Source organism: Schistocerca piceifrons, chromosome 3 (assembly GCF_021461385.2).
Source record: "Schistocerca piceifrons isolate TAMUIC-IGC-003096 chromosome 3, iqSchPice1.1, whole genome shotgun sequence".
Lineage (NCBI taxonomy): Eukaryota > Metazoa > Arthropoda > Insecta > Orthoptera > Acrididae > Schistocerca > Schistocerca piceifrons.
In genome coordinates this window covers 96888048-97032226 of record NC_060140.1, presented here as the reverse complement: position 1 = coordinate 97032226, position 144179 = coordinate 96888048, and the positions used below count along the sequence as shown (strand labels likewise).

Below are 144179 nucleotides of genomic sequence, written 5' to 3'. Positions count from 1 at the left end.
CGAGTATTTCCTCCCTAAAATTCTTTATATGAATATTTGTCTCAGTAAATATTTCTTACAAAATGTGAGCATTTGCTACTGCTGCGTTGAACATAATTTCAAACGCCACTTTACGGTACTATCTTGTTGTTTTCCTCAGTGGTGAACCGTGATTTATTTTCAAAGAATGTTCTTAAGAATTTATTTTATTTACTAGCGATTCATCAAGAACATTAACACATTTAATCATACTATGTAAGCATGGAAGTAGTTGTCAGGGAGTAACTGATGAAATCATAACCAAATTCCTTTTAACAAATAGGAATTTTATTCACTTTAATAGTGCTAAAAGCATTTTTTAAAAGAAACAGACTTAAAATTATAATCAGAAAGCACCCTCTAAATATCAAAGTTACAATTTATTCAGAGGCAGAAAGAAACAAGTTTTAACTGTATGAGTTTTCGGGCAGAGAACCTTCCCGCTCCCTTTTGACACGGCCGTAATTATGACTGCTCACAACAGCCTCTGAAAGATTACACTGGTACAAATCTGCAACACACCAGATAACTTTAAACTAAGAGTTTTAACAATTTACATAAGCACACAAACAGTGCACCCCCCCCCCCCCACAGGAGTGATGGAAATGGTACAAAACACTAACAATTAAAATATTAACCTTGCAACTCGATTTTAACTGTGAAAGGGTGGCAACTTTACACACTAAAATGATCATTTAAATAAAAGCCCATGAAATGGAATCATATATAAAATTCTACAAGGTTGGTCATATAATACTTAAGATGCTCTACAGTACACAGATACTGCCTCTCAAGATCATAGGCAATAATATCAAAGTTTCCAAAGATCAAAACATATTCCAGGTATTAGGCCGTTACACTCCAAGCAATAAATTCGTTAACACACCAAATCTGACAAACATTACAGAGGCAGCTGCTAACGTACGGTAGATTGACAGGGAGATTACCGAACAACCCGAACCGCAGGTTGCTCTAACCTGCCCCTACTCCACAATGGAAAAACAGACCACCCGATTTATAAACAACCACCTTCTCGCAAGTGGGCAAACAGAGAAGAATGGTGGGACGACCCCAAAGCAAAACGGCTGGTGACCTCATCAAGAAAACAAGTAGAATTTAACAAGAGTAAATCAAACAACATATCAGCAATCACTGAACTTCTAATAAGCTGCGATTTCTCGGGAAGACCTGGCGCAGCACCCCCGAACCGCTCTCCCGAACCGTCCGCTGCCAGCTGCTTCAACGGAAGCAGGAAGGCGCGCCGATCTCCCGTCTCACGGCGTCACAACTCGCACCGGCCAGACTGATGTCGTGGGTTGACTCCTGTTGCTCTCGTGTCGACCGCGAACTCACTACCCCTCGCTATACGCCGCGGCCCACTGGACTCACGTGGCGACCTCACATGCGCCGACGCACAAGACGGACAAGTCATCTTGTGTCTCAGTGCACGACCGACCAATCGATCGATCCAACCGCCAATGACCATTGCCTGAGCAAACTCGAGCAGACTGGCGGCCTAACACGCAGACTCAGATCCAGCAACTAAGCCCCAAGCGGGCGACCACTCGCTGAGTTCTCTTACTGGCGGAGTGGAAAAACTCTCATTTTGCCGGCTTTAAAGGTTGATCCGAATGACGGACAGACACTAACTGCCTCACAAAGGCAGACGAGAGACTGACCCAGACTGACCGACTGGCAAGCTCATAGCGCCCCTTAAATGCAGGTGAACAGGCAACCTTTCCCCTTTCCCACCAGAGGGAGACACCAGCGGCGCCACCGCCAGAAACGGAGGACGACTGCCTCACACTACACGCTGCGGCGCGCTCTTCAAAACAGCAATTTTTACCACGCCTCAAGTGGTGAAAAATTTGACATCTTGTCTGACACATTGAGTCCTTTCTTTGCCGCATTATAATCCAAAATGGCAGCAGGCTTAAATATTTTCTCTCCAGTTTTCTTGCTTTTCTTCCCAGTGGTTCACATTTCGATGTCATGCTTAGTAGGGAGAAACATCACACCTCTTTTGTCTTGCCATTTTGCTGCTATTATTCCATTAGACTTTCTTCCAGTCAGTTGGTCTTTTCTTATTTGTGACATTGTGGTGGTGGTGAGGGGGGGGGGGGGGCAAATGCTTTCTTTTTTTCCCTCAGTGCACCTACAAGGTTGGTATTGCTGAGCAGCAAATGCCTAACTAATAACACGCTTGTGTAATAATTGTCAGTAACAACGGCGCATCCCTCATCTACATATTTTTCCATTAAGCCTAAAACTACTTTTTCTGCAAGATTTTTACTGACATTGTACAGCCCTCCTGTGTAAACAATCATTCTCAGCGATAACCAGCTTGGTTACAAAGTTTGAATACCTAGATTCCATATCTATGGTTCTTGCTGGGGATGTAATGACGAAATAAAAGTCATCCATGAAAGGACACCATCCACTCATCCACTGCTAACATCTCTGCCAGTTCATATTGCGAGCAAAATTTACTTTGGATCATATTAAGTTTTCAGATCTTGAATATGCCATCACTGTTATCTGCAGACGCGTTGCCCTCGAAGTGGACGAATCTCAACAGCAGTTGAAATCGATTACAGGACACAGTTCTAGCAACTGGGTTATTCCTTAATGAACACCTGTACTCCAAGAGTTGGTAATATGTGGGTAGTGAACAAGCCGCATGTCCATAATCATGCCAAAGAACTGGCGTTTGTCTCCTTCCAAGCTGTGGCTCTTCCTTTACCATGGAGCTGAGCAGTAGACAAGAATTATACGGCATTTCTGTTTGTTTCAGTAACAATTAACGCTACAATACCTACCTCAATGAAAGTTCGGAAGACTAGTACTGGTTTCAGATCCTCCTGATTCTCGAGGTAATGTGGGTCATTATATTCATAGGTTTCCACACATCTGTATTGTACGTTCCTCAGGGTGCTACAGTCCACTTCGGCCTAGTTTTCGTTTTCACTTATTTCTAGAAATTGAGGAGAAATAGGTCATGTAATGGGTGGCTCATTACCTTCTTCCAATTCCTTGTCACTTTCATTCTCAGATTCCAGTTGTTGCTTGGATGAGGAAGTTTCGTTGCGTGCATAATCACCATCATTTTCGTCACTCAAATCACAAACATAACTCCCCATCACGAGCATTGAGAATTTCTAACAGCTCTTCCTCTGTCAAGATATCAGACTTTTCTTTTCGTCTCTGTTCACCGGTAGAGGTTTGTATCTCCGCCACACTTCTTCGATGGCCTCTCGTTATACTGCGCCAGTTACTGTACAACAAAGCGCAAAGTAACAGTATCAAAATACATTTGGTGTTTAGCAAGTCATTGCAGAATAATTCATAATGCGCCAAATAGTTACCCAACATATTCTTCAGTTTCTTATACACTTACAGTCACTCTGCCACATGGTTACACAAGAGTATTTCTAAACAATTAAAACTAAACTATGAAAACGATGTATCAGAACCACGTCACACAGAAGGCAGGGTTTCACAAGAAAATTAATCTGTAATCTAACTGCACATACTATTAAAATCTTACCTGTAAGGCCATTGAAAAGACAGAATTGAGTTTTCTGCTAGCCCAACCTGTTTCACAGTAGATTGTATGCAACTAAAGCTGATGGAGCCAGCATCCTCGCAGCCTATGACAAACCCACATCTAAGGTTGCCGGCGCTCTCATATCAGTGCTGCGATCTAGTGGCCACTGCATGTACTATTACAATATTGTTTCATAAGGCCACAGAAATGGCAGGTATGGGTTTCCTGCAAGATCAGCCTGTTCGAGAGTCAGTTGAATGCAATTAAAGCTGAGGGATGTAGCGTCCTCATGGCCTGTGAGAAACCCACTTCTGAGGTTACTTGCACCAACATGGCAGCGAAAGTGTTAATGTGCCTGTCGTTGCAACTCTAACCACAGATAGCTCAAATCTGCCCCAGTTTCACAGGCATATAGTAACTGCTGGCACAGGCAACTGAGTAAACACACAATGCGCTATGCTCAGCCACTTCTTCAGCTTGCTCAAACATTCCACCATCATGCGTAACATTTTATGTAACCCATGACCATAAGAACTACTTTCTCTGCCATGAGTACTGCCCATGCTGCCACAACTCAGGACACAAAAGAGATGATGTGCATGAAAAAGAAATAAAAGTAAATTCTGTTCCAAACAAGTCACGATTTGTGAAACAGTAAATAAATATGATATCTCAATCTGAGTGTATGAACTACTCCTGGCTATCCACACTGGCACCATGGACGAAAGCGATGCATTCGTACAGCAAAACACATGGTGCAGAACTTGGGTTCTCCTAAGCAGCTCTCCTCTATAGGCGTACATCTAAATGCTTCGTCAATCACAGCTCAAAGACAGTCTTCCACAAGTCTGAACTGATTGTCATATTCAGAGGACAAACCACAAACTGTTTATGTCTTTGCAGATTTGCACTCAATCTGTACCATTTCAATTAGATACAGGTGCTTCAGTCATGAAAATTAATCAAAATATTTTTGAGCAACTGGAGCAACCCCAACTAAACAAATCATGCCTGCATCTCATGGCATACAATGGCAAAAGTATCTCCGTTCAAGGAACATGTGCAATGCAATCAACGTAAAGGAATACAACCACTCATACTCTTGCATCAGTGGCTTTCACAATAGCTCAGTCTCATCCTAATCCCAATATTTTTTGGCATGGATGCTTTTGATTTATTTGGTTTAGATATTCAGTTGTGTACATGCTTCTGATACATAACTTTTCCCGTCAGTATTCATCAGTTGTATGAAAAATAAGGACATTTGTTCAATGGCACACTGGGACATGCAAACAATTTTCACATGTGACACTGAAAAACCAAACTTTTAACATTCTCGTACAATACTGCATTGCTTCTAAACTCAACAAATTAGTTATGAAACCCATTTCTGCAAATTAATAATCATCTCCTCTTGTGATCACATGAAAAGGAAGGTCAGAATTCTTGCCAACTTTGAAGGTACAATTAACACTAATAACAGTGATGGTTTCCTTCTCATTTCCAAGTATTGATGAGCTTATGTGTTTGATTCCTTCCCACTTTCACTACACAGCTGTCATATAGAGTAACATGTTTACTGGACATGACAGATGTGCCAAACGTTACCAACTATTTTCACTGTCTAAGATCTGACAGCAATAACATCATGAAACACTGTGTACTTTGTTTTACACTGAAGCACCAAAGAAACTGGTATATACATGCATATTCAAATACAGAGATATGTAAACAGGCAGACTATGGCACTGCAATCAGCAATGCCTATATAAGACAACAAGTGTCCCGCACAGTTGTTAGGTTGGTTACTGCTGCTACAATAGCAGGTAATCAAAGTTTAAGTGAGTATGAACGTGGTGTTAAGTCGGCGCACGAGCGATGGGACACAGCATCTCCAAGGTAGCGATGAAGTGGGTATTTTCCCATACGGCCATTTCACAAGTGTACCGTAAATACCAGAAATTCAGTAGAACTCAAATCTCTGACATCGCTGCAGTTGGAATGCAATCCTGCAAGAACGGGACCAATGGCAACTGAAGAGAATCGTTTAGTGTGACAGAAGTGCAGCCCTTCCGCAAATTGCTGCAGATTTAAGTGCTGGGCCATCAACAAGTGTCAGCATGCGAACCATTCAACGAAACATCATCGATATAGGCGTTCAAAGTCGGAGGCCCACTCGTGCACTGTCAATGACTGAACGACACAAAGCTCATCCTTGTCATTTCCATGTATTGATGAGCTTATGTGACTGATTCCTTCACACTTTCACTACACAGTTGTCAATAGAGTAACCTGTTTACTGACATGACAGATGTGTCAAACGTTACCAACTATTGTCACTGCCTAAGATCTGACAGCAATAACATACACGAAACACTGTATACTACGTTTTACACTGAAGCACCAAAGAAACTGGTATATGCATGTGTCAATACTGACATTGGACTGTTGATGACTGGAAACATGTTGCCTGGTCAGACAATTCTCATTTCAAATTGTATCAAGCAGATGGACGTTTACAGATATGGAGACAACCTCATGAATCCATGGACCCTGCATGTCAGTAGGGGAATGTTCAAGCTGGTGGAGGCTCTGTAATGGTGTGGGGGGTGTGCAGCTGGAATGATATGGGACCCTTGATATGTCTAGATACTATTCTGGCAGGTGACACAGAAGCAAGCATCCTGTCTGACCACTTGCACCCATTGGTGTCCATTGTGCATTCTGACGGTCTTAGGCAATTCCAGCAGGACAACGCGACACCCTACACTTCCAGAATTTGCTCAGGTGGCTCCAGGAACACCCTTCTGAGTTTAAATTCTTCCGCTGGTTACCAGAGTGCTCAGACATGAGCATTATTGAGCATATCTGGGATGCCTTGAAACATGCTGTTCAGAAGAGATCTCCACCCCCTCGTACTCTTATGTATTTATGGAAAACCCTGCAGGATTCATGGTGTCAAGTTCCTCCAGCACTACTTCAGACATTAGTCAAGTTCATGACATGTCATGTTGTGGCACTTCTGCATGCTCGTAGGGGCCCTCCATGACATAGGCATGTGCACCAGTTTCTTTATCTCTTCAGTGTATGACATATTTCAGATCCTATTGTATTAACTGACAAGCATATCATTGCTACAGGAGTACATGACATGCCGCTGAAGATGGTTTATAAACTCTAAATTGATTTGGCAAATAAACCATTTCTAGTGCAGCTCATGGTCTATACTAGATGTACTTTAATATTTACATAAATGCATCGGCATTCAAGACTATTTGCCACAATCAAGAACTTTATTCTCTTTGCTTATAACGGTGCCCCACAAAAGAACCTATAGCACATCAAAGTTACGTATATCTCAATTATTAACTCTACCTATTGTAAAAAAAAAAATCTTATTAATGCATTACCTTTTTGCTGTCCGTCTTTGTCCCTTCAACGCATGTGTTCCTGTTCCTATGCGTTTGGGCGCTGATGACCATGCTGTTTAGCGCCCGAAAACCTCAAACCACACACACACACACACACACACACACACACACACTGTATATGTCTGGTTCTGTTTGTTGGCCACATCCACTACCAACACAACATTTCGTATCTCCATCCATAATGCAATACTTTGCTTTTAAGGCAGCAGAATTTCTTCATTTCATCTACTGCTTGATCCACCATTTTTAAAGAAATATAATAATAAATATTGTTGCTACTCTCACTTGTAATGCTTTTCAGTTCTTTTTGCCTTTCTTTGCATTACTCTCAATCCATATTCTGTGCTCAGTGGACTGTTCATTTGTCACTTTCGCAAAAGACAGCAGTGCCATCAGTGAAGCTCAGCATGATTACCCTTTCAATACACAGTTTAACTCCACTTCCAGATACCTATTTTATTTCCTTTACTGCTTCCTTGATAAGCAGGCTCGGGCAGTACAAGGAGACAAACTGTATCCCTTATTTTCACTCTTTTTCAACCCAAGCACTTCCATTGTTTTCTTATTATTTTACGTATTGTCTTTCCCTGTACCATATACGTACAGAGGATGGACAAGAATGTGAAAACTCAGAAAAACACATTACCATGCCCAACATGGCATTGAAAGCAGCTTCCATAAGTCTCAAAATGGATAAATATAGGTCCTGTATTGTTTTCAAAGGAACTTATAGCATTCTTAAAGCAAAATAGTGGAAAGATTAGGTAATGATTATGGAGGTGGATAGCAAACACACATCCTTCTCTTCAAAGCAGACCACAAAGCCTCAATATTATTAACATCTGGTGGCTGCAGTGTCCCGGGGACATGTGATAACTCATCCTCATGCTCATAAACTTGTCCTTGACAATGCAAGCTGTGTGAACAGGGGCCCTGTCATTTTGGAACACAGTATCACCTTTGGGGAACAAGCGTTGTACCATGGGCTAGACCTGTTCAGTCAAAATGGTCATACAGTCCTTGACAGTAACACAACATTGCGGCTCACAGAATACTGTGATCTGGCTGCTCAAACTATCATCGAACCCTCTCCATGTTTGACTCTTGCGATATCAGTTCAACCAGAAGTTGGAAACAGGGTAAAACAAGACTTTTTTGATGAAGTGACTTTTTACATTGCTCCATAGTCAAGGATATATGGCTTCGGTACCAAGTTTTCCAGTTATGGGCCATTTGCATCACTAATGAGTGGTTTTGAGATTCCAGCACACGCTGCAATTCCGTACTTATGGAATTTCCTAATTGTTCTTTTGAAGTTGACAGGATTTGTGAAGTGGCATCCAGTTTTGCAGTCCCCTTATTTTTTGTCACCATCCTCTTTGATGACATTCTGTCATGATCACTCAACACACACTTTTTCCACATTGTGATTTAGCAGGTGATGTTTCTCCACTTTCCCTGTATGTGGTATAAATCATCAATATGTTGCCTCTTACAACATTAAAGATTTCAGGTACCTTGATTACAGAAGCACCCACAATATGAGCAGCAACAACTTGTACATGTTCTACTTCTCTTAGCTCCAACATAATGCATTCACAACACACACAACATTGTTCTGGTCATGACTTTCATTCTGTTGCAATATTTTTGTCCTATCTCTGCATTTTCTGGTCCTATGAAAGTGTATTGATTTTTCAGAAGTCTTGTACTTATTATCAAGCCTAACATCAGAAGTGTTTCTTTGGTATCTTTACTTTTCCCAAAGCAAACTGATAATCTAAATGATCTTTTGTACACTATGTAGTCAGTAACTTTAACCATTTCACAGGGCATCGGAAGTATACTTGTCAACATTTTTTTTTCTTGTTTAAACTTGGGAAGTCATACAACTTCTGTACACTCCTGGCATCTAGTGAGTCTGCTGCAACAGCTGTAGTTTCTGTTTGTTGCAAAATTCACCGAAGTGACAAAAGTCATGTTGGACCTCCTTTCGCCCAGTGTAGTGCAGCAGCTCGATGTGGCATGGACTCAAGTCGTTAGAAGTCTCCTGCACAAATATTGAGCCATGCTGCCTCTACAGCCTTTCATAATTCCCAGTGTTGCCAGCCAGGATTTTGTGCATGAACTGACATCTCTATTATGTTTGAAATATTCTATGGGATTCATATCCAGCAATCTGGGTAACCAAACCATTTGCTCGAATTGTCCAGAATATTCTTCAAACCAATTGCAAATCATTGTGAACTGGTCACATGGCATATTGTCATCCATTAAAATTCCATTGTTTTAGGGAACATGAAGTCCATGAATGGCTGCAAATAGTATCCAAACAGCCATACATCAAGAGGTCCCAGACCATTCCATGAAGACGCAGCCCACACCATTACGGAGCCATTGTCAGCTTTCACAGTGCCTTGCTGACAACTTGGGTTCATAGTTTTGTGAAGTGTTCCCCACACTCAAACTCTATGACCAGTTCTTACCAGCTGAAATCTGGACTCAACTGACCAGACCATGGTTTTCCAGTCATCTTGGGCAACTAATATGGTCATGAGCCCTGGAGAGTGCTGCAAGCGATAACATGCTTTTAGCAAAGGCATTCACTCACGTCTACTGACATAGCCCATTAATACCACCACACTGTCGTAACAGATACATTCATCAGACAATCTCTGGTACCGCACGCTGCGAAACTTCAATCCGCGCCGGACGATATGGACGTCAAAGACCGCTAGAGGTCTCTGCACCATCGCGCCGCAAGCCGTGACGGCTCGCCTGCATTTAGTGTGAGGGCGCCACAGTGGAACACGTGGTCCCAGCGGCCAATAGCGGCACCCTCAATCATGTATTTAAGCGCCTGCCTCTCACTCAGCCAGTCAGTCTAATTTTGCGTACGTCTCTGCACATATCGCCTCGCATTAGACAGCGTATTTACTTTTGTGTTCTGTTTACGAGTGGACGTGATTGTCTAGTTAGGTTTTCTTGCGACTCTGTTATTTCGATCTTGTTGTTGTCGTAAGGTCCTTCATTGGATGTGTCCATCCTCTCCTGTTTGTGTTGTGGTTCGCGGGCCACTCCATGGGTCATGCCACACTTTCCGTCGTGTCAACCCCGCAACCGTTCTGGTCACAGTTACCACACAATGGACTTTGATTTCTGTGGTTATTTCACACAGAGCTGCTAGTCTGTTAGCACTGACAACTCTATGCAAATACTGCTGCTTTCAGTCGTTAAGTGAAGGCTGTTGGCCACCGTTTTGTCCGTGGTGCAAGGCAATGCCTGAAATGTAGTATTTTCAGCATACTCTTGACACTTTGAATCATATTATTGAATCCTCTTAACGATTTCCAAAATGGAATGTCCCTGCGTCTAGTTTGAACTACCACTGCACATTCAAATTCTGTTAATTCCCATTGCGCAGACAATCATGTTGGAAACCTTATCACATGAACCACCTGAGTACAAATGGCAGCTCCATTAATGCAGTGCTCTTTTATAGCTTGGGAACGCAACACTACCGCCATGTTTATATGTGCACATCATTATCCCTTGACTTTTGTCATGTCAGTGTATAGCTTTTAGGGCCCTGAGAAGCAACAGCCAGCCAAATAATGTTGTTTTAAAGGTGTTTGGGAAGTAAGAGCAGGCAAACCACTGAAGTAGTGTCTCCATGGAGCATGGGAAGTATACTTAGCACAGAACTGATGTTTCTTTCGTGGACTTTTGGTAGCACAGTTACCAATAACTTAATATTTTTACTATATTTGCTGGAATATATCTTACCATTTCTAGATGTGCCTGACATCTTGTGGTAGTAAGCTGTACATGGTGCATAATAACTGCTAGGACAGTCAGTTTCTGTTTCTCGTGAAATCACTACGGTAGTCTGCTATAAAACTGAAGTGAGAAACACATTTACCACCACAATTTAACAGGTCATAACATGGCTGTGGGAAATATACATACCACCACCGTTTTTGTTCCTGAATCACAAAAATAAAATTATCAAAAAACAAATACAGTCAGTTGAACACAATATCAAAAACATTAACTTAGCTGAGTTGCTATAAACAGTGTTTCCCCAATATGTTTAAATAATTCTTTGGTTTCAACTTCCAGCAATGGTTTTAAAAATTCTGGAACTTAGCCACTACTTCACCTCTGCTCCCACTGCTTCAAGCACTCTCAAAGTGAAATCCTCAAATATAATCTTTAAGTTTTGAAAACAGACAAAAACTGGATAGAGCCAAGACAGGACTATATGGAGGATGATCAATAACCGTGAGCCCTAGGCATTGGATAGTTTCAGATGTCACAGTGCTTGTGTGTGTCTGGCATCACTTGTCGACAAACTCTTCAGTTTTCTGAGACCCTCATAGTCCCTTGCAGAGTTTATGGTGGAGCCTTTTAAGCATGAATTCGAAATGCGCCACACCCTGAACATCCCGGAACACTGTGAACGTAGCACAACTCTGCCTGCTGATGGAGTGACCTTGAAACTTTTTGGCATCAGTGATCCTCTGTTGCAGAGCTCAACTTCTACTCCTTTTTTTGGGGCAGAATGGTGAAGCTAACATTCATCACATGTCACAATGTTGTTACGGTATCGATCTGCCCCACACTTAAAATGCAAAAGAGATGTTTGTCAGATGTCCAGTCTCCTCTGTTTCATGTCACATTGAGCATTCAAGGCACCCACCACACACACACTTTTCTGCACCACAGTTCTACAATGATGGCCTGTGCATGCTCTTGTGATGTGCCACATTTACGTGAGGTATGCTTTGATGATTTAATCTTATGAGTTCATCAATTCAATTCCAATGAGTCTCATTGGCTGATGTACCTGGTAATCCATTCTGAGCTCTGTCATACACCCTTAGGTTAACACCACCATTTCATCATTACAGACATGAACAACTGAACACCACACATTACTGATGTCGATACAATCACCACCATATACGGCTTTCATTCTTTTATGGTTTTCAATTGAGGAAAATTATCTGTGGTTAGAAACTCGATTACAGCACACTGTTTCTCATGCACCAACATAGTTACATTACACACCACCATGTTATACACTACTATTCAGAATCCTCTAGCAGCAGAAGGTTGCAACTACTGTCAGTAAAACAGGAAGATGACTGAGTATTATGACTGACATGAACTATCTCAACCGATATTCAGAAAGAATAAAAAGTTCGGAGGCATTACTTTAATGCACGCCCTCATATTTATCCCTCGTGTCTAGGTATTCCCATCATTGAATTCTTCTATCACATTAGCAGACATTTCCTCCACCTCTCAAGGCTCTCAATGTACTCTTTAACCTATTTGAGGCCTCCTATACATTTAAAAGTGGACTTTCTTGCGCAATCTCAAATATCGAGGACTTTGCAAGTTATTTTGACTTTCCTTAAAGCTTCTATCCTCCAGATTTTTTTTCCCCCGCAACAGTTTCATGTTAATTTCCTTACACTTCCAACTGATTTTGTTTTAATCTGACTTATTCTGGAGAGTCTATTCTCTTCCCGTATTTCCTTGTTTCATCAATCAGCTGAAATATTTCATTTATTACCCACAATTTTTTTGCAGCCACCCTTTGTATACCTACAGCCATGTGGCGACATATAAGATTACCCTTTTAAGAGATGCCCAGTCATCTGAGTAACCTGTGGTATTATCACAGTACTTGCAACCTCAGAGGAATTTTAATGAATGTAATCATTTCTCAATAATTCTGTACCCCACTTGTACACTGATGACACTCTTAAATTTCAGTCAACTCTTCATCAGTACTAAACTGTGAGCCAAGTCTGTATGTACTCCTGTGTACACCTCACTATCTGATATCCAATTCCAGATTGATATAATCCAGCTAGTGTCTTTTCTGAACAATGAATTTGCTACTAACAACTTCGTAATTATTGTAGAATCTCTCTCTCTCTCTCTCTCTCTCTCTCTCTCTCTCTCTCTCTCTCTCTCATTCCTGTGGTCTAGTCTATATTTCTCTGTAACTGTGCCACTACTACTTGCATTCCAGTCCCCTTTGACTATCTGATTTTTATCTTTTTTTTTTTTTTTTTTTTTTTTTTTTGCGGTTTTAGGGCGCACAACTTCAATGGTCATTAGCGCCCTGACTACGTTAAGAATGCACCGCGAGGCACAAGTTTAAAACAACAACTAAAAGGGAAAACACAATAAAAGACAGACTGACAGGCATAGGATTAAAAAACAGCATCATCAAATGTCCTTAGAGAGGTTTGTCAAATTGATAAAACGAAGAACACGAGCAGCTGCTCGTGGGTCATCCGCTAAAATGGCATCTAAAGTACATGGCAGGTTAAGATCTAGACGCAGTGTGTTAAAATCCGGACAGGACATTAAAATGTGGCGGACCGTCAGCAATTGCCCACATGGGCAGAACGGCGCCGGCGCAGCCGTCAGCAGATAGCGATGGCTGAACCGGCAGTGTCCAACGCGTAACCGGGCCAAAACGACCCCCTCCCGCCGAGAAGGGCGAGAGGAGGACGTCCAAGCCGCGGGAAGAGGTTTCAAGGCCCGAAGCTTGTTGTTTGTAAGTGCAGCCCAATCGGCATGCCACAGCGATAAAATGCGCCGACAAATGACCCTGCTACAGTCTGATGAAGCAAGAAGCTGTCCGAGGCTGGAGGACCGCAGCCTTGGCCGCGGCATCTGCAGCTTCGTTCCCAGGGATACTGACATGGCCAGGGACCCACATAAAGCTAACCGGAGAACCGACGTCCACCAGCTGCTGAAGAGAGCGTTGGATCCGGTGCACGAAAGGGTGAACCGGATATGGATCACTGAGGCTTTGGATGGCGCTCAGGGAATCGGAGCAGATGACATAAGCAGAATGTCGGTGGCGGCAGATGTAAAGAACAGCCTGGTAGAGGGCAAAGAGCTCACCTTGGAAGACTGAACAATGGCCATGGAGCCGGTATTTGAAACTTTGTGCCCCGACAATAAAAGAACACCCGACCCTGTCATTGGTCTTTGAGCCATCTGTATAAATGAAGGTCATATTGATGAACTTTGAACGAAGTTCAACAAAACGGGAGAGGTAGACCGAACCGGGGGTAACCTCTTTTGGGAGCGAGCTGAGGTCAAGGTGAACGCGGACATGAGCCTGGAGCCAAGGTGGCGTGTGGCTCTCGCCCACTCGAAAGGTTGCAGGGAGTGAAAAATTAAGGTGTTGAAGGAGGCGACGAAAGCGAACTCCAGGGGGTAGCAGGGCAGAGACATACAACCCGTATTGACGGTCGAGAGAGTCGTCAAAAAAGGAACGATAAGACGGGTGGTCGGGCATTGACAGTAGCCGATAGGCATACCGACAAAGCAGTATATTGCGCCGGTAGGTGAGTGGCAATTCGCCAGCGTCAGCATGAAGACTCTCTACAGGACTAGTATAAAACGCTCCGATCGCAAGTCGTAAACCCCGATGTTGTATGGAGTTGAGGCGGCGTAAGATGGATGGCCGTGCAGAGGAGTAGACGAAGCTCCCATAATCCAGCTTGGAGCGGACGATCGACCGATATAGACGAAGCAGGACGGTTCGATCCGCTCCCCACGACATACCACTGAGAACACGGAGGACATTTAAAGAACAGGTACAATGGGCAGCCAAATAAGACACATGTGGAGACCAGCTAAGTTTCCTGTCAAATGTAAGACCTAAAAAGTTTGTTGTCTCCACGAATGGGAGAGCAACGGGACCGAGTCGTAAGGACGGTGGGAGAAACTCTTTGTAGCGCCAGAAGTTAATACAGACTGTCTTCTCGGCAGAAAAACGGAAGCCATTGGCGACACTCCAGGAGTAAAGATGGTCAAAAGAATGCTGAAGACAGCGCTCCAGGACACTTGTACACTGCGCGCTGCAATAGATGGTAAAATCGTCTACGAAAAGGGAGCCTGATACATCAGCTGGGAGGCAATCCATTATTGGATTGATCACGATGGCGAAGAGAGCGACGCTCAAAACTGAGCCCTGTGGCACCCCATTCTCCTGGCGAAAGGTGTCTGACAGGACAGAACCCACACGTACCCTGAACTGTCGATCCATTAAAAAAGAACGAATAAAAAGAGGGAGGCGACCGCGAAGGCCCCATGTATGCATGGTGCGGAGAATGCCCGCCCTCCAACAGGTGTCGTAAGCCTTCTCCAAATCAAAGAACACAGCCGCATTCGGGCGCTTCCGCAAGAAGTTATTCATAATGAAGGTCGACAAGGTAACCAGATGGTCAACAGCAGAGCGGCGCCTACGAAATCCACATTGTACATTGGTAAGTAGGCGTCGAGACTCGAGCAGCCAAACCAATCGATCATTAACCATTCGCTCCATTACTTTACAGACACAGCTGGTAAGCGAGATGGGTCGATAACTGGAAGGCAAGTGCTTGTCCTTCCCCGGCTTAGGAATCGGGACAACAATAGACTCGCGCCAGCATGCGGGAACATGTCCCTCAATCCAGATGCGATTGTAAGTACGAAGAAGAAAACCTTTACCCGCAGGAGAAAGGTTCTTCAGCATCTGAATATGAATAGAATCAGGCCCTGGAGCGGAGGACCGTGATTGGCCAAGTGTGTTTTCGAGTTCCCGCATGGTGAATGGGGCATTATAACTTTCACGATTCGAGGAGCGGAAGTTAGGTGGCCTAGCCTCCTCTGCCTGTTTGCGGGGGAGGAAGGCAGGGTGGTAATGAGCGGAGCTCGAAACCTCGGCGAAAAAGCGGCCGAAGGCATTGGAGACATCCTCAGGGGCCACAAGGACGTCATTCGCGACTGTCAAGCCAGAAACTGGTGAGTGGACCTTAGTGCCAGATAGCCGGCGCAGGCCACCCCAGACAACAGAAGAAGGAGTAAAACTGTTGAAGGTGCTTGTGAAAGCAGCCCAGCTGGCTTTCTTGCTTTCTTTAATAATACGACGACACTGAGCACGTAATCGTTTATAACTGATACAATTCGCCACTGTAGGGTGGCGTTTAAAGGTGCGTAAAGCACGTCGACGAGCACATAAAGCGTCTCGACATGCTGCAGTCCATCAGGGGACCGGTACGCGACGTGGAGAAGAAGTAGGGTGAGGGATGGAATATTCAGCAGCAGCGAGAATGACTTCTGTGAGGTGTGTGACCTGACGATCGCAGCTTGTGAAGGTTTGATCCTGAAAGGTCGCCCTGGAAGAGAAGAGCCCCAATCTGCCTTGGAGATGGTCCAACTAGAGGAGCACAGAGAGGGGGTATGCTGCAGGAGATGGATAACACACGGGAAGTGGTCGCTCGAATATGTATCAGAAAGTGCATACCACTCAAACCAACGTGCAAGTTGGGGAGTACATATAGAGAGGTCTAAATGGGAATAGGTGTGAGATGTGTCCGAAAGAAAAGTAGGGCCGCCAGTATTGAGGCAGACAAGACTGAGCTGGTTGAAAAGGTCTGCTAACAGGGAGCCCCTCGGGCAGGATGCTGGAGAGCCCCAAAGGGGATAGTGGGCATTGAAGTCTCCAGTTAACAAAAATGGTGCAGGTAGCTGAGCAAGAAGTTGCATCATGTCTGCCCTGGTAACGGCAGATGACGATGGAGTGTAAATGGTACAAATGGAAAATGTAAAAGTGGGGAGAGTAATGCGGATGGCAACTGCCTGCAGGCCGGTGTGCAACGTGATGGGATCGTAGTAAATATCATCCCGGACCAGCAACATAACCCCTCCATGAGCCGGGATACCTACCACAGGGGGTAGGTCAAAACGCACAGAGGTGTAGTGTGCCACGACAATTTGATCGCATGGGCGTAACTTTGTTTCCTGGAGGGCTACGACGAGCGGACGGTGCAAGCGGATCAGCAACTTCAAGTCCTCTCGGTTGGAGCGAATGCTGCGAATGTTCCAGTGGATAAGTGCCATCGTAAGAAGAAAAGGAAGATGAAAGAAGGGGTCACCTCGAAGGCCGCTGAGGGCCTGGCTACGAGCGAGCACTGCCGCCGCTATCAGTAGGCGGACAGTCATCGTCCATTTGGTCTATAGGTTCATCGGCCATCTTGGGAAGATGGCCGGGAGGGCGAGCTTCCTCCGCCGGTGAACGGCCAGATGTTCGGCTACCAGCGGTGCGGCCAGGCGAAACGGATGACGGCCTGGGGCGGCAACCGCTGGGTGGCGCAGGGGAGGAAATGCGCCGTGGCGGAGAAGGAGAACTGTGCTTCCTATGAGCCTTCTTGGAAGGACGTTTGGTGGAAGTACCGGTCGAAGGCTGGGAGGTCGAGGTACGTAGGAAGTCTGCACGGGACGGTTCCTTCTTGAAGGCCCGTGCATCTGACTTCTGGGTCTTCGTCTTGGCAGAAGCTGATGAAGGTGCTTGAGTCTGAGGGGTGACGGGAGGAAGAGGAGACGTCGACCGGGCGATCTTAGCACTGGCCGAACGGACGACCGTGGTGCTGAAGGTCAGATCGCATGTCTGGGTTGCCACCTCCCTGGTAGTCCGAGGAGAGGCGAGGACAGTACTGTATTTCCCCGCTGGGAGCAGCGTGGGCTTCCTACTAGCCAATAGCTTGCGAGCAGCTGAGGTGGACACTTTCTCTTTGACCCGAATTTCTTGGATACAGCGTTCTTCCTTATAGACAGGACAGTCGCGGGAGGATGCGGCATGGTCACCCTGACAGTTCACACAACGAGGAGACGGAGGTGGACAGTCACCCTCATGGGCATCCCTGCCACAAGTGACACATTTAGCCGCATTTGAACAAGACTGTCGAGTGTGATTGAAACGCTGACACTGGTAGCAGCGCGTAGGTGTCGGGACATAGGGGCGAACAGAAATTACCTCGTAGCCCGCCTTGATGCGCGATGGCAGCTTAACACTATCGAAGGTCAAGAAAAGTGTCCGGGTCGGTACAAGGTCATTGTTGACCTTTTTCATGACCCTATGGACAGCCGTCACGCCCTGCTCAGCGAGGAAAGATTGAATCTCCTCGTCAGTCAATCCGTCGAGGGAGCTAGTATAGACCACACCACGAGACGAATTCAAAGTTCGGTGAGCCTCCACCTGCACAGGGAACGTGTACAGGAGTGTGGCCTGAAGCAGTTTTTGTGCCTGAAAGGCGCTCTCAGTTTCTAGTAATAAGGTACCGTTACGCAACCTGGTACAAGATTTGACAGATCCGGCTATGGCATCTACACCCTTCTGGGTAACGAAAGGGTTGACAGAGGAAAAATCCTTTCCGTCCTCAGATCGAGAAATGACGAGGAACTGTGGGGCAGGCGGTAGTACTTTTGTCACTGGTGGCTGGTCACGTTTCCGTTTTTGGGCAGAAGTCGAGACAGATGGAGTGAAATCCATTGTGGAGGAATCCCCCATGATTGCCAGCGTCTCCGATGGCGTGCTCCTTCCTTGTGGCGACCCTCTCAGAGGGCACTCCCGCCTTAGGTGAATGTTTACACCTCAGGTCACACCTCCCGAGAAACAGACGGAGGGACCAATCGGCATGGTCAGAAGGTATCAGCTCAGGCAATCACCCCTCCCCAGGCCTGGCCTTTACCAGGGGGTACGCGGGTGCCTTACATGTCTACCCAGGGCGGGGAATTACGCGTTATCCCGTCACCGGCTACGCGTGCGAACGCGTGGGTCGGCCTTCAGGCACGCACAGGGAGGAAGGAAGAAGAGGAAAAAGAAGAGAGAGAGGGAGAGAGAGAGGACAGACCGTCTCAAACGCCGAGGCGGAGACCAGAGAAGGCAAGGAGAGGAAGGCAATGAGAAGGCAAGGAGAAGAAGGCAATGAGAAGGCAAGGAGAAGAAGGTAATGAGAAGAAGGCAATGAGAAGGCAAGGAGAAGAAGACAAGGGAAAGAGTAAGGAAGACAGTGAGGTGGAAAAGAGCAAAGAAAGGAACCAACCAAAGGAAGGAAGAAACGAGAAGTGAAAAAGCAAAATGACCGCAAATAGAGGTCGTGGAACCGTCCGTCTCCGGACGCAGGCGCTAACGACCCCCTTGAGGGGGTGGGACTCCTTTTAGTCGCCTCTTACGACAGGCAGGAATACCTCGGGCCTATTCTAATCCCCGGACCCGCAGGGGAGGATTTTTATCTCTCTATACATACCAAGGTACCCATTCAATTCCCGCAATTTCACTCTTTGTATCGTCATGTTCTGCTAGTGATACCGCCTTGTTTATCTGAACTGTAATTGTTGGCTTTGGTTTGGCATTGATTCAGATGAGAATAATCCTGTTGATGGACTGTTCATAGCAACTCATTCTGTGCCATATTCCTATACATTATGAATATTATTCCCATTTTATCATATTCTGCAGCTGTTTATATTACCTTATATTTGTCTGACCACACATTTACATCTTATTCCTATTTCACTTCAGTGCCCCTGCCATAACTAGTTTCAGTCTGTGCCTTTCCCTTCTCACATGTTCTAGTTTCCCTACCACATTCACACTTTTGACATTCCACAGCCTACCTTGTAGAATATTAGCCTTTTGTTGCTTTTTTTAACCTTTTTCTCATTTTCACCTCTGCCTTGTCAGTCCTGTCTTGAGACCTGACTGGAGCACTGATCTGGAGTCTTTTGCCACTGGACAGATTGTCATAATGTCCTTCAGAAACTACATTTCCTTAATTGGTTATTTCAATTACCGTCTTTATCCTCATACTCCTCCCCCATGAACCATGGACCTTGCAGATGGTGGGCAGGCTTGCGTGCCTCAGCGATACAGATAGCCGTACCGTAGGTGCAACCACAACGGAGGGGTATCTGTTGAGAGGCCAGACAAACATGTAGTTCCTGAAGAGGGGCAACAGCCTTTTCAGTAGTTGCATGGGCAACAGTCTGGATGATTGACTGATCTCGCCTTGTAACATTAACCAAAACGGCCTTGCTGTGCTGGTACTGCGAACGGCTGAAAGCAAGTGGAAACTACAGCCGTAATTTTTCCCGAGGACATGCAGCTTTACTGTATGATTAAATGATGATGGCGTCCTCTTGGGTAAAATATTCCGGAGGTAAAATAGTCCCCCATTCGGATCTCCGGGCGGGGACTACTCAAGAGAGCGTCATTATCAGGAGAAATAAAACTGGCATTCTACGGATCGGAGCGTGGAATGTCAGATCCCTTAATCGGGCAGGTAGGTTAGAAAATTTAAAAAGGGAAATGGATAGGTTAAAGTTAGATATAGTGGGATTTAGTGAAGTTCAGTGGCAGGAGGAACAAGACTTTTGGTCAGGTGAAAACAGAGTTATAAATACAAAATCAAATAGGGGTAATGCAGGAGTAGGTTTAATAATGAATAAAAAAATAGGAGTGCGGGCAAGCTACTACAAACAACATAGTGAACGCATTATTGTGGCCAAGATAGACACGAACCCACGCCTACGACAGTAGTACAAGTCTATATGCCAACTAGCTCTGCAGATGACGAAGAAATTGACGAAATGTATGATGAAATAAAAGAAATTATTCGGATAGTGAAGGGAGATGAAAATTTAATAGTCATGGATGACTGGAATTCGGTAGTAGGAAAAGGGAGAGAAGGAATCTTAGTAGGTGAATATGGATTGGGGGTAAGAAATGAACGAGGAAGCCGACTGGTAGAATTTTGCACAGAGCACAACTTAATCATAGCTAACACTTGGTTCAAGAATCACAAAAGAAGGTTGTATACATGAAAGAAGCCTGGTGATACTGACAGATTTCAGATTGATTATATAATGGTACGACAGAGATTTAGGAACCAGGTTTTAAATTGTAAGACATTACCAGGGGAAGATGTGGACTCTGACCACAATCTATTGGTTATGAACTGTAGATTAAAACTGAAGAAACTGCAAAAAGGTGGGAATTTAAGGAGATGGGACCTGGATAAACTGACTAAACCAGAGGTTGTACAGAGTTTCAGGGAGAGTGTAAGTGAACAAATGGCAGGAATGGGGGAATGAAATACAGTAGAAGAAGAATGGGTAGCTATGACGGATGAAGTTGTGAAGGCAGCAGAGGATCAAGTAGGTAAAAAGACGAGGGCTAGCAGAAATCCTTGGATAACAGAAGAAATATTGAATTTAATTGATGAAAGGAGAAAACATAAATATGCAGTAAATGAAGCACGCAAAAAGGAATACAAACGTCTCAAAAATGAGATCGACAGGAAGTGCAAAATGGCTAAGCAGGGGTGACTAGAGGATAAATGTAAGGATGTAGAGGCTTATCTCACTAGGGGTAAGATAGATACTGCCTACAGAAAAATTAAACAGACCTTTGGGGAAAAGAGTACCACTTGTATGAATATCAAGAGCTCAGATGGAAACCCAGTTCTAAGCAAAGAAGGGAAAGGAGAATAGTGGAAGGAGTATATAGAGGGTTTATACAAGGGCAATGTACTTGAGGACAATATTATGAAAATGGAAGAGGATGTAGATGAAGATGAAATGGAAGATATGATACTGCGTGAAGAGTTTCACAGAGCACTGAAAGACCTGAGTCGAAACTAGGCACCGGGAGTAGACAACATTCTATTAGACCTACTGACGGCCTTGGGAGAGCCAATCCTGACAAAACTCTACCATCTGGTGCGCAAGATGTATGAGACAGGCGAAATACCCTCAGACTTCAAGAAAAATATAATTATTCCAATCCCAAAGAAAGCACATGTTGACAGATGTGAAAATTACTGAACTATCAGTTTAATAAGTCATGGCTGCAAAATACTAACGTGAATTCTACGCGAATTCTTTACAAACGAATGGAAAAACTAGTAGAAGCCGACCTTGGGGAAGATCAGTTTGGATTCTGTAGAAATATTGGAACACGTGAGGCAATACTGACCCTATGGCTTATCTTAGAAGCTAGATTAAGGAAAGGCAAACCTACGTTTCTAGCATTTGTAGACTTAGAGAAAGCTTTTGACAATGTTCACAGGAATACTCTCTTTCAAATTCTGAAGGTGGCAGGGGTAAAATATAGGGAGCGAATAGCTATTTACAATTTGTATAGAAACCAAATGGCGGTTATAAGAGTTGAGGGGCATGAAATGGAAGCAGTGGTTGGGAAGGGGGTGAGACAGGGTTGTAGCCTCTCCCCGATGTTATTCAGTCTGTATATTGAGCAAGCAGTGAAGGAAACAAAAGAAAAATTCGGAGTAGGTATTAAAATCAATGCAGAAGAAATACAAATGTTGAGGTTTGCCGATGACATTGTAATTCTGTCAGAGACAGGAGAGGACTTGGAAGAGCAGTTGAACAGAATGGATAGTCAACAAAAGCAAAACAAGGATAATGGAATGTAGTCTAATTAAGTTGGGTGATGTTTAGCGTATTAAATTAAGAAATGAGACACTTAAAGCAGTAAAGGAGTTTTGCTATTTGGGGAGCAAAATAACTGATGATGGTCGAAGTACAAACGATATAAAATGTAGACTGGCAATGGCAAGGAAAGCGTTTCTGAAGAAGAGAAATTCGTTAACATCGAGTATAGATTTAGGTATCAGGAAGTTGTTTGTGAAAGTGTTTGTATGGAGTGTAGCCATGTATGGAAGTGAAACATGGACAATAAATAGTTTAGACAAGAAGAGAACATACGCTTTTGAAATGTGGTGCTACAGAATAATGCTGAAGATTAGATGGGTAGATCACATAACTAATGAGGAGGTGTTGAATAGGATTGGGGAGAAGGGAAGTTTGTGGCACAACTTGACTACAAGAAGGGATCGGTTGGTAGGACATGTTCTGAGGCATCAAGAGATCACCAATTTAGTATTGGATGGCAGCGTGGAGGGTAACAATCGTAGAGGGAGACCAAGAGATGAATACACCGAGCAGATTCAGAAGGATGTAGGTTGCAGTAAGTACTGGGAGATGAAGAAGCTTGCACAGGATAGAGTAGCATGGAGAGCTGCATCAAACCAATCTCAGGACTGAAGACCACAACAACAACATCCTCATACTGTTCAACATTCCTTATTCTCCCACGTTTGTGGGCTATGAGTGTATTACAAAATAAAGACTTTAACACACATTTCTTCTGTGGTGAGCTGTAATATTATTACAACACCATGTCCTGTACCAGGTTGACTCACTCTATAAGAAAGTAGTTCTGAACAGCTTTCTGAAAGTTAAAAATGTTATTTCAAAAATAACAGATAGATGTACAAAGCTCTTTATTTACAAATTAAGTTGAAATACAGTAAAGAAATGTTATAATCTTTTCCTTTTATTTTGTACTTTAGTTTTCTTTTCATTTGTATTTACACTAACTTCAGGTGTCTCCTTTGGATTATGCTTCATTTTTCTTTTTTTCCTTTTTGCAGCAAGTTTCTGAAACAATACAAAGGAACTCATCAAGTAACATAAATATATTTAATAATAAATTCTGTTTAAAATCTGTCACAAGAGGGACACTGTAAGAAAACGTCATTAATATCATATAACATAAAACCTTTATGTAAAAAGAACGTTTATTTCTTCTGCTAAAATGTAAATGTCGTGTGATTAGGGCCTCCCGTCGGGTAGACCGTCCGCCGGGTGCAAGTCTTTCGATTTGACGTCACTTCGGCCACTTGCGCGTTGATGGGGATGAAATGATGGTGATTAGGACAACACAACACCCAGTCCCTGAGTGGAGAAAATCTCCGATACAACTGGGAATCAAACCCGGGCCCTTAGGATTGACATTCTGTCGCTCTGACCACTCAGCTACCGGGGGCGGACATTTCTTCTGCTGGAAGACATGAAACATATTAACACTGTTCATCTACATCTACATCGATATTCTGCAATCCGCCTCATGGCACGTGGCGGAGGGTACATCATACCACTACTAGTTGTTTCCCTTCCTGTTCCACTCATAACCAGAACAAGGGAAAAACCACTGTCTGTATGCCTGCATATGAGACCCACTTTCTCGTATCTTATCTTCTTGGTCCTTATGCCCAATGAATGTTAGAGGCACCAAAATCATTCTGCAGTGACCTTCAAATGCCAGTGCTCTAACTTTTCTCAATAGTGCTCCTTGAAAAGAATGTTTCCTACCCTCCAGCGATTCCCATTTGAGTTCTCAAAGCATCTCCGTAACACTTGCACATTTCTGAACCCACCACTTGCATGTTTTTGAACCCACCAGTAACAAGTTTAGCAGCCTTCCTCTAAACTGCTTCGAAGTCTTCCTTTAATCCCAGCTGGTATTGATACCAAGCACTTGAGCAATACTCAAGAATAGGTCGCACTAGCATCCCATATGCTGTCTCCTTTACAGCTGAACCACACTTTACTAGAATTCTCAAAAAATAAACCAAAGTCGACCAAACACCTTTCTTACCACAATTCTCACATCCTCATTCCATTTCATATTTCTTTGCAATATTATTGTTGTTGTTGTGGTCTTCAGACTGGTTTGATGTAGCTCTCCATGCTACTCCACCCTGTGCAAGCTTCTTCATCTCCCAGCACGTACTGCAGCCTACATCCTTCTCAATCTGCTTAGTGTATTCATCTCTTGCTCTCTCTCTAAGATTTTTACCCTCCACGCTGCCCTCCTATACTAAATTGGTGATCCCTTAATGCCTCAGAACATGTCCTAGCAACTGACCCCTTCTTCTAGTCAAGTTGTGCCACAAACTCCTCTTCTCCCCAATCCTATTCAATCAATACCTCCTGGTGTGATCTACCCATCTAATCTTCAGCATTCTTCTGTAGCACCACATTTTGAAAGCTTCTATTCTCTTCTTGTCTAAACTATTTATCGTCCATGTTTCACTTCCATACATGGCTACAGTCCATACAAATACTTTCAGAAATGACTTCCTGACACTTAACTCTATACTCGATGTTAACAAATTTCTCTTCTTCAGAAACACTTTCCTTGTCACTCCAGTCTAAATTTTATATCCTCTCTACTTCGACCATCATCAATTATTTTGCTCCAGAAATAGCAAAACTCCTTTACTACTTTAATTGTCTCATTTCCTAATCTAATTCCCTCAGCATCACCTGATTTAGTTCGACTACATTCCATAATCCTCATTTTGCTTTTGTTGATATGCATCTTACATCCTCCCTTCAAGACACAATCCATTCCGTTCAACTGCTCTTCCAAGTCCTTTTCTGTCTCTGACAGAATTACGTCATCAGCGAATCTTAAAGTTTTTACTTCTTCTCCATGGATTTTAATACCTACTCCGAATTTTTCTTATGTTTCCTTTACTGCTTGCTCAATACACAGATTGAATAACATCGGGGAGAGGCTACAACCCTGTCTCACTCGCTTCCCAACCACTGTTTTCCTTTCATGCCCCTCGACTCTTATAGCTACCATCTGGTTTCTGTACAAACTGTAAATAGCCATTCGCTCCCTGTATTTTACCCCAGCCACCTTCAGAATTTGAAAGAGAGTATTCCAGTCAACATTGTCAAAAGCTTTCTCTAAGCCTACAAATGCTACAAACGTTGGTTTGCCTTTTCTTAATCTATTTTCTAAGATAAGTCGTAGGGTCAGTATTGCCTCACATGTTCCAACATTTCTACGGAATCCAAACTGACCTTCCCCAAGGTTGGCTTCTAACAGTTTTTCCATTTGTCTGTAAGGAATTCGCGTTAGTATTTTGCAGCTGTGACTTATTAAACTGATAGTTTGGTAATTTTCACATCTGTCAACACCTGCTTTCTTTGGGATTGGAATTATTATATTCTTCTTGAAGTCTGAGGGTATTTCACCTGTCTCATACATCTTGCTCACCAGATGGTAGAGATTTGTCAGGACTGGCTCTCCCAAGGCTGTCAGTAGTTCTAATGAAATGTTGTCTACTCCCGGGACCTTGTTTCAACTTAGGTCTTTCAGTGCTCTATCAAACTCTTCACCCAGTATCGTATCTCCCATTTCATCTTCATCTACATCCTCTTCCATTTCCATAACATTGTCCTCAAGTACATCGCCCTTGTATAGATCCTCTATATACTCCTTCCACCTTTCTGCTTCCCCTTCTTTGCTTAGAACTGGGTTTCCATCTGGGCTCTTGATATTCATACAAGTGGTTCTCTTTTCTCCAAAGGTCTGTTTAATTTTCCTGTAGGCAGTATCTATCTTACCCCTAGTGAGATAAGCCTCTACATCCTTACATTTGTCCTCTAGCCATCCCTGCTCAGCCACTTTGCACTTCCTGTCGATCTCATTTTTGAGACATTCGTATTCCTTTTTGCCTGCTTCATGTACTGCATTTTTATATTTTCTCCTTTCATCAATTAAATTCAATATTTCTTCAGTCACCCAAGGATTTGTATTAGCCCTCGTCTTTTTACCTACTTGATCCTCTGCTGCCTTCACTACTTCATCCTCAAAGCTACCCATTCTTCTTCTCCTGTATTTCTTTCCCTCGTTCTTGTCAATTGTTCCCTTATGCTCTCCCTGAAACTCTGTACAGCCCCTGGTTCTTTCAGTTTATCCAGGTCTCATCTCCTTGAATTCCCACCGTTTTGCAGTTCCTTCAGTTTTAATCCACAGTTCATAAACAATAGATTGTGGTCAGAGTCCACATCTGCCCCTGGAAATGTCTTACAATTTAAAACCAGGTTCCTGAATCTCTGTCTTACCATTATATAATCTATCTGATACCTTCCAGGATCTCCAGGCTTCTTTCATGTATACAACCTTCTTTTATGATTTTTGAACCAAGTGTTACCTGTGATTAAGATGTGGTCTGTGCAAAATTCTACCAGGCGCTTCCTCGTTCATTTCTTACCCCCCAATCCATATTCACCTACTACGTTTCCTTCTCTTCCTTTTCCTACTATCGAATTCCAGTCACCCATGACTATTAAATTTTCATCTCCCTTCACTATCCGAATAATTTCTTTTATCTCATCATACATTTCGTCAATTTCTTCGTCATCTGCAGAGCTAGTTGGCATATAGACTTGTACTACTGTCGTAGGCGTGGGTTCGTGTCTATCTTGGCCACAATAATGCGTTCACTATGTTGTTTGTAGTAGCTTGCCCGCACTCCTATTTTTTTATTCATTATTAAACCTACTCCTGCATTACCCCTATTTGATTTTGTATTTATAACTCTGTATTCGCCTGACCAAAAGTCTTGTTCCTCCTGCCACCGAACTTCGCTAATTCCCACTATATCTAACTTTAACCTATCCATTTCCCTTTTTTAATTTTCTTATCTACCTGCCTGATTAAGGGATCTGACATTCCACACTCCGATCCGTAGAACGCCAGTTTTCTTTCTCCTGATAACGATGTCCTCTTGAGTAGTCCCAGCCCGGAGATCCGAATGTGGAGTATTTTACCTCCGGAATATTTTACCCAAGAGGACACCATCATCATTTATCCATACAGTAAAGCTGCATGCCCTCGGGAAAAATTGCGGACGTAGTTTCCCCTTGCTTTCAACCGTTCGCAGTACCAGCACAGCAAGGCCGTTTTGGTTAGTGTTACAAGGCCAGATCAGTCAGCCATCCAGACTGTTGCCCCTGCAACTATTGAAAAGGCTGCTGCCCCTCTTCAGGAACCATATGTTTGGTTGCACCTACGGTATGGGTATCTGTATTGCTGAGGCACGCAAGCCTCCCCACCAACGGCAAGGTCTATGGTTCATGGGGGGAGGTTTGCAACATTATGCCCCTGATATTTAAACAACATGACTTTCTCAAGCAGTACCCTACTAATAATGTATACGAAAGTTACAGGTTTGATTTTCATACTCATCCACATTATCTTACATTTTTCAACACTTAAAGCCAACTGCCATTCATCGTACCAACTACAAATTTTCTCTAAGCCATCTTGTATCCTCCTAGAGTCACTCAACTTCGACACCTTACCATATACCAGAGCATCATCAGCAAACAACCACAGATTGCTGCCCACCCTGTCCTCCAGATCATTTTTGTTGTTGTTGTTATTGTGGTCTGAGTGGTTTGATGCAGCTCTCCAAGATACTCTATTCTGTGTGAGCCTCATCATCTCCAAATACCTACTGCAACCTATATCCTTCTGAAACTGCTTATTCATCTCTTGGTCTCCCTCTATGATTTTTACCCCCCACCCCTCTCACTCCCATATCAACCAATCCCTTCTTTTGGTCAAGTTTTGCCACAACTTTCTTGCCTCCTCAATTCTGTTTAGTACCTACTCTTAGTTACATGATCTACCCATCTAACCTTCAACATTCTTCTGTAGAACCACATTTCAAAAGCTTATATTCTCTTTTTGTCTAAGCTGTTTATCGTCTATGTTTCACCTACATACATGGTTACACTCCAGGCAAATACTTTCAGAAAAGATTTCCTAACACAGAAATCTGTATTTGATGTTAACAAATGTCTCTTCTTCAGAAACACTTTTCTTGTTATTGTCAGTCTACATTTCGTATCCTCTCTGCTTCGGCCATCATCAGTTATTTTGCTGGCCAAATAGCAAAACTCATCTACTGCTTTAAGCGTCTCATTTCCTAATCTGATTCCCTTAGCACCACCTGATTTAATTCTACTACATTCCATTTTTCTTGTTTTGCTTTTGTTGATGTTCATCTTATATCCTCCTTTCAACACATCATCCATTTCATTCAACTGCTCTTCCACATCCTTTCCTGGGTCTGACAGAATTAAAATGTCATCTGCACATCTCAAGGTTTTTATTTCTTCTCCCTGAAATTCAATCCCTACTCCTAATTTTTCTTTGGTTTCCTTTACTGCACATGGAAAAGAAAGAGTGCCCTTATAAATACGGACAGAGCACCTGACGCATAGCAATGGCTACCTGGTAAAGCTTAACTGCTAAGCTTACGACTCGAACCAAACTACTGTAGCTGTATCTTCATCCATTTGACCTAAATTGTGTCTCATGTTAAAATGGACGAACTTTGTTTTGATTTGGAGGTGCGATCTAAAACTTTTCTCTGTCCTTGAATTTTGAGTCTCAAATTTCAGGTGTGGCTTAGATTCGGGAAATTTTTTTTCTTGATTTCGAGTCTCATTTTTCAGGTGTGGCTTAGAATCAAGTAAATACGGTCAGTGGTATAATGAGACATACCCTCTGCCATGTACCTCATAGCATATTATTGAGTATGGATGCAGATGTAAAAGAGGACCTCGCCGATCCATATAATGTGCACCCATTGTCTAGCTGCAATCGCACAAAAGCCCTATACAAATGGAGTTGATGTGCTCTGTCTGCTCCCATGATCTGTGGCTAAGAAAGCACAATGTTCAGTGTCTTCTGGGTTCTGGCTTTCAAGTCTCTCAGGTGTGGTAACCATGACAATCTGGAGTCAAAAATGTGGCCTAGAACGCTCACCAAATTTTAAAAATGTAGAATGGGGTAACTCACTTGCAAGTCAAGTAAATTAAAAATATGACAAGAATGATTAAAATGAACACACATACATTTATCTGCAGGAAACTGAAAACTTGTCTTTGCAGCCCACTCTCTTAAACTGTGCATTGTAAGTTGCAACTGACAGATTGCTGTTGTAACATTGGAGGAGAAATTTGCAAAATCATCCACAAATAAGGAGCGTTTTACAGGAATCTTTACTGCAGACATGATACTGTTTATGGCTATGGCAAAGAGGGTAATGCTAAGAACACTGCCCTTAGGAACACCATTCTCCTCCTCAAAACGATCCACCTGTGTGTCACCAGCTCAACACTTTAAAAACTGCTTAGACAGGAAACACCGTATAAAGATTGGGAGGTGGCCACAAAAGCCCCATTGATGGAGTTGTATGAGAATATTATGTCTCCAAGTAGTATTGAATGCTGTCCAGATTTCAAAGAATATACTGAAACAGTGGTGTTTACATAGAAAAGCCTGCTGAACAGCTACCTCTAGCAGGGTCAGGTTGTCAACACAGGAGTGAAATCTCAGGAATCCACACTGAGCGTGGCTAAGTCATTGCATGATCTCTAACAACCAGACCAAATGACTGTTAATCACTAACCCCAGGGCCTTTCCTATAAAATCGTTAAGGTGACAATATGGTAACTACTGGGACATGTGCAGTCCTTTCCCGGTTTGAGGACAAGTATCAAAATTGCCTCTCTCCATGAGTTGGGAAAGTGACCTGTCTGCCATATCAAATTAAAATATTTAAGGAGGATTTCCTTTGATGCTGTTGGCAAATGTCAAAGCATGCAGTACCAGATTTGGTCGTGACCAGGTGCAGAATCACAAGTCTCAGTCAGTGCTGAATTCAACTCCCACAAGGAGAAAGGGCAGCTGCAAAAATCAGAATTGTTGGATCTGAAGTCCATCCTGCCCCCTCTCTACAGCTGCAAGGTAGACAGGGAAGGACGGATCCTGGCTGGCTTTGGCAGCAGTTGTTCTAAATGTCTGAGCGATGTCTTGGTGCATTATTTGGAAATGCACCTGTTTCAGCACTGCTGCTATTGGGAAATGATTGTGTTTGCTAGAAACCCTCCTGATGGCTTTCCATACTTTCGTGGAACAAGTGGAATGGTTTATGGAAGCCAGGAAAACTTGCCGTGACTTTCTCTTACTCTCCTTAATTACACCTCGAGCCTCGGCTTTTGTGACTCAAAACGCTGTGAGATTATCTGTTGTTGGGCGATATTTAAACTGTCGAAGAGCTGAATGCCTGTCCCAGGTTGCTGAGCAGCAATCATAGGTCCACTAAGGTACAGACTGTCTCTTAAGGTAACCTGAGGACTTTGGGATAGATAAGTCAGCAGCAAGATGGATCAATGTTGTGATGTAATCCACCCATTCCTGTATGCTGTCGCGATGTCTGAACACAACCAGCAGTCTGAACACTGTCCAGTTAGCCTTGCTGACAATCCATTTCAGTGGCTTCTGTTAAGTAATGCTTCATTTAGTATATTGATGATCCACATTGGGAGGTGGTCACTGGAATGAAGAATATCAGTTGCTTCATACTGAGCAGGGTCTGCAGAAAGAGAGATTGATGGCTGAAGATGACCCAGTAGCAGGTGAGAAATGAGTGGGTCCATCTGTGTTGAGGATGCACAGCTCCTGAGACAATATGATGTTCTCCAACACTCAACCCCCATAGCAAGTACAATTTGAGCCCTATAATACATTACACACACTGAAATCATTTACTAGGAGAAATGGATAGGAGAGTTGTTCTATGTCTGTGAGAGCCTCGGTGTCTATCGCATCCTGTGGAGGTAGGTACAGTGAGCAGATAGTGATGATCTGACCCACATGAACTGCAACAGCTATGGCATGTTGGTCAGTAACTAAGGAGAGAGCAGAGGAGAGGTATGTGATATTGACATTGGCCTGTTCCACAGACAGGTCATCCTTGCAATGAAGGGTACAGCCCCCTAGTACAGAGGCATCAGATGTTTTAAAATGTGTTTCCCACAAATACAAGCCCAGGGGACATTTCTATGATAGTAGTTTCAGTTCCTTCCCCTGTGGTATGAATCCATTGATGTTCCACTGCAGTATGGAAGCCATTTGTCGTGGAGGTTGCACATTCATCTTGTCTTCCTGCCAGGAAGGAAAGCCCATAATGGGTGGAGGCTCAGTCATGGGGCGAGATGACTGCCGTAGGCTGACACAAAGGTCCATCAGCTCTGAAGACGAATTATGAGAGAGATCACAGAGTGACATCAACCTCATCAGACTGCTTACTTTCCATCTCCATCAGTGGCTGATTCTTTGCCTTTGCCCTAGGTAGGCATTGCAGCCACCACAACCACAGCTATGGTAGTGGCAATGCTGGACAGTGAACTGAACTTTTGGAGGGGGCAGGGAGCTCTGCAACAATGGCAACCATAGCCTTTTCTGATGTTCGGGGGGGAGGGGGGGGGATGTAGGCTTCGAAATAGCTGCAGCAGTGCAAGTGCTTTGAGAAACACAGATACTACTACAGACACTAGGAACGTCCTTTTGAATACTGGTATGAGTTTTTGGGACTGGCTGTTTGAGAATGGGAGCAAAAGAGGCAGCAAATGTGAGTAGTTGCATAGTCTTTTAGATATTTTTGGTTTCACCATGTAGGATGCCCTTGTCATTTTTATCTCCTGGATCTTCCTTTCTTCAAGAAAGACACTGCAGGCTCTACTCCAGACAGGATGATCTCCAGAGCAGCTGACACACTTCAGAGGAGATGAACAACCAACTCCTTCATGGGTAGCCTTACCACATTTGCCAGAAGTGGCTTCTCCCTTACAACTTAACAGTAGTGTGTCCAAAGCATACACACTTAAACCACTGCACTGGGTCATGTCACATGCTTAGAAGAAGTAAACCTGCTTTGACACACACTGGAAGTTTCATGGTGTTAACTGTTAAGTATAGAAGAGTTTGATTTCATCAGACTGCCATCCACCCTTTTCCATGATGTTTTGCATGTCAACAATGCCTTCTTTGGTCAATCAGCTTTCAGTTCAATCTTTGGGAATATTGACCAGATCTCTGCATGGCACAACACCTTTGCTGTAGTTGATGGTGTTGCACAGTTCAGTTTCGGTCGCATACTCCCCGAGGCATTGAGCTTTGTGGAGGCTCTTTACTTGATGACAACTATACGTATCTGTTCAAACAAATTTCGGGCTTGCAGCCGGTCGTCGTTCAATACTTCACACGATATTTCAACTGGGCACCTGCCAGTCATCTTCAGGTGAGCCATCACAGACTATCCGAACGACCGGCTGCAAGCCCGAAATTTGTTTGAACAGTCAATTCGCCGGGAAAATTTTAAAATTCACAACTATACGTATCTTTCAACAGTGTCCCATTTCACAAGCACTTGACACATTTTAAAGTGCCATAGATTCCCTCTAAATCTTTCTGGATACAGAAAGGTGAAACTTTCTTAAAACTGCCCTTTTACAGTTTGACAGAGCAGCAAGCATTCTGTTTCTATAAATGGCAGCACCCTAAATAATTCCTAAATTAGGAAGATTGGCTACATGAGCCCTCTTGTTATATTGGGTGTTTATACCTATGACCTGCCTACCCATTCCACTGAGAGAAAAAAAGAGGAAATATTGAAGGTTCCATCTCGGGCCCACAGTGACAATGGACTGGCAGCACTTACCAGTCCCCAGCTCAGAAAACTGTTGTCACAAAGCCTGTACCTGGTAAATGAATCCTGATCCCCTGAGGGCTAGACTCATTCAAATTACAACTGATGGTGTCTGAAATGTAATTAACACTGAAAACAGAATAATGAATACTGAAAGCAGAGGAATTTGTTAGGATGTGCCACTGACATCTATAGCCCATCAGGAAACTAGCAATGCTCATTATCCGCAACATATATAACAGGACCAATACAGATTTGGTTCAGCATATGACTTGCAGATACTCAGCACATTCAAATTGTGACTGCACAGCAAATTCAAGTGTTAACACAGTGTCAAAATGTCAGAATTACATGTTCTAATAATACAAAATATTTGCAAACTGCTTCTGCTCAATAATATGCAAATCTGTTACGGTTCTCGGACCACCTTATCATGTATGGTTTTGGTTTTCCAGAGTACAAAATGGTGCTATCACAAATGGATGCTGACAACTAATGACAGACTAACAACATGTCATATTTCGAACACTGCTTTCACCAACCTTTTGTTTTCCAATTACTTTGCTGAATATGCATTACTCACAGAGTTCAGCAGTTTCTATGCCTAGCAATACAAAGGCATATAATAATTATAGACCGAACATTCAAAAAGAAAAAAGAAAACAGGAGAAAAAATCTTACAGCAATACAATAAGCCTTATCTAGATCAACAAATGACTTGGAATATAACAGTTTTTATTATTTTTTGTTACAGCACTTTGCATTAAATCATAAAAACAAGAGTACGCAAGGTCAAAAATGTGATGCTGTAGAGCAATGTCATTACCAGCATCAGAAAATGTTTGAGTTTTGCGATTAATGCAAATACAGATTTGATTTCTGTCACAAAATACGAAAACGCGAAATTACCTAACACACCGTGAAACAGCGAACTGTATCAAAGATGAACTATTTTATCAGAGATTGTCTGAAATAGCTTTATTTTCTTTACATAAATACTGAAACCAGTTTTTGGTTACTGGTATTACACATCATCTGGCAAATTCCAATTTGAAAAGATAGTGTGTGTCAGAATGTGTTTGCAAAACAAAAAATGCATGAATTCAATAGCATATCAGTGCACTCAATGCTCTGGTGCCATGCCAGTTGTGAGCAGGTGAATGATCTGTGTAAGTTACACACCACATAATGCAATATAGTACCACCGATTAAGACAGCTCTTATCAACTGAAAGGCAGTACAAGTATGTTCCAACCTCAAAAATAAATAATTACATGAATAAATAAATACATAAATAAATAAACAGATAAATAAATAAATATAAGGATGAAGATTCATATAGTGTTTACATTCAATGAATATTGTATTCAGGACCATAGCTTATCCACTGCTTTGAGTGCTGTTGTCGCAATGTATAACAAAAAATAGTAGGTGGTTGCACATGTTTGTTAGCAAAAGTTCACCACTTTTACTGTGGCAATTTTTGATGGTGGGAATTTTGAACTGTGTTCACATCAAATTCTGCTAGATGTCGGGCCTGAACACACAGCACTAAGGCTTTCTCTTCATTTATGTCGCTTGACATCTTTTTAAATTTGCAAGCAAAAAGGTTAGATGTGAATTCTGACAAAATATGCAAAGTTTGGTAAAAATAAATATGAATTTAATCAAAGATAGAGCTACATTTTTCCAGATCCTAGTCATTACCAAGTGATCATAAATCATCCAGAGCTAACAAAGCAGATGTCTGTGACTGTATGAACAAAGAAAGAAGATCAGGGATTAATGTGCTCTTAACAATGACAGAAGTAGTGACAGAGCACAAGATTATAAGATTAGACTCATTAAGACTGTCACAGCATGGTGTTTAATATGGAACTGTTCTAGCATTTACCTTAAGTGATTTACAGAAACCATGAGATGGAGTCAGGGGGAAGTCTGCCTTAACCACAGTGTCAATGAGTGTAGAACATTCTAACATTCGTAACAGGAATATTAGAAAATAAAAATTACAATTAAGCAAGTAGTACAAAATTCTATTGTTACTGAGCAGATAGACACAAGGCATAGTAACAACAAATAAAAAAAACTGACATAACAAGAGCTTCTTAATTCTGTAAAAAAGTTTTTCTGTTATGTATTATCCTCATGAATTCAATTTAAACCCAATGCATACCTCTTTCTGTGGACAGTTGCCTTTCCTGTGTCCTTCACCACCACAGTGGAAACAAACACCAGAAGGAACAAAAGTTCCACATTTGTGATTAGTTAGGCAACAGCGTCCACATGTGTCACAGTGCTTCCAAGAAGGTTTCACACATCTGTTGCACTTAAAGCAATGCTCATAAGTTGTCCCATTCTGTAACAGAACAATAAAAAATGTGTGATAATGTGATAGTAAAAATAATTCAGTCAGTTCAGGTCTAGTATGTACCAACATAAAGAATTCCTTCAATAGCATTCACTGCCATTTCATAGTAAAAGACTCAGAGAAATACTTCAATATGTGTCACAATGACAGGCCACATACCGCAATCCACTAATTCCATTGAGCTTTGACACACTAGTCAGGGAGCCATATAAAGTAACTCCTTTCAATAGGTTTAGATCACTAGTTTCCCATTTTTTAAAACATCAAGGTCAAAAGTCTTGAGGCCTACAACACAATAGTTTCTCAGAAATTGAAAAAGTTGCTGATTTTTATCTAACAATAGTTTCTCAGAAATTGAAAAAGTTGCTGATTTTGATCTAATGCAAAATTTAGTTGAGACAGAAAGCCAATGCTAACTGAGGCAGTGTCCAAGCTGTTGCAAAATCTATATAACATCATTTTAGGTTAAATGAACTTTATAGTGAACAACAAAAAATAACAATTAGCATGGGTTCCTACATACTTCAACAATTCTTGGTGCCGACTGTATTTTTTTGTGTTTTCCAGTATTCTCATAACATACTGTTTTTTAAGGTATTTGGAGAAGAAAGAGAGAGCATATATGTTATACACTGACAACTGGTTGTACACACTGAGCTGACAAAAGTCATGGAAAAACAATATGCACATATACAAACGGGGATAGTGTCACATACACAAGGTATAGAAGGGCACTGCATTAGCAGAGCTGTCATTTGTACTCAGGTGACTCACATGTAAAGGATTCTGATGTGATAATGACCACACAATGAGAATTAACAGACTTTGAATGCAGAATGGAAATTCAAACTAGACGGAAGGGACATTCCATTTCAGAAATCTTTAGCAAACTCAATATTCCAAGATATACAGTGTCAAGTGTATACCAAGAATACCACATGTAAGGCATTACCTCTCACCACTGACAATGCAGTGGCTGACAACCTTCACTTCATGAAAAAAACCAGTGGAATTTGTGTAGAGTTATCAATCCTAACAGACAAGCAACACTGTGTGAAACAACAGCAGAAACCAATGTGGAATGTTCAACGAACACATCCTTTGGGAGAGTATGGTGAAATTTGGCGTTAATGGCCTAATGGCAGCAGATGGCTAACGCAAGTGCCTTTGCTAACAGCAGATCACCTGCAGCACCTCTCCTGGGGTCTTTACCATATTGGTTGCCCTAGATGACTGTAGAACTGTGGTCTGGTCTGATGTGTCCCGAGTTCAGCTGGTAAGAGCTGATGGTAGGACTCTAATGTAGTGCAGACCCCACAAAGTCATGGACACAAACTGTCAATTGGTGTGTGCTGTGTATACATGGAATGGACTGTGTCCTCTGGATGTCTGGGTACTTTGGAACAATTTGCAGCCATTCATAGACTACCGTATTTACTCGAATTTAAGCCGCACTCAAATCTAAGCCGCACCTGAAAAATGAGACTCGAAATCAAGGAAAACAAATTTTCCCAAATCTAAGCCGCACCTGAAATCTGAGACTCGAAATTCAAGGGGAGAGAAAAGTTTTAGGCCGCACTTCCAAATCGAAACAAAGTTGGTCCATTGTAATATGAGACACAATTTAGGTTGAATGAATGATGATACAGCTGTAGTAGTTTGGTTCGAGTCGTAAGCTTAGCAGTTAAGCTTTACCAGGTAGCCGTTGTTATGCGTCAGGTGCTCTGTCCGTATTTATACGGGTACCCTTCCTTTTTCACGTGCTTCGTCTGGTTTGAATTGATTGTTTATTTTTCTTTGATCTGACAAGTGCAGTTCTCTTTGTTATAAGTGTTTCCGTCACTCAAAGCTGAAAATGCATTACTGTACTGTGTCATGCATTGTTTGTCGCATTCTGAAAATGAAGGTTTACGGCCTGTCGCCGCTCGTGGCATGGCTTGCTTTTGTGCACGCTACCGCCGCTTACAATTAAAAAAAAAACAGAGAGAGGAATCGTCTCATTAGCGAAACAATGGCAAGAGACTGCTATTCGTTGCTACTTACACTGATGCTTTCTTTGATAATGATCAACAAGAACCAAATAATAGACTGCGTATGATAGAAGATGTTCTGAACGAGAATGTAGCGAAAAAATTTTCCGTTTGAAAATCTTTGCAGACGCCTCTTTAATACATTACATTATGCACAGAAATTAGAGTCATCTTAGGTTTAAAAATCTAGTCAATTGCCGTGCTTCATTTCTGACTGTATCACTATTAGGCATAAGAATAATACGAATATAAACATGACATGGTATGTATATTCTTCCGCATCTGCTGTTGTCTCACTCTAGTTTCGTAATTTATTAGGCGGACAGGATTTAAATGAGATAGCAGCAAACACGAAAGAATACATGGCAAAATGTTTATATTCGTATTATTCTTATGGTGAAGAGAATACTGCATGTGATTCACAATTCATAAAAGTTCCTATTAGCAACCATTTCTTCTCACAGTTAGGAAAAAATTCAGAAAGCAGAGTTGGCCATATTGACAAATATCCCAAACAGTCTTGCCAGTTGGATTCTCGTAGAACATTGAAATGCTGCTGCGTTTGAAGAGGAACAATACGGAGTAATGTATGAAAATGCAGTGGTCGAAACTCGGGACGGAGAAAAAAAAAGCTCGTCTTCCACCTCTTTTTTTTTTTATTTACTGACGCAGAGGTTTTGGTGCCAGTTTTTGTCTTTGTGCCTGCGAAGCATGCCTGCGTAGCGCTACATATATTTGACGACAGAAGTTAGTTGTGGCGGCACCTACCAACATTTTTCAGAACTTCCGCTTACTTTGAACTCGATTCTAAGCCGCAGGCGGTTTTTTGGATTACAAAAACCGGAAAAAAAGTGCGGCTTGGATTCGAGTAAATACGGTACATGTTCCCAAACATGTCACCAGACCACAGTTGTTCATGATTGGTTTGAAGAACATTCTGAACAATCCAAGTGAATGATTTGGCCACCCAGATCAACACGGACCTGATTGAACATTTATGGGACTTAATCAAGAGGTCAGCTTGTGCACGAAATCCTGCACCGGCAACATTTTCGCAATTATGGACAGCAGTCAATATTTCTGCAAGGGACTTCGAATGACTTGCAGAGTCCATGCCACATCAAGTTGCTGCAATACAGCATGAAAAAGGAGGTCCAACATGATATTAGGAGGTATCTCATGACTTGTCACCTCACTATATAATCTCTCTTTGAAGTTGATTTTGACGTTCTGTGTGTATAAGAACAGTGTGTGGAATACTGAGGCTCAAATGTGATTCCATATACAGCTCTGGGCCTTACAATATCATCTGGATAATGTAGCTTTCAAACAATTTTGAAAAGTATGAGACAATTTTGCTTACTTTCATAAATTTGTGTTAATACGTATGCACCACAGGAAAATTCAGATGATAAATTATAAGATACAATTGCTGACGAATACTTACCTTAAGGAGCAAAAGCATGTAGTACTGTTGATTTGCACACATAAAAAGAAAAATTCATACATTTCCTAGCTTTCAAAACTAACAACTTCTTTTTTGGGGGAAGAGAGAGGAGTAGGTTGGGGAAGGTAAAAAATGAAGGGCAGCGCCTACAGATTCTCAGAAGAAAGGACTATTAATTCTGAAAGCTAGGCAATGTACTACACATTTAGCCACCATGTTAGTACATATGGCACTGTGATCTGTTATAGGTTGTTAACTGAACAACTACAAAAATCATCAATTCATATATACTACTGTGATCGTGTCCCTCATTACATGAGAATAATTTCTTGCGGTTACACACACACACACACACACACACACACACACACACACACACACACACACACACACACACACACCCCAGAGGAGAGAGAGAGAGATTTCTGATTACTTGAGTAGAGCAGCCAATATAAAACACATCTCTGAGATTGACAATGATGATTATAAATGGACAATTTCAAGATTACTGCACAACACATCATAAACAAAGTTGTGGTGTGCGCGAAAGCTTCAAAACCAAAGAGAGCTTCATTGCAGGTTTAAGCATAGCCAAAGCTTCATGGGGTAGAGGAGGTGAGATTGGGGGGGGGGGGGGGAGGGGGGTGCTGGCAAAATCTAAGTTAAGTTGAAATTAGTGTAAGGACAGCCATGCATGAAGCACTCAACAAATTCAAAAGTAATATTCTATCTACCGGTTTAAGGAAAATTCTAAGAAATTCTGTTGCTTGGTTAAATCCATAAACAGATTAAAGCCACTGATCAACTGTAAAGAAACAGAGGATGACAGAGAGAAGGTCACAGTACTAAACCCTCTTTCTCTAAAACTATCCCACTGAGGAAGACTGTACTGTGGTACCTTCTTTCAATTGTCATACAAAAAAAATAAAATGATAAACATCGAAATAAGCAACTGTATAATAGAAAATCAACTAAATTACAGCAACAAAGGAAAGGAGACTGCACCTGACTGGATACCTACAAAATTCTAGATACACAATGTGAAGGAACTCACTCCTATTCTAGCAATAGCCTGCCATACATCACCAGAAGAATGAAGCATTCCAAATTAATGGAAAATCCAGGGGTCATTCTCGTTTTGATGAAAGGGTGGCAAACAAGGGCATACAACGATATTGCTGAAGTCCGTCTGTCACAGAATTTTGGAACATGGTTTATGCTCATGTACTATGACCTGACTGACTGCTGAAAATTTCCTCCATATGAATTGAAATGGGTTCTGCAAACAGCAATCACGTGAAATCCAACTTGCTCTGTTCATCCATGAAGCACAGACGGCAGCAAATACTGATGCTCAGGTCGATGCTGTGTTCCTCGACTTCCAGAAGTCACTCAATACTATTCTGTACTCTTGCCCAACAAACACAACGTAAGCGTACGGAATATCAGATGAACTTTGCGACACCACTACACATAAAAAAAAATCAGAAATGAACTGCCAATGACCTTGATTTGAGGGGTCAAGTTCCTTTTGAAACAAATGTAAAAATCATTGTGCTCAAAATGACAAACAGGAGATTCTCTTTTAACATAATTAAATGCTGAGCATGAACATAAATTCTACACTAACAGGGACGATACACACAGTCCCATTAAATTACGAAACTTCAGTAGTTATTTCAAAGGAAGGAAAAGCCACAAAGATAGGTTTTTCTCCTATATGCTAAACAGTATTTTTTTCACTGAGATTTATCAAGTGAAGAACAGGTGCACAAGGGCTGTAAATTAGAAAGCAGACAGAGAGTGGCACCTAATGAGGCACATAATGAATAGAATATTTCTATGGTAACATTTTCTGTATGATGTGTCCTAAATGCGTATTAAGTACAAACTTCACATATAAGACATTAAACTCTGATACCCCTTTCATTTTTAACATATGAATAATTTCTAATCCTATTACTGCACACATTACCTTTGAAGTACACTTGTTGCAATAAGTGCAGTGCTTGTTCTCCTGACTAGACCACTGTCTACATACGGGGCAGAACCGGTATCCTTCTTCTGCTGGTAATTCACATTTCTCTAGTGGGATGTCAGTGAAAATCCGTACAGGTGATCCCTTCTTCATAATTTTAGAACCTAAAATTTTGTCATGAGAAGTGAACCAAATATCATAACTAAACACATTTAAATTAATTAACACAAAGACTTTATGGTAACAGTGAAATGAAACACACACACACACACACACACACACACACACACACACACACACACACACACACAATTCCAAAAAACAGTAAGTGCCACCCGTAACAGTTTTACAGAAACTGGACTCCGTTTCATTGGGTGTCGCGCTCTTCACTTACTGTTACAACTCTGTACTTGTTGATTCATTTTGTCATCTTCAAGACATGGGGTTCACACTAATTATCTTAGAGTCTTTTTTTGAAGTAATGTTTGAGTAAATAATGACCGACACTTCACCTTGATTGTGACATTCAAGTCAGCTATGAAACAATTGTTTATCATCATACTGTAAAATGTTAAGTTAAAAAATTATTTTATTTTATAAAATCATTTACATAAATCTGAAGACCTGAAATAATTACATTAAAATTCGCAAGTAAATCGACTGAGTAAAATCCAACAGCTTAATCATATTCATTTTATATCTTTGAATTATTTATCTTTGTCTATTATGTCACCTTCGGTACATATCTTAGTCGATTCAAGTCCATAGTCAGTCTTACTAGCAGCAAGATAATGAGATCTGCAGGAAAAGTAAAATACTGTAATTGAAAGGAAATAAATAATGCATTTGTTGAAAAAATGCATTATTGAATCTATGTCCGGTAACCAAGGTTTCATAATGATCCAGCACAGTATTGGGAACTTCACATCATCTGGTTACAATAAACTTTCAATGACTTAAAAAATCCATCATTTAAGTTAATTTACAAAAAGCAGTTGTACTTATTGCTACATTTGATCAATGTTGTCCAAGATGAAATACATGATAGTTGTTACTCACCACATAGCAGAGATATTGAGTCGCAGAAAAGCACAACAAAACACTGTCAGAAAGATAGTTTTCAGCCAACAAAGCCTTTGTCAAAAATAGACACCGCACACGCACACACACGCAAATGCACCTCACATACACGACCACAGTCTGTGGCAGCTGGAGCCTGACTGCGAGCAACAGCACATTATGGGAGAGACGAACAGGTGGGGGTAAGGAGGAGGCTGGGACAGGGAGGGGGAGGGATAGCCAGGTAGGGGTGGGGGACAGTAAAGAGCTGCTGGGAGTGTGCAGGGGACAAAGTGGAGGGTAGGGCAGCTTGGTGCAATCGGGAGGTTAGGCAAAGGGCGAGGGAGGGGGCAGAGGGGGGGGGGGGGGGGGGGGGTTGCGGAAAAGGAGAGAAGTATAAAGACTGGGTGTGTTGGTGGAATAGAGGGCTGTGTAGTGCTGGAATGGGAACAGGGAAAGGGCTAGATGGGTAAGGACAATGGCCAACAGAGGTTGAGGCCAGCAGGATTATGGGAACTGAGATATATTGCAGGAAGAGGTCCCACCTGACAATTTAGAAAGGTGGTGGTGGTGGGAAGGATCCAGATGGCACAGGCTGTGAAGCAATCATCAAAATGAGGAATGTCGTGTCAGATGGCGAGCTCAGCAACACGGTGGTCCAGTTGTTTCTTGGTCACAGTTTGTCAGTGGCAATTTGTTTGGACAGCCAGATTGTTGATTGCCATGCCCACTTAGAATTCAGCACAGTAGTTGTAGCTTAGCTTGTAGATCACATGACTGGTTTCACAGGTAGCCCTGCCTTTGATGGGATAGGTGATGTTTGTGACCAGAAGGAGAGTAGGTGGTGGTGGTGGTGGTGGTGGTGGTGGGATACTGTATGGGGCAGGTCTGGCATCTAGGTCTGTTACAGTGATCCGAGCCATGAGGCAAGGGGTTGGGAACAGGGGCTGTATAGGGATGGACAAGGAAATTGTGTAGGTTCCATGGGTAGTGGAATACCACCGCGGGAGGGGTGGAAAGGACAGTGGGTAGTACATTTCTCATTTCAGGGCACGACGAGAGGTAGTCGAAACTCTGGTGGAGAATGTAATTCAGTTGCTCAGTCCTCAGTGGTACTGAGTCACAAGGTGAATGGCCCTCTGTGGCCGGACGGTGGGACTAGGGAGATATTGGGGGACTGGAAAGAAGACAAGTGCTTGGTTGACTAGGCTGTATGGAAACGACTTCTTGGTACAGAATGGGTGGCAGCTGTTAAAGTGGAGGTATTGCTGGTGGTTGTTATATTTCATGTGCCAGAATTACTGATATAGCCATCTTTGAGGTAGAGGTCAAAATCAAGGAAAGTGGCTTGATGGTCTGAGTAGGATCAGCTGAAGCAAATGGGAGAGAAAGTGCTGAGGTAATGGAGGAAAGTGGATAGCATGTCTTTGCATTTAATTCAAATCATGAAGACATTGTCATATAAAGGTGAGGTGTTTGGGATTCTGGGTGTTTAGGAATGACTGCTCCAGATGGCCCATACATAGGTTGGTACAAGATAGTGCCACGTGGGTGCCTATAGCTGTATCCTGGATTTATTTGTAGGTAATGCCTTCAAAGGAGAGGTAATTGTGGGTGAGGATATAATTGGTAATGGCGATTAAGAAGGTAGAGGTTGGTTTGGAATCCAATGGATATTGAGAATGTTCAATAGCAGTAAGGCCATGACAACCCAGTTCTAAGCAAAGAAGGGAAGGCAGAAAGGTGGAAGGAGTATATGAAGGTTTATACAAGGGCGATGTAATTGAGGACAATATTATGGAAATGGAAGAGGATGTAGATGAAGATGAAATGGGAGATAAGATACTACGTGAAGAGTTTGACAGAGCACTGAAAGACCTGAGTCGAAACAAGGCCCCAGGAGTAGACAACATTCCATTAGAACTACTGATGGCCTTGGGAGAGCCAGACATGACAAAACTCTACCATCTGGTGAGCAAGATGTATGAGACAGGCGAAATACCCACAGACTTCAAGAAGAATATAATCATTCCAATCCCAAAGAAAGCAGGTGTTGACAGATGTGAAAATTACCGAACTAACAGTTTAATAAGTCACAGCTGCAAAATACTAACACGAATTCTTTACAGATGAATGGAAAAACTGGTAGAAGCGGACCTTGGGGAAGATCAGTTTGGATTCCGTAGAAATGTTGGAACACGTGACGCAATACTAACCTTACGACTTATCTTAGAAGAAAGATTAAGAAAAGGCAAACCTACATTTCTAGCATTTGTAGACTTAGAGAAAGCTTTTGACAACGTTAACTGGAATACTCTCTTTCAAATTCTGAAGGTGGCAGGGGTAAAATACAGGGAGCGAAAGGCTATTTACAATTTGTACAGAAACCAGATGGCAGTTATAAGAGTCGAGGGGCATGAAAGGGAAGCAGTGGTTGGGAAAGGAGTGAGACAGGGTTGTAGCCTCTCCCCGATGTTATTCAATCTGTATATTGAACAAGCAGTGAACGAAACAAAAGAAAAATTCGGAGTAGGTATTAAAATTAATGGAGAAGAAGTAAAAACTTTGAGGTTCGCCAATGACATTGTAATTCTGTCAGAGACAGCAAAGGACTTGGAAGAGCAGTTGAACGGAATGGACAGTGTCTTGAAAGGAGGATATAAGATGAACATCAACAAAAGCAAAACGAGGATAATGGAATGTGGTCAAATTAAACCGGGTGATGCTGAGGGGATTAGATTAGGAAATGAGACACTTAAAGTAGTAAAGGAGTTTGCTATTTAGGGAGTAAAATAACTGATGATGGTCGAAGTAGAGAGGATATAAAATGTAGACTGGCAATGGCAAGGAAATCGTTTCTGAAGAAGAGAAATTTGTTAACATCGAGTATAGATTTAAGTGTCAGGAAGTCGTTTCTGAAAGTATTTGTATGGAGTGTAGCCATGTATGGAAGTGAAACATTGACGATAACCAGTTTGGACAAGAAGAGAATAGAAGCTTTCGAAATGTGGTGCTACAGAAGAATGCTGAAGATAAGGTGGGTAGATCACGTAACTAATGAGGAGGTATTGAATAGGATTGGGGAGAAGCGAAGTCTGTGGCACAACTTGACTAGAAGAAGGGATCGGTTGGTAGGACATGTTTTGAGGCATCAAGGGATCACAAATTTAGCATTGGAGGGCAGCGTGGAGGGTAAAAATCGTAGAGGGAGACCAAGAGATCAATACACTAAGCAGATTCAGAAGGATGTAGGTTGCAGTAGGTACTGGGAGATGAAGAAGCTTGCACAGGATAGAGTAGCATGGAGAGCTGCATCAAACCAGTCTCAGGACTGAAGACCACACAACAACAAGGCCATGGGTATTACAGATGTTAGTGTAAGGGGGAGGTGTCATCGATAGTGATGAGCAGGACACTGTGTGATAAAGGAACAGGAAATGTGTAGAGTCAATAAAAAAATGGTTGGTATATTTTATGTAGGAAGTAAGTTGGATGACATCTTTGTGATCTGGATCAAGGGTGAGGACACCCTACCCACATTCCTCCAGAACCTCAACACTTTCTCTCCTATTTACTTCAGCGGGTCCTACTCCTCCCATCAAGCGCACTTTGTCAATGTTGACCTCCACCTCAAATAAGACTACATCAGTACCTCTGTCCATCAAACCTACCAACCACCAGGAACACCCCCTCCACTTCTACAGCTGTCACCCATTTCATACAATGGAGTCCCTTCCATAAAGCCTACCCACCAGCAACCATTGCATATGCGGTGACGAGCACTCCCTCTCAAAATATACCAAGGGTCTAACTCAGGCTTTTACAGTTTGTAACTACCCTCCCAATCTTGAACAAAAACAGATCTCCTGTGTCTTATCTTTTCAGTCACCCAATACTTCCCAAAGTTCCACCATCTGGCCACAGAGGAGCATTCACTTTGTGACTCAGTACCACACAGGACCGGAGCAACTGAATAACATTCTCCGTCAGTGTTTCAGCTACCTTTTGTAGTGCCCTGAAATGAGAAATGTACTACCCACGATCTTTCCCACCCCTCCCACAGTGGTATTCCGCTGCACACCAAATCTACACAATATCCTTTTCCATCCCTACACACCCCCTGCTCTGACCCCTTGCCTCATGGCTTATAACCTTGTAATAGCCGTAGATGCAAGACCTGTCCCATACATCCTCCCACCACCACCTACTCCCGTCCAGTCACAAACATCACCTAGCCCATCAAAGGCAGGGCTACCTATGAAACCAGTCATGTGATCTACAAGCTAAGCTGCAACTACTGTGCTGCATTCTAAGTGGGCATGGCAATCAACAAGCTGTCTGTCCAAATAAATTGCCACTGACAAACTGTGACCAAGAAACAGCTGGACCATCCTGTTGCTGAGCACACTGCCCTGACACGACATTCTTCATTTCAATGACTGCTTCACAGCCTGTGCCATCTGAATCCTTCCCGCCAACACCAGCTTTTCTGAATTGCCAGGTGGGATCTCTTCCTGCAATATATCCTACATTCCCGTATCACTCCTAGACTCAACCTCTGTTGGCCATTGTCCTTACCTGTCAAGCCTCTTCCCTGTTCCCATTCCAGCACTACAAAGTCCTCTATTCCATTGACACACACAGTCTTTTTACTTATCTCCTTTTCCACTAACCCCTCCCCCCCCCCCCCCCCCCTCCTGCCCTCCATCTAACCTCCCGATTGCACCTAGCTGCCCTACTCTCTACCTTATCCCTACACACTCCCAGCAGCACTTTACTGTCCTCCACCCCTACCTGGCTATCCCTCCCCCTCTCTGCCCCAGTCTCCTGCTTATCCCCACCCATTTCCCTCTCCCATAATGTGTTGCTGCTCACAGTCTGGCTCCAGCTGCCACAGACTGTGGTCGTGTGTGTGTGTTGTGCGCGTGTATGTGTATATGTGTGTGTGTGAGGGGGGGGGGGGGGCAGGGGGGGTTGTCTTTTTTCGACAAAGACCTCACTGGCCAAAAGCTAACTTTCCGACAGCCTTTTTGATGTGCCTCTCTGTGACTCAGCATCTCCGACGTATGGTAAGTAACAACTACCCTTTTCACCATACTGTTACATTCCATTCTGGATTTTCCACCATTAAATTTATTTTATGGTTAGATACAAAGTAAGCTGTTAAATATATATACACTCCTGGAAATGGAAAAAAGAACACATTGACACCGGTGTGTCAGACCCACCATACTTGCTCCGGACACTGCGAGAGGGCTGCACAAGCAATGATCACACGCACGTCACAGTGGACACACCAGGAACCGCGGTGTTGGCCGTCGAATGGCGCTAGCTGCGCAGCATTTGTGCACCGCCGCCGTCAGTGTCAGCCAGTTTGCCGTGGCATACGGAGCTCCATTGCAGTATTTAACACTGGTAGCATGCCACGACAGCGTGGACGTGAACCGTATGTGCAGTTGACGGACTTTGAGCGAGGGCGTATAGTGGGCATGCGGGAGGCCGGGTGGACGTACCGCCGAATTGCTCAACACGTGGGGCGTGAGGTCTCCACAGTACATCGATGTTGTCGCCAGTGGTCGGCGGAAGGTGCACGTGCCCGTCGACCTGGGACCGGACCGCAGCGACGCACGGATGCACGCCAAGACCGTAGGATCCTACGCAGTGCCGTAGGGGACCGCACCGCCACTTCCCAGCAAATTAGGGACACTGTTGCTGCTGGGGTATCGGCGAGGACCATTCGCAACCGTCTCCATGAAGCTGGGCTACGGTCCCGCACACCGTTAGGCTGTCTTCCGCTAACGCCCTTTCATCGTGCAGCCTGCCTCCAGTGGTGTCGCGACAGGCATGAATGGAGGGACGAATGGAGACGTGTCGTCTTCAGCGATGAGAGTCGCTTCTGCCTTGGTGCCAATGATGGTCGTATGCGTGTTTGGCGCCGTGCAGGTGAGCGCCACAATCAGGACTGCATACGACCGAGGCACACAGGGCCAACACCCGGCATCATGGTGTGGGGAGCGATCTCCTACACTGGCCGTACACCACTGGTGATCGTCGAGGGGACACTGAATAGTGCACGGTACATCCAAACCGTCATCGAACCCATCGTTCTACCATTCCTAGACCGGCAAGGGAACTTGCTGTTCCAACAGGACAATGCACGTCCGCATGTATCCCGTGCCACCCAACGTGCTCTAGAAGGTGTAAGTCAACTACCCTGGCCAGCAAGATCTCCGGATCTGTCCCCCATTGAGCATGTTTGGGACTGGATGAAGCGTCGTCTCACGCGGTCTGCACGTCCAGCACGAACGCTGGTCCAACTGAGGCGCCAGGTGGAAATGGCATGGCAAGCCGTTCCACAGGACTACATCCAGCATCTCTACGATCGTCTCCATGGGAGAATAGCAGCCTGCATTGCTGCGAAAGATGGATATACACTGTACTAGTGCCGACATTGTGCATGCTCTGTTGCCTGTGTCTATGTGCCTGTGGGTCTGTCAGTGTGATCATGTGATGTATCTGACCCCAGGAATGTGTCAATAAAGTTTCCCCTTCCTGGGACAATGAATTCACGGTGTTCTTATTTCAATTTCCAGGAGTGTATATGTTTCAATTAACACTTCTCTAACACTTTTTCCTCAAAAGGAAGATTTTTGATTGAGTACACTGCTACATACAATAACTTATACTTCACTTTCCTATAGTTTAACAGCACACTTAAAGCAAGGCCACTATCGGTAAAGTCTTTGCTTAAGTTGCCCTCACATGGGATGTTTCTTATTGTGAAGCACACCCAACATGGTTCTCATTGTGGTTGATGCATGCTTAAAACATGCTTAAAAACAAGCTGATACAAGAGTGTACTGAAAAGTAATGCCTCTGAATTTTTTATGTGAAAACTCTTAAAGCATTTTAAATAAAACAAGTGTTGCTAATATTCTACACCTTTATTCTTCATGTCTATGTATTTGCAGCCCTCTGCCACTACAAAGCTCCGAATTATAGCGTGTAACATGGTCATCCTGGTACCGCGCGCCGCGGAATTTAAATCCGCGCCAGATGCCATGGACGTCGAAGACCCATAGAGGTCTCCGCACCATCGCGCCGTAAGATGTGGCGGCGCACGCCTCCTGGTCCGCTTTTAGTGTGAGGACGCCACCGTGGAACACATGGTCCCAGCGGCCAATAGCGGTGCCCCGATTTCTTACTTAAGCACCTGCCTCGTGCTCAGCCAGCAGTCTAACATCACGTGCATCTCAGGACATATCGCCTCAGACAGCGTATTGACTTTCGTATTTTTATTCCAGTGGACGTGGTTGTCTTGTTTGGTTCATTACTCTGTTGTCTGTTCTTGTTGTGTCGTAACGTCCTCCATTGGCCGTGTACATCCTCTCCTGTTGTGTTGTTGTTCACGGGCCACTCTGCGGGTCCCGCCGCGTTTCCGTCACTACTACCCCGCGACCGTTCCGGTCGGCATTACAACAGTCATGTGTAACAGAACTATGTTGGTACACGGAAAATAATGTGCTATAATTCTGTTTCAAATTTGAAGAGTTTGTCCACACATGGAGCACCATCTCCTTCAGCATGACAATGCCAAATCACACATGAGTGCTGCAACATCTGCAACAGTCCAATGTCTTGGATTCACTGTCATCAGTCATCCTCCAAACAGTCCCATCTTGGCCCCCATCTAATTTTCATCTGTCCTTCTGAGGACTTCATATTAGAGGTCACAAACAAGGCATTTATACTTGGCCCACTGGAGGCTTCTATTACATCTCTGAAAAAGCAGGCTCTGTTTGCTTGGACACTTGTCTCGACAGTCTCCACTTCTACCCTTTTAACTGAACACTCACTACTTGAGTCTGTTGTTGCACACGAGTGGACTACAATGGCACAGGAAGTAGGGTGAGTACACGAGTTTGCAATTATAACTGAGGACTCGCGGCATTGCTGCTACGTACACAACTGATGGGCTTCACAATTATTATTTAGCATCTTCATACATCCGTATTTAAACAGGATGAAGTTGGGACACAGCTGGTATAATTTTTATTAAAAATGAAATTCCTCCAACTGTACTTAACATTTTATATTTACTTCGCTAGTAGTTTCGATGTTGCGTCAATGCCATCTTCAGGCCCGTACACTTTGATGAAATCAATTGTGTGTGGCTCAGTCTAGAAGTCCGCTGTGAGACCAACACGTGGCATGCAATGGGAGCACGTGTTGGTCTCACTGCGGACTTCTACCCTAAAATCTGTTTTACACCAGAGCAGATACAAGCAAACAAGAATCATCAAACAAGAATTCTCTCTAATGTGCAAGTGAACTGCATCTGGCCGTGTTTGCTTTCATTCACTAGTGTTTACTTATGTTCTGGTGGTTTCGTCGTTTTAGGGAACTTTCGAAGGAAGCATGCATTCACTCCACTTCGGTGCCAGTAGTACAGGATTATTTCATCTGCTAACCTGTCTACTTCCTGTTGCTGATATGACTTGCAAGAGCGATGGAGTGGTTCGAAGAGAGTTCAATGTTGCTGATAGAAAAATATACATTTATGTGCTTCTGGGAACCAGAGATGATTGATAGAATACTGCAGAAGCACTCAGTGGTCATACTGGGGAGGGGGTGGGGGGGGGGGGGGGGTGAGAAAGTCAATAAATTCATTAGATGCTTACAACACTGGGAAATGGACTGAATTAACACAAACTCTGTATTCCTTTTTGTTAAAAAGAACAAGGACCACAAATTTCCTTGAAAGTAAACAAGTGCAAAAATGTGTCTATTAGGCTGATTAAAATTAAAAATATACAAAAAGTCCTGATTACTCTTATCACTTACATTCGTGGGAGCTATAATTACATTACCAATGTGTCGCTGTCCATGTTCAGAGAAATCTGAAGAAAAGCAAAAATAATTTACTTGGGGTAATACTATCTACCCTCTAATAAACTATGAAGCAGATTTTATGAAGTAGCCTTTGTGAAACATCTGTGTATGTTTCCATTTGATTAATCATATTTTATTCTTGATGTGCATTGCATACGACACTGCATACATAAGACACTATCTGTGATTTAGCAGATACTGAAACAGAAAACAATCTCTACAGTACCATAAATATCCACAGCTGCCAATAACGAGTGTGTTAACGCTACCCTTTTTTCAGGTTATGTTGGTCATCAGTAATTAGTGAACTGCTTTTAAATTTCCTGTTCAAATGTAATGAGAAGCTAGCACAAAGCGTAAACTGAAATATGCGCAAAGTTTTGAAATATTGCTAAGGAAAGCTGGAGCTGCAATTCAGTGTTAAGGGTGTTACCTCCAAGTATTTTGTGTTTAAGTACAAATTGAGACAACTAATTTTTCTTTTCCAACGACATTTTGATGACTTTATCAAAAACAGTACACTTGCCATACAAAGTAATCCTGTGTGACTATCAAAGTTCTGAACTCTGGCTCCAACTATACAGTGTTATAATGCTGCCTATTAGCACCAAAAAAACAATGTATTATGAGTTCAACTGTTCATATCTTGTGTTGTCTTCCATTCCCTCTGATGTAATTGCTTGTTCACAGATAGAAGCAAATGGTACGGATCACTATCGAATTGTCTGTGAATACTCATTTGCTTGTGTTCACTTCCATTTGCTCCAATGTCTGAGGGTGGTTTGAAAAGTTCTCAAAATCACCACAAGTTGCTAGTGCAACGAGTTGTTCACATGATATTCATTGGACTGTTGCCTGTAAACACATGCGACGTCAGTGCTCTTGAAAGAGAGTTGTGGCAGTGACATGGCTCTGTTGTTCCCATGCAGTGATTTGCAAAGATGGGGGAGGGGGGGGGGGGGGAAATTGATATTCGAGCATTGATTAAGTACTTCGTAAAGAAAGGTATGACACATACAATATTCACAACTGCTCAACTGCTTCAGACTTATAAAAAGAACAGTTACCACATATAATGCAATGTTATCAATTAAAATTGCAACATCATGAAGGAAGCACGGAGCAAATGTCAAATTAGCATGCTTGGACACACAAATGATTAGCATTTTAGCACAACTGCACAAAGTGGGTGGTAGTAACACTATCTATAAGGAACAAGCAAATGATAACCAAATGCTTGCCACAATGGGACATAAAATGATTTGATTTTAAATGAATCACCACACAGGTTAAGACATTTATCCCTCTGGGAGACAAGATGATGAACTTCTGTTTCACAGAATGTGGTTAGCTGCTGATGGATCCACAATCACACCCACTCTTGCACTTCCTTGTCTGACTGAAACCGACATTCACACATCTTTCTTGAGGTCGCTTAAGACGTGAATATTACACAGTGAAAGATCCCGGCTGTATGGGGGCTGTTGCAGCATTTCCCAACCAAAAAGCTCAAGAGTAGCCAATTAGCAGTGTGAGGGTGGGCACTATCAAGCAACAAGACAGTTCCATTTGACAACATTCCTGGGTGTTTTTACTTCATGCCACATCGCAGTTTGTTCAAGGCATCTTCATAGTGCTGCACGCTGATTGTGGTTCCATGCTCGAGGAACTCCATGAGCAGAGACCCTCTGGAGTCAAAGAAGGAAGTCAACATGGCCTTACTGGAATTTGTGTGAACAGCTGTGGATTTCTTTGGCTGGGAAGATGTGGGACACTTCCACTGTTGGCTTTGCTGTTAGCCCTTGGGCTGTCGGATGGAATCATCTACTTACACAACAACACCCAACCCCTCACTGCAAATGTGACAAAGTGATTTGTTTGGGACACTGGAACATCCTCCGTACAGCCGGATGTAATTTTCACATATTTGGCAAACCTTAAGACAGATGAGCGTGGACGTTGGTTTCAGATGGATGAGGAAGTGCCAGAGTGGGTGCTTTGTGGATTTGTGAGTGGCACAACCACATTCTATGAAACAGGAATGGTTCATCTGACTAAAAAACATAACATGTGTTGTTACTGCTTTTGAATGGAACTATACCATGGTCCCACTGTGGTGGGTTTTCAGTTTTCATTTGAGGGCCTCTCAAACATTCTGTATTCAAAAAGCGTGAGATTCTCAGCCAGAAATCATATCTGAATGTTGGCTGTTTCCAAGAAGATCATATCATGTCTTGTGTAAGAAGGAGAAATGTCTATTTACACGTGTCGGAATTCGACAGTAGCAGTATCATGGCCTATAGCAACTGACTTTTATCACTCTGTGTTTAATGGCGCAATGACATGTGAAGCAGCATGAACTTTCAGCATGGTGACCACTGTCACTGTTTCCCTTGAGCAGTAGCAGAGAGGCATGCTGACAGTGATGCAGCCAATGACTACAGTGGACACAAGAATGACACCGCGGCATTTTTTCAGGCAAGTCTTCATTATGCATACAGCATTAAACTGGATGCTCCATTGTGGAGGCTCCGAGAAAAAGGTGGTCAGATTGCATTAGCCATCGTCATATGGACCCAACACTTTGATAGTATTTGGTACAACTGGGTACATGAAACTATCACCTTTGACACAAATAGACAGTAATTTGAACAGCAGCTGTTAGATTTCTGAAATGTATAAGCCCCATTTTTTGAGATCCCTGTGACGTTCTCTTTCAATAGCACAATGCAAGACTGCATGTTGTTTGTGCTGTCCTGACCTAGCTCGATACAGAAGGTGTTTGACCGTTGCCTTGGCCAGTGTGTACAGATCTCTCACCCAATGAAAATATTTGGTCATGGTTCACCACCATCTGACAGACACTATGGTTGATGAACTCTAGCTCAGAGATGAAGCAGCATGGAACGATGTACTTGTACATGTCATACAAGCTCACTCTGACCCAATGTCCTGATGTCCTATAGCCATTGTTGCTGTCAGAGACAGCAGCTCTGTGTTCTAAATGTTAAAGACTGTAAAATCATATATAACCTACACATTCAGTCATGAATCCTTCCTACTTTACTTTATAAGCACAATTAGTAAAATATTGTTATTTGGAATTCTTTCTGGTGTTGTTGTTTTAATAGCCAGTAGTACATATAACATATGCAACTAATTATGTACCTAAGATTACCTTTAGAGAACAGAGGATGGTTCTCATAATAAACTTTGTAGTCCAACATGCGCAACTTTGGACAGGCATCAAGTATGTATGGTTCCATGAAATATGGACATACCCAGACAACTGAAAAACAAAATTTAAGTCTACACAAGACGAATGTCTCAAAGACATCAAACAGAAATTTTGGGAAATGCTCATTTTAATATCTCTTGGCAGAAATTTATTAATACAAAAGCATTCAGCACCAAATTACAACACGTAAATAAACAGAAAATGCTTGAGGAATACTTGTATATGAATTATGAGTTACAGCACAGATGCAGTGTCAGAAGTGCTTTTCTTCCTCATTTGTTTCACTCTGATAACAGTAATGTGGGTCCGACTGTAAAAGTGTTGGTGTGGCAACTTTTCAAAATATGAAATTGTAAACAACCAGCACTATCATGGAAAAAACACCTCTTACTTTCTAATTTACCCTATTTTTGGTTTGTTCCATTTTTTAAAAAAAGTGTTTGTTTGCACAAAAAATACACTTTCTAAGTATTATTACAATATGTTGGTTGGCTAACAATACAAGTCGCTGACTATCAATCCATTCTGTGAAATCCGCACATCAATAGCACTTTCCATTTCTGCAATGTTTGCGGTGAAAGATTTAGGTGATGCACTTTGTATAGGATGATTAGTTGATTTGGGGGAGGGGACCAAACAGTGAGGTCATTGGCCCCATGATCGAGGATGTCAGAAATCAAGGGAGGAACAACACAAACAGCACAGTCCAGTGAAGGAAAGGGGTAATGCACAAACAAAGAAGGAAAAGGGATGTCAGCACAGCAGAAAGAGGACAGAACAAGAGAGGGTGGGTGCGAATGAGGACAGCAAGTGTGCCCCAGAAACACCATGCAAGGTGGGACACCAACACTGTCACTGACCTGTTCCAACATCCACATCATACCATTATCATGATACAAAGGGGACAACACCACGGGAAGAAGACACAAGAAAAAAGGAAACAAAATATCACAACAGATCAGACAAAAAGTTAGGAGAAAGGTGGGGAGAACCTGGTCAGTGTGGAGGCGATGTCAAGGCCTTCATAACCAACACCTACACTAACCAAGGAACGCATACCTGACAGTACAACCCACTTTCACAAAGAAATCAAGGACAGACATAACCATGTCAGGGCCATTCCCTAATACCTGCGACAAGGAAGGGGGGAGGGCACATTTAGTGCAAAGGGCCAAAAGGCGGGAGCAATCCAGCAAAATTTGGTTCACAGTGAGCGGAACCCCGCAACCACAAAGGAGGGGAGGGGTGGGGCCAACTGTGGAGTAAAAAAGCATAGATCAACATAGTATGGCCAATATGAAGATGGCAGAGCATGGTAGATACCCTCCAGAAGCAGCAGAGGGAAGAACACCACATGCTGGGAGTCATGTTGACAGCAAGAAGTTTATTAGACAGAGGGGTAGCCTCTCCAGAGTCAGCCCATGATTGAGCAAAAAGGGATCTGATGTAAAGTCACAAATCCACCCCCGGAGTGGTCAAGGAGAACGAAGGGTAGCTACTCACCCTCCCTCCCCCCTCCCCCTCCCCCAACCAGATGATCACCAAGATCATTAGCCGGTATGTCTACATGGCTAGGAACCCAAAGGAAATCAACCAAACAAGCTACATCAGCTAGACCAGTGAGAAGGTCTTGGATGTCAGATTCCAAGGCGTAGTAGGAAAAAAAACACCGAGTGATAGCCTGAAGGCCACTCACTGAGCCCGTACATAACAAAACTCAGGTAAGAGAGGACCTTTAAAAAAATGGAGGGCCCAACGGATGGCCATCAGTTCCTCAGAAAACACCGCACACGTGGCAGGCAAGAGATGGTGTTCTGACGGGAAATGGACACTATCACAGAGGTCATCAAGTGGCAACCAGTGTAAGAGAAGCAGAAGGGGAGGGGAAGAGAGCGAAAGATCAATGGAAGAGGAAGTGCCATGTGCAGCACTAAAATGAGTTGGCGAACCATCATTAAGAAGGCACAAGTCGTGGTGCACAAGCAATTGGTCAATGAGGAACCACCGACTAGATGAAGAAGCACTGCCCCACAAAGGGTGATGGACAATGAAATCCCCAAGGAAGAGGAAGGGAGGTGGACATTGCTGAAGGAGGACAGTTACGGCAGCATATGTAAATGGTGTGTCAGGAAGGAGACAGACTGCAAACTGTGATGGCAGAGTCCAAGTGGACCCAAATAGCAACGACTTCCAATGTGGTAGGAAGTGGAATCCATAAACAACAATACGCATACAGACTAACATGCAGACACCACCAAAGGCCCTCAAAGGGCCGACCTGGTTCCGACAAAGCATGGAACCCACAAAGGGTCAGTGAGTGAGCATCAGTAAAATGAGATTCCTGAAGGATGACACAAGCTGCCAAGTAAAAGGCAATAAGGCATTGCAACTCTGGGGGGGGGGGGGGGGGGGGTGATAGTAGTATCCATTACAGTTCCATTGAATAATCACAGAGCAGGTATTTAAGTGGGAAGCAAAGGGGCTGGAGCCAATCACACATCACGGGTCACGAACCGTCACCAACGATGACGGGATGACATTTATAAATGTCAAACTCAAGTTGCAAGGGAGAGATGACACCTCTGGAGGCACTGGAGTAGCCCTGAACTGGTACTCTTATTTCTTCTTCTTCTTCTTCTTCTTCTTCTTCTTCTTCTTCTTCCCTTTCACAGGCAGAGGAGGGCAGGATACAGGAGGAGAGCAGGCTTCTGTGAGATCCAGAACCAAAAGAGAGTAGGCAACCTTGGGGCAAACAGACTGTGAGTCCCGTGGCCACTTTGAGTCCTGTGGCTGAGTTGTGGTAAAAGGCCTCCAGCCTGATAGACGCCGGAGGCAGGGGTCCCGGAAGAGAGCCCCATCACCAACAGGTGCCACAGAAGGGAGGCACTTCTTTGATACCTGGAGGGGAGGGTGTGGGAACAGCAGGGGAGGGGGAGAGGAGAGGGGGACAGGATTGGGATGAGGATGAGGGAGGAGGGTGGGATGAGGAAGAGGGAGGAGGGGAAAGGACATAACAGAGGTAAAAGTAGAAGTCATTGACACAGGGTGGAGTTAGTCATATTTTTGACAAGTCTTAGAGTAAATAGACAATCCAGGGACTTATACTCTCGTATCTTCTTTTCTTTCTTGTAAGCCAGCCAATCTGGTGAGCATGGAGAGTGATGGTCATGACAAGTTACAAACACAGGTGGTGTAACACAGGGGCTCCCCTCATGGTGCGGGTGTCCACAGTCACCACATAGAGGGGCCACCATATATAGTACAGACATGTCCAAAATGTAAGCACCAAAAGCACCTCATGGGTGGCAGCACATGTGGCTTCACATCACACTGGTACCACATAACCTTCATTTCCTCTGGGAGGGTATCTCCCTTGAAAGCCAGAATAAAGGCACCAGTATTGGTATAGTTGTCCTTACAACCTTCCTCCACATGTTGAACAACATGAACACCCCATTGTTCCAGATCAGCCCAAAGTTCCTGATCTGTTTGAAAAATGAGGTCCCAATGAAAAATGATCCCTTGGACCACATTCAGAGACTGATATCACCAAGATGATTACAATCAGAAAGAGCTACAGATTGGGTAGCATAACAAGCTTTTATCAACAGGGAACCCAACTGTATCTGAGACACTCCACACTGCCAAACTTTTCTTTGATATTTTCCACAAAAAATAGTGGTTTTGTGGAGATGAATGTGTCCCCATCCATCCTAGTACAGACCAGGTAGCGGGGAAAGTGTTTCACGTCAAGCTGGCGAGCCTTGCACTTGTCCCAGAATGTAGCAAGGAGAGGGAAGGCCAAAGGGTCATAAGAAGCAGCATTCAATCCGTTACCTTGAAGAGATGGCCTTAGGAGCTGTGGCCAAATTTTTGGAGCTTGATACACTGCACGCAAAAAGCATCTGCCCTGATACCACCCACTCTGATCAGGGGCTCTTCACATGGGTCCCACCCAGCCACAGCAAGGGCTGTCTTTCACCGTGGCCATTGCTGAAAGTTGCAATGATCTGGAATGACAAATAACCAGTCCTAGACTTACAGGTGGAGGCAACAGCTCAGGTATCAGAAGTGCGATCCCTGTGTTGTCAGGGCGATGAGCCAGATGGGTACATAACAGCCCCACCATACGGATTGGCTACACATGTTGATGACATAGTGGGGTGGAGGAGATGGCTATAGCAGAGAAGAAAGAGGTGAAGGAAGGGAGTAGAGCAACTCATGCCATAGATGCTAGGGAGGGAGTTCTTCCCCACATGGCTCACACTACAGACAGAAAATTTAGAAGTGAAGGTCAAACCCCAAAGAGGACCAAAAATGCCAAAGAGGATGAAAGAGAAAAGGCAAGGCAAACGAAACCACAAGGAATATAGGAAACAAGGTGGACAGCCACATCAACATACTTAAGAAGACCGAGGAAGGGGGAGGAGGCGCAGCGCAGAAGGAGTGAGGATGGGGAGTGAAGGGCACGGGGAGGAAATGCAGCCCGGGAAGGAAGAAGAGGCTGCAACAGCTGTGGACTGTGTTGGTGCCATGCATAAACACACGAAAGAACTGTGAGCCCTTGGGGAGTTCACTCAGTATGCACTATATCATACTTGCATACTGCAAGACTGAATGCCACCTGACAGTGTTACAGGCATGTCATGTTGTACGAAAAGTTTATAAGTGGAGCAGAGATAAATAGGGTATCATTCTACTGACAATAAAGGAATGTGGAAATCTTTTGAGATAAGTGACTGTGGCAAAGTTCAGATTGATATGGTCTGGAACCTGGAAATGAGCATATAAGAAAATGGCAAAGCTGGTTGGTTGTCTGTGAGCTACTTTCATGAGCATCTACTGAAAGTGGTTGAAGGACGATGAAACCACGAGTAGATGACCATGTGTTGAAATACGGATGTCGGAGACTTGCTCACTCTGTAGCCGGTAACCTGCAGCAGATCTGATGACACAGTAGAATGCTGGTCCAGGCACAAGTGTTTCGGAGCACACTGTTCAGGGCACTTTCTTGAACACGGGGCTCCATACCGGGTGACACCTATGTGTTCCCATGTTGACCCGACATCTGCACGGGGCTATTGAGACTAGAGTGTGGATCATGGAAAAATGTTGACTTGTTGTGTGAATCCCATTTTTTCTTACACTAACTTCATGTTAACATCTGAATATGCCATCACCCAGGGAAACAGCTGCTCGAAACACATACGGCACCATGAATGCAGGATGGTGGGGGTATGCTATGGGGAAATTCACCTGAGCTTTGATGACAATGGCACATTCCAGCAGGATAACTGTCCACTTTACAAGGCCAAAAGTTAGTTACAGTGGTTTAAGAATCATGAAGTGAATTCATTTTGATCTCTTGGCCACTAAATTCACATGATCTGAACTCACACATGATCTGAACACATCTGGATGCTATCGGGCATCAGCTCCATCCCCACAAATCCTCAACCAGTAATTCATGGGAACTGTTTGACCTGTGACTCGCGTGCGGACATCTTGTATCACATACCTCCAGATCGTTCAGCATCACTTGTGCCCATATGGCCACTCCGAAAATATTGAAACCACTTATAAACTATTCTAATCGAAGATACAGAGTCACCATAATGTTTATCAAGCTTCTCTTTAGTCTCCTGAGGCGTTTGCCTTTCATAAAGTAATGTTTAATCACCACATGAAATTCTTTTTCGTACATTTTTTGACAATCACTCGACTTTCTTGATTCACACGAATGCCAAACACAAAGAAATAGACCAATATAGTTGAAACTTGGTGTGCATTCTTTCCAAAGATGCAACTAACTAAACATGACCTCGATATGTGCCAGTGGTGCCGTCTCTCGGACTTGACACGGACTTTTCAAGCACCCCTCATATTTCTTCACATAGTCCTCAGTTTTAAATTAATGAAAAGGACACATTGCTACTCACCATATGGTGGAAATGTTGAGTAGCAGAGAGGCACGACAAAAAGACTAATAAACAAATAAGCTCTTGGCAAAAAGCACACACGCACACAAAACACACACACACGCACACAAAACACACACACTCGCACACACACACACACACACACACACACACACACACACACACACACACACACACAAAACACACACACGCACACACATATTTACGAAAAAACACAACTCCCACACACAACCCAAGGCCAGACAGAGGTATGGCCTTGGCAACCAGGCAGTGGTCATTTTTGTGGGAGTTATGTGTGACAATTATTGAACTATTTGAAATAAAATCATCAGAAGTTATGACAGAATAATTGGTGCGATATTCCTTGATGGCAGGGTGACTACCAAATAGTACATGAAGGTTTTGGAAGATGATTTCACCCCCATTACCCAAAGTGATCCTTATTTTGAAAAGATGTGGTTCATGCAAGACGGAGGTCGACCCCATCTTCGTAGGAGTAAATTTGATGCCCTGGAGGAGCACTTTGGGGAACACGTTCTGGAGTTGGACACGAAATTGAAGCGTCACTCATCCACCAGTGTCAGCCCAGATTGCAGGTGAATATAAGTTTAATTTAGTTTTGTTTATGTATTTTTTGTAATATTTGTAATGGTTGTGAATTGTCTAAAGTTTGTATTTATTTTTTATGTTTCATGTACGGAGAGGGCGGCACAACGAACGGAGACAGCATCTTCACTGCCGGTACCAGAGAGAAAATTGCTGGCCACTATATGTCGCGGGTCGACAGCCAAAGAGCAACAGAAGATCCTGAAACCGAGTTGTTGCGACGTACTTCTAAAAATTGAAAATTAAGAATTTGTAATGTTTCTACAACAATGACGTCATAGAAAGTTTAATCATGTTGTAAATGTTCAGTTCTATCTTGTCAAGGCTCAGGTTCACGTCTATATGTACAAAGATAATAAACTAGTGGATGCTACTGAAGTTTAAATACGTGTTCCAAGAATTTATTTATGAAGAATTATCTTAAGTAATTTATTTGACAAGATTATTAATTTTGACAACGTTCGTTGCGAGTTTGAATCTCAAAACTTTATTCAATGTGGTTCTAATATCTATTAAAGCAGATAACTTGCATTAATATAATTTCTGAGGAGAAACAAACGACATCTAAATTGAAAAAGTTTGCGCAAACCAATTGGACTGAGTGACGTAATTCTGCGCATACGACTCAAATGATGATGTTTTAATTACAGTTTCGTTCAAGAACCATTCAGAGACAATTTAAAAAGAGTTTAAATAATTTTGAAGTGTGTTGTAACTGATGTAGGTGACAAAGTCTGCACATGGTCATATGTCAAAAGAAAATCATTTATACAAAACTTACGTTGTTACACTACAGTTCTGGCTCTGAGGTACCAAGAGGCCACTGCCATGGGGTACGACTGGTTGCCATATTCTCCGGATCTGAACACATGCGACTCCTTTTTGGGGGGCTGTATTAAAGACAAGATGTACAGAAATAGCGCCAAAACCCTTGCCGAGCTGAAAACAGTTATTCAGGAAGTCATCGGCAGCATTGATGTTCCGACACTTCGGTAGGCCATGCAGAATTTTGCTATTCGTCTGTGCCACATCATCGTCAATGAGGGCAGACATATCAGACATGTCATAACCTAAATCTGAATATCTGTAGTGACATTTTCATGTTGAATAAAGTGTACACCGTACTTCGTAACTAATTTCTAATTTGCTGTTTTTTCACATAGTTCAATAATTGTCACTGTGTGTGTGTGTATGTGTGTGTGTGTGTGTGTGTGCGCGTGTGTGTTTTGTCTACATCAGTAGAAGGCCTTTTGCCTGAAAGCTTACTTGTCTAGCAGTCTTTTTGTTGTGCCTGTCTGCAACTCAAGATCTCCACTATATGGTGAGTAGCAATCTATCTCTTCCAAATATCAGTTCAGTATCTAAATATTTTAATTAACAGTGAGCTGACACTAAAAATCATTGTGAAATGGACAGAGGTTCACCATTTCACCCACATTCCTATTTTCTGTTTCTTTGCTTCACATAATGGTTGAAATATACTGCATAAGCACTTTGAAGTACATAATGAATTGGAGGATATATATCTACAGACAGAAAAAATATGTTATATCATAACATTATAACCTATAATAAAGTGCCTTTGAAACAACAAGACAAATCAAAAGGAATGAAATTTACCTTTAAACATAGGGTTTTGCAGGTGCTCATTAACTTCCTGATGCAGTTTGCGCATCTCATTGATAGAGTACGCCAAAGGCTCCATTCTGCCACCAAAAGGTGGGTCAAGTACCAATAAAATGCCATCATTGGCGTCCGTTAGTAAGAAAGGCTTCAGTACTTCTTCCAAGCAAGAGGAGTCAAAGAAGTAGTTGTTAAATGAATTGTACCAGCAGAATTTATCTCGACTGTGAAAGCTATGCTGAAATTCATAAATAAACTATTAATAAAATAAACATTTAATGCCCACGATACATTTTAAAATAAAGTAATACCTTACAATCAAATATATGAAGATTCTATTCTTCACATGCTAATCTCTGACAAAATCTCATAAGATTTTCACAGGCAACGTGAGCGTAGCTCGTGGCTACATGGAAGCCTCTTATCTCATCAAAAATGATATCGTAGAAAAAAGATATCATTAATCAAACTTTTATCTAAAATCATCTGCTCAGTTTAGTAGTTCAGATATTTAATCATCATGGCATACCACACCAAATAACTAACAGATAGTGCTGTTAGTTCTGTAATACACCAAAGAAACAATAAATGGTGTTATCAGTTTCGTTTTTTTTTTTTTTTTTTTTTTTAATTCATTGACGTGTATTTTCAGAAGTTTGAGTCAGCAACAGAATTAAGTCCCACAATCTTGTCTTTATGAATAGAAACAAAGAACGAACGTATTTGGATGCACGGATTTCATTTTGTGTATTAAAAACTGAATACCATTGCTTTGCTTCTTTCAATAGGTTTTATTTATATTCTTTGCAAGGAAAAATGAATTTATTAAGTCTGCTTTATGATTTTGGTGCCTATTCATTACATTTTAATTTTGGATTGTTTACAAATAAAAATGCCCACAAAATTGTCGAATTTTCCTTCACAAACCAGAACGTCTAAAAGACTGTGAGGACTGTACTGTCTCAAGAACCCAAAGACCATGAAGTGAGAGTTATTGTGGCTCGAGAACATCAAGCTTTAACTTGGTCTTTGGAAACTCCTTCCACAAGTGAGGAGCAACATAATTTGATCAAGAGTGTCATGCATTATCTCCCCCTGCTTCACACAGGCTTAAAGTTACTTATCTCCAAAGTAACATCATACAAATTTTGATGGGAAGTGGGGTAGGTGAGAGATGTTTATACCCCAACTCCTGTTTATTCCTAACAATTTACCATTTTACTTAAATGTTTACAATTCCTGGGGAGCTTACGCTATATTACTACCACAGATAAAGCACATGGACAGGTGCTGCATGTTGCGGTTGTGGACCTTAGTATCCGTTCCTTTTTCCATGGCCAGTTCTACATGGCTCTCTCTCGTGTTACTGAAGCACACGAGCTCTTCATCCATGTCCCAAACCATACTACTTCAAATGGTGTACAGAAAGAAGCTTTGTAAAAATAAATTCCATGCATGCAAAGTCTCGTTGACAGATAGAAACAGACCCTGGGCAAAGCCAGGTTTCTCAGCTAGTATTATGTAACCAGCCATTTATTTATCACACAACACTCAAACTATTAAGCTTAGATGACAAGTTCTATGTGAGAATGAAAATCAAGTATATCTCCTTAAGCTGAAATACTTACATATCTAGTGTCTATGTCAAGAAGCAGACTGTGCATGTTCTGGTAATCAGAACTGTTTACGTACTCATGTACCCGTGGTGACCCAATACAGAGCAGCTTCCTCAAATTATTTTTCTGTGCTAAGTTCAGTATTACTGATACTGCACTGGAGGAAAACAGGTACTGAGCCTCTTTTTTGTCCCTCTCTGAAGGTTTCAGTAGCTGCAAAAGGAAAAGTGATATAAGCATCATTGGTATGGAAATTTCAAGGTAAACATTGGAAATAAATTAAGATATATTTTTGCTAAGTTGGTAGAAGGGGGTCCACCACAACAGGAATATCTAGGGCTAGATTTACAAAAATGGACAGAAATAGAAAGAATATGAAGCTTAAAACTGCTGACATTCATTTCTGAGCTATGTTTCAGTTTAAGAAGATACCTGTTCAAATTATTGTGCATATCTAACCAAATATTACTGATCATGGATCCTGTATTTTTACCCATAGTTTCTCACTGGGAAAGTGAGATATACACTCTAAGGTAAACCTGACCAACAGACACCCACCTCAGTGACTTACAAGGGGACCCTCCATATTGTAAATCACGGATCTTGATGCGCTTCAAATATGTTGTAGAGGCACTTACCCTGAGTACCTGGCTATCCAGTATTTTAGCGACGGGCCTTGGTTTTTGAGAAAATCAATTTTGAATTTCATTGCACACTTTGTACACCTGTAACATTACATACATTCTGAACAAGTCAGTGTAGCGCAGCGGTAAAGGTTCACAGCTACCGCGCTGGAGGTACCGTGTTCAAATCCTGCTAGTGTACTTTTTTTTTCTTTTTTTTCCAAAATCGACCAAATTTTTCAATTTTATTTCAAAGAATATCAACAAACAGTGTAAGGTGTGAGAAATTATAAAGATATATTCAGTTATTAATTTCTTCTGTCATACAATATTACAAAATTTTATTTTTCATCATCCACATTGCTTGACGTGTCAGAACAATATTGTGGGTAATACTTACCGTAGAAACAACTGAAGCACAAATTTTCGCTGCACCACGCGTATTTTATGAAAGCAACCATCTTGCAGGTGCAAGGTTACTTCATGAGCAATACCGGGCAATGCAATTCTTTTGCATTCAAAAAGATTTCTCTTTCATCCACTAGTTTCAATGCGAACCATGCGTATCTAATCATGCTTTCAAAATTAGGTGCGCTGAATTGATGTAAGATTAGCGAATGTAATTTTATCTAATCTTCCCTAGAAGCAATCTCTCTATTGTCTTTCATCAAGTCGGGAGCATTCTGAATAATTTTCGTGAAGATTTTCACCTGTGGGTAAAAATAAACATCTAGGGCTGGCAATAAGGCGTGCATTTTGGTGGGACCACTTTTAGGTTGCAGGTGCTCGCTTTCCTTAAATCAGTGGATAGATGATCATATAAAGTTGAATTGGTTTGCCCTCCCCACAAATCGATAATGTACAAAAAATGTTTTTGTCCCACGTGCGGAAGAATTACAGAACGCAAAAATTCTTTGTACACCAGTTTCGTGAACCTCCTGGATTTCGTGCAGGACACAAACTACATTTCTCTATTTCCCAGTTAGGACCAAATTTTCTGGACGGTTCTTGCATAAGTAAAAAAACATGGGATCACCTTTCCTGAGGCTGTTATGGTATACTGGGCCATATAAGAATGAATAGCTTTTTTCTCAGACGAGAAAAAGTGATCTATTATATGTTGCCTGATACTGGCAGCCAGTTTGATCAGTGTCGATTACGAAGTCACGGTCAAAATTCTCCATAAGTATTCTAGTTTGTATGTGGAATAGTTCGGCAGCTGCTGAAACTTCGTCTATCGTTGCAAATTCTTTAGAGCTGACGAACTTTGTAATTTTTCTTTGCCGAATCTTATGTTTTTTCTTGAACTGCTCAACCCAAGCATGGCCGGCCACGAAATTGAAGCTTTCCAATAAAAAGGGAAGACCAGCATTCATCGCCCACTGCTGTAGAGTTCTTGTTGTCACCTGAGCTCAGAAATAATTTTTATTATTTTCACAAGCCATTCTCTTTTTTTATGATATACTCAACATATATTTCATGTCAATATGATTTACCTGTTCCAAATTCTGCCTCACTTCAACGAACCTTTCGTAAGTCTCACAATCAATGGTTCTCCATTTATTGAGACGAGTTCCACTTCGCTTTACATCCTCTTTTCTTCGATATGGTATCGACTTATGTTTCAATCAAGAAACTCGATGAGATTGCAGACTTTTCAAGCTCCACTTAGGATGTGCTGCACCAAGAGCAACTGCTTTTTCCTTGTAGGACAGAGGCACACAATCTGTCAGTTCTGGCGCATACTCTTCGGAAAAGTAATCACCATCTTCCTCTATCCCCCTACACTGCAAAGTGAAGAGTTTTATTTTTATTGTCATTCGTCCGAAAGTGAAAATATTCATAAAAAAGTAAAACTTACTGCATCATATTCTCCTAATTCATCTTCTTCGTTGAAATCTATCAATTCATCATCAATAATGATCTGTCTTTCGGCCAAGAGATCCTGTATTGCGATACATATCTCATCGCCAATTGCAATGGAATTGGCAGAGATCATGTTAGGCAGTGTATTCGTTATGAGATTCAAATCGCGGAGTAGATTTTTGGCCTGTTTAATGGCATTTGTGATTTTGCCTTTTGATTCTTCATTCAACTCCTCTACTTGTGGATCTTCTTCTGGCTGCACTACTCCAGAAACACTTGGTTCTTCCATTTCACAGAATTTTTCTAACACGCGGAACTTGAGACGCTTTGTGAGCAACTGACACTGTAGTTAGATGCGAACATAAAGGAAAGCAACTACCATCCTCATTGGCCGGAACTAGGAGCTGACGTTCCCGTTATGGCTAACGGTACTCACGGGAGAGGGGACGATAATGGGCGGAGATCGATTTCAGGTAATGCAAGAAGCGACCATTGTACGAACATTTGGAACTCCTACTGCGAACCACAAATGGAATGAATATTTGAAAAAATTAATAAATGAATATATCTTTATAATGTCGCACACCTTACACTGTTTGTTGATATTCTTTGAAATAAAATTGAAAAATTCGGTTGATTTTGGAAAAAAAAAAAAAGTACATGAGCAAGATTCGAACATGGTAGCTGTGAACCTTTACCACTGCGCTACACTGACGTACTCGGAATATATGTAATATTATAGATATACAAAGTGTGCAATGAACTTCAACATCGATTTTCTCAAAAACTAAGGGCCGTCACTAAAAAACTGGATAGCCAGGTACTCAGGGTAAGTGCCTCTACAACATATTTGAAGTGCATCAAAATCCATGATTTACAGTATGGAAGGTCCCCTTGTTAGTCTGAGCTGACTGATTTCACAGAAAACTTGATCACACTCACAATTCTAAGACCAGTTATCTGTAAAAGGTGGTAACACTGTAGCCTGCAGCAGTTTGTACAGGAAAAGTGCTCTTCTTCTCGAGCTGTCCTGTGCTGTACTTGCAAATGGTTTAGCGTTAAAGAACACAAAGTGTTATGTGAAGTCCACTGTTCAAGGTCATTTTGTCTAACAATGCAAACCTCTTCGGGTGAATGAACTCTCCAATATCCACTGTGCTTCAGACAAAACTATTATAATAGCTGGGCAAAGTAGACACTAGCAAATAACACTCCTGCACTTAAATTTATGATTTAGGTTGGCATCAATACACCTGAACATTATTCCTAACTATGGTTTGGCTTTAGCCCCTGACCGTAACTACTTATAGGTGAATAAAAGTCAATTGGGGCGTTTGCTGACCTTTCTCTCTTTTTGCCCAACCACACTGTGTCTTTGAATGCCAGCCAACAGTCTCTCTAGCAGCAAAAGAGGTCCAGACCACCTTAAGCAGGAGACTAGCTATGCAAACAAATTATTTGTATAATTAGTGTAGCTGAAACTTTGCAATATTGTGGGAAATATTTATCTTTCTTGGCATCTTGATGAAATGAGCTGAATAATTCTCACTTAAAATGTGACAAAAGGTGGGTAAACTTTACGTTTTGAATAAAGGAAGCTACTCCCACGCAGCTATTACAAATTTTCTCATATTTCACTCCGCAATCTACCCACCATCCTAATGAGAGTAATTACTACAGTACCATCTTTACAGCTTAGTCCATAGTGTGGATGCAGTGAAAAACTCTGTTTTATAATATAGGATGATTCAAAAAGAAAGAACAGATTTCAACTGTGTATTACAGACAAACTATGAAACATATAAACAGTTTGTGCATGTTACTTAATATAGGGAGGTTCAAAGAGTTATGTTTCCACAGAAACTATACCATACATTCAACATGACCACCATGTGTCGCTCAAGAAACATCAAAATCATTGTCAATTTCATTCCACACATGAATCAATAGGTCCCTTTTTACTGAATTGACAGCTTCAATAATTAGATTTCTCAATTCTTGAAGGGTGGCTGCCATAGGCGAGACAAAGACCCCATCTTTTAAGAATGCCCACGGAAGAAATTGTAAGGTGTGAGGTGTCTGGTGATCTGGGAGGCCCAAAGCAATGAACAAGACCTTGTCATCCACCTCTTCTAACTGAACATTGTGATATGGTACTGTTACGATAATAAGGTGAATGTTAGGTGGGGCACCACTCCACATAAAAATGAAATCACTGGACTCGCCGCGAAATTAAGGAAGCAACCAATCTTGCAGCATGCCTACATATGACATCCCTGTCACAGTTTCTTCTAAAAAAAAAAGGCCCATAAACTTTGTGAACAGAAATGGCACAAAACACATTCAGTTTTTATGAGTCTCTTATGTTCGACAATGATGGCAGGCTTTTGTAACCTCTAAATTCTTATATTATGGCAGTTTACTTCACCCAACAGTTGAAACATCAAGTCATCCAAAAATATGAGTCCTTCAAAAAAAGTGTCCTCTGCCGTAATGTGGAGGACTGAAGCATAAAATTGGTACCTGTTGTTATAGTCACCAGGACACAATTGCTACAGTAACTGCAACTAGTAAGGCTTCGTATGCAGGGGTCGTTTCAGAACATGCTACTCTGTTGTTTGAGGAAGTTGAAGTTCCTGGCCTGCCCACCTTATGGGCTTCTGAGGGCACCAGGTGAATTCATCTCAGATAGGCTCAAAATTTTCATCAGAGGTGTGTGGCTGATCAGTTTTCTTCTATTTTCATATGCAATCAACTTCAAGAATTTTGTGTGCCAGTCATAAATCTTCTTGTGCAGAGGTTCTTGCTAAATCAACAGCATAATGCATGTTGCACTTAAGCAATGAATTGACTTTGTGCAAATTTCAATACACAAAATTATTTCTCTTGTGGTGTAGTCGCCATGTTGCTACAAACACACAACAGTGCAGCTATGTCGAAACTTGAACCTTCCTCTATCCAGTGACATGCATAATTTGTTTCTATCTGCCATAGTTTGTCTGTAATAAACAATTTCATTTTTTTTCTTTTTTGAATCACCCAGTGTAAGTTATATAGTGCAAACTGTGTAAGATTCAAGGAACCACAAGGACCAACCAAATGAGGCAGTGGAGTCACTAAGATACTGACCTCATATTCAGGAGGATAGAGTTTGCACAGTTCAGTCATCCTGATTTAGGTTTCCTGTTGTTTTCCTAAACAATTTCAGACAAAAGCCAGGATGGCTCCTTCAGCAACATCAAGGATAACAATTGTCCATCCTCATAAAAATATCCCTATATATTTTATGTATACATATATTTGACCTATTTACTATTCATTGTATGATGATGTCAAATCGTATGATGATGACAAATCCTATTTCACTGTGAAATGAAACAATGGTAATGCTGCTCTTCTGAAGTGATAGTTACCTTAGCTGTTGGTTTAATTCTTAGTGGAGCAACAGAGTATTTTACCAGTTTTTTTCCCTTTGCTTCTTCAACAGAGCTTCAGACAACCAGAACAACACACTATTACGCAGTCCCCCCGCAAAAAAACTCTGCTTAGTGAGCTTCCTTAGAATCCTTGCTAAGTATGTGGTATCAGATTCAAAAGATCTTTGATAAAATGGGTTCAGGTATTTTTCATCAACTGAGGATCAATCAACATGAGAAAAATTACTAAGTAACTGGCACCACCATTTCTCTGTGATAGTTAAGAAAATGAAAATGTATTAAATTATTGAATGCACACTTCTTCCTACCTGCATTTTCCCTCTGAATACTCCATGAAGTACATTTCTGTGTGAAATCAAGTAATCTGTTAACAGAGCTTTTCCACATGTCCACTCTGACCACCATATTTCTACATATTCATGGCAGTTCTGAAATTCTACTTGTCTATGACATAATACTACACATATAAATAGTCTGTTACGATATTGAATGTGTTTATCATCTTACTGGTCCATGGGATTTTTGGCAAGTCAAAAGTTTCTGGCACTATTGTTTGCAGTCATTAAGTTCTTGCTCCCTTCCGCACTAGATAGCTTCAGAAATACGAATCTATTAGAAAACCTTCCACACTACGTAACATCAGAAACATGAACCTTTTAGAAAACCTATTGTGACACTTTCGATCAGTTTAGGCCTAAGTCCTTCATGAATCCAGCCATGAAAGTCAAAATCGGACAACTTGTCTGAAAGAGCATCACATGGTATTCACTCAGTTTATTACACAAATTTTCTATGGGGTCATCATACCATGTCATGTAGGGGGTCTGAGCTCTACCATCTCAGATGGTTCAAGTGGCTCTAGGCACTATGGAACTAAACATCTGAGGTCATCAGTCCCCTAGACTTAGAAATACTTAAACCTAACTAAAGTACATCACACACATCCACACCCGAGGCAGGATTCGAACCTGTGACCGTAGCAGCAGCGCGGTTCCGGACTGAAATTTTTTTCCTGAAATTTGTATAGAATGCAGCTAAAAGACCTATATAAACTTCTAACACATTTCAGCTCCATCTGTAACATGGTACTAGAGTCATTTACATTAGACTCACTTTCTTCAGAACTTCTCAAGTTTGGTAAACAATTGTTCCTGGCCTAATAAAACTATGATCCTGATACTTGTCATCCTGACAGAACTCTTTGTGCTGCATACAGAAATAACATAAATGATGGTCAGACAGCAATACCTGTGATACAATCGGTCTTCACACTTGCTGGAAAATTTTCCCCCTCTTTTCAAAAGTAGTAGATAGATAGTAAATGGCACTAGAATCATGATCATTTGTCAGTGCACTGTCTATCTGTCTGTCAAAAAAACAATTAATGATGAACTTTCCTACAAAATAGCCCAATATGATACCAATCTCTAAAATTACCAAAAGTATCTTAAAAGTGACACCTCTGACTTTATAATTGTTACAACCACTTAAAAGGGTGCATTTAAGCCTCTAAAAGACAGTTATTTTCATTTTGGTGTTGTTTCAAATGACATGCAAAAATGTGGATTGCATTTGTGATAAATAAATAATAATTATGTAAATATACATGTTAGTTTATGGTGGATTCTCCATTATCTGCTTGGGATGTATTTTACACACACAAAGTGTAGACCTGCTGCACCTACAGTAACACGCCACTTTGGATGTAATTTACAAAACTTTGAAAATTTGACTTCACATCACACATTACCTATTCCTCATTAAAATGTGGGGAAAATTGGTTGTAATACTTTTTCTTTTTTTTTTTTTTTTTTTTTTTTTTTTGGCAAGGCTAAAGAAAGACAGTGCCATAGCTACTGCTTTCTTAACTTCATTTATGTTATTTCTGTATTCTGCACAAAAAATTGTCTCAGGATGGCAAGTAGCAGGATTGGAGCTCTGTTAGGTCATGAACAACAATTTGTTCCACTTCATTTTCTTCCAGTTCCAAAGCAATTGGACCTTGTGGAAACAGCTCTAATATCTGCACCAAGTAACAGATTGAGCTCAAATATGCCAGAAGTTTATATGGCCCTCTTAGGTACTTTATGTACAAATTTCAACAGAAGTGAAGCTAGCTCAATTGGAAGCATTTTCAATGTCTGGTCAATTGACAAAGTCTCATCCCTTGAAAACTTGCATAAAAAGAATATATAAATTTATATTTTCAAAAATAAAAATAATAGTAGATACTGTGGAGTACAACTCTTTGCAACTGAAAGGGAGCAAACATGTAGTTGCCAGCACCTACTGTGTCAATGGCACACTCCCAAACACAAAGTTCCACAGCTAGCTGAGAACTATTTCGCAAATTTTTATGGTAACACTGACATGTCAGAAAGTGAAATAACTACTGATTTTGTATCCAATCCCTCAACCAGCCATAACTTACAGTGCTGCCAGCTTGTGCAGATTCCCAGACTGAATTCTGAGGGTGATCAGGTTTACTGTCATGTTATTAATTCAGATTTATTCACTGTGGGGACCACCCCATTCCCAAGTTTGGTGTTTAAGACAGTAAATATGGCATGAATTCTCACAAAAGAAAGGGGAGAATTACATGTGTGAATGTGAAGATGGAAGATTTTCCTGGTAAGCAATAGTAAGGAGGTAGGTAGAGGGAAGGAGATTGTTGAGAAGAGAGCAATATGAAGCAAATTATAAATAAAATAATTTCTCTAGGACACAAAAACAGAACAGAGCAGCAGGCAGTATGCTCTTTTTTCCCCAAAGTACATTGAAACCTCTTGATGTTGGTACAGGTGCACTCTCGCAAGGAGATAATTCCTATTTCGGCTTGTACAGTGACATACTATTCCTCCATAAGTGTTTTTATCACGCAGGAGACACAAAATTGCTGCCATCGAATGCCATTGCTATTTTAGCCAATTATCTTATATTAGGAAATTAAGAGACATTTAGTATTAATGTTTACATGAGAAGAAGGGAATTAGTGCAGGGATCAATTTCATTACCTATGGAATCTGCGAGAGCAGTAGTCCAAGGGTTATTATGAACATTGAAAAATTGAGTTTTATATAATAATGTGCACCCCAGACAGAGTTTGAAATTAATTCTGGGTTAGCATGATTTAGTACAAATTTATTTACTTATTTATTTATTTCTTCAGAGGAAGAACTCAGATATATTATGTAGAAAATGCAGCACTTCCTTCTCAGGGAATATAGTACTTCAATATGAATCATGAATCATATTATTACTGCTGGCAGTCTCAGTAGGTATCCATGGTTAATGGTGCGCTTCCACATGTTCTGCTGAGTTGTTCTTCCCATTTTCTGCAAAATATTTTCACAACCAATCCATCTGTCTTCTTCAGGTGCTGTGAGTTCTGAGTTCAGTTGTTATGTGCAGGTTTTCAGACATCTTTATTTTGATAGACTCTCCAATAATGCTGTTCCAGAAACTTGGCATTTGCGCCATAATACTGGCCTCACCATATTTCATTTCATGGTTTTATTCGATGCAGTGCTTGGTGACAGCTGATTTGCTTGACTGTTTAGGTTGGATGTGACGCTGATGTCCCTTGTATCTCTCCTCAATTGTTCTGATAATCTGCCCCATGTAAGATATGCCACCTTCACATGGAATGTAATACACATCCTGCTTTTGGAGACAAGACTGTCTTTAACTTTACAAAGAGTGAGATGAAAAGTAGTTGAAGGGAGTGAAACACCATGTTCCCATATGAGTTTACCAATCTTTCCGGGTGGTGGGCCAGCATAACATGGATAAGTGAGTTTTGCCTTCTCTTCCTCGCTTTCAGTCTCAACCTGTTTTTCAGGTGTTCTTGATTTGACTGCATCAACCATTCAAACTCATGACCAGAGTACCTGTTCCTCCAGAACACTAAATGTAGATGTAGTAATTCTTCAGTGAGGCTCTCCTAGTCTGAAAGTCTTCGTACTCTATGGAACAGAGCTTTCAGCATTGAATTTCTTTGTGATGTATGGTGATGGCTCGAGGCACAGACATACAGATCAGTGGTATTTGTTGTGTTTTGTTTGGTTTAGGACACAAAAACAACTAAGTTAATGAGAGCCCATGTCATAAGCTTAGACCATCAAGAAGTAAAAGAACTGAAAAGTGACTATATATTAAGCCCAATCAACGGAAGGAAAGCGAAGTAAGAACAAGGACTTCCTCATGCAGAAAGGTCCACAAAATAAGAAGTAGAGACAGCTGAGGTCCCGAATCAAATATTAAATGTCATTCGCCATATTGTTATGACAGATAAAAAGTAAAATGCAGTCGACAGCCTGTGCTTTGTTTGCCAAAACAGCCAACAATGCAGACAGCAAACATATATGAGAACATAAGTGGTTAAAAAAGGGCATTCGGTCAGGAAATGGTGAGGTGTTAAAGGTTGACGACAACGGGCACAAAGTGTGGGCACTCACCACTTAACAAATGGTGATGGCTAAATCAACAATGCCCAATACTCATCCTAGCTGTAACGATATTGCGGCAAGTAGGCCAAGATGAGGTCGGCCAAGCTGCTGGGACAGGTTTAATTCTCCAGAGCTTGTCCCCATGAAGAGAATACCAGTGGTGATGCCAAAATAACACCACCTGCCAAAAGATGGCAACATGGAGATCATCCAAAAGGATCGAAGAGCTAGTGGACAGAGGTAGGAGAGCAGCCTTGGAAGTAGCATCAGCAGCCTCATTTCCCATCAGACCAACATGACCAGGAATCCACATGAACCTCACAGTGGCCCCTAAACAGTGAGCAAATGGAAGGTTTCTTGGATGTGTTGCATTACGGGATGGACTGTGGACTGCATACAGAGGCTCTGAAGGGCGCTTGGAGAACAGGAGCATATGACACAATTAAAAAGCCAGTGTCGCCGGATGTATTGGGTGGCCTGATCGAGGGCAAAGAGCTCCACTGTAAATATTGAGGAAAGTTCTTTGAGCCAATACCAAAAATGGTTGGTGCCAATGATGAAGGCACACGTGACACCATGGTCAATCTTAGAGCCATCATTCTGCATGAAGGTGCTGTCACTTTGTTGCGTGCAAAGGTCAAGAAACTTACTGCAATAGATCGACCCACAGTAGTTTCCTAGTGAATGAACACAGGCCGCTGCCTGAAGCTAAGGTGGTGAAGGGTTCACACCCATTGGGAACGTGGGAGATAGCATGAAGTAAAACTGCTGGAGTAGGAGCCGAAAGCAAACTTCATGAGGTAACAGAGAAGAGGGAATGCCCCATACTGGAAGTCAAGGGAGTCATCAAAAAAAGGAGGCGTAGGATGGGTGGCTAGGCATGGCAGACAAACAGCATGCATATCTGCTGAGGAGAACATCATGCTGGTATGACTGTGGCAGTTTGGCAGCTTCTGCAAAGAGATTCTCAACCAGGCTAGTGTAAAAGGCACCAATGACCAAACGGATTTCACAATGGTGGATTGTATTAAGATGACATAAGATGGACGGACATGCAGATGAATAAACAAAACACCCATAGTCTAAGTTTCGAATGGACAAGGCATCAGTACAAATGAAGGAGAGTGGTCCAATCCGCTCCCCAAAAAGAACAACTTAGAACACATAGGACACTGGGAGACTGGATAGTGTGTTGCCAGGTAAGACACATAGGAGGACTAAGAAAGTTTTCCATCAAGCATGAGTGTCAGGAATTTCATAGTTTCAGTAAACAGAATAACAACAGGACCAAGATGTACAGAAGGTGGAAGAAACCGATTGCACTGCCAGAAATTCATTCAAATTGTTTTGTCAGTAGAAAAGTGAAAGGCATTGTCGATACTCCACTAGTAAAGATGGTCAAGACATCACTGAAGATGCTGCTCAAGGAGACAAGTCCATCAAGAACTGCAATAGATCACAAAGTCATCCATGAAAAGGGAGCCGCAGGTGCCTGGTGAGGAAACAGGCCATAATAGGGTTAATGGCTATAGCAAAGAGGATGACGCTCAGGACGGAACCTTGAGGTACCCCGTTCCCCTGGAAGAAGGTGTTCGACAAAGCCAAACCCACTCACACCTCAAAATCCCAGTCCTTTAAAAATTCCTGGAGGAAACAGAACAGTTGGCCTTGGAAGCCCCACATGTATAGGGTATGGAGGGGCCAGTCCTCCAGCACGTGTTGTACACTTTCTCCAGATAAAAAGTCAGTCACAGTCTGGTATTTCTGCAGAAAACCATTCATGACAAAGTGATGAGATGGTCAACAGCAGAATGGCATGTGACCCAATCTTTCAAGTTTAACCAGTTTCAAAGTTATGACTTATAGTAATGTTTTGAAGTGTAATGGGCACTTGATTTTAAACTTTTTCAGCGCACATCTTTCGTACTATAGTCAAATTTAGTGCTAATTATTGTAATGTTATGAGAACTATCTAATGTATTTATTTATATTGTAATGACTATCATTTGCCATTAGCATTAAACATTTTTTGTCTTAGACTTCAGTCAGAAGAAAAAGTAAGTGTACTAAAGTAGGGTATTTTGTCTGATTTTTTTCATGTACTGTGGTGGAGGAGAACCACCTCCAAGGGAACTGATAGCAGTGCATTTGCTTGCTAACTGCGTGGGCAACTTGGTGAGAAAGTGTGAAAAAGCTCATTAAAAGTGTGGAAGTGCTTGTGGAAAATACTGATACAAGTGAAATTTTCTGTCTATTGCAACCCATGAGGATTTATTATTTGAAGCAAGACAGGACTTGTATCAAATGATATGTATCTTTAAATGTAATCTTCGCTTACCCAAAAAGGACATCACTTATGATGAAGAAGCCGAATTTTTGTTAAAAGTATAGCTTGTGGATATTTTATGTAAATGTACAATACACAGTATGAAGTTATTTTATATGTGGATTTTCATATGACCAGTTCACATAAGTATAAATTTGAAAAAAAAAACTTATGTACTGTAGTTTTGATAAGATTTCTTATGTAATATTTTTTTGGGTGTAAATTTTAAACCCAATTTCTAGAGTCACTTGTGATCATGAATTGCCCAGTTAGCCATTTGCAATATCTATCTGGTCAATCCAATGAGTGGGTGATGTGACAAAGCAAGCTGGGATATTTTTACTTCCCCTCTTGTTTTACCATCTGCCTCCTTAAATTCATCCTTTTTACTTTTAACTATTTACCATTAACATACATGAATTTAATCTCCATATTCATAAAAGAGAAAGACTGGCCCTCAGTTTTACAGAATATAACACCAGATCTAATTTTGTGCTTAGTTTTACGTATGTAACTGATTTTCTAATTTATTTTAAGTATTCCTGGTTAGTATCTTTTATTATAGGGTGAAACCATTAATTGTTTCATAACTTAAATTCTATTCTTGACGTATAAACAAATAAAATTTCTGTACTAATTACAAACATTTGGAAGACGAAATACTATTAATCTTAAAGTATCTATTTAGCTATATTCAAAAACATGTAAGCAAAGCCAGCCCTTAATTAATCCCAAAGTAATTAACAGTTTTGTCAAAAGTATTGTTTGCGTAACTATATATGTTAATTTCATGATTTAAACAAACAATTTGGCCTAACTATTGCAGTAGAAGAAACTGTTAAAAAGACACAATTTTTTCAATATATTCAGTTAACTGAATGAAGTAAGTTTTAATTGTAATTTCTGTAGATTTAACTTCGAAAAATGTGTAGTTTCAGTACTTATTATTGTGATGATATACATGGGCCTGATTTTTGGTCACAAGACAGTCAGTCCACGGCCGAGTTCCAGATGAGAAACCAGTGTTGGTTAGAACAACAACAACAATCCTTCAATTTAACTGTGGAATAAGTGTTAAACAATTAGGCCGTTTGTAAAAACAATGACAGTGTCTGCTCCATACGTACCTTTCTACTCTTCAAGAACTGCGAACTTTGTGGTTAGGTTTTTACTGCTCATCAGTGGCCACATATGACTGTGTAACATTGGGGGTTGTGAAAAGTGAAAGTAAAAGACTGAAATGCAAATGTGCATCTGTCGGCTACATCATTTACAGTAGACAGTAGTACATGTCCACCCCCTATTTCTTCGGCCAGTACGTCGACACCGAGGAAATCAAACTAAGAGATAAACAGAGCAGGTGAACCGCTACAGGTACACCAAAATCCACATTGTGCAGCAGTTAGTGGATGTGAGACTTGAGACACCATACCGATCGACCATGAATTATAGCTCCATCACCTTGGAAACACAGCTGGTGAGAGAAATGGGGTGGTAGCTAGAAGGAAGCTGCTTGTCCATAATGGGCTTAGGTATGGGTATGACAGTGGCTTCATGCCAGTGTCTGGGAAACGTACCATCATCTGGCCCTGGGGTGGAGGATCAGGATGAATTGAGAGTATGACCTAGCTCCCTCATAGTAAAAGCGGTATTGTAGGTTATCATCTGAGCCTCCTCCATTTGTTTACAAGGAAGAAAGGAAGGGTGACAGTGGATGGAGCTCAAAATCTCTGCAAAATAACAGCCCGAGGCATTGGAGATATCTAGAGGGTCCACAATGATGTCACCTTCTACTGTCAGGCTGGAAACTGGGGAACAGACCTTGGTCACAGAACGTTGACAGAGGTTTCCCCACACCACGGAAGTGAATAAAATTCAGCTAGCTTTTTTTCTATCGAAAAGAATGTGGTGATGCTATGCACGCAACTGTTTATGTCGAATACGGTGTGCCATCGTAGGATGCAGTTACAAATGCAGAGAGCACATCTTCACGTGTGAATTGTGTCACAGCACGCCTCAGTCCACCAGGGGACCAGGACATTGTACAATAAAGATGAAGGATGAGGTATGGAACGTTCTGCGGCAACAAAAATGACTTTCAAGAGTCACTCTACCTGGTCATCACAACTGGGGAAATGTTCGTCAAAGGTCGCCAGGGAGGAATAAAGCCTCCAGTTGGCCTCAGAAAGCTGCCAATTGGGTTTACACATAAGTAGGGTAGGAGTCAGCAGATGAGAGCACACAGGAAGTGGTCGCTTGAGACAGAATGAACCACTCGAGACAATGAGGGAGCTGGGCAGTGCGGAACGAGAGGTCCTAATTGGAATAGGTGTGTGTGGAGTCTGAAAGTAACATGGGTGTTCCAGTGAGGTTGAGTTCATTGAGAGGATCAGCCAAGAGGGGACATCTCACACAGGTTCTGGAAGATCCCCAAAGGGGATGGTGTGCATTTAAGTCACCGAGCAGGAAAAAGGGGTGAGGGAGTTGATCAATAAGCTGGAGGAAGTCTGCCCAGTTAACAACAAATGACGGAGGAATGCAGGCATTGCAAAGAGAAAAGCTAACGCGAGGAAGGATAACGCGGACTTCATCAGCTTGCAGCCAAGTTTTCAGTAACATTTATAGCAACACATCAGGTCTGGAATGTACAGTCGGACTGTGATGACTTCACAGCCTGCTTTGATCTTCAATGGAAGCACTACTTGATCAAACTTGAGAAAAAGAGTGTGTGTAGGCATTAATGTTGCATCAACTTTTTCATTAGCCAATGGGCAGTGACACCCTGATCAGAGAGGTAAGTCTGGATTTCTCCCTCAGTTAGACCATCAAGTAGCCTAGTGTAAATAACACCACGCAAAGAATTCAGCATTTGATGAGCCTCGACACAAACAGTGTAGCTGTGGATGACTGAAGTTGCCAGCAGTTGTTGGCCTTGAAATTCACCATTGGTCTCCAAAACCAAAGTTCCATTATGTAAACCAGAGCAGAATTTCACAAGGCCTTAAACTTTCTGAGTAATAAATGGATTAATAGTAGCAAAAGACTGACATCCTTCAGTACGTGATACCACGAGGAATCCAGGTGCAGCTGGGTGATTCTTTGAATCTTTAGCCTCATTCTGTTTATGTTTAGTAGATGTAGACTGAGATGGTAATTAGCTCATTGCAAGAAAATCCCCACAATTGCCAGAGTCTCCAATGGTGCGCTCCTTCCAACTGCCCCCCCCCCCCCCACCTCCTCAGAGAGGAGCTCACCCACCTTAGGTGATTGTTCACACATCAGGTCACACCTCCCGAACTCCTGATAAAGGGACATTGGCAGTTCGGCAAGGTAACAGCTCAGGCAATCACCCATCCCTGAGCCAGGCCTGTACCAGAGAGTACTTACTAACCTTACCTGTCGAGCCAGGACTGGGAATTATGCATTACCCAGTCACCTGTTACATGTCAAACTCATGGGCCGCCCTTCAGGAGTACACAGGATGGAAGGAGAAATGAAGGGGAAACTCAAATGCCAAAATGGAGGGGGGGGGGGGGGGGGGGAGGAACGCTGAGGGACTGTTCTGATATCGGGCTATTAAAACTTCAGAATACATTCCCAAAAAATCCCGGAATAGCTGGAGGATAGAGAAGCATCACGGAAAGGGAAAGGGTGCTGTAAAGGCTGCGGCCCCAGGGTAGCCAAGCACAAACTCACTAAAAAGTTGTGAACACCTTGGGGGGAGATCAGTGGTGGGTAGGTTTCCTGACTACATCATGACTCAGGGATCCGTCCATTCTTCCTTTTATTAACACCAGAAAAGGTAGTTGGTCCTTTTTATGGCAGTCCATTGTGAATTTTATATTATGATGAGTAGAGTTTAAACATTCCAGTAACTCTTGAAACTTTTCCATTCCTTATGGCTATACTACAATTGACACTTTTTCACTCCTTATGGTCATACTACAAATGTGTTGTCCATGTACTGACAGAAACATGTTGGTTTCAACTTGACGGATTCTAGGGGCTTTACTTCAAAGTTTTCCAAATGTAGGTTCATCTTGACAGGCAATAATGAACTACCCATCGCTGCACCATTTCATTTTTCACAATACTTTCCAACGAACAGGAAATAAGTTAATGTCAGGATGTGAATAAAAAGCTGCATGAAACAATCTTCAAACTTTTCTGCATTTATTTCCAATGAGGCCACACTGAAAGTGATGATAATATTCATATCCTGGAGTTGTAATTGGCTGAAGTGTAGTACAAAGTTGGCAGTGTTATACACGAGCAACAGTGCCACCACAACTAAGTGGCCTTCCTAAGGTACACAAAGAAGAAACTCCTTTAAGACAAAAAGTTAGTAATACTGGTGCACCTACATACCAGCTCTCAAAATATCTGCAACACGTTCTCAAGAAATCGTGGAAAAGTGTGAAACCACATACACAGTCCACTGCTGCCTGTCATGGTTAATATATACGTGGAACACTTTGAAGCATAGGCACTACACTCCATCAAGTTGAAACCAACATGTTTCTATTGGTATGCAGACAACACATTTGTAGTATGGCAACATGGAGCAGAAAAGCTTCAGAGTCCCTGCAACATTTAAACTCTATCCATCATAATATAAATTTTACAATGGATCTTGATAAAGATGAAAAACTACCTTTCCTCAGTATTAATAAAGAGAAGAATTGATGGATCCCTACATCACAACGTACACAGAAATCATACACACACTGATCTCTATCTCCATGCCTCGAGCCGTCACCATCAGGCAAAAAAAATATTTCATGCAACAGACTCTGGTCCATTGAGGTCAAACACTTTCAGACAACAATAGCCTCACGAAAGAAATACACCACCTATGAATAGTGTTCTGAAGGAATGGGTACTCAGAACATTAAATTGAACTGACAATGCAGGGAAAACCAAGAATGCCTGCAGAAGAGGTTGAGACTGAGATCAAGGAAGACAAGCCACATATCACTTACTACCTTGTGCTGGCCCAATATCTGGAAAGATCTATAGTCTCCTATGGAAATATGGTATCCATTGTATTCCATTCCTTCAATTAAGATAAAAGGTATTCTTTGTAATGTTAAAGATGGTCCAGGTCTCCAAAAGCCATGTGAATATGCCACATCTTACATGGGGAAGACTAGTGTAACAGTCGAGGAGAGAAGGGAAAAAAACTCAGTGACGCACCTGACTAAAGCAGTCAACAAATCAGATTTCACCGGGCACCACCTCGTATATAATCATGAAATGAAATACAATGAGACCAGTATTGTGGCACAAAAGCCAAGTTTTTGGGATAGCTTAATTAAGGAGTCTATGAAACAGAAAACATTATAAACACAGATGGGCTTTCAATTCAAATAATGCTTGGGGTCCGGCAGTCAATTTATTAAACTACTACCAGCCATCACATCCACCAGAGCTGAACAATGCTGAGAAAATTTGAATTTCATGGAATATTTGTGTGAGCTCCAAAACCCAAAAGAACATTAAAGGGCGTAGTGAGCATCAGGAATTGAAGTCGGCTACAAATAGCAGTGCAAGACCAACAATAGTTCACAACCTGACTGGAGTCCAAGGCGCAAGTACACATAACAGCAAAACTCACAGAACCTATAGGAGAAAGCTGTGTTGGTAGTCGAAATATTGCGCATGAATGCAAACTACTCAGCAGAACACCCAGAAGCACAGGACCAAAACACTGTGTTGCAAAAACCTGAGAGATAACAAAGGTAGTGGTGTCAACGAATTCATAACAATCCATAAAACTAATGTTGCCGGTACATTTTTATGCAAATATGATTGCATAAACACAGCAATACTAAAATGGTTAACAGTTTAGGTCTCTTATTACAGCTCTTAAGTTTTGCTTTTGCTTCTTGTAAGATTACTACTTCCAATCTGTGAATCACATGGACTGATTCTGAGCATGCTCTTTACACTATGTGTATGGTGCCATATTCTTGTCTCTAACACATTTCTTTCCCTCTGCCCCATCAGATACTAATGAAATGTTTCTGTCATCACATCTGTGAGCAAACACTCGAGTTATCACAGATAATGGAAATTAATGACAATTATGTAACCATGTAAAATTGTTGTCTCTGCCCATACTCCACATTATCAGTCATTGCTGATGAATGAATTCAAAACAACACATCTTTAGTTTAAGTAACAACAAATCGTTCAAGGACAACACTTACTTCAGCAGAAACCATAAATTACCTTTATGGTGAAGATACAAGTTCTGTTGATGACCCACCTCAGATGGGTGTGTAAAATGGTGAAAGGTTATGTTGGCTGTAACTTCGTGATGACTGTGACCCTGTTCCTCAGTACCAAGTACAAAACATTCACAAGAATGACAGTAATCCACTTTCTTTTTCTTCTTTAGCAATTTAACAACTTTCTGGCGCAAACTATCAATATTGCTTGCAGGTTCCAATTTCTCTCGTTCAGCAGCACAAGATAAAAGATGTGCTTTACTAACTTCAGTCCCATGCTGAATGAAATACGGACACAACTTTCTATCTCTGCATGCAGAACAAGCATAGAACTTCCTGTTCTTTTGTGCAAATAGCAGCATTGGACCTGAAAAGGAAACAAATAGTACTGGTTTCATAGAATAATCCTGAAAATGCTAAGAACATATAAATGTCTACCATCAACTCTTCTGATATTAGTTGGAAGTAATACACCTTTCACAACTGACATATGGTACATAACTCTTCCAACTAATTGTATATTGATGTTTGGTTTGTGGGGCGCTCAACCGCGCAGTCATCAGCGCCCAAACCAAGTCCCAATTTTTACACAACCCAATTTTTTCACATAGTCCAATCTAGTCACTGTCACAAATGATGAGGACAACACAAACACCCAGCCCCACGCTTGACAGGGAATCAAACCCGGGACCCCATGATCCAGAGGCAGCAACACTAGCCACGAGACCACAGGCTGTGGAGCAACTAACTGTAGATAAAATGTTAAGTGAACATAACAAACTGAAAGAGAGAAATAATCTTGTCATGAAGCGCGGAGGGGGGGGGGGGGGGGGGGGGGGGGGAGGAGAGAGAGAGAGAGGGAGAGAGGGAGAGAGGGAGAGAGAGAGAGAGAGAGAGAGAGAGAGAGAGAGAGAGAGCTTATAAACTGCTGAGCAGTTCGCCATTAAATATTATTTTGATAATATTTTACAAAACTCCATCACTCAAAATGAGGAAGCACTTACAAGGGAACCTCCCCATCGCACCAAGGTCCTTTCGTTCCGCATGTGCTCACGCTAACCACGAGACCACAGCGCTCCTGAGCTCACAGTATCCATGATGTTGCCTATCATGCACATGGACTACTCAGTTTGTATATTTTGCTTTTTTTTTTTTTTTTTTTTTTTTTTTCATAGTTCCACACAACTTCTTCCTGTTTTCTCGATTGATCTGTATTCAGTTTTTCAAGGCCTATCCACTGTGCCAACTTATAACTAAATCTGAGGGGGTTGCGATGGGGAGGTTCTCTTGTTAGGATAAAGAAGAAGAATCCCCCCATCAGGTAACTAACCTTAATTGCCGTTACTGAGGTTTTAATTTCTCGTAAAGCAGATGTACATATAGGTGCTTAGAACAATTTAAAATATCCAAGATGACTCTGAAGACATTCAGTTTCAGTCAACACACATTTACTGTCACAGAACACTTTAATGGTCATCAGAATTCTGATAAGAAGTTTCATTATCTGCATTACTAAACCACTACCTAATTGCTTCCAGAGATAGCAAAAATTTGATTTTCAATTTTCTGCATGATTATTGACTGAATTTAAAAATTTACGTTTCTGTTATAATCTACTCATTAAGAGGTATAATGTTATGTTAAAAGTTTGACACAATAATACAAGTATTACTGTTAGAAACTGTGAGCTTTTCTTGAAACAGGTCAACTGGTGGAGCCCAAATAGCCATACTGTATTCATCCAGTATTTGTGAATGAGAGCACTTCCAACAACTTTACAAATTATTTCAAACTTTAATGAAACTTTTCCTCACTGACACCCCTACAAAATGATGAAAGGGAAGAAGTTCATCACTTACTACATTTTCGCTGTTCATGCAGTTTAATTTCAGCATCACACATGATGTTTTAATTTACTGTTTCTTTACCACTAACTCTATTCAGCACTAAACGTATCTGCAAAACTGTATCACTGTACAACACATACACTATGTAATCCGAAGTATCCAGACACCTGGCTGAAAATGACTTACAAGTTCGTGGCGCCCTCCATCGGTAATGCTGAAATGCAATATGGTGTTGGCCCATCCTTAGCCTTGATGACAGCTTCCACTCACACAGGCTTACATTCAATCAGGTGCTGGAAGGTTTCTTGGGGAATGGCAGCCCATTCTTCAGGAAGTGCTGCACTGAGGAGAGATACCTATGTCTGTCGGTGAGGCCTGGGATGTAGTTGTCATTCCAAAACATCCCGATGGTGTTCTATAGGATTCAGTCAGGGCTCTGTGCAGGCCCATCCATTACAGGGATAACCACTCCGCCACATGCCGTGCATTATGAACAGGTGCTCAATCATGTTGAAAGACACAATCGCCATCTCCAAATTGCTCTTCAACAGTGGGAAGCAAGAAGATGCTTAAAAAATCAATGTAGGCCTGTGCTGTGATAGTGCCATGCAAAACAATAAGGGGTGTAAGCCCCCTCCATGAAAAGCACGTCCACACCATAGCACCACTGCCACCAAATTTTGCTGTTGGCACTACACATGCTGGCAGATGATGTTCACCGGGCATTCACCATACCCAAGCCCTGCCATGAGATCACCACATTGTGTACCGTGATTCGTCAATCCACACAATGTCTTTCCAGTATTCAATCGTCCAATGTTTATGCTCCTTACACGAGGCAAGGTGTCATTTGGCATTTACCGGTGAAATGTGTGGCTTACTAGCAGCCACTTGTCTGTGAAATCCAACCTAACTGTCATAGTACCTGCTGTGGATCCTGAAGCAGTTTGGAATTCCTGTGTGATTGTCTGGATAGAGGTCTGCCTATTACACATTATGACCCTCTTCAATTGGTGGCAGTCTCTGTCAGTCAACAGAGGATGTCGGCCTGTACGCTTTTGTGCTGTATGTGTCCCTTCACATTTCCACTTCACTATCACACTGGAAAAAGTGGACCTAAGGATGTTTAAAAGTGTGGAAATCTCACACATAGACATATGACACAAGCAACACCCAATCACCTGACCACATTCGAAGTCCGTGAGTTCCGCAGAGTGCCCCATTCTGCTCTCTCACGATGTTTAATGACTACTGAAGTTGCTGATATGGAGTACCTGGCGGTAGGTGGCAGCACAATGCACCTAATATGAAAAACATATGTTTTTGGGGGTGTCTGGATAATTTTGATCACATAGTGTAGTTTAGGAGGTATGACATCAAAAATGCCGAGATGTGCGAAAAACTACCTTTTGCTTAAAGTGGAGGCAAATTACCCAAACTATGTTCATCCACTGTTTCATAATGAGAGCATTTAGCGACTTCTAATAAACTTTAGGCATAATTTCAAACATTTTCTAAACTTTTTCTTGCTGACATGCTTAACATCAAATACTTAACATATTAAGTCATTTGTAAAGTAATCAGATGTTTGAAGCTGTTTCATACACCAGAGTTTGACATTTTAAAGAATCGATGGCTTACTGGTTATTACAAAGTAGGTTAGCAATCCATAAAGCTCTCAAGGAGTCTAAACCAATTATGTGAGGTGCAATTTATAACACCACATGGAACGGAAGTCATGGAATGCAAAACTACTTTATAGAATGTCACATATTGCTGGCTAAACAGAGACTCTAAGGATCAATTACCCACAGTGTGGCTCAGTGCTGACTGACTCAATACAGTTCTTGGTGCCTATTTAAAGACTTGAGTAAGACAGTTTTCACAAAATATTGAAATACAGATCAGTTATGGATTAAATAATAATATAAAAGATAGGAATTGTAAATAACACTATTACACAACTGGCAAATAAGTTAATTCCTTTAACTGTTGACTATATACTGTTGCAGAAGAAGCTGAGAAGCACAGCCACCGTAGTGTAGTAGTTATGATACTAGACTGTTGCACCGAGGGTCGCGAGTTCAAAACTCATCTGAACTGTAAAATTTTAATTTCTATATTCAGTTCGAGTACATTCTGGAAGTATCCACAAATGTACTGGAATGTTCTGTAGCGATACAAATACCGTATGTGTTCTGGCCAGAGGCAGTTCGTTCCATGCTCTTGTATGTGCAAGTGCTTTATTAAGTGGAGGTAGTGTTCATCATTCATCTAATTATACCTTCTTCTAGATTACATTATTTTGGTGGAGGCGCAGGGGTATTGGAACTTGGCGATACTGCACATTATCAACAACACAGTGGCTCCCATCAGGCCACGACAGAGCTGCCGTTTACATGGCGAGAAATCCGAGTTCGAGCCATATTCAGCAGATCGCAATCTATCGGAGATAGAAGAAGAGGACGTTATTCTCTGGTGGCGATGGTCAAGATCCAAACAAGTGACTGAAGGTATAAGAGCGTATAGCCAAATTTAACAAAGGGGATGACACCGTGTGTTTGGCTAATGTAATTTTCTACTTGGAGGGCACTGCCAAGCAATGGTATGAGAACAAAGAGGAGAAGTTCACAAGCTGGGAAGTATTCCAGGCAGAACTGCGCAAATACTTCGGCGACAGACGACAGAAGTGCAAGGCTGAAGATAAATTAAAGTGCAGGGCATTAGTCCAGGAGAAATGACAGCATCCTAAATTCAGGATATCTTGGAGCTGTATAAAATAGTGAATCCTAGAATGAAGGAGGAAGATAAGGTTGCCCATATCATGAAGGGTATTTTCATGGATGGCTGACCAGCCCAAGCTCTTGTGGACTCTGGAGCATCATATTCAGTCATTTCGGAGAAGTACAGTCGGCAGTTGCAGAAAACCATATTCCTCAACAACAAAACATCTCTACTGAAGGTGGATAACGGGAAATACGTAAAACCTACAGGAAGATGTGTCATTCATGTGGGTATAAGTCGCCATACACAGCTCTTAGAATTCATCAACTTACAAGAGTGTAGTCATGACGTCATTCTTGGATGGGACTTTTTGAAAGCTTCTCAGGCAATTATAGATTGTGGTCGCTCAAAGATTATGCTAGACAAGATGAAATACTGTGGACAGGAAGATGCGTATCCAAGTGTGTGGAGACTATGTGTGCTGGAAGAAGTGATCATTCCTGCAGTCAGCGCTAAAAAGGTAACTGTCATGTGTCATGCCATGCATCAACCCATGGATCTTGTAGTGGAATGTAAGAGAAGCATACCACTGAAGAATAACTTTGTCATCCCAGCCTCTGTCGTCTCGTTTTAGAACAGATTCGGTGGATTGTGGATAGTTAACTGTCACCGAGAACCACAGTTTCTTCCAAGACGCATGTGTGTAGCAACTGCTGAGCCGTTAATTGTAGAGCAGCTGAGTGTCATAGAAACCTCCCATCCCGAGTCTGTGGGCCTCCCATCCCGAGTCTGTGGGTGAAATTAGCGCTACCACTACGAGACAAGATCTTCTAGCTCGACCATCACCAGATCTCACTAAGGAACAACAGAAAAATCTACTTGCCGTTCTCCAAGAGTTCTCTGAATACTTCAATCCACAGGTGGAGAGCAAATTAGACAAACTGACGGTGAAGCACCGGGTTAGCACTGGAGACCATCAACCAATAAGCCAGTGAGCATACCGTGTGTCAGCAACGGAACATCGGATAATTCTCACCGAGGTAGAGAAAATGATGATGAATGACATCATTCAGCCTTCGGAGAGCCCATGGTTGTCACCAGTGGTTCTCGTCAGGAAGAAGTATGGCTGTTGGCGCTTTTGTGTTGATTACAGGAAGCTTAATAAGATAACTAAAAAGGACGTTTACCCTCTTCCACGAATTGATGATACACTAGATTGTCTGAAGGGGGCTAAGTTTTTCTCAACCATGGACATGTACTCGGGATACTGGCAAATCTAAGTAGATGATGCTGATCATGAGAAAACTGCATTCATCACCTCTGAGTTTAAGGTAATGCCGTTTGGTTTGTGTAATGCACCAGCAACTTTTGAGTAGATGATGGATAATCTTCTAAGGCACCTGAAGTGGACGATGTGTTTTTGTTATTTAGATTACATTATAGTGTTCTCAGACATTTGATGAACACACAAAAAGACTGAGGGCCGTTCGTAAGTGTCTCCAACAAGGTGGACTGAAACTTGGACACCTTGTGACAAATGAAGGTGTGCGGCCAGACCCAGAAAAGGTGAGATCTATAACGGAATTTCCTGTTCCTAAAAGTATTATAGGTGTGAGAAGCTTCTTCAGATTATGTTCTTATTACCGCCGTTTTATCAAAGACTTTTGTATCAAAGCCAGGCCACTGCTAGAGTTGTTAAAAGTCAATGCTAAATTTATCTGGGGTGGTGCTCAACAAGATTCTTTCAATGTGCTGCGAGAAACTCTGATGACTGACCCTGTAATTGGTCTGTATGATGAGAGAGCACCTACAGAACTACACACAGATGCCAGTGGGTATGGGATCGGTGCTGTTCTAGTGCAAATTTCAGATGGAAAAGAGAAGGTTAAAGACTATGCTTCTAGCAGACTTACAAAAACTGAGAGAAACTACTCAACTACAGAAAGATAACGTCTTGTTGTGATCTGGGACATGTGCAAAATTTGACAGTATCTCTATGGAAGGCCATTCACAGTTGTTACAGACCATCATTCACTTTGTTGGTTGACAGAACTTAAAGACCCAACAGGACAACTCGCCACGTGGGCACTATGTCTCCAAGAGTATGGCATTACCATAGTGTACAAAAGTGGAAGAAAACACCAAGATGCCAACTGTCTCTCAAGAAACCCTGTGCAAGACCATCAAGACGTTGATGAAGATGGTGACTGTCTCGCTGCACTCCAGGATCACTCTGCTGAGCAGGAGGAGGACGCCAAGATAACCTTAAATCGGTCAGAAGATGTGAATGGACAGTTTAAGGTAGTTAATGGATTACTATGCAAGAAAAACTTTGATCTGTTTGGAAAAAGGCGGCTACCAGTGATTCCTAAACACATGCAATTAGATGTTCTACAAAAATTCCATGACACACCTGAGGCCAGACATTTAGTATCTATTAAAACATACGATAGGGTCTGCAAGAGATTTTTCTGGCCAGGTTTTTTTAGGAGTGTCCGTCACTATGTGTTGCACTGTCGAGAGTGCCAGAGGAGAAAGGCAGTTCCTCAGAAACCACCTGGCCGACTCATACCAATTCCACCAGCCGAAATGGCTTTCCAGCATGTTGGGATTGACCTCCTCGGATGATTTCCAATGTCTGCTAGCACCAATAGATGGATTATTGTTTGCACTGATTATCTGACACACTGTGCCATTACAAAAGCAGTGAAAACAGCCGAAGCATTCGAGGTAGCCAAATTCATCATAGAAGACATTGTATTAAAACACGGTGCCCCAAGGTCGTTAATTACGGATCACGGGAAAATTTTTCCATTGAATCTTGCGACAGAGATAAACCGTCGGTGCAACATTACTCATCACAAGACGACTGCCTACCATCCACAAACTAACGAGCTTACTGAAGGCCTTAATAAGACCTTGACCGACATGCTATGAATGTTCGTCAATGTTGAGCACAGCAACTGGGATGAGGTGCTACCTTTCGTGATGTTTGCCTACAACACCACCAAACAAGACACCATAAGATTTACGCCATTTTTCCTGGTGCATGGGTGTGAGGCAACACTGTGTTTCCGTTACACCCTGATGACGTGGACAATGACTACATCAGCCAGGTGTTAACCAGAGCTGAGGAAGCTCAGCAGTTAGCTCGACTCCGCATGCTGCAGGCTCAAAAAAACGATTGCCAAAGGTATGATGCGAGCCACAGCATGGCTGTCTATCAGCCTGGTGACCTCGTCTGGATCTTCACTCCTGTTTGGAAAGTTTGTCTCTCTGACAAGCTCCTCAGGCGCTACTTTGGTCCTTGTAAGGTTGTAAGAGAGTTGTCTGATGTTACTTATGAAGTTGAAGATTTTGACCCCGACACAAGACAACGAAAGATCAGAGATACGCTCCACGTCCTTCGAATGAAGCCCTATAAGGACCCTGCAACCCAGGGTAAATTCGAAGCTCCAGCGACAGGCAACAAGCAGAAAGGTGACGAAGGGCTTAGCGGCAAAAGAAGTTCCAAAAAGATCACTGCCAGGGCGAACATCAGTCATCAGGAGTTGGAGTATGCAGGACCAATGACTCGTTCCCGGACTAGGAGGACATAACACTGAGACGCTGTTCTCTTAAGGAGGGAGCAATGTCGCAGAAGAAGCTGAGAAGCACTGTCACCATAGTATGGGACTAGCCTGTTGCATCGAGGGTCGTGAGTTCAAAACTCACCTGAACTGTAAAATTTTAATTTCTATATTTGGTTCGAGTACATTCTAGAAGTATCCACAAATGGCAAGAATCATTGTACTGGAATGTTCTGTAGTAGCTGTATATATACCGTATGTGTTCTGGCCGTGCTGAATAAACCTTCGTTAAGTGAAGTTAGTGTTCATCATTCATCTAATTACACCTTCTTCTACATGACAATACCCTTAAAATGGCATTAATACCGTGTTCCGTTTTATGAGCAGATTTTAGGTTACTTTTTTTGCCAAGTGTTTGGTAATAGACCTGCAAATAATTTTCTAGAATCATAACTCATATCTTGAAGACTAAAGTGTTTTTCTAATAAAAGTGTGCAATTTTCAACAGCAACACTAGAACAGATTGACTCTTGCATAGAAGATAACAGCAACTAGCTGCTTTTTACAGTGCTATTCCTTTATTTAAATAGTGTTGTTACCCACTTCAAACTGACATGTTTATCTTCAGATGGCTAGTTCACAGTAAGATACATTTTACGTTAGCTTTCGCCTTTTGTTTCCCCTATTGATGAAATTTCCTTGGGGTGGTGGTGCCCTACAACCAAAACAAGATGTGAGACAATGTCTTTTTAACTGTAAATGTGCCTCACAACAATTTTAAGTGATGTAAACAAATCATTAAAGGGAAGATGTTTCAGTTATTTATGATGAAAACTCTGCACCATTACATTCCATTTCAAACTGTTTGTGATCTTGCAGAGGAGTTCATTGAGTTACTCTCCTTGATACTGCCATACAATCACTTCAGCTTTAACAAAAAATACACAAACAGAAAGATGGATTGGCAGCAGCCTAGCTGGGATGTTAGCAGATATTTATGTAAGTCACTTAAAGCAGAATTTTTTAAGTTAATAGCACACCAACAGCAAAATCATCTACTGCAAAAGCTATGTTGATGATACAATTATACTCTTTGATGGCACCAACGAGGAAATAGACACATTAGCAACAAATCTGAGCAGAATTCACAAAAACATCAAATTCGCCACTGAACATGAGACCAACAACAGCATCAATTTCTTAGATGTAAAAATCACCAATAAAAACCATAAACATCATTTTGAGATTTATAGGAAACCAACATCTATTGATGTGCGTGTCAACAGCTCATGTTGTCATCCAAACCAGCATAAGATGGCATATTTTAGATCCATATTGATTTGCCTGCATAAAATTCGACTTAAACCAGTTCAAAAAGAAATCAATATCATTAAAACCATAGCCTCAAACAATAGATACAGCCCTCTCATGATAGACAAACTGTCACAAAAAATCCAAAAATCATCAGCCAACAAAGCTGCATACCAGACAACCATGCAGCTAACACAAAAAAAACAGTAGAAAACAGAAGAAAACATATTGCACTACCTTTCTTAGGAAGCATATCCTATAAAATAAGCAAACTATTTAAAAACACAAACATTAAAATAAGCTTCCACACAAACAACACACTCCAGAAGAGAGCAGTTCACAACTTAAAGAATAAGACCCCCTCCCCCCTTCTGGCAGACACAAGCTTAGCTGTCAAAGTTGCCCCTTTCACTATACAGGACAAACTGGGAGAAGTATTGAGGCTCGGTTCAAAGAGCATATGCCATACATTTATACGACATTTCAAAATCCACATTTCCCATGCATGTAACTACTAACAATCATGAAATAAAGAGGACTGAAGACCATGTACAGGTACTGCAACATGCTGAGAAAGGTAGCTTTATGAATTTGTTTGAGGAGACTGAAATATATGTACATAAAAGCAAATCACCACAAAATCTCCTCAATGAACAGACCGAGTTAGCAACTTCAAAATTTCATTCAATTGCTCTCCAATTACAGAAACCCCCCCCCCCCCCACACACACACACACAATGAAATGCCCACTTTTGTAATATTTTTATATGTACATCCATCCAAATTAATTTACTGTATTTCCAATGTATGCCATAATATTTACATAATACAGCCATAGTTGTAATATTTATTTATGTACTTCTGGCTCTTATCATTTACTTTAGTTTCAATGTGTACCATAATATTTACGTAATATCACTACAGTAACACTTTATAACAAACTAACTGCTTTATTTGTTTGCCACCATTTTGATCAGTTCTCTTTTAATGTAAATAGTAAGTAACGTAACATTGGTAATTTGTTAATTCCTACTGTCACATACATGTATCTAATGAAATATCTCTGAGAGTGGAAGTCTCTGGCACTGTTGTGGTTGCAATATTGCCTTCTTTGTATACATACCTCCATGTGGTGAAACTTCTTAGTGTGTGAATGGTGCTTTAGATTACGTGCATGCATATACATATAAAATAAATGCATCTTACAGTTTTCACTGCTGCAAGATCACAAGCAGTCTGCAATGGAAAGTAATGGTGCGGATTTTTGATCAGAAGTAACTGAAACATCTTCCCTTTATAAGTGATGTAAACAAATTATTAATCATTGTCAGACACAATTACAGTTAAAAAGACATTGTCTCACATCTTGTTTTGGTTGTAGGGCACCACCGCCCCAAGGAAATTTCATCAATTGGGTAAATAAAAGACAAAAGCTAATGTAAAATGTATCTTAGTGTGAACTAGCCATCTGAAGATGAATCTGTCGGTTCAAAACCAGTAACAGTACTATTTAAATAAAGAAATAGCATTATAGAAAGCGGCTGGTTGCTGTTATCTTCTATGCAAGAGTGAACCTATATCTTTTTTGCACATGGCCAAGGGCTCAGAATGTCAGTCTACGACAAAGTACCAGTAACATTAGATTTTTTGAGCGGCTTGCATTCTAAAATTTGAATAACTATGCAAGAGCATTGAGTTGTAATCTTTCCTTAACTAGAAAATTTAGAAAAAAGGACAAGAAGTTCCATACACAGTAGAGAAATTGGACTTTCAAATGAGATGGATAAATCTTAAACCGCAGAACCAAGGTGAATTTTCAACTGAATGTGGTCATCCCAAATTTTAAACTTTGAACATTTCATTAAATATAACGTTTATATATAGAACGTTTGTACAGTTGTTGTCAGATACACGTAAATTACACTCTGACTAACACGCTTTAGGAAAATACAACTTGAAAATGAAGTTGGATATTTCATGTATATCTAACAGGTAAGTTAAAAAAGGAGTAAAAAATAGTACTTAAATTATTCCTTGAATAAAATAACTATGTGACTGACAGATTGCAGTGGCGGGGGCACAGCGTTGCCAGTGTGCAACCAGCCATGTAAATCAAAGCTCTGCATATACTTAGCAAATAGGCAACATAGTAAGCATGTGGTGCTCAAAAAAGAACTATGATTGGCTATCGAATGGCCCCAATAACTTGATGCATCAAAACACCAAAAACTAACTGAAGTATAGGAATGGTATCAGAGTAAGTGGAGCCACTCCATCTAGCTGTATTTCACTCTCCTATCACTCTCATAGCACTGACTTTCTTTCTTTCTTCCTGTTTTCACACTGTGTGGAGTGATTCATTCCCCAAAGTCTGCTACAACATAAAGGTTATCTTCTAGTATTAAAAACTGCCCAAGATACTTTGGCAAACATATGAATGATACCATGTTAAATAAGTAGGGGTTGAGCATGGCACAGCATTCACACCATCTTCCAAGAACTAGCTCTTTTTCTAGCAATAGTACACACATTCACACAAGCAACCAAACTTCATGCACATATGACTTACCTCTGGCAGCTTCTGCCGGAACTGCCAGAGATAGCCGTCATGTGCATGAGATGTGGTTGCTTTTGTGAATGTGTGTGTTCTCTTTTCTTTTCTGAAGAGGGCTGTGGCTTTTTGTTGTGCCTGTCTGCAACTCAATGTGTCATCTTTAAAGTGAACAGGATCTAGCCTTTTCTTAATATTGTCTATATTAAGAACAATGTAAAAGATTTTGACACTAGAGAAAATATACACTAAACTGAGACTAGAGGCAAAATGGCTATCAACAGTATAGACTGACAAAGACAGGAAACTCTCACAAAGTTAATTGTAACATTCTGCTCTGACAACATCTTTAAATAATTTAGAAAGTAAGTTGTAGGCCTATATCTGTCTATCTACAAATCAGTCTCTCAGAAGGTCTGTTTCTCAAACTCATCAACGAGATAAGTTCTTTGCGTAGTCCACAGTAAATGTCACACTTCGATGTATAATTATGGAAAGGACAATTATTCATGAACAACAAAATCATCACTTTACTGATGACAAACTCAGATGTGTAAGTACAAACTGTAACACAAACTCATTTGACAGAACTTACAGTTGAAAAACTGGAAATTCTACTGTGACACTTTTTACTGTGCTAAGATATCAATCTAACGTAGTTACTCATGAACAAAATAAAAGCTTGATAGGATTGGAAAACACAGTCAATTTTACTCCTTTACAAGAAAGAAATACAATTTTTTGTAGGATATTTACATGAAGAGCTAACATATGCTTATTATCTGTTCTGGGTTAAATCTGACTTTGGCACAAAAAAGGGTGAACTGTGCTGCCACAAAAATCTCTGGTCATTTGCCAAGTAGCATTAAAAGTCTGGCAAGTGCCAACAACATTTAAACACAAATTAAAAGAAATTTCTGAATGACAACTCCTCCTACTCAATAGATGAATTTTTTGATACGGAATAGTAACTTTAAAAAAAGTACGTTATATTGAGTAATGGAAACTTAGGTTAAACTGACATGTTCCACATCATTACGGAATGTTGTATTCATGATCTATGAAACAAGTATTAATGTAATGTAAAGTTATAATAGGCTTGCATACCAAACTGTTCAGGTAATATGTGCAAATACACCATGTACTGTGAATCAGTAAAGCACAGAATTTTATGCCTAGGCAATATTTTCTCAGGAATCTTTTAACTACTTGTAAATATGTAATAAGTCTTAAAAAATACACTAAATTACATTAAAATGTACCATGCAATTGGTAGTAGAATATACTAGGTTAGAATTACAATCCAAGTGCACATGGCTACATAAGGCAACACTAATTTAAGTAACCACTGAAAAATGTAATGAAAATACATACCATGTGGGCACTGAGGGTGATTTGGCAAATCATCCATAATGACATCCAAAACCGGGTTCTGATTTTCAATACCTCTCCCCATTTTCTGAAAATTGGAATTTTTCCAGGGTTTTAAAGAGAGTTGGTGAACATATGCAACATAAATGTAAGAAAGTTACTGGAAACAACTTCTCATAATGTCAAACTTCTCACGTAGACCTGAAGCTGACAAACATTGTTTGCGTAGGTTTCACAGTAACTTACTCAGCATCTGTTAATGTCATGTTAAAACACATCGCGTCACATTAAAATATTATGCAGCACAGCAGCTAATCGAAATGACTCAAAGGAGGGAAGATCTAGTTGTTGCTGAATAATATCAAAATCCTGACCATTAAAACAAGCAAGCGAAACACATCCTCGTGTACCTGTGCACCATAGTTTTTCATTACTACGCGGAAAATTGAAGTCATTTATTAATAAAAATAACACGAAGAATTGCTTATATATTCTAGACAAATGTGTTAAAAACTGTTGAGAGCGCCTTTAAAACCAACCTTCGTGTTTCGTCTTCAGAATCAGCAATACACTACACTACCCTCCCGCATCACATCATTCACTCAACCATATGAACACCAAAACAATCAACGATCTGTTTGTAAACAACTGTCAATCCGTTAGGCAGGTATTAAGCTATCATATTTCTCCATCAAAGTTGATAATTAAATGCATATGTCAAAAAGTTTGACAGTGTAATACGCAATTTTGTCAAATCTCGCCTTTCTTCAAAGAAATATGATCAAATATAGTCTCTGGCCGTATATTTGATCATAAAAGTCGTTCGTCTTCTGTTCACTCATGACTGCAATCAGCAATGTGAAATGTAAACGCTTGGAGCGCTAGAATCGCTGCGCTATTTGACGTCTTTCGTGTGTTTGTAAATATCGCTGCCTAATTTAGTTGGTGTGTTCCTTCAACTACAAAAATAATAGAAATGCGTGAAGAGATTTGGCGCTCTATCACATAAGGCATGCTGGCCTAACCTAAGGACATCACACACATCCATGCCCGAGGCAGGATTCGAACCTGCGACCGTAGCGGTCTCGCAGTTCCAGAACCGCACGTCCACTCAGGCCGGCCCTGATGAGTGCACTTTTTTTTTTTTTCTCCTCTCGGTTAGCAAGCTATGCTGCGTCCAGGTTCACCGCACCCGCTGAAACTTTGCAATTGACGTATGCGTTTCAGTTGGTCTGCAACTAGTGCGCCACATCCGGTGATCACCGGTAATCCGGTATTATCGGAGGAAGCTGGCCGGAGGAAACGGAGGGCGCGTAGGAATATCGCTGGTCAAACGGAGCTTCCGACGAGTGCGCTCCACCCGGGCGTTTCTGGTACTAGCACAGGAGGCGAAACAAATGAGGCGGTTGTTTTGAACCGACGGGAACATGTATTTGTTGTATTTTCGTATCCCACATGGAAGTAGATATTTTGAAGTTAATTAACGTTCGAAAATTTTCTTGTAAGTGTGATTAGACTTTATCTGGGTAACCACTATATTTTTAATCGTAAAATAATTCCTTTGTAGGTATGTCAAAACGTAGATCGGATGTGTGGCGCTTCTTGGAGATAGAGGATGAACGATGCCAAAAGGTTACGTGTAGGTTGTGTAGACGACTGTATGCCGCAGGTGGAGGAACATGTAATCTTCACGATCATTTAAAAAGATTTCATAAAGTCTCCTATAATAATGAAGTGCAAAACAACATGGAAGTCGTAAAGTATGGAAAGGAAAGCGTAGAAAGAAAAGTAACTAGACAATGCTTTAACACATTTCATTATTCCCACATTGCAACCATTCGTAATTGTGGACGGCAGTGCATTCCAAAAGTTTGTGGAAGCTCTGAATCCTCGCTATGCGCTACCCGGAAGGCATGCTCTTTCAAATGTGAGTTAATGATAATTAATGTATTTCTGTAGCTGTGTTGCGAGAAACATCAGAGGCACTAGTTATATCAGCTAACATACAATTCTAAAATATAATTCACTTTGTATTGTAACTATTTGTGTAAGAAACATAGCACCGTTCGTGACATTAACTTGCAATTACTAATTACGTCCACAGGATATTTTACAAGAAAAATATGTGGCCATAAAATATGCAGTATTCACAGATTTATCTAATGTTAAAACAGTGACGCTGACCACTGAGTCACTACATAGCAGTGACGGTGCATTTCATAGAAGATGCAACACTAACTTCGGCATGTCTTAATTGCTCCATTTTTAAAGAAAACCACACGGCAGATAATGTCGCTGATAAACTTAAAAAAATAATGGAGACGTGGTGTATTTCTGCCACAGTAACTGCCATTGTCACAGATAATGACAAAATATGGTCGCAGCTATAAAACACCTGTCCATCCGCCATATACCATGCGTGGCACACACAATAAATTTAGTTTTGGCGGACAGTATAAAAAACACTCCCACACTGGCTGTGCCGTTAGATCATTGTGCTGATGTCGTCACTTATTTCAAGTAAGTCAGATTATTTATTTCCATCACTAACACCTGTAACGCGTCTGTGTAACAATGATTTTTTAAATTCGTTTCAGGCAAAGCAATATTGCTAACGCAGAATTATCAAATATGCAAGATATCGCAGGGAAACAGCGATTACGTCTAGTGCAATATGTTGCAACAAGATGGAATAGCAGATTAGCTATGATCGCGCGTTTGCTAGAAGTGAAAGACGAACTTGTCCTCGCTCCGTCGCATCTGGCAAACACTCCTCGGTTTCTTACAGGTCTCTATACATGAGCAGTTATAATACATATAACTTTTTCCACTTACCATCTATTTAATTGAATCTCGTTACTTTTATTTCAGTGGAGGATTGGACAGTTTCTTCAGGAAGTGAGTTTAATTAGTAGCCCGTTAAATACAGTGATCACTGTTCCATCAGGTGAAGAATATGTGACTGCCTCCCACATTATTCCACTAGTTCACGGTGTCTATTTAACACTCATGGACGCGAATGACAAGCTGACCACCAACACTGCTAAACTGAATTTAACATCTATTAAAGAATCAATTGAAAAGTGCCCGTTTCCCTATAAAACACGCACTGTCACAAAGTTAGCCACTTTTTTTGATCCACTCTTCAAGAAGTTCCCAGCGTGCTGAAGAAACGAGAAGCAGGAAGAGAAAGTTGTACAAACGGTGCAACCAGTTGCTGGTTATAGTCCCTGGGGTGCAGGATCACTAGATTTTATGGCAGAGAAATTAGAAACGCAGAGGCCATCATCAACTGCAGTTGATGCAACAATTTGTGTGCATCAGTATGTTGAGAATCAATGTACTACTTCAGACGACAAATCCTGTTGAATACTGGTGCCGGGAAAATCGTGCGACAGGGCTAAGCGACCTCGCCAAGTGGTACTTGAGCATTCCAGGCTCATCTGTACCAGCCGAAAGAATATTTTCAAAAGCTGGACTAATGATTTCTGACAGGCGTAATTCGCTTACCCAGAAGCAGCTAGAAAATTTATTTTTCTGAGTTGATACAAGAAGTATTTATAACTTATGTAGAGTTTAATCAATTAAACCTTATTATTTAATGTAGTTTCTGTTATATACAATAAAATTATATATAATAAAATTATTTTTCCTTCGTTGTTCTCAATTTCCGTTGCTGCCTCCCATCACTCCACTCTCCACTTCTTGATAATGATTGATAAGTCTGGATAGAGGAAAAAATAAAATTACATGCTGGGGTAGCTGCAATGCTTTCCTTAGAAACTGTTCGATGTAAATAGTACTAACAGAGCGACAATAAGCGATGAGGAAACAGAACCCCAACAACACCCCCTTGTTTCCCGCTTACATACAGTTTTTGGAATCACTGCTGTGGACAGGCTAATCAGAACGTAACAGAAGGTCGAAATTAGCTTGGAATTTGATACTTTCGGGTTTAATGTTGTGATGGAGCGACGCTTGTCTCCAGTTAGACTTTCTTCACACAGGACTGCTACTACGTCTTTGTTCCCTATCTTCAAATTGATTTCACGAAACATGTGAAAAATTTATATGAAGATGGGACACTGTGTGGACGTTAACTCGGCAGTTTATAACAGTAAGCTGTAAGGACAGCCCTTGATAAAAGGCATATGGCGTGTTGAATAAAGCTTCACAAATACATTACCTACCAGAAAAAAAAAGAAAACACGCTTTCGTAGCAGAACTGTGAAAGAGAAACAAATTTTGTACATTTATGGAGAATTAAAATATTTGCTGTTGCGTGAAATCGAACCAAGGACCTCCAACTCAGCTACTAAACACTGCTTAAAGGTACGGTGTCCAAGACGCGACGCACACTAGCGACTGCGACGGGTCGCTAGGTGACGTCAGAAGTTGCCTGCTGGCGCATGCGCAGTTCGAGTTTGGGATGCGACGCGCGACTGTTGCGGCAGCTGCCGCAGCACTGCACCAGTGAGCAGTGTTGCGACGGAAGTCGCACGACACAAAGACGTACGGCTGCCAGAAAGATGTCGAGCCAGTATGAGCCACTCACAGGATGTGATGCTCTGTGAGCTGGTCTCGCAACATCCTTGCCTTTACGATTTGAAGAACCCTAAATATAGAGACACTATGTTCAGAGACAGAATTTGGGAAGAAATTGGTGCACAGTTGAAACTGGCAGGTGAGTGAAATATATAATATTTTCCCATTAATGCAAATTTTTCAGGCCTGTTATGAAAATCAGTATAATCCATGCAGATGTAGAATTGGAATGATGAAAATGAACTTGAAGGTCAATTTTCGCATTACTCTTTTTTGTGACGATAAAAATTGAAAACGGCAAGTACATTATAAAATGAACAATCTAAAGTACAACGAGAAAGTTACATTTTACAATACCTTCACTTTGAAAGTAAACGGTAGATTGGTGTCTTGATGACACCTAGTTGTGAAAAACCACCACCAGATTGTTGTACAGCTTTCTGTAATCAATAGATGTTCGTTTTTGAGGAAGGCGTTTCTCAACAGATTGCGCAAACAGTATGCTGCAATAAGTAATTTTTCACATTCACTTCAATTCATTGGTAGAAGATGCTGCTCAAAAAACTTGTGCCAAAAGTGCACTACTGTTTTACAAGGCCCTTCTGGTCTGACGCAGTTCACAATTGAAATTCGTCTTTTGTAAATCCTGGAGTCATCTTTTGAGTGCAGCTTGGCAAGATTAAATGTTCATGTCATCCATAACGATGTATGCTGTGAGAATATAAGAGTATGGAAGTTCATTTGGATGGGAATAAAGATTCAGTCGGCTATGAAAGTTGCCTTAGCTTGTTCCAAAAGTTTCTGCATGGGAGAAACTGACAAGTATAATTTGGGGAAATTTTGTGAACAAGCACGGACATTATTTCTTCCACATTTCTGCCAGTGTATACTGTAGACGTTCAGAATCAAAATTCTAGAGATGTTTAAGGTGTAACCCCATCTTGTTGTCAAGAACTTGAAACAATGCAATGACGCTAGCGTGCGCTTATTGTTAATAAACTTATCTTTCATTGGAATTTTAGGTGCAATGTCCAAAAACAGATGGAGGAATATTCGGGACTCGTATCAGAGAAATAAACGAGAAAGAAAGCTTGGAATATGTTCAGATGCCTCCGCAAAACCAACAAAATGGGTTCTGCTTGATCAATTGGCTTTAAGAAACCTACATTTCGTGGCATTTTAAATGAAATTGTCAAGAGCATATGGAGAAATATTAGTAACTCATACCGGAGAAATATGACATAAAATGGTTTCATTAGGTCCAAATGTGTCAGCGAAACAAAACAAATGCATTCTCTATCGTGTGATGACCACACGATTCTCGTTGCGCGTCGACAGAACTGGCGGCTAGTCGCGACGCTCCCGGAGATATAAGAGCCCAAATCTCGGAAACGGAGATCGATATCATTCTGATCTCAACTTTAAAAATAATTTCGATATGTTAGCTTCTTTTCATCGGCAACGATGTATGACCTAACGTGAACCATACGTAAAGTAGCCAGCGACCACATTTTTCACTGTACACAATTCAAATTTTATGCAGTAGGTTACTTGTAAATTAAGTATCGGAATAACTGTGATGAATATCGGAAAAATAGACACCTCATTATCAAGCTGTGATGTGAAACTGTAAGATACGCAAACATCAATTTTTTGTGCCTTTTACTTTCCTCACAATTGACAGAAAAATAATATACAGCGAAAAAAACACGCAAAACCGGAAGAGATACTTTTCCATTTTTTAAAGTAAAAGGAGAATCTGTATCGAAAAACTAACTCTGGGAGCCGATGTAACTTTGTTGCATTAACATACAGTATTTTTTACAGCAAGAAAATCGGAATTCTTATTTTTCTTATGTATTTGAATCCGCCGCCGCCGACCGGAGCTTGGGAAACACCGACGACTCCTGTCGTGTTGCGGCCGTGTCGCCGTCTGCCAGGGTGGGAAAAGAGGAGGGGGCAGCGTCGCAGTCACAGCCAACTGCCGCGTCTTGCACAACTTAAGTCACGTGATCATGTTTCAATATTTGTACTTCATTGTTCGTATAAGACTATTATAAAATGTTTATCAATAAATTTAGCGTTTCACAACGTTTCATTATGACAAACTCCTATTAGAAAACTTCGATGGTGGTTTGTGTTCATAGAATTTATGCCTGGTAACAGCATGTTTTCGTGCTACGCAAAACTCCACTGCAAAATCAAACATATATGGCATGATTCATCTCCAATATGCCGTCTGCTCGATTGGACCTGTCCAACCAGAGAAAGCCGGAGGCTCCGAATGAAATGGCGCGAAACCCCCGCCTCCGAAACAATCGCTCCGATACCAGCACTCAGTGAAGAATGAGAAGCGCGAGGTGTCAGGCGTGCCGTACGAACCAATGCCTGCGAAGTAGTCGCTTTCGGTCATGACGTCAAAGCTCCCGCGTTGCCGCCTTTGTTTTCAGTGTACACTTTACATAATGTGCATTGTGATTAGTTTGTAACGTGTGTTTGCATTGTTCTGTGGTTTAGAAAATTGCGATGAGTGATAAATGCCACGGGAAGAGAGTTCGTTCGCTGAGTGACAATACCTTGCATCGAGATGTGTCGCTAAACAGCCAACCACTGGAGTTACTATGGAGAACTCGCGAGATTTACGAGCAGGAGTAAGAATACATAAGTATGACCAACCGGGTAGCCGTGCGGTCTAATGCACGGCTTTCCAGATTGGGCAGGAGCGCCTGGTCCCTGGCATGAATCCGCCCGGCGGACTTGTGTCGAGGTCCGGTGAGCTGCCCAGTCTGTGAATGGTTTTTAGGCAGTTTTCCATCTGCCTCGGCGAATGTGGGCTGGTTCCGCTTATTCCACCTCAGTTACACTATGTCGGCGATTGCTGTGCAAACAAGTGCTCCACATATGCATACACCACCTTTACTCTACCACACGAACATATGAGTTACACTCGTCTGATGTGAGACATTCCCTGGGCGGAGGTCCACCGGTGCCCAACCTGCACAATAACCCTGAAAGAGTGGTTTGGTGTTGGGCGGCAGAGGGGTGAAGTGCACTGTGGTAGTCATCTTGGGGTTGTGGACCACTGTGGCTGTGGCTGGGATGGAGCCTCTCCGTCATTTCTAGGCCCCAGGTTAACATATGATACAATACATGAGTATTCACGGGCAGCCATCAGTTTCTGCCAATAAAGTAGTGGAATGCAGACGAAACAATACCCTACTGTACCATAGTTGCTAGTGTCATTAAAAGTGGGAAAATGTCACTAAAAACTGTGACCAAAAGTCCTTTTAGAAAAGGCACATATTGTAATGGCTCGAAGCATATTCTTCCACAAACTTGTGGGCGAGGACATTGATTCAATAATATGACTAGACGAAACAATACCCTACTGTATCATAGTTGCTAGTGTCATTAAAAGTGGGAAAATGTCACTAAAAACTGTGACACAAAGTCCTTTTAGAAAAGGCACATATTGTAATGGCTTGAAGCATATTCTTGCACAAACTTGTGGGCGAGGACATTGATTCTATAATATGACTAGACGAAATGTGGGTTAATGCCAGGGAAGCTGTCAGTAAATGCTGGACTGATGACACTCGAAGCAGTAGTGGTGATCAGACGACAGGAAGAGGAGGAAGATTATAAAGTGGTCCATGCAGGTTCACCCAGTGGTTTTGTCCCTGATGCACTTTTAGTTTTTCAATGATAGGTGATTACCATGAAGACATGGACCACACACAATTTGTTGAATAACACTTTTCTGCCCCTACAACAATTGTAATTTGGACAGTGCTCCGTATCATTCAGTGATACTGAACAAACGACTGCAAATAAGTTGTGGTGTAATGGTTATGGGTACGAAATAGTGCTGCTGATATGAGCATGATGAAGCTTTTGTTACATTCGGTAGTTAAAGAGATTAAGCCTATGGCACCTGCTTATGTAGTAGATGAAATCGCCGTGAAATAAGACTGCCACTATGTCACTCTTTATTGAGTTAGTATGGGGAACAATAACAAATAATTTGCAATAAAAGAGATGCAAGGCTTTTATGCAAAGCTCTTGCTACTGTGGATGCAGCGTCGTGGATGAAAAAGGTCGACCACATTGGAAAACTTGGACTATGGAAGGTATGATTAGTGACCACGAACAGCTAATTTGCCATGGTGATGACAATGATGGAGATGGTTTTGGTGTTGATTCCGACAACAGTGACTATGTGGAGTTGGATGGAGTTGCATCATTGTCGCCGTAAATTGGTGAGTGAAAGGCTACAAATATTTATTCTATCACTGTCATAGTAAAACTTAGGGCAAGAAGTTACTATCTCTATTATTTTGTGAACTACGTACTGTATTGTTTTCAAAATACCAGTCATCGTCAAATGCTTATTTCCTGTACTTCTTTGTCCCATCATCGAAAGCATGTGCTTTGCTATACTATATGTACAGTATTATGCAGTTTTTTATTTGCTGCTCAAAAACAAATTCTTATATATGTTGTTATTGCTCAGTAACTTACATTTACAAGGTTGAACAGAAATCTATGATGTATGTTGTGTGTGCAGCGGCTGCTGATGCAATGTTACTGTTGCTGTGTAGCCAACCTAACTTGACGTAACATGAACTGTCAAGTGCAATGTTTCGCCAGCTTTTTCAAGGGGCACAATACATGCGATTAATCATGTGCTAATTGGCAGGTGGGAAGTGCTGCAGGATACTTCAAATCCACAATCACAGCCATACACCTCTACATGTGGATACATCCAGGCAGCTTTTCAACAATCCAGAATGGAGGCAGAGGACACAGTTTCAAATAAAAACATTTTTGTTAGCTCTTCATTCTACCTTGGTCTATTTTTGATTGCTGGATGCCATAAGTTAAGTGCTTTATCTGTTTCATACATTTCTACTAATTTTGTACTTGTTGGAACATTAATTGCATTAATTAAATTACTCAAAAATAAAATAGTTCTTGATATCCATATAGGATAGTAAACATTCATTTAGCTTCAGATATTCCTTGAGATATTCCTGCTCCATTTATAAAGCGCTTCTCACATTTCTGGAATTATGTTGGTTAATGTGCCATATAGTATTCGAGATCTGTACTGTAAACTATAGTAGCTCTCTCCTGTAGCAAGAAGTCACAGTGTTACAGTAAGCCTAAGATGACAGTGTAATACTCCTTTTTAGCACCACATCAAAGATATTTGTCAAAGAAATTTGATGAATATCTGATCAGATTTCTTTTATCAAAGAAATATAAGGGTAAAGATCTGTGACGTAATGAAAAGAACAAAATATATTCCAGAGAGCTCTCTCTTCTGTGTTAGGGTTCTGGTGCACAACTGAAATTGGAAAATGGTCATGTGATGTCCCTCACTTGTTTTTTTGAGCCACCACACTGGATTTATCATTTTTGGTTGTTTCCGTATTATAACTTGCATATTATGACAAGATGCCATTTTAAGACAAGGGCGTAATGAAGAAGTATCGCTGTAGCTGCAATTTGTTATAATTAAATGTCAATTAATTATGTATCATCTGTAAAAGATACAAAAGTATGTATCATCTGTAAAAATGATGTATGGATTGTTTTAATGCAATGTCTTAAGTTTCCCCCTGATCATTTGTGGAAGGTGAGACGATGTGGAGCGGAAGAAAGGGGGTTCAAAACAGGTTCATCTGACTCTTTCTTTTCTTCCATCTTAGCATTTGTAACACATTCTGGGAGTTTCTTATCCATGTAACAGGAGCATGTTGTGCAATATTGGATGTTATTTAGTTGGTATTTATGTATAAGAGAGTTCTCTCTCAGTAATGAGTACCTTCAATTTATGACTTCATTTTGAAAAACAATGGATGAAATTGCTGTGAGTGAAACAAGTACCAATGACAGGGTTGCCACAGGTTCTGGAAATCAGGGAATTTCAAACACAGTAGGGGAGTATGAAAAAAAAAACACTGGAAAAATCTTGTTTTTGTCTCAGTAGATGAAATGGTTTGTTTACTGAGTTGTCATGCATCATTGCTGGCTGGGTGCAGCTGAGTATGTGCAATGTTTCTCTACTCCCTCATTCTTACTGCTTCTCCCCTTCCTACCACTTCCCTCAGCTTGAAGTCAGTGCTGCCACCACTTCTTGCCACTAGCCTAGCAGCTGTCAATGAGAGGCAGGGAGTTGTTTGTTTGGATCTGATTCTCAGGGATTGTAGACGCAGCAGCTGGAGATGGCGGTTGTGTGTGCATGAGTAGTGTCTGAGTGATTGTGTGAATATGTGTGCGCTCTCGTTTTCTCACAAAAGCTATAGCTGAAACTTAGTTGTGAGAGTGTGATTGTCTCTTCTGCATGTCTCTCTGTGGCTCAGCAATCATCTTTACAGTGAGTTGCTACCTATCCTCATTTTTATTGATTCTCAGCGTATTTGAACAAGTTATCTGTTGCACTGATTGATCACTGTGGTTTTATTTCATCAACATGTTGCCTGAGGCTCATGAGTAACTAGCCATATGGGTAAATTCCCGCAACATGTCAAAACCACAGGCAGTTTCTGTGGGTATTTATAATGGATCAGGCCTGCTGATCTGAAGCCATTTGGTTCCCACTAATGTGCAGGCCCTTCCCATTGGATCTAGTCTTGCCTATCTGCCCGCAGTCTGGCCTGTTTGTATGTGGTGTAATGCAGCAGATTTTCATGGTTTATCCATGGACCCAAAGCTGTGGTTCTCCTCAGCAGTCCAGAGGACATGACCAATGGATTTCAGCAACTGCAACTGTCTCATTGCAATTATGGTGTACAGTGTGGCGTTTTTCGACATTTTATTTGTCCTAGTACATTTTGGCACTTCAAGAGTAGTTTATGTGCTAGAAAGTATGGATGATAAGAAGAAGTTTGTACACTATGTGTTAATATATTTCTCAAAAGAAACTTCACAGAGTACCTGTAAAATAATAGATATAACACAGTGGGTAATAACTGACAATAATGAACGTAGTAGAACGAACATTTTATTGGTAGTCATCTACAGTGTTGGTTTACACAATTCTTCCCCACCTTATACACTTTTTTCAAGAGGCCTTTTCTGAGGTTATTTCTGAAGTCAGTGAAGATATTTTTATTTATTTATTCCATGTGATCTGATGGTACACAGTGTGTTGCAGATGTCAGAAAATGTCATTTAACATTGTTAACATGTATTCATGTAAGCCTATAGTATTCTAATGTATTATATTGCTCAATGTTTTCAATTTAGCGCAAACAGCAAGATTACTGATCTAAGTATTCATTTACAGAGTAAAAACAGTGACGCAACAAATATGACTTCATGGCTTTGTTAAATTTTGTGTTGTCTTCGATGGACTTAATACTAGTGGGAAGATTGTTGAACAGTTGAAGGCCCATGTGGAAAACTCCCTTTTTACACAGTTGAGTGTTTGTACGTATAACATGCAGGTTTGCGTTTTTCCTGGTGTTGTGTTCATGTATTTCATTATTTTTTACGACTCTGCGGTCAGTTGGCACTATATGTTTTCTGAAGAATGTAGAGGCAAGGCAGTGTAAGGATTTCTAACTTTCTGACTCCAAGGAAACATGTATTTTTGTAACCAAATGGATTTTGTTTTATTGCAATAAAATAACATCAGTGGTCTTAATGAAATACATACATCATTTGGCTTGCTTTCTCCATCTAAAAACCATAGCTGCAAAGACAGGTTGTCAATTTGTGTCTTAACTTACCCTTGAGATCTCAAAATTTGTCAGGGGAAAATGCTAAAACTTGTCTGTAAATCAAGGAATTTCACTTGGGGAAACTTGTGGCAACCCTGAATGACATTTATATTTCTTCTTGTCACCAATATTAGACCATCCCTCCTCCTCCTCCCCCCCCCCCCCTCTCCCCAAAGTAGGTCTCAATTTCTGATGGTGTAGCAAGGCAGCAATCTTAAGAGTAGAGCATAAGTTTCTGGAGGTGAAAGGAGCAGCAGTGATATATATGTCCATGCTTCTCACAAATGCTTGAGGTGTGGTTAGGCAGGTACCTAAGAACGCAGCTTAAATTGCTGTGAATGAAATGAGCAGCAGTCATATTTATAGTTTCGTTTGACACAAATATTTAATTGTGACTGAATCCTTAACAGTGCTTAAGTAAATTTTATGGTCAAGACAAAGATCACACCGCAGAAGTGAGGTATGTTGTGACTGCTTTCCAAATGCAATCAAGCGCCCTATTTACTTCGAATTTTTAGTCACTTATTTGTGGCATCATCCACTAGTATTCTCCCAGCCTCCCCACTCCAAGAAAAATCATGAACACAAGACGGTATCAAATTGTGTAGTTCCTTGCCCAAGACTTATTTGGTGAACAAGTGCACAGCATGCAGCTTGTACTTGGTGTGGAAATGTCCACAGATTGTGGTGCTGCATCAAAATCGGCAATGCGAATCAATATCACAGACTTTAGCAAAGGCTTACTGCAATCCACAACAGCATATGAGAAGCACTCCAGAACACCATGCCTCCCTCTCAGCAACAGCAGATCCCTCATACTGAGGTCAATATAGTGTTGAGCACGCAAGAGCTCAGCCCAGTTAAAGACCTCAGCTACAGCAGTCAGCATCAGAGTATGGGACCAGCAAGTATTAAAGTTTCAGATGAACTTGCAGTGTTGTTAATGTTGAACATTTTACCTCATACGAACAGTTTGTTAATTAGTGCATCAAGTGATGTTTTGCAAGTCCATGGCAGTTGTAAATTATCTAGTACTCCAAATTAGCTAGTACTCCTGTGGTGTGTCAGAGCTAAGTAAATCTTTTATTCATTTACATAATAAAATTAACTAATATTGCATGTGTTCTAATATGATGAATCTTCTTCCAGAGCTATCAAAGAACTCACAATTGTGGCTGGACAAAAGTAGTTTCTACTGGTCACTACACTTAATGTGTTAACCAGCTACTGTGAAGCATAGTAAATTGTTGGTGAGAATTTCACATTCATTCACCTAGTAGTGGGCAATGCCTCAGAATACATAACACTGACCAAAACCATTGCCCACTTCTGTACTCCATGCATCTCTACTTCACTCAGCATGTGTGCAGTTCAGCGAACATCTCGGAGTTTCCAACTTGGCTGCTGTGTAGTTAGTAGTGTAGAGTAGACCCACACCGGACAAACATTATAATCAACAGTGGAAATGTTGTAAATATTGTTCTTTGTCATATCTCTATCTAGCTCATCTCAAATTAGTTATTTCTTATGATCTTGTCTTACACTGCATTAATACCGTAATATTTCGTTACATATTTCAGTTTACTGAAAGCAATGGTGTATTGCGGTGTTCCTTTTTACATAACCCAAAGTGGTAAGGTGAAAGGAGTTTCATTTCAAGCATTTCCCAGCCAATGTGATGTCAGAGACCAATGGCTTAGAGAAATATCAAGAGAAGATTTCACATACAGTTTAAACTTTAGATCAGGGGTTTCCAACATTGTAGTTTACCTGAGCTGCATGGGAAGAAGAGTATTTTGGCACTAACAATAACCACTGAGGAAGAAATATTGACCAATGACAGAATAGCATCATGTGATGGGAGTTTTAGATTCAAAATATTCAATTTATCATAACTTTACATAAACATATTTTTTTTCGGTGCCCCTGCTCTAGAACTTACATGGTATGTACCCTTTATTTCTAAAACTCTGACTATCAACCCTGATATAAAAAATTGCAGGACACTGTTTTTCCCTTGTTTTTCACTTTTTATCCAACTTATGAGATCAGAAGGGGACTAGTGACCTCAAGTGTTAAGTCCCATAGTGCTTAGAGCCATTTATAAGAGCAGACAAGTCAAACTAGAATGTAGGTTTTTTATCAGACATGCAGCAAATATGAAGTACAAAAAAATAAAATATGAAAACATTGAGTAAGCCCATGATCAGAGCATTACTTCAGGTGCCTACCTGCATGAGTATCATTGCAATAATAATTGCTGTTGTTCCAGTCATATCCAGTGTGACATTTTGGATGAAAAGCTGATCAAAATACATCAGAATAAATTGTGACTCAAACTGTGAAGAGCACATGTTAAGCTATAATGCCTTGAAAAGAAAAATCGATGTAACCACTCATGAGCTGGAGTTTTATAACAACAGTTATTGCAAGGCTTTATCACATGTACTTAAAACAGCAGAATAAGATCTATGACAAGCAAAATCTTCCAGTCTTTCCAGAAATCCTCTCCCACATGGACAGAAGATTCTATAAAACATAGGCCTTATAGTGTGGAAATCAGTATCACTTAGAGCATACAGGTATGATAGCAATAATATCTTAGAGCTGCCTTCTATGAGCACATTGTCCCACTATTTGGGTGATGCTTCATGTGAAACTGGAGTTATGAACCTTGTAGAAGAGAGATTAACCTTAGAAGCCAAACATTTGAATGGGGTTGAAAGATTTTATTAAGGTTTTATTCCTTGATCCTTGATGAAATGGCAATGAAACAACAGTTATTACAATATGACAGGAAGGTGGATACCATCTTGGGTCATAAGATGACACTTGTTAACAAAAGCTATTAGAACACTAGCAATAATACATCTGAAGCTGAGAATGAGATGAATGAGAGAAGATGTGAAATTATCGCCAACTATTTATTGTGTTTCTTTATAGCAGATTTACACACTAAGTACAGACTGCCTGCTGTGTACTTGTCCACCAAATGATTCACAGGCAAGCAACTACATGACACCAACTGTTACCTGAGAGATCAAGGAATGTGGATTCCTTATAGTACATCTAGTTTCTGACAATCATTAGACCAATGTATGAATGGTAGGATTTTGAAGCCACAAATTACTTACCCAAATGTTCCGATCTGACCGTTATTTCTTGTGTTTGATCAGAGCCACATTTTAAAAAATTTAAGAAACATATTTTTGGCGAAGACCATGTCTTATGGAGAAGACAAAAAAAGTGGCTCTCGGGTGAAAAATCTCAATGAACTGCAAGCAAATCAAGTCATAAAACCTGTTACCTTTTTTTTACATGAAAACACGTAAGCCCTAACTACATATAAAAAATGAATGTGAAGCAAGCGAGGAATATCTACCAATAATAACAGCTCTGTAATATCTCCAAAGACAATCTCAACATCCAAGAGCCCATTCGTTCCAAGAATGCACAACAACTATATATTTCATAAAATGATTCAGAAATGGTTCAATATCCACTATATTAACAGTTATAATAACACTAAGTTTTGCCCTGACATAATCCATATTTTCAATGCAGATGATGGCTGGTTTCATTGGCCAGAAAATGAGGATGTGAAAAAATTACACCACAAGCAAGGAGTGGTTTTCCTTAGCAACAAGACTTAAGAGGCAGTTTGGTAGGCTGCACATTCTGCAGTACTCTGTGTTCAATACTTATTGTTGTTGTGCATTCATTTTGTAGTAACAAGAATATTTAATGGCGATTCTACAGAAATGCCCTTTAGCACTTTAAGGAGAATCTCAGGCAACAATGCAATGCTGGATTCAAGAACTGTAGTACTTGCCCTTAACAGAATGTTGAAGATAGGAATCCCTTTGCAATAACAAAATCAGCATTTTTGTGAGATGAATGTTATCAGCTGTGATAAGTCAGTTTCATCCGAGTCATACATAAGATTCCAGAAAAAATAGCAAAAATTCTGCAGACATTTAATGGGCCCCAAGGTATGTATGGCCTCTACAAAACATTTATTTACTGGTTGTTGTTTGATTATATAAATAATAATATTGTCACTACAAAGTGAATCTATTCTATTGCAGGTCTGTAGGTAACATCCATTAAACTTGCCTTGCTTGCTTTTCTTTGTGGTTTTGCTGTGAAGGAAATTAGGAAAGGAGTTACTTTTGAATCACACTCAAGCCTAATTCAACAAGATGAATGTATTTCTCCATTAATGGACATCATTTTTAAACAAGATGAGTATAATGTTTTATTTTATCCTGATGAATTATTGGTGTGGTTGGTAAACATTGTAGGGATTTCGTGTGTGAAGTTGCCAAATTTGTCAGTAGTCATGCTCAGATAATTTTAACTATGTCAGTTCTCATTGTTTTGAACGCGTCCAAAGTTTTACAGTGTGACTCATGTGAGACTTAAGATAAGGCTCAGAAATTAGGCAAGATAATCTGTGAAACTGTTATACCAATCATCTTAAAGACATTGGAGACAAAGTGAGTGAATATTTTTGAAGTGTGAAATATTTAAACAACAAGCAGACCAACAGGAAAGTGATCTGTCTACAACTGAAGTGTTATGTGCATGTATAGTGGCTTGGGAAGACTTTTTTCCTTACTTTTTTTTTAACTCTACTTTATGCATAACACTATGTTTTTCTTTTTATTCACCTAGACATATTTTGACACCTATACGTCATCTTCTGAGGGTCAAATTAATTTTGTTACAGTATTATACTTCATAGAAATATATACAGTACAGAAATGAATTTGACTCACAGAAGATGACAAATAGGTATGGAAACATGTGTGGGTGTATGAAAAGAAATAAAGTATGTTGTATTTTATGGACTATAACAGCACTTTATTCTTCCAAAAATTGCCTCCAAAGTTCAGGTTCATTTTATACTCGAAATTAATATAAAAATGTCCAGTGTTTGACTTAAAATTCCACCAGTCTTAAAAATGGCCATATATTCAATGCCATGGAAAACCCATCTCTATCTGGCAAGATTGGATTCAACTGCCAGCAGCAGTGCACTGATGTGATGAATATGAGCTTGCTAACTCCCACCCCACCTTCACAAACCCAGAACACTGTCTAGCCTCAGGGATTCTAAAGGTCATTTTGGTTTTATATACCAAGTATTTTTGTAATCTGGCTTTGCAATCGAATAATGAAAATGGTAAAACTGTTTATTTTTTCTTTTTTTTAATTGCTTGAAAATTAAAGTGTATCTTATAGTCCATAGCATCTTATAGTCTGTAAAATATAGTAATACTTTACAGTAATAATTTGATGCACAGAAGGTGACTCATAGGTGTCAAAACACGTCTGGGTGAATAAAAATAAATAAATAGTGTTTTGCACAAGACAGAGTTAAAAGAAACCAACATTTTTTGAGGCTTTAGCACAAAAAAATTATATCCAAAAATGATATGGTACAATGGGATCTTTAATGCATTATTTCACTTAAACTGGTTATTTTTGTTATACATAAATATAGCTTCCTGCAACACAGTCAAACAAAATGATAGAACACATTTCCACAGAGAGAGCGAAATTCACAATTATAACTGCAGATGTCTTTCTGATTGCAAATCGAGTATAAACACGTAGCACTACCATCTTAACTTAACCATTCTATAACAGTTTTAAAAAATATACACAAGGCTCATATATTGCCACCATTGACATAACTAGCTTATTGTAAAGCTGTCACATTGAAACCATCACCAAGTTCAAATTCGAAGGCAGAGTTGTAAATGAAGTACAACACATAATTAGAACTGAAAGCACACTACTAATACCAGTGCACAGCCCTAACAGATCTGATCTCCTGGACAGAGAGTGCAGCTACTTATAGAAAAGTCAAATATTCCAGAATTTAAAAACATCACGGACCTGAAGGTATTTCAAGAATCTTCCAGAAATGATAAATACTAACTAACAAATAATTTGCAGTGCTCATGCTTGAAATGGCGAGCCACAGCATATAAGCCAGCAACACTAACCACTACACTTCACTGCTTGCACCACGCCTCATGGCATTGCTCCCTCTCTTAGAGAAATAGTGACCTGCCCTTTTGGAAGTTGTCACTGTCACTGGAACCAGTTAATGCACCTTGGATCTAAATCTCGTCAGTCATCTTCTGCATGCTGGTACTGTAGGTGGTATTGGTACCAGATGCCCCAGAGAAAATTGTGGCACATGCTTCTGCTGTTGGCATTCCTTACAGTGGCTCAAATGGCACCCAACAAATCAGTAAATACCTGGCCAGTGATACCTGAGTCTGATTCAGTCTGGTATTTTCACGAATCCAAGGTGACCAAATGTTGGAGCTTCATGAAAATACTTCAAGATCATGGCCGCAGATGAGCTTGGATGATGAGTCACCATTTTCACTCCATCCTCTTATAGTGTTCTGTCTATTAAATGGAATCCTCCTTCATTTGATTCCCCATTCTTCAAATCTTCTATAGTTTTCAGCAATGCTGGATCTTCCCTATGTTAAAAACTAATACCATTTTATGCAGTAATGACTGAAATTTTGTCCACACTGCTATTTTTGGCCAAAGGATTCACTGAAAGGCAGTCAGTGCTCATCTCACCAGTTGACCCAATGAATCCTTCAGACTTATCAGTCAGCCTAGAGAATGGTGACCCATCACAGTGGAGAACGGTTTGTCATGTAAATACCATCTCAAATTGTTGATGGCTTAATGACTACAAGGCACTCTTCGTTGGTTGTAGAGTAGTTCCTCTTGGTCTTGGAGAATACACTGTAAATATAAGGCATCACCTTTCCACTGCCTTACTGAGTTTTTACTAGAACTGCCCCTATTCTGAAACTCTTAATGATTGCGTGAAGTCCTGTCTCGATATTCTCGTCATACAATGCTGAAACTGAAGCAGACATTAGTGTCTCCTTAAGGACAAAGAAAGCTCTTTTTCACATTTTATTTGAGGAAAATATATTGTCTCCCTGTAGACGTTCTTGCAAGGGATGTGCCTTGGTACAGAAGTTCTTTATGGATTGCTGGTATACGAGCACATTCCACGAAAACTTCTCACATCAATGTGCCAAGAAGCTGGAAAAAAATGTGACTGTTGTTATTTTCTCTGGATTGGGAAGCACTCCATTGCCTTTCATTAGATGCCATAAAACTGTTTCTTTAGTGACAAAGAGACACTTTTTACAGATTGAGGTGGAGACCTGAACACACTTCATCACAGTTGTCTGTCAGCTTATATGTTCTTCAAATGTCTTTAAAAAATTACAGTGTCATCCAGATAGCAAAGGCACATTGTCCATTTAAGATGTCAAAACAGATGGACCATCTCACATGCAAAGATAGCTGAATGTTACATAGACCAAACAGGACAACTCTGAACTCATAGAGGCAATCAGGGATTATCAAGACAATCTTTTACCCATCAGTCGCATCAACCTCAGTTTCCCAGTAGCTTGTCTTCATGTCCATAGTTATGCAATACTTTACTTCTTTCAGACATTCCAGAATATAGGTAATGCACAGCAACAGAAAGACACCTTTCTTTGTGATTTTGTTCATTCATTGATAGTGGATGCAGAAAGTCTGCATATTCTCCAATTCTGCCTGGATTATCCGTAATTCAGCCAGTGACACTCTATAGAGTGCTGGCTAGTTAGTGGATGATCTCAAGTGTTGCGTTGTGTTTTATCATAGGCTGCTTGGTCTGTCTTTTCTCCGCTCTGGATTGACACAGAATGGGTTCTACTCCCAGATATTGTTCCTCGGTCTGGCCAGATCATACTGGCAATTTAATAGTAGCTTCATCCTCTGACTTGTCTGTAGTGGTAGTGGAGCACAACTCTTCATAGATGACACTGAGGTGCCCAGTCTGGACTTGTTCAGCTGCCCCTATGCACATATCTTTAATGTTGAGTTGCAGCTACTCATGACAATTACTGATCCAAAATTCTTCTGGACCACTCACAACACTTATGATCATCACTGGAATGCTTATGATCATCACTGGCAGGCAGATTTCTTTTGTGAGCCTCTGTAGCTTTTTGCAACAGACAGAAGCTTCACAGATTAATTGTGCATCACAACTGATGAATGAACTGTCCACAAATATTTTATTAGCCGATCTTTCTAAGACCACACTTGATTTGCTATTTATTGCAATGTTTGTATCATCGACAAACAAAACAAACTCATTATCTGGTAATGTTACTGATGAAAGGTCATTGACATACACAAGAAAAAGTAAGGGCCCTAAGATGAAACCTTGTGGAACCCCACATGTTATTAGTTCCCAGTTGGATGATGCCTGATAGCTTAATACATCTCTCTTTCCTAATAACGCCCCTTTATTTCCTGTCAGAGATATAAGATTTGAACCATTTTGCAGCATTTCCTGTTACACCATAATATTCTAATTTACTTAAAAGGACATTGTGATTTACACAGTCAAATGCCTTTGACAGACCACAAAATATACCAGTTGCCTGAAATTTTTTGTCTAATGAATTAAGTACATTTTCACTGTAAGTATAGATAGCCTTCTCACTATCAGAACTCTTTAGAAATCCAAACTGTGACTTTGACAGTATGTTATTTGTGATAAGATGATTATAAAGCCGATTGTCCATTGCCTTTTCTAAAATTTTTGAGAATGCTGGCAAAAGTGAAATTGGATGGAAATTTGATGCTATTTATCTCCCTTCTTAAACAGTGGCTTAACGTCAGCATATTTCAGCCATTCTGGAAATATTCCACTGATAAACGACTGGTTACACAGATAGCTTCATCCTGACCCACAACTTATTCACTTTTGAAGGCCAGACATACCAACAATTAAAGGGAACAGCCATGGGTACCAGGATGGCCCCTTCATAGCCAACCTATTCATGGGTCGCTTAGAGGAAGCCTTCTTGGTTACCCAGGCCTGCCAACCCAAAGTTTGGTACAGATTTATTGATGACATCTTCATGATCTGGACTCACAGTGAAGAAGAACTCCAGAATTTCCTCTCCAACCTCAACTCCTTTGGTTCCATCAGATTCACCTGGTCCTACTCCAAATCCCATGCCACTTCCCTTGATGTTGACCTCCACCTGTCCAATGGCCAGCTTCACACGTCCGTCCACATCAAACCCACCAACAAGCAACAGTACCTCCATTATGACAGCTGCCACCCATTCCACATCAAACGGTCCCTTCCCTACATCCTAGGTCTTCGTGGCAAACGAATCTGCTCCAGTCCACAATCCCTGAAGCATTACACCAACAACCTGACAACAGCTTTCGCATCCCGCAACTACCCTCCCAGCCTGGTACAGAAGCAAATAACCAGAGCCACTTCCTCATCCTCCCAAACCCAGAACCTCCCACAGAAGAACCACAAAAGTGCCCCACTTGTGACAGGATACTTTCCGGGACTGGATCAGATTCTGAATGTGGCTCTCCAGCAGGGATACGACTTCCTCAAATCCTGCCCTGAAATGAGATCCATCCTTCATGAAATCCTCCCCACTCCACCAAGAGTGTCTTTCCGCTGTCCACCTAACCCTTGTAACCTCTTAGTTCATCCCTATGAAATCCCCAAACCACCTTCCCTACCCTCTGGCTCCTACCCTTGTAACCGCCCCCGGTGTAAAACCTGTCCCATGCACCCTCCCACCACCACCTACTCCAGTCCTGTAACCCGGAAGGTGTACACGATCAAAGGCAGAGCCACATGTGAAAGCACCCACGTGATCTACCAACTGACCTGCCTACACTGTGATGCATTCTATGTGGGAATGACCAGCAACAAACTGTCCATTCGCATGAATGGACACAGGCAGACAGTATTTGTTGGTAATGAGGATCACCCTGTGGCTAAACATGCCTTGGTGCATGGCCAGCACATCTTGGCACAGTGTTACACCGTCCGGGTTATCTGGATACTTCCCACTAACACCAACCTATCCGAACTCCGGAGATGGGAACTTGCTCTTCAATATATCCTCTCTTCCCGTTATCCACCAGGCCTCAATCTCCGCTAATTTCAAGTTGCCGCCACTCATACCCCACCTGTCATTCAACATCTTTGCCCCTGCACTTCTGCCTCGACTGACATCTCTGCCCAAACTCTTTGTCTTTAAATATGTCTGCTTTTGTATATATATATATATATATATATATATATATATATATATATATATATATATATATATATATATATATATATATATATATATATATATATATATATATATATATGTATACACACACACACACACACACACACACATACGAAAGCGCTGGCGGGTCGATAGAGGCACAGGCGGACACATGCATGCACACGGAATTCGGGCTTTCGCGGCGGGCTGTTGCCTCATCGGAAGGGAGGGGGGGGACGGGGGGGGTTTGGGGGAGAGGGTGGGGAGTCGTTCCGGTCCCGGGAGCGGGGGGACTTGCCTTAGGGGGAAAAAAGGAGGAAAAAGGTAAGTCTTTCCGCTCCCAGGATTGGAATGACTCCTTACCCTCTCCCTTAAAACCCACTTCCTTTCGTCTTTCCCTCTCCTTTCCTCTTTCCTGATGAGGCAACAGTTTGTTGCGAAAGCTTGAATTTTGTGTGTATGTTTGTGTGTCTGTCGACCTGCCAGCACTTTCATTTGGTAAGTCACATCATCTTTGTTTTTAGATATATTTTTCCTACGTGGAATGGTTACACAGATAGCTTTATATGTTACTTAACTCAGAATAACATTCTTTAATTAACTTTGTTGATATTTCATCATACCCACTGGATGTTTTTGATTTTAAAGATTTTATGATGGACATTACTTCTGCTGTGGTAGTGAGAGTCAAATTCATATTATGGGAGTTACTTGAAATTTCTGGTCTGAGGTATTCCATAGCAGCATCTCCAGAACCTAACAACCCCATCTTTTCAGTAACAGTTATAAAATGTTTGTTAAAAAGTTCTGCAACACTATACACATCTGTCACCAATGTATCATTTACACTTTATGTCTTTATTTTGTTATCTGATATGACTATCTTTTCCTTGTAATATATTTTCTTTGATGTCATATTACAGTCTTCAATATTTTGCAGTATTTCTTGTAATGTGCTATAGCATCAATATCAGAACTGTTTCGGATTGACAGATAGAGTTTTCTTTTTGTTTTACAAGATGCCTCTATTCCTTGAGTAATCCATGGCTTCTTTGTAGATTTTACTCTAACCTTCGTTAGTTTTGGGGGGAAACAGTGTTCAAATAAGGTAAGCACTTTATTAGCAAAAGTGTTATATTTTTCATTCATGCCATGAGCACTGTAAACATCACTCCACTTATTGCACTCAAATTTAACAGATTTTTATATCCTGTTCAGTATTAACATTTAACAGAAGGAACTGCATGTCATGGTCTGAGGTGCCATTGACTATTGGTTTTGTGATATAATTTTGTTCATTGGACTTTTCTATAAAGATATTATCAATGGCTGTTTGTGAGCAACTGGCTACCCTAGTGAGGAACTTTAATTAAGTTGAATAATAGTGTTACTAACTCAGTTAAGTTCTTATTGGGAGAGTCTTTAAGGAAATCTACATTGAAGTCACCAGGAACCACTATTTCTTTAATATATGCTATTGTTATAACTTTACATAAAAAAGGGGATAGATCTGATGTCAACAATTACAATCCAATCTCGCTTCTAACAGCTTTATCCAAAATTTTTGAGAAAGTAATGTATTCAAGAGTAGCTTCACCTATCTGTAAAAATGAAGTACTAGCAAAATATCAGTTTGGTTTCCAGAAAGGTTTTTCAACAGAAAATGCCATATATGCTTCCACCAATCAAATTTTGAATGATCTGGATAACCGAACACCACCCATTGGGATTTTTTGTGATCTCTCAAAGGCTTTTGATTGTGTAAATCATGAAATTCTGCTACACAAGCTCAAGTATTGTGGCATGAGTGGGACAGTGCACAAATGGTTTAATTCGTACCTAACTGGAAGAGTGCAGAAAGTTGAAATAAGCAGTTCTCATAATATGCAGAGATCAGCACATTCCTCAAACTGGGGAACTATCAAGAATGGGGTTCCACAAGGGTTGGTCTTGGGTCCTTTGTTGTTCTTAATATATATTAATGACTTGCCATTTTATATTCATGAAGAGGCAAAGTTAGTTCTCTTTGCTGATGATACAAGTATAGTAATCACACCTGACAAACAAGAATTAACTGATGAAATTGTCAATAATGTCTTTCAGAAAATAACTAAGTGGTTCCTTGTAAATGGACTCTCACTGAATTTTGCTAAGACACAGCACATACAGTTCCGTACAGTAAATGGTATGATACCATTAATAAATATAGACCTTAATCAGAAGCATATAGCTAAGGCAGAATATTCAAAATTTTTAGGTGTGGCCATTGATGAGAGATTAAATTGGGAGAAACACATTGATGATCTGCTGAAACGTTTGAGTTCAGCTACTTATGCAATAAGGGTCATTGCAAATTTTGGTGATAAACATCTTATTAAATAAGCTTACTACGCCTCTTTTCACTCATTGCTGGCATATGGCATCATATTTTGGGGTAATTCATCACTAAGGAATAAAGTATTTATCGCATAAAAGCATGTAATCAGAATAATAGCTGAATTCCACCCAAGATCATCATGAAGACATTTATTTAAGAATCTAGGGTTATTCACAGTAGCTTCTTAGTATATATATTCTCTTACGAGATTTGTTATTAACAACCAAACCCAATTCAAAAGTAATAGCAGTGTGCATAACTACAATACTATGAGAAAGGATGATCTTCACTACTCAAGATTAAATCTAACTTTGGCACAGAAAGGGGTGAATTATACTGCCACTAAAGTCTTTGGTCACTTACCAAATAGTATCAAAAGTCTGACAGATAACCAACAAGTATCTGAGAAGAAATTAAAAGAATTTCTGAATGACAACTCCTTCTACTCCATAGAGGAATTTTTAGATATAAATAAAGAAAAAAAGAAAAAAATTACAAAAAATACAAAAAATTAAAAAAAACAACAACAAAAAAGTTGTTATATTAACTTAATTATGTTGTTAAATTAACTTAATTATGTCATGTATTGGAAAATTTGACTCGTTCCACATCATTACGAAATATCGTATTCATGATCCATGGAACTAGTATTAATCTAATCTAATCTAATCTAATCTTTGGTTTTTGTTGTTAAATGAGCCAGTACAGCTTCAAGTTGGTTTTGAACAGATTAAAGTTACCTGCAGGTGCTTGATATACACTTAATATTATGAAGGATTTTTTGTGAAATTCTACTTCTGTTACACATTTTTATTTATTTATTTATTCATCCGTGGAACAATAAATATTGTATGGATGTCGTCAGATTACAACACATGAGCACGTATTTACATTTACAATTAAACAGCTTTCTCATATTTTGTGTAGTTTTTATAACTAGTCATACACATATTTATAATTACATAACATTTTGGTTATAATGTCATATGTTGCTAATAATCTACATCTATGTTAAATATTGTTTTACAGTATAACAATTTTTACTTACTAAAAAGGTTTTAAGCTTTTGTCTGAAAGTGAGGGGCTCATTTATTTCTTTAATTTCTTGTGGTAATTTGTTGTACAGTTTTATCCCATCGTAAAATATACTTTTTTGCGTCTTTGCCTTGTTCTTTCTATCTAGATGGAGGTGGTGACAAGCTCTTGTTTCATTGTCATGTATTAGGCTGTTTGTGTTGTACATGTTGAGATTTTTCTTAATATACATTATGTTCTGAAAGATATACTCACAAGAAACAGTTAGAATTCCTAGCTTTCTAAATAATTCTAGACAGTGGGCCCTGTTGTTGCTATTTGTTATTATCCTTATGGCTCTTTTTTGTACTTTGAACACAGTTTGTATGTTACTGGCACTTGTTCCCCAAAACATGATCCCATAGCTGAGGACTGAGTGTAGATAGCCGTAATATGTTATTTTAAGACAGGTATTATTGCATACCGGTGCAAGGATTCTAAGAGCATAGCATGCTGTGGATAATTTCTTTGCCAAAATGTTGACATGGTTTGTCCATTTCAGTTGGCTGTCTACATTCATCGCTAAGAATTTTGTACATGTTACACATTCTAATTCATTATTATTAACTTTTATTCTAGTGGCATTGTGTTTTTTGTTCAATTGGAAGTCAATATAGTTAGTTTTCTTTACATTTAGGGTTACTTTATTTTTTAATGACCAGTTGTGGACATCATTGAGAGCCTCGTTTGCTCTTTCTGACAGTTGTGTTGGATTTTCACCTGTTATTATTATGTTGCTGTCATCAGCACAAAGTATTTTTTCGCCGTGTCTGATACTTTGTGGGAAGTCGTTAATGTATATAAGAAACAACATTGGGCCTAATACACTTCCCTGTGGGACGCCTATATTCACATTTTCTGGGTCAGACAGGTGTTTTATAAGGGAATTGTTTGAAACTTGTGATATCTCAACTCGTTGAACTCTGTTTTCCAAGTATGATTTGAACCACTTCTTTGTCACACCTCTTGTTCCTATTTGCCCTAATTTATGAAGTAAGATTTTGTGGTCAACTGTATCAAAGACCTTGGACAAGTCTAAGAAGATACCACTTACATTTTCACCTTTGTCCAGTGCTTCTAAAATTACTTTAATGAACTGTGCTATAGCATATTGTGTGCCTTTTCTGGGCCTAAAACCAAATTGGTCATTGGAAAGAAGATTATATTTATTCAGGTAAGCCCACACCTACTACAGTAGTACAAGTTTATATGCCAACTAGCTCTGCAGATGACGAAGAAATTGAAGAAATGTATGATGAAATAAAAGAAATTATTCAGATTGTGAAGGGAGACGAAAATTTAATAGTCATGGGTGACTGGAATTCGAGTGTAGGAAAAGGGAGAGAAGGAAACATAGTAGGTGAATATGGATTGGGGGACAGAAATGAAAGAGGACATCGCCTGGTAGAATTTTGCACAGAGCACAACATAATCATAACTAACACTTGGTTTAAGAATCATGAAAGAAGGTTGTATACGTGGAAGAACCCTGGAGATACTAAAAGGTATCAGATAGATTATATAATGGTAAGACAGAGATTTAGGAACCAGGTTTTAAATTGTAAGACATTTCCAGGGGCAGATGTGGACTCTGACCACAATCTATTGGTTATGACCTGTAGATTAAAACTGAAGAAACTGCAAAAAGGTGGGAATTTAAGGAGATGGGACCTGGATAAACTAAAAGAACCAGAGGTTGTACAGAGATTCAGGGACAGCATAAGGGAGCAATTGACAGGAATGGGGGAAATAAATACAGTAGAAGAAGAATGGGTAGCTTTGAGGGATGAAGTAGTGAAGGCAGCAGAGGATCAAGTAGGTAAAAAGACGAGGGCTAGTAGAAATCCTTGGGTAACAGAAGAAATATTGAATTTAATTGATGAAAGGAGAAAATATAAAAATGCAGTAAGTGAAACAGGCAAAAAGGAATACAAACGTCTCAAAAATGAGATCGACAGGAAGTGCAAAATGGCTAAGCAGGGATGGCTAGAGGACAAATGTAAGGATGTAGAGGCCTATCTCACTAGGGGTAAGATAGATACCGCCTACAGGAAAATTAAAGAGACCTTTGGAGATAAGAGAACGACTTGTATGAATATCAAGAGCTCAAATGGAAACCCAGTTCTAAGCAAAGAAGGGAAAGCAGAAAGGTGGAAGGAGTATATAGAGGGTCTATACAAGGGAGATGTACTTGAGGCCAATATTATGGAAATGGAAGAGGATGTAGATGAAGATGAAATGGGAGATATGATACTGCGTGAAGAGTTTGACAGAGCACTGAAAGACCTGAGTCGAAACAAGGCCCCCGGAGTAGACAATATTCCATTGGAACTACTGACGGCCGTGGGAGAGCCAGTCCTGACAAAACTCTACCATCTGGTGAGCAAGATGTATGAAACAGGCGAAATACCCTCAGACTTCAAGAAGAATATAATAATTCCAATCCCAAAGAAAGCAGGTGTTGACAGATGTGAAAATTACCGAACTATCAGCTTAATAAGTCACAGCTGCAAAATACTAACACGAATTCTTTACAGACGAATGGAAAAACTAGTAGAAGCCAACCTCGGGGAAGATCAGTTTGGATTCCGTAGAAACACTGGAACACGTGAGGCAATACTGACCTTACGACTTATCTTAGAAGAAGGATTAAGGAAAGGCAAACCTACGTTTCTAGCGTTTGTAGACTTAGAGAAAGCTTTTGACAATGTTGACTGGAATACTCTCTTTCAAATTCTAAAGGTGGCAGGGGTAAAATACAGGGAGCGAAAGGCTATTTACAATTTGTACAGAAACCAGATGGCAGTTATAAGAGTCGAGGGACATGAAAGGGAAGCAGTGGTTGGGAAGGGAGTAAGACAGGGTTGCAGCCTCTCCCCGATGTTGTTCAATCTGTATATTGAGCAAGCAGTAAAGGAAACAAAAGAAAAATTCAGAGTAGGTATTAAAATTCATGGAGAAGAAATAAAAACTTTGAGGTTCGCCGATGACATTGTAATTCTGTCAGAGACAGCAAAGGACTTGGAAGAGCAGTTGAATGGAATGGACAGTGTCTTGAAAGGAGGATATAAGATGAACATCAACAAAAGCAAAACAAGGATAATGGAATGTAGTCTAATTAAGTCGGGTGATGCTGAGGGAATTAGATTAGGAAATGAGGCACTTAAAGTAGTAGAGGAGTTTTGCTATTTGGGGAGCAAAATAACTGATGATGGTCGAAGTAGAGAGGATATAAAATGTAGGCTGGCAATGGCAAGGAAAGCGTTTCTGAAGAAGAGAAATTTGTTAACATCCAGTATTGATTTAAGTGTCAGGAAGTCATTTCTGAAAGTATTTGTAATGAGTGTAGCCACGTATGGAAGTGAAACATGGACGATAAATAGTTTGGACAAGAAGAGAATAGAAGCTTTCGAAATGTGGTGCTACAGAAGAATGCTGAAGATTAGATGGGTAGATCACATAACTAATGAGGAAGTATTGAATAGGATTGGGGAGAAGAGAAGTTTGTGGCACAACTTGACCAGAAGAAGGGATCGGTTGGTAGGACATGTTCTGAGGCATCAAGGGATCACCAATTTAGTATTGGAGGGCAGCGTGGAGAGTAAAAATCGTAGAGGGAGACCAAGAGATGAATACACTAAGCAGATTCAGAAGGATGTAGGTTGCAGTAGGTACTGGGAGATGAAAAAGCTTGCACAGGATAGAGTAGCATGGAGAGCTGCATCAAACCAGTCTCAGGACTGAAGACCACAACAACAACAACAATTTAGCAGTCTCTTTTTGACTAGTATTTCTATTATTTTAGAAATGATAGACAGTATAGAGATTGGCCTGTAGTTCTCTACATTTTCCACATCTCCGTTTTTAAGGATAGGTATAACTTTTGCTTGTTTTAGGTACTCCGGAAAGTATCCAGATTCGAAAGATTCATTAATTATGTCTGTTAATGGGCCCTTTATGGAGTCTATACAATCTTTAATTACGCAGACTGGGATTTCATCAAGTCCTACTGAAGTTTTATTTTTTAGTTGGTGTACTACTAGTGCCACTTCCCTTTCTGTAGTTGGCAAGAGCACCATTGAGTTTGTTGGCTGGTTCTGAGTAGGTAAATCATATGTATCTGGAAATTTCTGCTGTAATTTTTTTGCAATACTACTGAAATATGAGTTTACAAAATCAGCTAATTTTTTAGGGTTACCTACTGGTACATCTTTGTTTTTAATATGTGAATTGAGGTCCTTTTTAGCAGAGTTAGATGTTTCCTGTTTGACGATGTTCCAGGCTGCTTTGCTCTTGTTTTCAACTTCAAGTAATATTTTGTTGTTTGAAAGTTTTTTTGCAGCTAGCAACACCTTTCTGTAAATTTTCCTGTACTTTTTGTAGGATTGCAGAACTTATGGGTTAGATTGATTATTTTTTATGGAGTTGAGATATCTAAGAGTTTCTGAGGATTTTTTGATAACTGTAGTCACCCACTGATTTCTCTTTGTAGTTTTAATTTGATAAAGAGTTTTGGGAAACATCTCTTCAAATCTGAGTTTAAAAATTGACATGAACTTGATAAATTTCTGATTTGCGTTGGTTTCTGCATAGACTTCCCTCCAATCTTCATATTCTAGCTGGGATTTAAACTGATGCAGGGCTGAGTTGGAAAACATTATTTTGTATGTACAAAGTTTAGGAGGAGTTTCTACATGAATGTTAGTTTTTAAGATCTGGCAGAGGTGGTCTGCTAGGCCCAGGTTTTGGACAACAATATGACATTTTTTACTATCAATATCTGTAGCTACATGATCTATAGATGAGGAGGATTCTTTCGTTATTCTAGTTTGACAATTAACAAGGGAGGATATTCCATAACAGCTTGGAATATTCACATATATGTTGCTAGTCTTATCAGGCTTCATCATATTAAATGATGTTCTAGGCAAAATTTATGAATGTCTATGTTCTTAAATTTATGACAGTTCCAGATGAATGTGACAACTCCTCCTTTCTCAGTTTCTGCTCTACAAAAATGAGATGCTAACCTATTTATTTATTTATCTACAAATTCCATTGATCCTGTTATGCGTATGATGCTAGGATGTAGAACGTCTTGAGTAATATATGTTCACAGACCATGGTATCAATAAGTTTACAAGAGCAGAACTAGACATAAATTACATAAGACTTTCAAAAATAATAATGAACTAAAATAAAGTTGTAGGAATAATACATTATGCAAAGTTTATCACATTGCAAAAGCCTATTTGTCACAGTAAGTATATGGTTACAAATAGGAACAATAGGAACATAAACAAACAACAGTAAATATACATGCATACAAAGACTACTTTTCTCTGTTGAAGTATTCATCAAGTGAGTAAAATGTTTTCTCGATTAAATATGTCTTTAGATTGTTTTTGAATGATGCACTGTTACTACATAGACTTTTTATATAGCTCGGTAATAAGTTAAATATTTTGACACTGGAGTAATGCACTCCTTTCTGTACCTGAGTTAAACTTTTTAGTTCAAAGTGGAGGTCAGCCTTCTTTCTTGTATTGTGATAATGGAAGCTTTCATTGGTTTCATAGTGGACAGGATTTTCAACCTGCCGGCCGGAGTGGCCACGCGGTTCTAGGCGCTTCAGTCTGGAGCCGAGCGACTGCTACGGTCGCAGGTTCGAATCCTGCCTCGGGCATGGATGTGTGTGATGTCCTTAGGTTAGTTAGGTTTAATTAGTTCTAAGTTCTAGGCGACTGATGACCTCAGAAGTTAAGTCACATAGTGCTCAGAGCCATTTGAACCATTTTCAACCAAGAAACTCATTAGGGAAAAAATACACTGGCAGGTTGTGGAAAGTATTCCAAGTTTTTTAAAGAGCGTATGGCAGGAGGTTCTCGGGGGTACTCTGCACATTATACGGACTACTTTTTTCTGCATGAGGAAGATTTTTTTAGATGAGGGTGAATTGCCCCAGAAGATGATGCCATAACACATAATGGAGTGGAAGTATGCAAAGTATGTGGACTTGGTGACATTTATGTCTCCAAATTGTGAGATTGTCCTAACGGAAAAAATTGCTGAGGACAGCCTTTTTACAGTCTTGAGGACATGGTGGTCCCAGTTGAGCCTACTGTCTATGTGGAGGCCTAAGAATTAGGTGCAGTGTACCCTTTCTATCTGATTATTGTTATTTAAAACAGTAATCTCCTGGGGGAGTTTGTGGTCAAGGCTGAATTGGATATAATTTGTTTCGCTCAGGTTTACTGTGAGCGAGTTCACTTGGAACCAGGTTAATAGTACTGTAAGTAATTTGTTGGCATCACCCTCTATATCAGTGAGCTGTTTGTTACTAATCAAAATGCTGGTGTCGTCAGCAAACATGGTGAACTTGCATGTATTGCATGAAAAAGGTAGGTCATTTACGTATATCAGAAACAGCAACAGACCAAGGATGGATCCCTGTGGTACTCCATGGAGTACAGTGCTCCAGTCTGACTCTACTACCTCTCACTCTTTATTGCTCCCCTGTAACGCTTAAAAGTTCTATACCAGTGGTCACATGATATTCAGAGAGGCAGATGATGTCATCTGGGTTTGAGGACTCTAATTCATCTATGCAGATAATTAATTCATTAATTTTATTTCTCAGTCCTTGAATATTTTGATGCAATAAAGGCAGCTGACATTTCACACTGACTGAGTTAAAATTGGGTAGAGTTGAAATTTCTGCTGATTGTTGAAAATTCTTAATCAATAGTTGTTTATGCTGATGTAATAAGCTAGAATTATGTTTTTTGGTTTCTTTCTAAAACTGAAGGATTGTCTCAATCCTAACCTCTCTTGAAACTTGGTTGCTTTCTGTCCTCCCTACCCTAAAAAAGGGTCTTTTCTGTACCCTATAACCATTGGTATTTTATCATTCATGACAGTGCCTCCCGCCTTTAACTTTCCTGCTATTTTCCCAGCCAGTTTACCCTTCCCTTTCCTGTTGAGGTGAAATCATGCCTAGTATAATCCCACCTATTGAGAGAATCAACAGGAACCACACCAATGTGTGACCCTGCACCCGACATAAGCAGCTGTTCCAACTCCAAATTAACTCTCTTGACAGAAGAGTTCAATTGAGGTTGTTCATTGAGGCCAAGAACAAATACAAACTCAACACTAGTATGCTTCGTTGCTGATGCAATGTTTTCCAGGTCACACTCTATACTGTACCCAGGATCTCTGTCAATACTATTACCTGGCCCACCCGCTATAGCCATGGTGTCTTCCTTAGTGAAATCTTAGCAAAGTGATCCTAAATCCTCTGTCACCTGCTCCAGACCAGCACTAGGTTTAAAAAAATTGGTGACCTGATATTCTGATCCTAGTTCATCCTGCAAAAGTTGGCCAACACCTCTTCCATGGGAACTACCTAACAACAACACTTTCTTTTTCTTTACTGATTTCCCTACAATTTTACTTTTCAGTTTACTGCTGAAAGTTTGTTGTGCCCTGTCTACACCTGCAACTGCTTGAGGCTCACCAGCTTCTAACTGAAGCAACAAGTAAAATCTATTTTTCATACTCACCATGAAGCTGTCAGACAAAGTTCTAGGCCTGTTCCTTCTGTTGCCTGTTGCCAATTCCCACCTCTCTTCACCCATCTCCCTCCTTAACCTGTCAAGATCTCCCCTGGCCTTGTCTAACTCAGCCTGAAGGGTGGCAATTTTCCCCTCCTGTTGTGTGTGTGTGTGTGTGTGTGTGTGTGTGTGTGTGTGTGTGTGTGTGTGTGTGTGTGTGTCTATTGATGATGAAGGCCAATGGCTAAAAAGCTTTAATTGTGAAAGTCTTTTTGTTGTGCCTATCTGTGACTCAGCATCTCTTCTATATGGTAAGCAGCAACCTTCCAGAAACGATAAATACTAAATAACAAATAATTGCTTGTGGTCCGATACGTAATTGCAACCTGCAGCACACCAGCCAGTGATGCTAACCAGTATGCTACACGGCATGTGCCACAGCTCATCGCAATTTTTTAAAAGTTTTGCTGCAGAAAACATAACATAATTTTTGTATATTTGGCTTGGAAAAAATCGATGCTGATTAGTGTCAGCTGCTGTATAAGGGCACAAAAGCACATACCCCTAACTTTCAACACATTGCATACTTATTGGTTATTTTTCTTTGAGTGCTGTTCAATGTAACATAGATGCTGCAATCTGAAAGATACAGCACTATTATGTTGAAGTTGTACTGACAGTAAACTTATTTTGTGGGTTTCTGACTGAGTTATAGTATATTAAGTTATGAATTGTCCGCCCCTGGTAGCTGAGTGGTCAGTGCAATGGAATGTCATACCTAACGGCCTGGGTTCGATTCCCGGCTAGGTCAGAGATTTTCTCTTCTCTGGGACTGGGTGTTGTGTTGTCCTTATCATCATCATTTCATCCCCATCAACACGCAAGTCACCAAAATGGCGTCAACTTGAAAGACTTTTGCCTGCTTATATTTGCACCAAGATATATCACAAAAATTATGTACTGGCTTCTCATCAACAACTTGTAAAAAAAATATTGCCCAGACTGCCTTCTGCATTGCCTTCAAATCTCCAGTGTTCTGCCTTATTGCTTTGCCCTAACATATTTGCAAATTGTGGATCTCTTTGTCAGTCAGGCATTGTGGCCCACTCAGTGGCTTTCCATCTTTGAGTTTTACACCCTTTTGTTCTCGTTTCAGTTTCAGAAGTCTCCCACCCATGCTCTTCTGAATGTGCCCGACACACTCTAGCTTTTCAATGTTGCATCCATTTCCATATGGCTTGCTTTTCTACTAGAGCACTAGAATCTTCATCACCAAGATATTTCACATATCTAACTCCATGCCTCATGTTACTCCAATGAAATATTAATTTCATTCCTGCTGGCTCCATGCCACCAATAGAACCATCATAATTTTTGCTGCAAAATATAGTCTAATGTCTTCCTCCGTGCACAAATACAGCAATATTTGGACATCACCTGCATCCAAAACTTTTCCTGTGTCAACACTTATAACTGATGAAACACCATGCAGGGAGGTGTGGCCCCTTTTCATCCATGTGCTATCACATGAAACACAGGTCTGTAGATGGAAAAGGGTATTTTACTTCTGTCTGTATGTCTTTGTTAAATAAAACTGCCTCTTTTGCTGCTGCTAACAAACTGCTACTGCATTCTGGTTCCAAGGTGTTCAGAAGGTGATTGTTTTGTGTTGAGTACAAGGGCAGATGGAGGTGGGATATTCATTATTACACAAAACAAATTGCTACCTTCCCTTCCAACACCAACACATCTCATTCCATAGCAGAACCTTATATTGGGTTCATACATCTAATTCTTAGCAGCTGATGTTTTGAACTGAATGTCAGTTTGACAGCTGTCACAAAACAAGTGCATATTACACACAATACCATGTCTGTCATTGCTGTCCTATAATCTTAAAGATTTATTGCCACAGTTACCACATGCACACGAATTTCTAATAATGGTACACATAATTTCTAAATAAATTATCCTAAAACCACTATTCATCTCATCTTTAGTGGACTAAAACTCTACATGAGTTCCAAGTTTCTGCTGTGAACTGCTTGTCATCTTAGGTTCACAATTATCTTCCACTGAGTTATGCTGACTCACTTGTAGAAACTGTTTATTCACATGTAAATGGCAAGCTTTAGCTGCTTTCTTAAACACTTTCCCACTGCATCTTGGCGTTTTAAATGGTAAATCATACAAATGGTTCAAATGGCTCTAAGCACTATGGGACTTAACATCTGAGGTCATCAGTCCCCGAGACTTAGAACTACTTAAACCTATGTGTCCTCGGAGTCTTTTGCGACGGCATACATGAATAAAACATTCTCGGTTTTCCAGCTGCATCAATTCGAAACCTAACTAACCTAAGGACATCACACACATCCATGCCTGAGGCAGGATTCGAACTTGTGACCGTAGCAGCCGCGTGGTTCCAGACTGAAGCACCTAGAACCGACTGGCGGTAAATCATACAAAAGCTTGAACACAGATGTAATTCTCACACTAACAGCAGAACTGAAATATTTATATTCTGCACCACAGGCAATAACAGCTGCCAAAGATAGCTAGCGGAAAGCAAGGATACTGGTCCACAGTGTTCTATACTCTTTCAATGCTTTTATGACAGCAGGAAGTAATAAAACATTGCAAACAAGAAGAGTGTTGTCTAGAAAAGTGGGCATGGCACTGCACAGCGATTGAATCAGGACAGCTTTTTATCATTTGTAGTTCGAATTAATCTGTGAAAACTGGAGATAGTATTTCTAACATGCTACAGAACTATCTGGTGGCAATTTTTTTTTATTATTTTTGGACAATTTTGCTTACGTCACCCCCTTAACTTTTTGGTCCAGATTACAATGCTTCCAGAAGGTCACATGTCCATCACTTATTCTCCATTTATCATTGTGAATAATATAAGTTTTTAACTAATGCAATTACCATTCCTTAGAAAACTGTATAAACTCAACCCAGAAGCTAAAATTCTGCAATAAATAAAAATCCTTTACCCCGTAAAAGAACCTTACTGCTCATTCTTCGTACTGTTGTCTTAACCCAGACATTAAAATGCTCCAGTCCCGTACAAAATGATTCATAGCATATGATCATATGCGAACCTCACATCTCAGGAGGCCATCAGTCCCAATAATTATCTCTTAAAATATCACCTTCAATGTCCAGTTTCAACCAGAAGATTTAGTGTGTATACTAGAGATACAACCTTGCGAACCATTTTCTGCAAAACCTTATCTAACACTGGTAGCAACAAAGGAATCAGTAAGACAAGAAATAAACGGGATGACTGCATGGAAACTTCTAACATCTGTTATAACAGTTGCTGGTACTCGTTAAAAAACCTGAGTGATTAGTGCAGTTAGTACTTGGTGAAAGGACATTAATATGATAATCAAACTAGGAAGAGACAGAACCTCTCTATCATTGAGGAATTATTGACAAAATTTATAGGCATGAAATATATCAGTATGATGAACTTGACAGATGGTTACTGGCAAATACCATAACACACTGATTCAAAAAAGTACATTGCACTGAAGGTAGATAATATCACTTCAAAGTATTACCATTCTGTCTAAATATTCATAAGAGATTTAGACAAAGCAATAGATGATAACTTATGAGAAAAGGTTTTAATATATGTTGAAGTATAGTGATGATGATGATGATGATGATGTCCTGTACTCTGAGGAGCATAGGGGACGATGAGGAAGACCCGCACTGCTGTACTAGGCAAGGTCCTAGTGGAGGCGGTTTTCCATTACCTTCCTCTGACCATAATGAGGATGAATGATGATGATGATGATGATGACACAGTAACACCCAGTCATCATGAGGCAGGAAAAATCCCTGACCCCACTGGGAATCGAACCTGGGACCCTGTGCGCGGGAAGCGAGAACGCTACCGCAAGACCATGAGCTGCGGACAAAGATATAGTAATCATATCTAAAAACTGGAGTGACCATCTTCAGGTATCAGATCAGCTTTTTAATAGATTACAGTCAAAGGGAATAACAATAAAACTTTAAAAATCACAGTTTGGCAGGAGTGAAGTCAAGTTTTTGGGTCATATAATGAGTTTAGAAAGATCAATATCATTGTTAATATACCCGGACTTTGGCCTACTTTTCCATCTGGCAGCAGGCACATCAGACTACAGTTTAGGAGCTCATTTATATCAAGAGAACCATTCATACCAAGGAATAGAACATTGCCCCACAGCATTCGTAAGCCAAATGCTAACACAACATGAAAGAAATTATGCACTCACCAAAAAAGAGACATTAGCCATTGTGTAGACATTTAAAAATTTGAATATTTATTAGCTGGACATGAAACAATAGTATGCAGCAAGCATAGTGCATTAACATTTCTGCTAAAGAATAACCTCTTGCATAGGAGACTAACACAGTGGGCCATGGTCCTACAGGACTTTAAATTTACAATACACAGTGTGAAGGGGAATAAAAACTTAGTGCCAGTTGCATTATCTTGACTACTAATGGTTTACACTCAAACCAGGATGTTAAAGATAGAGCTACTTTTGCAATATATTTCTTAAGAGGACATAGATACAAAAAGGACATTAGAGTGCTTTGTCAAAATTTAGAGACTCAGCAAAGACAAGATTATATACTAAAAATGTAAAAACAACAATTGGAAAAAAATCGCCAGGACCATAACATCCAATGAAAAATTCACAAAGGACTTTGATTTCATAAAAATATTTGAATAAACAGATGGTTATCATGCATTCCTCAAACAATTATCAACCTGTTATTATAGTATCTATACTTAGGGTACACACATATCAGAGCAAACAAGTGCAAATTGTATATGACAAAGTTTTATTATTTGAAAAGTGGTTAAAAGGATATTGAGGTGGTGTGACATGTGCCAGAGAGAAAATCACAAACTTCAAAGATGTAGACAAGACTGTACTTGATAATACCAGGATTTAATAGCCATGGACTTCTATTGTCCACTGCCCAGAGGGAGGGGAGGTATGGCATACATGATCGTAGTTTTAGAGTGCCGGTAGAAGTTAGTTTGACTGTACTCTTTAAAATGAGCTATAACTAAGAATATGACATTCAAATTGAGAGATGATTACTTCTGATATGTAGGAAGGCCTAAGAACCTGCTTTCCAGTAATGGCACACAATTTACTGCCAATCAATTTAAGGAGTTCCTGGCCTGGGAGAATGTCGACCAGACATTAATATCCAAATACCACCTGTAGGGCAACCCAGCTAAAAGAGTTATGTGTGAATTAGGAGGGCTGTGTTGGACCTTTTGTGTGAACAAGCATTCTAAATGGGTAGAAATGTTAGCAGATTTTTGAGAAAGTGATAAATGAATTACCCCATTCCTCAGTAGAAGTAATAGGAGGACCAATAGAAGAGAAACCATTACTAAAATGTATTGAATGACCCATGGAAAATTAGCATACCCCACCAGTATCACAGACTAATATCAAAGGATCATTAATCAGAGAAGGGAAAAAGTACCCCATTATGATATAGAATAGGAGATCTGGTCATAGTTAAGAACCACAAATGGGATTCAAAGGATGAAAAGTTAATAAGCGAGTTCCATCACTTGTATGAATGACCTTCAGTGATTACAAAGATGCCACACCCAAAAACAACAGTTTTAATTGATCCTGTATCAAGGAAAGTTAAGAGCATGCACAGTACAGAGGGCTTTTGGCCATTCATAATGAACCAATCCTAAGTAAACATTTTACATCAAAATTTAAAGTAAGCAAATGTATTAGAGAACATATACATCAAGGTTGAGGTAAAGAGATACTAGTGACTGTTGAGTTTACTTAAATGGGGTTCAGGCAGTGAAACATTGAATCTTCAGCATTCACAGTGGATAGCAGCAGGTAAGGCAATAGTGTGGAATTCGGAGTCTGTAGACTCAGGTGGCCTAGCTGAGGTGAGATGCACTAAGAGTTTTCTTAAAACAATATTATTAAGTCAGTGGGACTTTAATTGGAAAGGAAGACTAGAAGTTATACGGTTGGATGTTGTTCTGGAAAAGCGTGTGCTGTGCCGATGCTCAGTGCATGGTGATTGCTTTGAATGCAGGTTTCATTTGAAGATGTTCTCTCCAGTCTTTAGATATGACTACTATATTTTCAATGCATATTAAAACCTTTTGTCATAAGTTATTGCCTATTGCTTTGGCTACAGCTCTGATGAACATTTAGACCAAGTGGTAATACTTTGCAATCATATGATCTACCTTCAAACAGAAATGCAATGTTTTTTTTTTGGGGGGGGGGGGGGGGGGGGGGATGGGGAGGGTGTCTGTCCCTTTCTAGTTTGATTATCTCATTAATGGTCCTTGCATCAAGTAGTAACCGCACTGACCCCTCAGGTTTTTTAATGACTACCAGTGACTGTTGTAACAGGTGTTCAAAGTTTCCAAGAAATCATCCTAGTTATCTCTTGTCATACAGATTCTTTTGTTGCTAACCATGTTGGGTAAGGTTCAGCAGAATATCGTTTGTGAGGATGTAGCTTTAGTATATACACAAAATCTTTAATGAGTTCTGGTCTCATGGAGAAAATGTCTTTGTGCTTATTTAGCAAGGTTGTCATATATGCCTTCTGTTTGACTTCAAGTCCTGAGGATTTGCTGATATTAGCTACTATGTCCTCTTTACTTATCTGCTTAATGCAATCATATATATGGCCTTTATAACAGTATCTAAAGTTGTTTCTGTTATAAGTGTTATTTTAGATTTCCGTGATGTAAAAGTTTCAAAAGGGAGTGTCATTAATTCCACTTCTTTTCCGTATGCAAATTTTATAAACCCTTTCCTGAAATCTAATACAGCTCCTTGTTCAGACGATCAGTCCATACCTAGAATTATGGGGACTTGTTGTTGTTGTGGTCTTCAGTCAACAGGCTGGTTCAGTGCAGCTCTCCATGCTAGTCTATCCTGTTTTATTTTGTTTTAGGGCGCAGAAACAACTTGGGTCATATGTGGTTAAAAAAAGAACACTCCATCAGGAAATGGTGGACCATCAAAAGTTGAGTGCATTGTCCAAAAACTGTGGGTGTGCACTACGTAATAAATGAGAATAGCTAAAAAGACAGTGTCCAATACGCAGCCTAGTTAAAATTATCTCCTTACAGTGAAAGGGCCAAGTGGAGGTCATCAAAGCTTCTGGGAGAGGCTTAATAACCTGAAGCTTGTTCACATAAAGTGGTGATGCTAAAATGACACTGCCTGCTGACAGATGGCAGCACAGAGATCATCAGAGGGAGTATAAGAACTAGTGGACTGAGGTATGAGGACTGCAGCCTTGGAAGCAGCATCAGCAGCCTTGTTTCCTGTCAGACCAATGTGACCAGAAACCCACATAAACATCACAGTGGCTCCACCATGAGTGAGCAAGTGACAGCTTACCTGGACCCATTGCACTAAGGGATAGACAGGGTATAGTGCACAGATGCTTTGAAGGGCACTGAGACAGACAATTGAAAAGCCTGTGATGCTGGATGTACTGCATGGTCTTATACAGGGTGAAGAGCTCTGCTGTAAATACTGAGAAGTGTTCCAGAAGCTGACACTGAAAAACGTCGACACCACTGACGAAGGCACACCTGACACCATGGTCAGTCCAAGAGTCATCAGTGTATCATGAAGTTGCATGTGAAGGTAGTGAAACTGAAGGTGATAGAGTGAGGCTGGAGCAGTGTCCTTAGGAAGTGAATGAAGGCCAAGGTGAACATGGGCCGCCACACAAAGCCAAGATGGTGAAGGGTTCACACCCACTGGGAAAGCTGCCGGGCAAGAGCCAAAAGTGAATGCCAATAGGTAACAGAGAAGAGGGATGCGCTCCATACTGCCAATCTAAGGAGTCATTGAAGAAGTAGGCACAGGATGGGTGGTCACACATGGCAGACAAACGGCATGCATATCTGAGGAAAAAGTCACAGTAGTAAGGAGCAGTTGTTTGCAGGCTTCTGCTTACAGACTCTCAACTGTGTTAGTGTAAAAGGTGCCACTGGCCAAATGAATGCCACGATGGTGGATAGTATTGAGGTGACAAAAGAAGGAAAGATGTGCAGATGCATAAACAAAACACCCATAGTCTAATTTCAAATGGACAAGGGGACAGTAGAAACGGAGAAGGGTGGTTCAATCTGCTACCCATGAAGTACCATTGAGGGCACGAAGCAGATTGAGGGACTGCATACAGTGGGCTCCCAGGTAAGACACATGGGATGACCAAGAAGGTTATCTATTGAACATGAGTCCCACGAATTTCTTAGTTTCAACGAATGGAAGAGCAACAGGTCCAAGATGTAAAGATGGGGGAAGAAACCAATTGTGCCACCAGAAATTCATACAAAAGGTTTTGTCAGTGGAAAAATGAAAGAAATTGTCAAAGTTCCATGAGGAAAGGTGATCGATACATCACTGAAGACACTGCTCAATGAGACAGGACCAAGATGGCAAAATCGTTAATGAAAAGAGAGCTGGACATGCCCCACGGGAGATAGACCATTATAGGGTTAATGATGATAGAGAGCATAGAGGATTCTAGTCCTCCATCAGGTGTTGTAGGCTTTCACCAAATTGAAAAACATGGCCACAGTCTGGGATTTTCTCCTAAAAACATTCACGACATGGGTGGAGAACGTGACGAGATGATCAACTGCAGGACGGAACCTTGAGGCACACCATTCTCTTGGATAAAGGTGTCCAACAAGACACAAGGGGGGAAGGGGGGGAGGGGGGGAATGGCCTCTATCCTGTGCAAACCTCTTCATTTTGGAATAACTACTGCAACCTACATCCTTCTAAATCTGCTTACTGCATTCATTTCTTGGTCTACCTCTATGATTTTAACCCCCGCACTTCCCTCCAATACTAAATTGGTGACCCCTTGATGTGTCAGAATGTGTCCCATCAGCTGATCCCTTCTTTTGGTGAAGTCGTGCCATAAATTTCTTGACTACTCATTCCTATCCAGTAACTCCTCAGTAGCTACATGATTGACCTGTCGAACCTTCAATATTCTTCTGCAGCACCACATTTCAAAAGCTTCAATTTACTTTTTGTCTAAACTGTTTATCATCCATGTTTCACTTCCACGTGTGGTTACATTGCAGACAAATACTTTCAGAAAAGACTTCCTAACACTTAAAACTATATTTGATGTTAAAAAAAGTCTCTTCTCCAGAAATGCTTTTCTTGACATTGTCAGTCTACATTTTATTTCCTCTCTACTTCAGCCATTATCAGTTATTTTGCTGCCCAATTAGCAAAATTCTTCCACTACTTTAAATGTCTCATTTCCTAATATAGTTCCCTCATTATCACCTGATTTAATTCAACTACATTCCATTATCCTCATTTTGCTTTTGTTGGTGTTCATCTTATATCCTCCTTTCAAGATACTGCCCATTCCATTCAACTGCTCTTCCAAGTCTTTGCCTCTGACAGAATTACAATGTCATTGTCAAACATCATGGTTTTTATTTCTTCTCTCCGGATTTTAATTCCTACTCTAATTTTTTCTTTTTTTTCCTTTACTGCCGCTCACTATACAGATTGAACAATGCCAGGGATAGGCTACAACCCTGTCTTACTCCCTTCTCAGCCACTCCTTTCCTTTCATGCCCTTCAACTCTTATAAATGCCATTTGGTTTCTGTACAAATTGTAAATAGCCTTTCGCTCCCTGTATCTTACCCTGCCATCTTTAGAGTTTGAAAGAGAGTGTTCCAGTAAGTTTGCTTTTCCTTAAGCTACCTTCTAAGATAAGTTGTAGGGCCAGTATTGCCACACATGAAACTTTCCTGGCAGATTAAACCTGTGTACCGGGCCGAGACTCGAACTTGGGTCCTGAGTTTCAGTCTCGGTCCGGCACAAAGTTTCAATCTGCCAGGGAAGTTTCGTAACAGCGCACACTCCACTGCAGAGTGAAAATCTCATTCCATTGCCTCACATGCTCCTACATTTCTAGGGAATCCAAATTGATCTTCCCCAAGGTTGACCTCTACCAATTTTTCCATTCTTCCGTGAAGAATTCATTTTAGTATTTTGCAACCATGAGTTATTAAACTGATAGTTTGGTAATTTTCAAACCTATCAGCAACTGCTTTCTTTGAAATTGGAATTATTACATTCTTCTTGAAGTTTGAGGGTATTTTGCCTGTCTCATACATCTTGTACACCAGGTGGAACAGTTTTGTCATGGCTGGCATAATTATGACGGATTATCATCTAACCCCCCCTCCCCCAGGGCCTTGTTCCAACTTAGATCCTTCAGAGCTATGTCAAAGTCTTCTTGCAGTGTCATATCTGCCATCTCATCTTCATCTACGTCCACTTCCCTTTCTATAATATTGCCTTCAAGTTCATCTCCCTTGTGCAGACCCTCTATGTACTCCTTCAACCTTTCAACTTCCCCCTTTTTGTTTAAGACTGGTTTTCCATCTGAGTGCTTGATATTCATGCAGCTGCTTCTCTTTTCCCCAAAGGCTTCTTTAATTTTCCTGTAGGTAGTATCTATCTTTCCCCTAGTGAAACATGCTTCTAAACCCTTACATTTGTCTTCTAGCCAGTCCTGCGTATCCATTTTACACATCCTGTTGTTCAGTGTACACACTGAATAACATAAGGGACAGGCTACGACACTGTCTACTCCTAAAATAAGTAACATGATGTATTCAAATGTATAATTATCAAGACTAAATCTTACAACCACTTCTGATTGTTGTGGCTTGCATAGGTTGCTGTGAGCTCTGTCATCTAGACTCCACATACTGGAAATGCTGAAAATGCTACAGCATGTTACTCTGTTCTAGAAAGTTTTGGTCTGCTATGCACGCTTCACTACCTAAATCTAAAATAATGTTTACTGGTACATTTTCTATTGTGCTTTTTAGTTTTCATCCTATATATTTCCTAATTGACTGTTTGGTTTCCTCTAACAAGTCATCTGCCATAATAATCCCATTGTTACACCTTAAATAGATGTGATTTTATCTGCTGTAGCTCATTTTCATTTGCTTCAGGGGACTGAACCCTTCACTGGAAGCTCATTAGTTTGCCATCTCTGTGGTATCAGTATTATTGTCAAAAGTCCTATTGTATTGGCCTCTACTGGTGCCATTACCATTCCACATTTGTTTTACCCTATTACCTCAATGGTCATTGTTATCACCTCTGGTATTTCTTGGTCCTGTATTTCCATTCACGTTGTTATTGTGCATTACATTATAGTTTGTATTCTGCCTGTCCCACTGGTGATCTATTGTCTCTATGTGATCAAGGTATTCTAATAGCTAATTTATTTTTATGTAGTCCACTCCTACTAGTTTATCCCATACTCTCCATGGTGGATGGCATATAATTATCTTTAAGAGATATTCCTCTCAAATTGGGTCATCTATATACTTAGGTTTGTTCAGCTGGTGCTTGACATAATCCCTATAACCTTTCTAATCTTTGCTGTTGTAAGGTTTTGCTCCCACTTAACTCCAAACGAAGTTTTTTCTGTGCTCCTTCTCTCCAATATTTTGATTTAAATGTGACGTCAAAATTGTGGTACATTTCAAAGTCATCCAATTTTAACATGCCCCATTGTGCTCCTTCCCTGTTAGATGATGCACTACAAATCCAATTTTATGATGGTCAGCCCAGTTGCCTGGCAACATATCATTAAATGCTTTCAAGAATAAATCAGGGTGTAAATCACCAAATGTGTGAATTTATGGAACTTATGATTTATAGCTTTGCTAAATGCAGCTGTAAAATCTTAGTTTGAACTATAATTTAATTTGATTTTAGTTGATTCTTCCTCTTGTCTGTCTCTTTCATTATGACCTGTTTAGCCTACACTTAGTGCACTGTTACTTATGGTGAGTACTTGTCTATTATTAATAAAGTATGTTCCATACTCTCTGATTGAAGTTGCTGCTAATGGTAGTGAATGATGAAACAGGATTCTCTCTCAATAAAGACTTATTATGAGCCTGTACCTCATTCTCCCACGATGTCTTTTCATTTTCTAACCTTTGTATTCTGGGCTCTACGTCCCTGATTTTTCATCTATATTTGTGTTGTCACTTTCTCTAAATTAGTTTTTGTTTCTAATACCTCCCTTTCTAAAATATTAATACTTTTAAGCAACTGATCTTGTGCTGATTTAAGAGCGTGCTTATGTTCCAGTTTGGCACCTAGTTTGTCATCTACTGTTGCTAGTCAATTATCAATTTCTTAAACATGTCTGAATCCCATGTCTAATCTATGTTGTAATCTATCCATCCTTCCCTCATTTTGAGACATTGTTTCATGTTTTTGGTGGAATCTGGTATCTGTGTGATTGAGTCTGGTTTCTGTATTAGAACTTGTATCATATTTTCCGTGAACACTTCAAGTGTTAACTGATTATCCAAAGAGCCATATTTGTTTTATGTGATATCTCAAAACAGATCTATATTATTTCTCTTGTTAGTAACCGCAGCACCAAATACGATGAACTGTTTGAAAAAGTTTAAGTATCATGTGTTATTAATTACCATGAGTACCAAAACATTTACTCAAAACTCCTTAGTCACTAATGGATTAGTATATATTTTGTGATTTGTTTCTGCACAAGTTATACTGAAGTGACTGATGGGAAATTTAATTAGTGTTTGCAACCTGCTCACAGTATAACTCTGTGTGATCCACCAGATAGCTGGGTATGTTTGGTGGTGGCTGCTGCTACTGTTCATGGCTGTGTCTCGGTTGTTGGAGCAGAGCGCTGTAATGTAGCGCTGCACTATGGAGGGATGTCTCTCAATGAATGCTACCAACTGCTGAGATAACTGCATGTGGTGGCAACGCGCTGATGTACCTCTAGCTATCAGCTCTTCTTGATAGAAATCACTCTTAATGTTGACTTGAAAATGTAGGTTGAATTTGACTAATTATGATCTGAAAGATGTCTTGGTCTCATCAGGGCAGTTATTTTTAATGAAATCTATTCAATACGTTGTTGTGAAGTCTTATTTATACTTATTTATTTGCCTTGAAACCACATGTTTATTACTGTTGCCAAGGTCAATAGTTCATATTTGGTGTTAAATTGATTTCACCTGGTCAACTTCAACTCACTCTTTTTGTTAATAAAGCACACTGCTATTTATTAGACACAGCTGTCTTAATTTTGCGGGTTTATGTTGCACAATTGCTGACACTGCACCACAGTTATCAATGCACCACCATTGTACTTGGTTGTATGTCTATTATCTTCTGCTCATAATTTTGTTCATTTTCATCATCATTATCTGCACTGTTTCTTCACCAACTTTGTCGCCTCTTGGATGGCTGCCACCATGTGATCCTCTTGTTTTTTCTACTCATAGTGCTCTCATCTCAATGTGTCATGCAGCTTGGAACTTGGTTTCCATATTTGGAGTTCTCTAATACAGTGCTTTGCATTTTCCAAAACTATGGTCGCCACTTGTGAGGGTTTCCACCATCTTAAAGTATGCTTTACCCTTATAGGTACTGGACAGTACCTTCACTTCTTCCAACTGTTCTTCCCATAAAGCTACCTTTGTTATGAAGAAGAACAGGATATGTACTCTGGACATAATCTGGTTTATTGGGCAGATTATGTCTCAGACTCAGTTTACACCTTAATTCGTTTCAAAAGAACATCTCGCCTGACAGGTTTCTGTCATCAGATTCTTCTCTTTTCTTTATTCTACACTCTTGGATCTGTGTTGACAAGCATCATGGAACTTCGCCAGGGAGGAGCTCCATGGCGTGAAGTACTGCGCTGCACACTCTGAGCAATTGTTTTCCATGCCTGAAACTCATCAAAAGGATATCTTTCACTGCTGCACAATGCCCACTCAAAGATAAAAATCCAATCACAACAAACCCAGAATCACCTAAATCTTTTAACTAACAACAATAATGGTGCTTAAACTTAGCTGAATGCTAATTGTGAATGATTACTCAAATATGCTAATTGCTAAGGGTACAGGTGTTTCACAAAACCCCTGAAATATTAACGAACATATCTGTAACCTTACAGCATATGACCCTTTCAAGCCCCTGACTGTGACAGCAGATGCATTGAACTATGGATTCGGAGCTGTACTGTGTTACAGTCAGCAGAGTTGAATGCCCGATTGCATTTTTTTCCATATACTTACCACAGACAGAGTGAAGTTACAGGTAAAATGAAAAGGAAGACTTTTTGCACTGAAACACATTCACAATTATGTATACAGATAGTAATTTATCCTGTTTATGAATTATAAGCATCTGTTACCACTGTTAAACACCCATGCTAATATGTCAACCAGAAGTGCCAAATACCTTAAGAGATGAGCAATGTTCCTCTTGAGGTATCAATAAGACATTCATTATTAGTCCACAGGGCAACATGGCAATGCAGACATGTTATCATGTGTCCCAGTGGGACAAGACCCTAGTTTGATGGTACTCCTGAAGCCTGCGTTTGTACTGATGCAGAAGCCGAGGCAATGGTGACCAGTTTACCCATCAATGTCAGAGGACCCAGTCATCTGTCATGTGATTACTGAAGACTGGT

At 40.7% G+C, this 144179-nt stretch overlaps 1 protein-coding gene across 1 annotated transcript; it reads right to left on the bottom strand.

Annotated features, from left to right (window-relative positions):
* Positions 1–23148: 23148 nt before the first annotated feature.
* Positions 23149–97004, bottom strand: LOC124788312 (rRNA N6-adenosine-methyltransferase ZCCHC4). Its single transcript, XM_047255547.1, has 9 exons — positions 96677–97004; positions 96141–96225; positions 82803–83131; positions 63844–64044; positions 62213–62453; positions 53988–54098; positions 40856–41022; positions 35209–35391; positions 23149–23322 (listed from the first exon to the last, which is right to left on the bottom strand). Exons 2-9 carry the CDS (start codon positions 96220–96222, stop codon positions 23203–23205), a joined length of 1434 nt encoding a protein of 477 aa, XP_047111503.1. The 5' UTR covers positions 96223–96225; positions 96677–97004; the 3' UTR covers positions 23149–23202.
* Positions 97005–144179: the final 47175 nt, after the last annotated feature.

Excerpts from the sequence above, each read along its gene's own strand:
- LOC124788312 (XM_047255547.1), bottom strand. The coding sequence starts at position 96,222 with ATGGGGAGAGGTATTGAAAATCAGAACCCGGTTTTGGATGTCATTATG. Across the intron at positions 54,099-62,212 it reads GCAAAACCCTATGTTTAAAG|TTGTCTGGGTATGTCCATAT; the intron begins GTAAATTTCATT and ends TTTGTTTTTCAG. Across the intron at positions 23,323-35,208 it reads GCAACTGTCCACAGAAAGAG|AAACTTGCTGCAAAAAGGAA; the intron begins GTATGCATTGGG and ends GTATTGTTTCAG.